This window comes from Lynx canadensis, chromosome F1 (assembly GCF_007474595.2).
Source record: "Lynx canadensis isolate LIC74 chromosome F1, mLynCan4.pri.v2, whole genome shotgun sequence".
Lineage (NCBI taxonomy): Eukaryota > Metazoa > Chordata > Mammalia > Carnivora > Felidae > Lynx > Lynx canadensis.
Window position 1 is genome coordinate 5,004,684 of NC_044319.2, and position 142,188 is coordinate 5,146,871.

General features: G+C 46.6%; 2 protein-coding genes, 2 long non-coding RNA genes and 1 pseudogene across 11 annotated transcripts; 2 read left to right on the forward strand and 3 right to left on the reverse strand.

Moving 5' to 3' along the window:
* Positions 1-730: 730 nt before the first annotated feature.
* LOC115505690 lies at positions 731-13,080 on the reverse strand. Its single transcript, XR_003966089.1, has 3 exons — positions 12,962-13,080; positions 6,591-6,869; positions 731-960 (listed from the first exon to the last, which is right to left on the reverse strand). It is a non-coding gene; the product is annotated as an uncharacterized LOC115505690 (long non-coding RNA).
* Positions 13,081-36,338: 23,258 nt separating this feature from the next.
* On the forward strand, positions 36,339-55,631 carry HNRNPU (heterogeneous nuclear ribonucleoprotein U). 5 transcript variants are annotated; one of them, XR_003965970.1, is made up of 16 exons: positions 36,340-37,249; positions 38,140-38,251; positions 38,337-38,410; positions 40,470-40,609; positions 41,194-41,293; positions 41,683-41,795; positions 42,136-42,399; positions 42,922-43,041; positions 43,467-43,595; positions 43,688-43,856; positions 44,103-44,357; positions 44,861-45,045; positions 45,405-45,476; positions 51,495-51,564; positions 53,599-53,701; positions 54,237-55,631. XR_003965970.1 is itself a non-coding variant. In XM_030302756.1 (14 exons), the coding sequence occupies exons 1-14, from the start codon at positions 36,559-36,561 to the stop codon at positions 45,953-45,955; spliced, it is 2,478 nt and encodes an 825-aa protein (XP_030158616.1). In that variant the 5' UTR covers positions 36,341-36,558; the 3' UTR covers positions 45,956-47,029. The 5 variants fall into 5 exon arrangements, 2 of the variants coding, with proteins under 2 accessions (XP_030158616.1, XP_030158617.1); XR_003965968.1 differs by having other exon boundaries at positions 36,339-37,249; positions 51,495-53,701; XR_003965969.1 differs by having other exon boundaries at positions 36,340-37,192; positions 51,495-53,701.
* A 125-nt stretch (positions 55,632-55,756) lies between these two features.
* On the reverse strand, positions 55,757-63,454 carry LOC115505258 (cytochrome c oxidase assembly protein COX20, mitochondrial). Of its 4 annotated transcripts, XM_030302760.1 has the most exons (5): positions 58,719-58,956; positions 57,062-57,124; positions 56,832-56,946; positions 56,676-56,739; positions 55,757-56,017 (listed from the first exon to the last, which is right to left on the reverse strand). In XM_030302760.1, the coding sequence occupies exons 2-5, from the start codon at positions 57,062-57,064 to the stop codon at positions 55,840-55,842; spliced, it is 360 nt and encodes a 119-aa protein (XP_030158620.1). In that variant the 5' UTR covers positions 57,065-57,124; positions 58,719-58,956; the 3' UTR covers positions 55,757-55,839. The 4 variants fall into 4 exon arrangements, with proteins under 4 accessions (XP_030158620.1, XP_030158618.1, XP_030158619.1 ...); XM_030302758.1 differs by lacking the exons at positions 57,062-57,124; positions 58,719-58,956 and adding an exon at positions 63,400-63,454; XM_030302759.1 differs by lacking the exon at positions 58,719-58,956 and having other exon boundaries at positions 57,062-58,106.
* Positions 63,455-70,925: 7,471 nt separating this feature from the next.
* On the forward strand, positions 70,926-73,437 carry LOC115505511. Its single transcript, XR_003966047.1, has 3 exons — positions 70,926-71,010; positions 73,074-73,219; positions 73,398-73,437. It is a non-coding gene; the product is annotated as an uncharacterized LOC115505511 (long non-coding RNA).
* A 31,085-nt stretch (positions 73,438-104,522) lies between these two features.
* LOC115505772 lies at positions 104,523-104,650 on the reverse strand (annotated as a pseudogene).
* Positions 104,651-142,188: the final 37,538 nt, after the last annotated feature.

Sequence of the window (142,188 nt, forward strand, 5' to 3'; positions counted from 1 at the left end):
GGTCCTAATGATTACGCAAACTAGTACTGATTCACAAATCCGACGATGTGTGCTAAGTTGGGGTGGATCTAAGGGCTTTTGACCGAAATGAGATATGCGGGGCCTTGTGGGAAATACTCTTGGCAAGCAGGAACTCTAATAACTAACACGTGTTTTCTTTTTCCCACTAGTAAAGAAAAAATAGAAGGGATCTTCCTTCATGTCTTACAAGTTTTCTCTCTGAAACCAACAGTAAACATCATACCCATAACCTCTACAGACATTCACTCAAAAATCTGAAACAGGGGCACCTGTGTGGCTCAGTCGGTTGAGTGTCCAACGCTTGGTTTGGGCTCAGGTCAGGATCCCAGGATCATGGGATCGAGCCCTGGGCTGGCTCCTCACTGAGGGTGAAGCCTGCTTAAGATTCTCTCTCTCTCTCTCTCTCTCTCTCTCTCTCTCTGCCTCTCTCCCCCACTTGCTTCCTTTCTCTCTCTAAAATTTAAAAAAAAAAAAAAAAAATAGGAGAGCCTGGGTGGCTCAGTCAGTTAAGCATCTGACTCTTGATTTGGGGTCAGGTCATGATCTCATGGGTTCAAGTCTCGCGTCTGGCTCTGAGCGGACAATGTGGAGCCTGCTTGGGATTCTCGCTCTGTTCCCCTCTCTCTGCCCCTCCCCCTCCCTCCCTCTCTCTCTCTCTTCCTCTGTCTCTCTCACGCACGAATGCGCGCGCTCCCTCAAAATAAATAAAAAAACTTGAAAAAATAAAATCAGAACATTTTAAAAATCTGACACAACCGTGTAAAATGTGTACCCTCTCACCATATTATTCAATGTTGTTCTGGTAGTTTTTAACCAAAGAGACAATGAAAAAATGAGTTTAATTATTGGAAACCAAGAGATGAAATTATCCTTTTCTCTCTCTCTTTTTCAGGTCCTCTATCTGTGTAGTCAGAAACTCTATGGCAATCAACCGAAATGCTGTTGGAAAGAATAAGAGAAATTCATTAAGTGACTGGTTCTAAAATCAATATTAAAAAATAGCTTTTCTATAACCCAGATACAAAATATAATGAGAAAACATCCAATTTCAAATAGCAACCAAAGAGTGTAAAGGGTCTAGTCATAAACAAAATTAGAAATGTAAGGAACCTTTACACAAAAACCTGAGAGTCTTTCCTGGAGCACACAAAGGGAGACTGGAATAAATGCAGAGGCATGTCCTGTCCCCAGAAGAAGAGATGTAATATTAAAACTCTGTCAATTCTTCCCAAATTGATGTATACATTAACTCAGTTTCAACAAAAAAAATCCAAAAGACTTTCACGAGAAATCAGCCAAGTGATTCCAAAATTAATCTGGAAGAGTAAATACATGACAATATCCGCACGCAATAATTACATTTAGCGAATGTCTCTTTTAAGGAACTTTGACATTTACTCCTTTTCTAACTTTGTGGAGGAAGACGGTCTCCATTGAATTTTCATCCCGTGGCTGGGAAACTGAGACCCAGAAAGGCCAACGGGTAAAAGGCCATCTCCCCCGAGCCCTCCTCCTGTGAGTGCCATGCTTGTATCAACGTGACCCGTGCTGTCTCTAGTACTGGAACTCTCCGTCCAGTCCCCTTCACGTTTTCTTGTCATTTCACCAAATTATTGATTCTGAACCTGAATCTCCCCTGGAAAGAATAAAGCCCCACCCAAGCACCATTACCTATTTCCTTCTGATGACGCACAGCTCTGATCCCCGTTTCTTTGGTGGTGGTTACTTAGGTCCCAGTCTCTGTTGTTTCTGGGTCCCTCAGGTTGCAGCCTTCTCTTATTTTTTAAGTCTATACATTTATTTTGAGAGACAGCGAGCTCGCACGCATAGGAGGGGCAGAGAGAGAGGGAGAGAGAGAGAATCCCAAGCGGGCTCTGTGCTCTCAGTGCAGAGCCCGATGCAGGGCTTGAACCCACAAACCGTGAGATCATAACCTGAGCCCAAATCAGGACTTGGACGTTTAACCGACTGGGCCACCAGGCACCCCTGCAGCCTGCCTGCTCTTATAATCCTCTGCAAACCCGCCACTGTTCTTAGAACCCGTCGTGTTGTCCTTAATCCAGAGGAAAAGTCAACTTTCCCATTAGCAATGATTCGCGTGAGAATTCTGTGCGCTTCACTCGTATGTGGTCACTGGAACTCCCCCACCTGTTTCAGTCACCGTGAAAACCTAGCTCACTGAAATATCCAACTTTCTCTTTATCCCCAAAGAGCTTGGTAATCGCCGAGAAAAGTGGCATAGCTTCACACAATAAAGTTTTAAATAACGCTGCATTGCCGAAAGCACTAAATATTCCTGGTGGATTTAAACTGTGTCAATTTGTATATATTTTAACAATAATAACAATAATAGGGGTGCCTGGGTGGCACAATCAGTTAAGGGTCCGATTCTTGATTTCGACTCGGGTCATGACCTCACGGACCGTGGGTTCGAGCCCTGCATGGGGCTGTGTGCTGACAGTGCGGAGCCTGCTTGGGATTCTCTCTCACCCTCTCTCTCTGCCCCTCCCCCCACTCATGCTCGTGCTCTCTCCCTCTCTCAAAATAAATAAACATTAAAGAATTACAAAATAAGGGGCACCTGGGTGGCTCAGCACGTTGAGCGACCGACTCTTGGTTTCGGCTCAGGTCGTGATCTCACAGTTTGTGGGTTCGAGCCCGGCATCCCCGCTTGGGATTCTCTTTCTCTCCCTTTCTCTCTGCCCCTCCCCTGCTTGTGCTCTCTCTCAAAGTAAATAAATAAAACAAATTTTTTTAATTACAAAATAATAATGTTTAAGGACTCACTGTGTCCCAGCCCTTGCTGTGGGAGCTTTTTACCTGCATTAACTCCTGTTCTCAGCAACCCCATCAGTCCCAAGCCGAAGTCGGATGCTCAACCACCCAGGCGCCCCACCTTAGAGGTATTAAAGGACAAGTATAAAAACTTGCCAGGCTTCTTTTTCCGTCCTAGAGAATGATCATTGCAAATAATTCACAGGGGAGGCCTCTGAGCCCCCTGCATGCAACTGGTTGCTTTTTGAAGTTTTTCTGCCTAGCCATCGATGGAAATGCACACAGAAAAGGCTGCCATGACCCTTTGCCCTAGCAATCAACCTAGCCATTTTTCCGCTTTCCGTGTATTAAGTGACATGTGCCTTGTATATGATTGTTGCTCAATAATACCTTCCTGCATGGACGGAGGGATGAACGGACAAACCTCGCTCTTCATGGAGCTTTCCTGATCTGGGCAAAAGGTCGGTCATCAGAATATACAAGAGGGGTGGTCTCTGAGTGCAAAGGAGCTGACGCAACTTGGTGACGGCAACGGGAAGTGTGGCCTCGGAAATGCCGATCAGATTAAGAAAGAGAAAGGACAGCGCCTGGGTGGTTCAGTCGCTTGGGTGTCTGCCTTAGGTTCAGGTTACGATCTCTCGGTTTGTGGGTTCGGGCCCCGGGTCGGGCTCTGTGCTGACAGCTTTGTGTCTCCCTCTCTGTCTCTGCCCCTCCCCTGCTCACGCTCTGTCTCTGTCTCTGTCTGTGTCTCTCTCCTTCTGGTCTTTGGTTGACCCTGTTCCTTCCATTTGCCTCCCCCTCCTGCTTCACCCCTGCTCAGCTCAGCCGTGGGAATAAAGCTCTTGTCCTTCTGGATTTGCTGTGCTATTCCTGACTGACTGTTTCTGATTGCTCCCTGCACTTTTGGTACCTCAAAGTTTATTTCGTTCATAGCAGTATAAAGTAATTCCTAAGGGACTGATGTTATAACTTTACAACTTGTACCACGTGTCAGCAAAATGAAGCCCCTCGCGGTAATCTTTCATAATATCTTTCCTTGGAAGATTTTGTTTAAAAAGTGCGTCGTAGGGGCGCCCGGGTGGCTCAGTCAGGTGAGTGTCCGACTCTTGATTTCAGCTCAGGTCATGATCTCAGGGTTCCTGAGTTCGAGCTCCACATCGGGCTCTGCGCTGACAGCACGATGCCTGCTTGGGATTCTGTCTCTCTCTCTGCCCCTCCTGTGTGTGCGCGCCCCCCCTCTCTTCAAATAAACAAATAAACTAAAAAAAATTACAAGCGCATCGTAAAATGGCAATGGGAAGACAGTCATCCTTTCCTGACATGACACGCGGGTGTTGTTTCCTTCACTTTCCTTGGGAATGTGTTAAATGCCACTGAATTGTACACTTTAAAATAGTGGATTTTATGTTAGGTGAATTTCACCTCAAAAGCAAGTAATTCCATTAACGTAAAATCCCCTGTTTTAATCGTCTTAAAGTGTGTAATGCAGTGTTTTTTTTTAATTTAAATAATTTTTTCAGAGTTATTTATTTCTTTTTTAAGAGAGAGAGCAAGCTGGGGAGGGGCAAAGAGAGAGGGAGAGAGAGAGAATCCCAAGCAGGCTCTGTGCCGTCAGCACAAAGCCCAACGTGGGGCTCGAAATCACAAACCCTGAGATCGTGACCTGAGCCCAAACCAAGAGTCGGACACTCAACCGACTGAGCCCCCCCAGGCGCCCTGCCATTTGGTGTTTCTTAAAGCGTATTCACAATGTTGTGCAATCATCACCACGATCTAATTGCAGAACAACCTCCTCACCTCCCCCCAAACCCTCATACCCGTTAAAAGTCGTTATTCCCCGGGTGCCTGGGTGGCTCCGGAGTTGAGCGTAGGACTTTGGCTCAGGTCATCGTCTCACAGTTCGTGAGTCCAAGCCCCATGCTGGGCTCCTTGCTGGCGGTGTGGAGCCTGCTAGGGATTCCCTGTCTCCCTCCCTCTGCCCCTCCTCCGCCTCAAAATAAGTAAATCAACTTTAAAAAAGTGGTTATTCCCCATCCCCCCACCCCTAGCCCGTGGCAACCACCAATCTGTGCTCCATCTACGGATTTGCCTCTTCTGAACATTTCATATAAATGGCATCACAACAGGCCACAGCCTTTTCTATCTAGCTTTTTTCACTTTGCATCACGTTTGCAAGCTTCATCCATGTTGTGGCCTGTGTCAGCACTTCCTTTTTTTCCTTTTCATGGAAAGGCTTTTATTCATTCATTCAAGCACTGTTCTTTATTTTTAAAGATTTTGGGGGGCGGCTGGGGGGCTCAGTTGGTTGAGTGTCCAACTTCAGCTTGGGTCATGATCTGGCAGTCTGTGGATTCGAGCCCCGCGTCAGGCTCTGTGCTGACAGCTCAGAGCCTGGAGCCTGCTTTGGATTCTGCGTCTCCCTCTCTCTCTCCCTCTCTGCCCCTCCCCTGCTCGCACTCTCTCTCTCTCTCTCTAAAACAAATAAACACTAAAAAAATTAAAAAAAAATCGTTTTAAGTTTGCCCATTTTTTTTGTTGGGGGGAGAGAGGGAAGGAGCAGAGAGAGAAGGAGAGACAGAATCCAAGCAGGCCCTGTGCAGGCCCAAGTGCCTGACACGGGGCTTGAACCCACGAACCGTGTGATGGTGATTTGTGCCGAAACTGAGAGTCAGTCGCTTAACTGACTGAGCCACCTACGCGCCCTCCGTTCAAGCACTGTTCTAAGTGATGAGGTCCCTACATTTCATTGAGCTTAGATTTTGTGGGAAAGACAGACAAGAAACAAAGAAGAAACAACATCAGATGGCACTGAGGCCATGCAGAGAGCTGACACTGAATGTCCGGAGAGAAGGGACTACACGACTTGTTACACTGAGCGGCCGAGAAAGCCAACTCTGAGGAGAGAGCATTTAAGATGAGATCCACATGATAAAACGGAGCCAGTCAAAGACCAGAAGAGAAAGTATTTCGAGCAGAAGAAACACTACAGTCTAGATGAACTTGGAATGTTTTAAGTACAGAAAAAAAAAGAAGTGGGCAGGGGAATGAATGCATATCGGAGAATAGGTCTGAGAGGCGGGTAGGAGCCCGATCATCTAGTGCTCGGTAAACTCGGATGAGGAGTTTGGATTTCATTCTAAGTGTGATGAGAAAGCACCAGAAGAGTCAGAATAACATGGTTTGCCTTTGGGGAGCGGATTGTAAAGAGCAAGGTGCCTCATTCTTTTTTATGGCTGAATAACATTCCTCTGAATGGATATACCACATTTGGTTTCCCCATTCACCTCTTCGTGGACGCTTGAGTTGTTTCGAATCTCCGGCTGTTAGGAATAATGCTGCTACGAACATTCGTGAGCGGGCTCTGTGTGAATACACATCGTCAGCTCTCTTTAATAACACACCTAAGAGCTGAATTACCGGGTCACGTGGCGACTCTAGGTTCAGACATTTGAGGGAATGCCGGACCATTTCCGCACCAGCTGTACCATTCTGCATTCCCACAAGGAGTGTTTGAAGCTTCTGATTTCTCCCTGTCATCCACCTGTTCCCATGTTTATTTTCATTACAACCATCTTAGCGGCTGCAAAGTGGTGCCTCACTGCGGTTTTGATTGGCACTGCCCTAATGACTAATGGTGTCAAGCATCTTTTCGTGTACTTATCAGTCAGTTAGTTCCCACTTATCCTTCGGGCTCACCTTCTCAGAAAGGACTTTCCTCAAAACCTATCGAAGGAGCGAAGATTTATTCTCTTACTACATTCTAGCGTTCCGTCGGCGCCCTTCAGAACACTTACCGCCTTCGGTTATCATTTGGACAGCTGTTTACTTCGCTTTGCCAAGCACCATTGCTGGCGCACGGTAGGAGCTCCGTAAATGTTTAACTCAACGAACAAATCAGTCAGGAGAGTCATGAGACACGGAAATCAAGCAATGTGGTTGCCAGTCGGGAAGCAGGACGAAATACAGGAGATAGAGCGGATGTAGGCGCTGACACCGAAAAGGCAAGGGGTGGGTATAGAGTCAGCAGGCAACTCACATGAATACTGAGTTAAGTCTGAGACGCCAGCTCAACCCTAGTGGAACAAAACCAGGCAAAATATGTCTTTAGTCTTAGAAAATGCTCAGACCCTTTAACTTACTAGTTCTATTTTTAGAAATTTATCCTGAGAAAATAATTGGGGATGTAGCAACATTTATGTACGAGGGTCTTTATTATGGCATTTTTTAAAAAGATTCTCTTTTTATTTTTTAAATGTTTATCTATCTTGGAGAGAGAGAGAGAGAGAGAGAGAGAGAGCACGAGCGGGAAAGGGGCAGAGAGAGAGGGAGACAGAGGATCCAAAGCAGGCTCCTTGCTGTCAGCACAGAGCCCCATGTGGGGCTCGAACCCACAGATTGTGAGATCCTGACCTGAACTGAAGTTGGACGCTTAATTGACTGAGCCACCCAAGCACCCCAAAAAAGATTTTATTTTTTTTATTTTTATTTAAAAAAAATTTTTTTTAATGTTTATTTATTTTTGAGACAGAGAGAGACAGAGCATGAATGGGGAGGGGCAGAGAGAGAGGGAGACACAGAATCGGAAGCAGGCTCCAGGCTCTGGGCCGTCAGCACAGAGCCCGACACGGGGCTCGAACTCACGGACCATGAGATCATGACCTGAGCCGAAGTCGGATGCTCAACCGACTGAGCCACCCAGGCGCCCCAAAAGATTTTATTTTTAAGTAATCTCTACACCTATGGGAATGCAAGCTGGTGCAGCTGCTCTGGAAAACAGTATGGAGGTTCCCCAAAAAACTAAAAACAGAACTACCCTACAACCCAGTAATTGCACTACTCGGCATCTATCCACGGGATACAGGGGTGCTGTTTCGAAGGGACACGTGCACCCCCATGTTTATAGCAGCACTATCCACAATAGCCAAAGTATGGAAAGAGCCCAAATGTCCATCGATGGATGAATGGATAAAGAAGATGTGGTATATATATACAATGGAGTATTACTCGGCAATCAAAAAGAATGAAATCTTGCCATTTGCAACTACGTGGATGGAACCGGAGGGTATTATGCTAAGTGAAATTAGTCAGAGAAAGACAAAAATCCTATGACTTCACTCATATGAGGACTTTAAGAGACAAAACAGATGAACATAAGGGAAGGGAAACAAAAAGATAAAAACAGGGAGGGGGACAAAACAGAAGCGACTCATAAATATGGAGAACAAACAGAGGGTTACTGGAGGGGTTGTGGGAGGGGGGGATGGGCTAAATGGGTAAGGGGCACTAAGGATCTACTGCTGAAATCATTGTTGCACTATATGCTAACTAATTTGGATGTAAATTTAAAAAGATAAAAAATTAAATTAAAAAAAAAGTAATCTCTACACCTAATGTGGGGCTCGAACTTACAACCCTGAGATGAAGAGTCATGTGCTCTACCAACTGAGCCAGCCACTCCCCCCTATTGTGGCTTTTTTTTTTCCTTTTTTTACGATTATCAGAAAGTTGAATGGGGCACCTGGATGACTCAGTTGGTTGAGATCCAACTCTTGATTTCAGCTCAGGTCACAATCTCACCAGTCTTGAGATCAAGTCCTCCATCGGGCTCGGTGCTGACAGTGCAGAGCCTGCTTGGGATTCTCTCTCTCCCTCTCTCTGCCCCTGTCCCATTCTCTCTCACTCTCTCTCTCAAAATAAATAAATACACATTAAAAAGAAACAAGAGGGGCATTTGGGTGGCTCAGTGGGTTAAGCATCTGACTTCAGCTCAGGTCATGATCTCACGGTTTGTGAGTTTGAGCCCCACATTGGGCTCCACGCTGACAATGGGGAGCCTGCTTGGGCATCTCTCCCTCTCTCTCTGCCCCTCCCCCACTCGTGCTTTCTCTCTTTCTCTCAAAATAATTAAATAAACTTAAAAAATATATAGCTAAAAACACCATAAATGCCCCCTCGATAGGAAATGGTTACATAAACCCTCCACACGGTAAAATACTATGCTACCATTGCCAATGAGAATACAAAAGCGAGGATATGAATTGTTCAGAAGCACTGAGAGAAAACATATTTTAAGTGGTGCCTGGGTGGCTCAGTCAAGCGTCTGACTTCGGCTCAGGTCGTGATCTCACAGTTTGTGAGTTCGAGCCCCCTGTCAGGCTCTGTGCTGACAGCTTGGAGCCTGGAGCCTGCTTCGGATTCTGTGTCTCCTTTTCTTTCTGCCCCCCCCCCCAAATTGTGCTCTGTCTCTCAAAGAATAAATAAATGTAAAAAAAAAAATTAAAAAGAAAAATATTTTAAAAGACTGGGTCAGGGTCACAGCCCTTGATCTGAAGGAATGTTCTTAGGAAACGTTGAAAGGAAATTAAGACAAATTATGGTTCTCAGGTCAGAAGCTAAACAGACATAAGTTAATAGGAAATAACCTTTTTTTTTAAGTTTATTTATTTATTTTGAGAGAGAGAGAGCGGGGGAGGGGCAGAGAGGGAGGGAGAGAGAGAGAGAATCCAAACCAGGCTTCCCACCGTCAGCACAGAGCCTGATGCGGGGTTCCAACTCACAAACCGTAAGATAATGACCTGAGCCAAAATCAAGAGTCGGATGCTTAACTGACCGAGTCGCCCAGGCACCCCGAAAATAATCTATTTTTTTGACATTTTTAGCCAACATTGAAACTGGAAGTCCAAACGGGCATGACCTCACTCATCATTCGACGGGTGCCTCCGGAGCAGCCACCGTGTATCAGGTGCCAGTAGGTGCTGGGAACACACAACCGTACGTGTGCGAAGACACAGGTGCTAAAGTCGAGCGAGGGAGACAAAAACGAAGTTATTGCTAGTGACTGGTTAATTACCAGTACACAAAGTACTGCAACCAGGTATATAACAGACTTGCCTAGACATTGGGGACAGGGAGGCAACATTTAAACTGAAATCTAGAGAGGCGCCTGGGTGGCTCAGTCGGTTCAGCGTCCAACTCCGGCTCAGGTCCTGATCTCACAGCTCGTGGGTTCGAGCCCCGCATCGGGCTCTGTGCTGACAGCTGGGAGCCTGGAGGCTGCTTCAAATTCTGTGTCTTCCTCTCTCTCTGCCCCTCCCCTGCTCACGCTCTGTCTCTCTCTCTCCTTCAAAAACGAACAAATATTTAAAGGAATAAAAAAAAATAAGATGGTTACAACAAGTATTAGCTATTAGTTCTCTCTTTTTTTTCAAGTTTATTTATTTATTTTGAGAGAGAGAGAGAGCACGCAAGCGGGGAGGGGGCAGAGAGAGAGCGAGAGAGAGAATCCCAAGCAGCCTCCGCGCTGTCAGTGCAGATCCCAACGTGGGGCTCGAACCCATGAACCTGGAGATCATGACCTGAGCCAAAATCAAGAGTCGGTGCTCAACCGACCGAACCATCCAGGCGCCCCCCCTAGCTTTTGATTCCGAAAAGGAGCAAGTATTTCCCCTCGAGGAACATTCAAAAGGGCAGTTGCACAGAACCAAACGGCTTTTCAGATCATAAAAGACTTGCAGATAACCCTGCAAACAAAGGTTCCAACGGTCTCCTTTCACAGGCTTCGGGAGCAAACGACCTCTTCTCTCTCCTTTGGCCTCACGACCTGACCGACGCATGTCCTGTCCCAGCCAAAGCCTGATGCGGTTTGTCTTGTGAGATGAAAAGCCATGTCCTTGGCCCATTTCTTTAGTATCTCCTGGGTCTTCATATCTGTCTTCTCACTAACCTTTTAGGTCACCAAATGCTTACCAGTGGTAAATGGCCAAATAGAAAAAGCTTTTTGAGATTTTCTGATGGAGTCTGGGTTTCCCCTATAGGCCAGTGGTTTTCTTTTCTTTTCTTTTTTAATTTTTTAATGTTTATTTATTTTTGAGAGGGAGAGAGAGAGAGACAGAGTGCCAGCAGGGGAGGCAGAGAGAGAGAGGGAGACACAGAACGGAAGCAGGCTCCAGGCTCCGAGCTGTCAGCACAGAGCCCGATGCGGGGCTCGAACCCGCGAACCGTGAGATCATGACCTGAGCCGAAGTCAGACGCTTAACTGGCTGGGCCACGCAGGCACCCCATCTCTCCCTCCCCTCTTAAAAATATCCTCTTCATGGACCTAGAGGGCATTATGGTAAGTGAAACAAGTTAGACAGAGGAGGCCATATACCATACGATCTCATGTGTTTGTGGAATCTAAAAACAAATCAGAAACAGACTCATAAATACAGAGAGAAACTAGTGGTTTCCAGAAAGGGGGGGGGGTGCTGGGTGAAATAGGTGAAGTGGGTTAAGAGGTGCAAACTTTCAGTTATAAAACAAACAGGTCAAGGGATACGAAGTACAGCACAGGGAAGATAGCCGATAATATTGGAATAACTTTGTGTGGTGACAGTAACTATAATAAAATCAGTGGTGGCCATGGGTAGGGGGGAGGGAGGAGCAAATACGCAGGGCACAGAGGACGCTTTCGGTGTTGAGGGCACTGAAAACACTGTATGACTCTACGACAGTGGAGACATGTCGTTATACATTTGTTCAAACTCACTGTACAACACCAAGCGTGAACCCTAATGTTCGCTAGGGGCTGTAGGTGATACTGACGTGATATTGATGTGTCCCTGTAGGTTCATCAGTGGTAACGAATGCCCCATCCTGTGGGGGACGTTGATAGTGAGTGACGCCGTGCCTGTGTGGAGGCAGGGAACATACAGGAACTCTCTACCTGCGGCTGAAGTTTTTGTGAACCCCAAACTGCTCTAAAAACTAAAGTTGAGGGCACCTGGGAGGCTCGGTCGGTAAGCGTCGGACTCTTGATTTCGGCTCAGGTCGTGCTCCCAGGGTCCCGCACTGGGCTCCGCACTGAGTGTGGAGCCTGCTTGAGATTCTCTCTCTCCCTCTCTCTGCCTCCCCCCACCCTACTTGTGCATACTTCTCTCTCTCTCTCAAAATAAAATAAAATACTTTTTTTTATTTTAATTAAAAAAAATAAAGTTCATCTTTAAAAAACGAATTGGAAATGGGGCACCTGGGTGGCTCAGTTCGGTGAGCATCCACCTCTGGCTCAGGTCATGATCTCGGGGTTCGTGGGTTCGAGCCCCAGTGGGGCTCACTGCTGTCAGTGCAGAACCCGCTTCGGATCCTCTGTCCCCCTCTCTCTGCCCCTCCCCCGCTTGTGAAAAATAAATAAAATATTTTTTGAAAAAGCTAATTGGAAAAACAAAAAAAGACATGTGAATTTTCCATAACTCTGACATGTTATTTGAGACAAGAAGACATTAACACTCACAGCTAAGATTTATAATTAAATCTATCTTTCACTATAGATTGTTAGAAAGGCAATATTCCAGGGTCAAGGCCTCCGGGGAACAGCAGTCCCCATGTTACGGCTGATGGAGCTCTTTCTGCAGGACGCCGACAGGCCTTAACGCGGAGAAAAGCGTTTGAGGAAAGCCTGGGTTAAAGAAAGTAAAGCGTTTTTTGGTTTTGGTTTTTGCTATTTTTCCTTCCATGAAGAGCCCCTTGGGGCTACTGTTCGTTGTGAATCCCTAAGAGGGTTTACTGTAGCTGTTTTCCCAAACTTCTGCGACCCCAGGACCTTTTCCTTTTTTTTTTTTTTTTATGTTTATCTATTCTTGAGAGAGAGAGAGAGAGAGAGAGAGAGAGAGAGAGAGAGCACCAGCAGGGGAGACACAGAGAGAGAAGGAGACAGAATCCGAGGCAGGCTCCAGGCTCCAAGCTGTCAGCACAGAGCCCGACGCGGGGCTTGAACTCACAGACCGCGAGATCACGACCTGAGCCGAAGCCAGGCACTTAAACCGACTGAGCCACCTAGGCGTCCCCCCCACCCAGGACCCTTTCCTTAAGGAGCTTCTGAAGGGACTATTTTGGACACTAAGGCAGAAGGCCCGGGAGAGGCACTCGGGCTGGTTAACAGCGTGGTCTCCCAGGCTGGGGCTTTGCCTCTGGCCCCCCGCCCCTGATTCGCGTCCCCCACCGCCTGCTCTCTTGTTTGGGCTGCGGTTCTCACTGCCTCCAGGACTACCATCCCCACTCCCCTGGAACTCAGAGTGCCGGGGAGCTCTCCGCGTCCCCAACAGAGGGACAGCCCAGTTCTCAGCAGTGGGGCCCAGAGACCCTCCCCCCATGGCCTTCTGGCCCCCGGCCGCAGCCTGCCATTACCTACCTTGCAAGCCCTGAGCCAGGCTCTCGCGGCCTCTGAACTCGACGGGCGTTGGGTCCCATTCCCGGCCCATCACGGGGGAAATTCAAGTCCCTTTGACGGCGCTGGGACATGCTCCAAGTCAGCGCCCCCCCCCCCCCAGGCCTCCTCCTGGCCTTCCCCCGACCCCGACCCCTTGCCTACAGTCCAGGGGAGCTTCTGTGTTTTTGTGAGTGGGTTCGCCTGTGCTATTCTGAGCCTTTCCCTCCCGGCTGCCAGCAAAGCAGGTGTCCCTCATGGAACACGCGAGCTGCCAGGATCCACGCCGCCTCCCGCGTTGCGCTCGGCGGCTGCCAGAACCGAGGTTTTGCTTCTCTGCCCCTCGTTCCCCGTCGCGTGAAAAGACGAAGCAATCTGCCAGCTCCACAACTTTGTCTCCACGGGGGAGGAAGGCGTCCTCATCTTTGTCTCCTTAAAATCTCCGGCGGAGTCTCCACCCAACTCCCTTGGCTGTATCCCCCCCAAAAGGCGCAGTGGTAGTTGCACGCGGCCGCCGGCAGTGTTTTCGCTTCAACAGACACGTGGGCGCCGCGCAGGCCCGGCCCGGTGCTGGGTGCTTCGGCTGGAGGATGAATGAGGCAGTTGGCACCCCAGGCTGAAATCAAGGGGAAAAGCAACTTCAGGGGAGTGAGGAGGGGCCCGGAGCTCCAGGGAGGGAGAGTTCCGCCCCCCCCCCCCATCCCCGGGTCAGCTCAGAGCCCGACGCGGGGCTCGAACCCACGAACTGGGGGACCATGACCTGAGCTGAAGTCCGACGCTTAAGCAACTGAGCCCCCCAGGCGCCCCTGCAACTTGCTTTGAACAGCACACGTAATCCTCTTGAGACGTTAACCAATTTATGAAGGTCACGTCGGATACTTTAAACTTATTATTTTTTGAGCTTTTATTTTTTTTTCATGTTTGTTTATTTTCAGAGAGAGAGAGAGCACGAGCAGGGGAGGGGCGGGGGGGGCGGTGGAGAAGATCCAAAGCCCGGCTGACAGCAGTGAGACTGATGTGGGGCTTGAACTCACTAACTGTGAGATCATAACCTGAGCCCAAGTTGGACACTCAGGCAACTGAGCCACTCCGGGGTCCCTTCTTTTTTTAAGCTTTTAAATTGGCATCTAAAAGGCTGGTTGTGGGGGGCACCTGGGTGGTTAAATCATCCGACTCTTGATTTTGGCTCCGGTCATGATCTCCCAGTTCATGAGTTCAGGCCCCATGTCCGACTCTGGGCTGACTACGGAGCTTGCTTGGGATTCTCTCTCTCTCCCTCTCTCTCTGCCCCCACCCCTGCTCACGATCCAAATAAATAAACAAACTTAAAAAATAAAAGGCTGGTTGGTTATTTGATTACACTCTAAATTCATGCAGTTAAACTTACTAAGAATTTAATTTTTGCAACTTTATAGTTATGATGGTTTCATCACTTTGAGGAATGCTTTTTAAAGATTTTATTATTTTTAAGTAAACTCTGCACCCAGCGTGGGGCTTAAACTCACCATCTCGAAATCAAGTCACATGCTCTTCCAACTGATCCAGCCAGGCACCCCTGAAGGACTTTTAACTATTTTAAAATTATATTTGGGGGTATCTGATCTCAAAACAATGTGCCAATAAAGGTAGCAAATCTTCTTAGATAAAACACAGACGAAGGAAGATTTTTTTTTTTTAACGTTTATTTTTGAGAGAGACAGAGACAGAAGGCGAGGGGATCAGGGGCAGAGAGAGAGGGAGACACAGAATCCGAAGCAGGCTCCAGGCTCCGAGCTGTCAACACAGAGCCTGACGCGGGGCTTGAACTCACGAGCTGTGAGATCAGGACCTGAGCCGCAGTTGGACGCTCAACCGACTGAGCCGCTCAGGCACCCCATAGATGAATGAAGATTTTTAAGGATTATGGTTAGAAGGATGACTGCCTTTGCTGAAGTGTCCATTTTGGCAAAAGTAGTGAGACAGGAAATTCCACCAAGGGACCAAATGATAGTAAATCACATTTGTTTGACACCTGAGAGTCTGCAAGGCACTTTTGCATATATTGTTCTGTTTGGTTCTGAGAGTGATCTTTCAAAGTGTAGGTGGGGAGATTGCTGTTCAAACACGGCACAGACAACACAAGTACTCATCATCCCTGTTGCCTGCCGACACTCTCCTAAATGACGTAAAAATAAACCTGTGGGGCCAGGGAGAAGAAAAGAGAACGTAACGGTGGATGAGAGGTAATGATACATTTTGTGAATAGGGAAATCAGATGAAGCGTGGTGACTCACATAAAAAAGGGAGAAGCAATAGGAAACCCAGAAATAAACCCACAATTATATGGTCAATTAATCTTCGACAAAGGAGGATGAATATCCAATGGGAAAAAGACAATCTCTTCAACAAATGGTGTCAGGAAAACTGGACAGCCACCCGCAAAAGAAGGAAACTGGACCACTTTCTTACCCATACACAAAAATAAACGCAAAATGGATTAAAGACCTAAATGTAGGACCCTGAACTATAAAAATCGTTCAAGAGAGCACAGACAGTAATGTCTATGACATCGGCTGTAATAACATTTTTCTAGATAGGTATCCTGAGGCAAGGGAAATAAAAGCAAAATAAACTACTGGGACTATATCAAAATAAAAAGTTTATACACACTGAAGGAAATAATCAACAAAACTAAAAGGCAATCTACTAAATGGGAGAAGATATTTGCAAATGCCCTATCAGATAAAGGGTTAGTATCCAAAATATATAAAGAACTGATACAACTCAATATCCCCAATACAGATAATTCAATTAAAAATGGACAGAAGAGGGGCGCCTGGATGGTTCATTCTGCTTAGCATCGGACTTCAGCTCAGGTCATGATCTCACGGTTCATGAGTTCAAGCCCCGCGGCAGGCTCTGCGTTGACAGATCAGAGCCTGGAGCCTGCTTCGGATTCTGTGTGTGTCTCTCTCTGCCCCTCCCCTGCTCATGCTCTGTCTCTCTCTCTCTCTCTCTCTCTCTCAAAAATAAATAAAGATTTTTTTAAAAATTGTTTTTTGGGGCGCCTGGGTGGCACAGTCGGTTAAGCGTCCGACTTCAGCCAGGTCACGATCTCACAGTCCGTGAGTTCGAGCCCCGCGTCGGGCTCTGGGCTGATGGCTCGGAGCCTGGAGCCTGTTTCCGATTCTGTGTCTCCCTCTCTCTCTGCCCCTCCCCCGTTCGTGCTCTGTCTCTCTCTGTCCCAAAAATAAATAAACGTTGAAAAAAAAAATTTTTTTTTAAAAAAATTGTTTTTTAAATGGACAGAAGATGGGGCACCTGGCTGGGCTCAGCTGCTAGAGCGTATGACTCTTGATCTCGGGGTTGTGGGTTCAAGCCCCATATTGGGTGTAGAGGTTACTTAAGTAAAATCTTTAGGAGCCCTTAAGTGGCTCAGTCGGTTAAGTGTCCAACTCTTTTTTTTTTGACTCAGCTTGCAATCTCACCGTTTGTGAAACCGAGCCGCACATAAGGCTCTGGGCTGACATCTTGAGGCCTGCTTGGGATTCTTTCTCTCCTTCTCTCTACCCCTCCCCCACTCGTGCTTACCCTGTCTCTGTCTCTGTCTCTGTCTCTCTCTCGCAAAATAAATTTTAAAAAAAACTTAAAAATAGTAAAATCTTTAAAAAAAAATGGGCAGAAGACACGAAAAGACATCTCTCCAAAGAAGACATCCAGATGGCCAACCGACACACGAAAAGATGCTCAACATCACTCTTCATCAGGGCAATGTAAATCAAAACCACGGTGAGATACCACCTCGCACCTGTCAGAATGGCTAAAATCAAAAACACAGCAACAACAAGTGTTGGCGAGGATGTGGAGAAAGGGGAGCCTTCTTGCACCGCCAGTGGGAATGCAAACTGGTGCCCCCACTCTGGAAAACAGTACGGAGTTTCCCCCCCAAATTAATGTAGAGATACTATATAATCCACGAATCCCACCTCTGGTATGTACCCCCCCCCAAAATCACAGACACGAAGTCAAAAGGATACATGCACCCTGAAATTTAGAGCAGGTTTGTTCACACTAGCCAAACTATGGTAGCAGCCCCAGTGTCCAGCAAGTGATGAATGGATAAAGGTGCGCTACAGATCGACAAGGGAGTATCATTTGGCCATAAAAAATGAAATCTTGCCATTTACAATGGCATGGGTCGAGCTGGAGCGTGGTGTGCTAAGCGAAATAAGGCAAAGACAAATACCCCATGATCTCACTCATATGTTAAATTTAAGAAACAAAATAAACAAGCAAAGGAAAAAGAGAGAGAGAGAGAGAGACCAAAAACAGACTCTTAACGGCAGAGAACAAACTGCTGGTTACCAGAGGGGAGGTGGGTCGTGGGATGGGGGGCTGAGGGGATGGGGATTAAAGAGTATACTTAACCGTGATGAGGATTAAAAACAAACAAAATGATTTAAAAAAAAAATTTTTTTAAAGGGAAAAGCACCAGATCAGAGGAGGGTCTGACGGGCTCTGCAGACCCAGGGAAGCCTCGCAGCTGGGATAAATTGGCACCTGCTGCCTGGGCCTGGCGATGGAAGAATTGGTTCAAAGTCTGTATAAGATTTCCCATCATGCCCCCTCCCCTTCTCCACACAGCCAGGCGAAGGCCCCGCCTCCCCACCTTACCCAGCCCCCACTCCCCAGGGGTCCAGAGGTTAATTTTGGAGAAATAGAAACCTAGAGGTCCAGATCCAGGAAGAGCTGGCAACCAGGGAGGCAGGGGAGAGGCCCTGGGCCGAAAGCTGAGGGTTTGTGTGAAAGTGCAGCCAGGCCTGTCCCCCTGCTCCCCCAGCGCGTCACCCGGGTGTATCACCAGCCTCAGCCCATCCTCAGGCAGAAGGATGACTCTCTTGGGAGAAACCGTTGGGCTAAAACACTGAATTGCCGACCAGAAGAGGCGGCCTTGTGGCCCTGGCCCTGTGTGATGGGTTTAACCACGCGGGAAGATCTTTTTGGGGGCCTTCGCAATCCCGTTGGGGAGTGTGGCGGTAAGAAACGGTCCTGACATGAGACGCCGAAGGAGTGGGCAAGGGAGAGATTAGAAAGGGGACGTAATGGTCGCGGGTCAATTGCTCAACAGTGGACAGTCCTCGGTGGGTAGTAACAATAAGGCAAAAAAAGTCAATGTTGGCTTAACCAAGATTTCGATATGACAATGTTTGGCTGATGGACAAGGTAGAAATGGGAAGGAGGGCTGAGAGAAGAATACGATGCCTCCCATCTTCCAAAAAGAGCGAGTCAGATTGTGACACGTCTGAGACGGATAGCTGTATCAGCCAAGTAATCCTCCCGGAGTTATGAGCAGGGAGGAGACGTTGCTAAAAGAAAGGAGGCAGGCAGCTCTCGGCAGAGAGATGCCGAACGAGGAGGTGGGTTGGGAAGTGTTCAGGTTCCCACTGTCGGGTGACAAATTGCCCGGAACTTGGCGGCTTCCAACGGTAACCGCCCCTGTGTGCGTTGGCTCTCCCTGGCTCCGGGCTCAGGATTTCAGGAGGGGCTCTGCTGGGCAGTTTGGGACGCAGGGCTCTCCGGCAGATGCTCAGATTCAAGGATGTGGAGTGGGGCGGGAGCAACAGGGGCCCAGCCTGGCCTCTCTCACTCTTCCTCTCCCTCTTTCTCTCTCTCTCTCTCTCTCCCCATGCAGTCTCGGGGCTTCTCTAGGGGATCCCTCCAGGTAGCCTAATGGGAGCTCTTTCCATATGGCAGCTCAGGGTTCCAGAGGTGAGTATCCCACGGGAACAAGATGTCACGGGGCATCTGTGAGAGCTAATTTTCCGTGTCAGTTTCGTTGGCTCGCGGAATGTCCGGGGATATGTGGTTAAATGTCGTCTGTGTGCGCGTCTGTTAGGGGGTTTCTGGAAGAGATCAGCATTTGATTCAGTAGACTGAGCAAAGTAGAGCAGCCTTCCCTACGCAGGTGGGTATCACCCAGTCCTCTGGATGTCTGAATAGAACGAAAAGACTGAGGAAGGGCGGACTTGCTCTCTGTCTGACCACGTGAGCTGAGACATCCGTCTTCCGCCCTTGGAGCTCCTGGCTCTCAGGTCTTTGAACTGCAACTACATCCCACGGGCCTTCTTCAGTCTCCAGTTTGCAGAGGACAGATGTGGGACTTCTCGGCCTCCATCACTGGGGGAGCCAATACCTTATAATAAATCAATGTCTCTGTCTGTCTGTGTGCCTGTCTGTCTTTCTGTCTCTATCCTACTGATCTATCTCTCTGGAGAACCCTGATCAATACATACTCCTCTGTCACTCTGGTTAGGGGGGAGGAAACATAGACCCTCCCCAATCCCCCCCACCCATTCCCAAGGTGTCAAGGTCTCAGAAGAACACTGCGGGATGGGAGATACTGTTGTGACCATCTGTATAAAAAACAATCTGCTCTTTTTTTGCGATGAGCCTTGTAGCATTATTTGACCATTGAACAACGTGTGCGTGTTATTTTCACAAATGCAAGTTACGCATTCAGGATATTCATCTCATTCTTTAAGCAGGTGAGGGAAATGTCTCAGAGAGGTGCAAATAATGCTTGAGAGAGGGCTTAGGATTGGAAACAGATCCTTTGCTCTTAGCTCGGTGCTCTTTACTGCTGACCAGATGACCAAGGAGAGTCACTGTCATTTATATTAATGACCACAGTCCAGTTCAATTATAGTAGTTAACAAGCGGGCTGGCCAGCAACCTCAGCGTTTTCAGCCTTGCCTGTTAGTTAGCCTGAATATTAATGCAAACTTTGAACGCAGATAATCAGATCTCAGCTAAGCGAGATCAAAGCAAAGACATTGACACTCACATGATGCTTCAGGCGCCTGAGAATTAAATTTGGTTTTCCAGATAGTAGACCCTGGAACTGAAGTTTCTCTTAGGGTCCCCCAGGGTGACTCTGCGTTAGGCTGGGAGTCTTCAGTACCCACGTAACCCTCACACACACAATTGCCAGACGAAAACAAAAAACAAAAGCCTTTTATTTAATTTTTTTAATGTTTGTTTGGTTTTCTGAGGTGGGGGAGGGGCCAAGAAAGAGGCAGACAGAGGATCCGAAGCAGGCTCCGTGCTGACAGCAGCGGGCCCGATGTGGGGCTCGAGCCCCTGAACCATGAGATCACGCCCTGAGCCGAAGTTGGATGCTTAACCCACCGAGCCCCCAGGCACCCCCCAAAGTCTTTTCAATAAGCCTCTGCCTAGATTAGTCATGCTATCCTTGTCCATTCTCCAAATATCTACCTGCACATACCACCAAATTTCCCAGGAGAGGACATCGACCTTGGACCTGTGACTGCTCCGGGCATGAGCTATCCATCCCCAAATCCACTGCCACTGCTGGGCATCGCACTCTGCTCCTGACTCACTCCTGAGGAGCAGCGCTGCTCCCAGACCACAGCCAAGGACTGGGGCATCACTCCCGGGTGGCCAAGTCTGCTGGTCAGGTCTGAGCCTGGTCCATGAAGCAAGAATGTCATTAAAAAAAAGAGAGAGAGAGAGAGAGAGAGCTGTGAACGGAAGCTGGGAGGAGTGGGAGGGCCCCCAAAATTACATAGTGGAAATGTTAGAAGGATCACTGAAAATGATCTTTATGAGTTTCTGATTGGAAAGATAATGCATCTGGGATTCAAGCTGTGTGGGGTGAGTGGGATTTAAGTGACTACATATAGCAAAGAGTAGAGTAATACTCAAAACTGCTTTTAAAGAAAACAGGGCACAGGGGAGGGGGAAGCAAGCCAGAGAGAAACACAGTATCTCAGAAATTCCACTGCAAATATAAGGGCTGAGGATAGGCTTGCAAAAGAGTCTCAGCCAAAAGCATCAGGAAGAAGGGAAAGAAAGCAGGGTTCTTATGGCAGTGTAGGCAAGCTGAGTCAGTGATGAGGTCGCCGTGACAGGCGAAAATGATAACCAAAGAACGTGGGGTAGGTGTGTGAGGCTCCGACAAAAAGACATGATTCCTCCTCCAGAGACCACATTAGGGCTGTGGGGTAGAGACCAGCCTGGAGGCTGGAAAATAGAAATATAATCCTCAGACAGAAGGACCTTAATGGGGGCTTTGACCAGCACATAAGGGGGAGTTTGTTAGAAGCCCAAGTGTGTGGGGCGCCTGGGTGGCTCAGTTGGTTGAGCGTCTGACTTCGGCTCAGTTCATGATCTCATGGTTTGTGGGTTTGAGCCCTGTGGGGCTCAGCTGACAGCTCAGAGCCTGGAACCTGCTTCAGATTCTGTGTCTCCCTCTCTCTCTGCCCCTTCCCTGCTCACTCTCCGTCTCTCTCTGTCTCTCAAAAATTAAATAAAACGTTAAAAAAATGTAAAAGAAGAAGTCCGAGAGTGTCAAGGCTGAGCATCAGGGGGTAACGTCCTTACTGTTTTCTATGGGCTGAATTGTGTCCCACCCCAACCCCCAAATTCATGTTGAAATCCAAAGCCCCAGTAACTCAAAATTTGACTGTATTTGGATATAGGGACTTTAAGGAGGTGATTCCATTAAAATAAGTCCATTAGGGTGTACCTTATCCAATCCAAACGGTGTCCTTATAAGAAGAGAAAGTTTGGCCACACGGACAGACACCGAAAAGATGCGTGTACAGATAAAAGCCATGTGAGGACACAAGAAGGTGGCTGTCTGCAAGCCAAGGAGAGAGGCCTCAGAAGAAACCAATCCTACAGGCACCTTGAATTTGGACTTCCAGCCTCCAGAAGTGTGAGAAAATACATTTCCGTGGTTTAGGCCGCTGCAGTCTGTGCTCTTTTGTTACGGCAGCTGGTGCGAATGAATACAAAGTTTTATAAACGTTTGCATTTTGGGATCTGAAAGTTCCTCTGGCTGTGGCGAAATTTAATTGTGCGTTTATCTGAGCTGGTTGGCTGAACCACAGGGGATATGTAGGAAAAAACCACAATGCTGGGGAAACCTTGGGGGGCAGGTTGAGACTGAGGACTTTGGTTGTTCTGGGTGACCTTCCTTCTCACATGTGGACCGTGAGGAAGTACCTCGGACTCCTGCCCGCAGAGGTGTGAGAGGGCACCATCACACATTTCTTTCTCATCCGCATTTTGAGGTTGGGTCCCCCGGGAGCTTTCAAATGCCTAGGTTGGTCCACGTGTTTAACGAGGCTTGTTAAAATAAAAGATGAAAATAATATACTGCCTGGAAAATTTGTTTACTTTTCCCAAGCATGTAAAGAGAGTTCTCCATGCCACTAAAGCGCTAATTAAAAAATAAAACCCACCGTGCTTGGGGAGCCATAATATAAACTACACACTCAGAGGTCTTGGTTGGGATACAGAATTTGTGGGCTGACTGGCCTTTGTGCCTTCTTTCTTTCTTTTTTTTCTTTCTTTCTCTCTTCCTACGTTTTTTTTTTAAACATTTATTTATTTATTTATTATTATTTTTTTTTTTAAATTTTTTTTTCAATGTTTATTTATTTTTGGGACAGAGAGAGAGACAGAGCATGAACGGGGGAGGGCCAGAGAGAGAGGGAGACACAGAATGGGAAACAGGCTCCAGGCTCTGAGCCATCAGCCCAGAGCCTGACGCGGGGCTCGAACTCACGGACCGTGAGATCGTGACCTGGCTGAAGTCGGACGCTTAACCGACTGCGCCACCCAGGCGCCCCAACATTTATTTATTTTTGAGAGAGAGACAGAGACAGAGAGACAGAGACAGAGTGCAAGCGGGGGAGGGGCAGAGGGAGAGGGAGACACAGGATCCGAAGCAGGCTCCAGGTCCGAGCTGTCTGCACAAAGTCCAACGCGGGGCTCGAACTCACAAAATGTGAGATCATGACCTGAGCCGAAGTTGGACGCTTAACCGACTGAGCCACCCAGGTGCCCCATGTGCCTTCTTTCATTCCCAGGAAGCAGTTTTTTAAAGTCTGAAAACAACAAGAAAAAAAAATTAAACCACCAAGTATATAATAAAGCGAGATGGTAAAATGACTATAAATACAATATCCCAAGGAGCCAGAATAGTGAAAATTTCAGTAGGGAAACATGTCCTTAGGGATTTGAAAAGGGTCATCCAAAGCACTTGGAATATCTCTCCAAAGACCTCAGATTTTATCAGACAGGCATGATGAGGCCTCAAAAGCACCAAAAGGTAATTGCATTGGTGGTTGAGAAAGTTAACTCTGAAAGCCAGAAATCGGGGTGGGGGGGGCGCAGATTGGGGACCAGGAGTAGAGAAGGCGGTTAGGAGTTTCTATCATTCAAGAGAGAGATCAATGGGCCCAAGAATGAGGGCAACAAATTGGGAAGCATATGGATTATTCCAGAGGTACTCAAAGGTTAGGCAGAAGGAATAGAGGAGTCACTGAAATGTGTGAGGCTAGGAAGAGAGAGCTAAGACGAAGTCAAGTTTTCCAGCTTATGTGGTGTATTAGTTTCCTATTGCTGCTGTAACAAAGATCACAAATCTGGTATCTCAAACGGCACACATGTATTCGTTTACAGTCCTGGAGGTCAGAAGCCTGTCCTGGGTCCCACTGGACCGAAATCAAGGTGTTGTGGGCCTGCTTTTCTTTCCGGAGGCTCTGAGGAAGAATCTATTTCCTTGCCTTGTCCAGCTTCTGGAGGATGCCAAGTTCCCTTGACTCATGGCCACCTTGCCCCGGGTCCACATCCAGTAACGGCAGAGTCTTTCTCCCTTCCCATCTCCTACCCTTCCGTTGTCACATCTCTCTCTGACCACAGCCGGGAAAAGTTCTCTGCTTTTTAAAGGCTCATGTGATTAGAGTGAGCCCACCTGGACCATCGGTGTAACATTCTCATCTCAGAGTCTGTAACCTTAGTCACATCTGCAACGCTCCTTTTGCCAATTAAAGCAACATGTTGGCGGGCTCTAGGAATTAGGGCGTGGATGTGTCAGACGTTATTCTGCTTATCACAGGTATCAAAGAACAGAGTTTTTCAAATCCATTAGGGGATTGTGAAATCTACTTAATAGGGAAGTACCGGTATTTTCCTTTCAAGGGGAACAGAAACTAATAGAGGATAATGCAGGTGCTCAGAGTAGTGAATTTGCAAAATTTCGATTTAGTTTTTTTATGTGTGAGCATACTCGATGGTGCTGTAAGATGTATTTCTCACTGAAGGTCATGGGCAAAAGTGTTTGAAAGCCATTGACTTAGAGAAGAGGCTGATGACAATGTCGAGCAAAACAGAACATAGCGCTAACAGCTAACATTCGTGGAATGTGCCTGTTTTAAAAGCTTAACACTCATGAACTCACATAATCTTTCCAACTGCCCAGTACCATTGCCGCCGTGTTGTGAATGAGGAAATGGACAGAAATCGAGTGTCTTGGCTGAAGTCACACAGGTAGAAAATGGGAGAGCTGGGATTTAATGCCAGACATACTAATATAGTATGTATTATATATAGCATATACCATTATTACTACTGGCTCCCAGCTCCCAAGACTGTATACTTAATACCACTCTGCAGGGCCCAAAAGCACATAGGGCTTGAGGAGGAAGGCAGTCTTGCTTCTCTGGTTCCTTCTGCTACTCTGAGAACCTTTGCCCCATGCATACTATCCTATTTAAAATAGAGAAGGCCATGACGCCTGGGTGGCTCAGTCCATTAAGCGGCCGACTTTGGCTCAGGTCATGATCTCATGGTTCGTGAGCTCGAGCCCTGCATCGGGCTCGCTCCTGTCAGCACAGAACCTGTCTCCGATCTTCTGTCTTCCTCCCCCTGGCCCTCCCCCATTTGCATGCTGTCTGTCTCAAAATAAGTAAATAAACTTTTAAAAAAAGGAAATAAAAGGAAAGGCCAATAACTGCAGAGCAGAAAATAAAACTTCTCATGTAGCCCTAGGTATGAGTGTGTGGTGGGAGAAGAAAGAGAAGTTTCTCTCAATCCAAAGTCTACACTGAGCTTCCCTCGACAGGCTGAGAGCCTAAATTTCAAGCTAGGCTTTGGAGTGTAACTATAACATACACCATCGAGACTAATATGTTTGAAATTAACATTAATATTGGTTCTTGAACAATGAGGATAAATAGACCACTACTACTAATAAAGATCAATAGATAAATAGTCTTAGAATAGATACATGCAATGTGTCAGACATCGTAAATACACAGATACAAACTCTATTTATTTTTTTAACGTTTATTTATTTATTTATTTATTTATTTATTTTGAGACAGCGAGAGAGAGCGTGTGCATGTGGGCGAGTGAGGAACAGAGAGAGAGGAAGAGAGAGAATCCTAAGCATCCCGACCTGGGGCTCGAACCTGTGAACCGTGAGATCAGGACCTGAGCTGAAATCAAGAGTCGGACACTCCACCGACGGAGCCACCCAGGTACCCCAAACTATATGTTATTTCATCAGTAACTAGTTTACTTATTACCATGCAATCAAATAAAAATTAAGCGATTACCCACCATTCTCTTTGCTGTGCAAATAGGAAAAAAGAGAGCTGATCCTTTCCCTTGGAGAAAGGATAAGAAATAAAAGATATTAAATGCTTGTGTTTTTGTTTTTTTGATCAACTTTCCTCAAAGCCAGTAACTTAGCAAAACGCTTAGGAAACCTTATTTCTCCATCCGTGAAATGGAGGCAATCCTACCTGCTCCAGAGTTGGGAAGATTTGGTGAGGTGAAGCACATGAAATTGTTCTGGAAACCAGGGGGTAGTAAGATGTGCATTGACTATACTTGGGATTTTATTCACTTGTCAAATGTTGATATAATACTTAGTACAAGCCTCGCATTGTTTGAAGTGCTTTGCGAGTATTCGTGGGTCAAACGCTCATAACAACTTGATGACTAAGTACCTCGGTATTCTCATTTTACAGATGAGGGAAACCGAGGCACAGAAAGGTCAGGAGACTTGCCTCAGTTCACAAAGGTAGTAAGTACAGGGGATGGACTCTACCGCTCGCAGCCTGGCTCGGGTCGGGGCTCGTAAAAGCTCTTCTGTGTGGCACCCACTGGGAAGACGGTGTTTAGATGGGAACTCACCCCCTGTGTCCAAGACATCAGATGTATGGAAGTCAAGTGAGATCTCAAAACCATGATCTAAAGGTCGTCACCTCTCTACTTCTTTCCACGGTGTCTACCTTGGAAAGCCAAGCTCCTCAGAAGACTGCTCCCGCTGGTGACAAACGCCGTTCGACACGGGCCTTGAAAACGGAATGTTCGTTATCACCCTGATTAGCCTCATACTTTGATATTTCCTTCTCTACAATGCTGCCTAATGTTTTATTATACCATCTCTTCTTATCAAGCTCCTCACATTCTGAAAAGACTGAAGTTTATTCAGTGGAAAGTAAAGAAAAGCTACTGGGAAACCCGACCATCATTCAGACCACAGACAGTGGACAAATGCTGTGTGGTTCCTTTTTGAAGTGTGATGTGTCCTCCCGGCTCCCAAGGGTGCCCAGGAGGTTTTGTGACAGGTGGTGGGGGTGGGGGTGGGGGAGGTCTTGGGGTCGTAGGGAGGATAGCTCAACCTATCTGCTAAGGTGGCCTTATCAGAGTCAAGTGCAATCCTTTTCCAGGACTTGGACTTTGTCGAAGGCCTCGAAAATTTGCTTAGACACGTGGGAATGACTAGCTGGTCAAGCAAGGATAAGAAAATTAAGGAAATTGTGTTGGGATTTGATTGTTGTCCTATTTTTGATTTAGCAAATGAAGGTTGGACACATATTATGTGCTGTTGGCTTGGGATATAAAGATGAAGAAGACCTAGATAAAACATATTTACATACGAAGGGTAACTGGGTGTGAAAGTTGAGTGTATTTTTTAGACTATTCCGTAAGTCCAAGAGAGCACCTTCGTATGTTACCCATAGTAAGCCCTCTATGAATATTTACTGAATTAAAGTATTAGAGTTGAATAAAGACCGGGTTCAAAATAGTTAACTACAGGGGCACCTGGCTGGCTCAGTCAGTAGAGCATGTGACTCTTGATCTCAGAGTTGTGAGTTCAAGCCCCACGCTGGGTGTGGAGCCTACTAAAAAACAAAAAAGAAAGAAAAAAAAGTTATGCATTCATTCAACAAAATTTCTTATTGTAGTAGAACACACATAACGTAAAATTGACCATTTAACCATTTTATGTACGTTTCAGTGATATTCACGTCGTCGTATGCCTATCCCCCATCCATCTCCAAAAGTTTTTCATTATCCCAAACAGAAACCCTGTACCCGTTAAACAATACCCCCCCACACACATCCCCTCGTCAACACATTTGTATCTATTCCTTCATTCCACCAATGTGTATTGGGCACCTATGATTCAGATTCAGCTCAGTTCTCGTTGTGGGAGGTCTGGGTTACAGAAGGAACAAGACAGACAAGATACAGTGCAAGAAGGGAGACTAGCGAGCCAATGGGTAGAAAGCTAACATTGGCTGGTTGCTCCCGACACAGTGGGCACTTTGCATGGACAACATTCCTTAGAGGTGGGTTTACCGTAGTGACAGTTCGTGTTTGGAAAGGGAAGTGCGGGCTGGTGGGGGAGGGGCGGACAGTAAACTCCGTCGGGAGGACAGAACTTGGTCAGGGCATCAGGATTACGTTGAGATCTGAAGCGGAGAGGGGGTTAGCCAGGCCAAGAGTGGGAAGGACACAGAGGCAGGCCCTGGGATCACAAGGGTCCTCAGAGCCCAAGACACTCAGGGAAACCAGGGAAAAGACTGGGGAGGCTGCTGGAGCCACCCCCCTCCCCTCCGGGGGGCCCCGGGCAGAATTGCGTGCTCTATCTCCAAGGCGGTGGGAAGCCGCCAAGAGCTTTCAGCCGGGCCTTAAAAAGATCAATCGCTCCCGCGAATTGTTAATGAGTGATTCACTTCTCTGCAAGCTCTTTATTATCATGCTGATGGTAAGTGCAGCTGACTTCGAACCACCCCTGGTAGAAAAATCGCCAGTATTTACAATGTAAAATCTTCGTTTGAAGTTCTGTCCTGGGAGTTCACATTTAAGTAAACGGTGTGGCCTGACCCAAGGGCTGATGGAGGAAGAAACTGGAAATTTGTCCCAGCGTGCAGCCCATCAGACCTCTCCCAGAGCGCGAAGAAATCCTACCCCTGTGTAGAAGAAAGATAGGAGGCGTGAGTGAAACCTCACTGGCCGCCCCCTCTCTGAATGTGTTTGTTCCTGTCTTCCCTGGGGGGGTCGGGGGGGGGGGCGGACAGTGGAGGAAGGTGGGAGGGCCAGGGAGGTAAATTTCCTCAGTTCCCTCCGGACAAACGCAAATGAAGATTCTGTTGACAAAGTGCTTCATCAACGTGCCTAGGCAATATTATCAATCATAATTGTGGGTCAGGTTCATCTGTCATTGGACTGCTGGGCTGCTGGAGTATTTCTGTGATAAAGGTCGTTTTCAGAAGTTCCGTTTCTGGAACAGGGATACAGTGAGCACTGGAGCGCGGAACCCCCTTCTACATCTCACTTGTGCTGCTTTTGTGACCGAGTGCCTCACCGTGGATCACTGAGCCATCCCAGGCGAGGGTGTGAGAGTGGCCGTCCCCGTTACCAAGAGAAACCTGTCCCATGTGATGAGCTGTCAATAACTTTATCTACACACTTGAAAGCACTGAGCTTAAAAAAAAATGTTTTTAATGCTTATTTATTCTTGAGAGACAGAGAGAGACAGAGCTCAGGCCGGGGAAGGGCAGAGAGAGAAGGAGACGCAGAATCCAATGCAGGCTCCAGGCTCTGAGCTGTCAGCACAGAGCCCAATGCGGGCCTGGAACTCACAAGCCCAGCTGTGAGATCATGACCTGAGTTGAAGTCTGACGCTCAACCAACTGGGCCACCCAGGTGCCCCATTGCACTATTTTTTAATGTCTCATCAGTTTTAAGGTTTTTTTTTAATTATTATTATGCACAATGACAATGCTTCTGCGGAAGCAATGTAAGGCACCCACTTATGTTTTTTCTTTAGCAAGAGTTGGTTGTGAACCTTGTGCACAGGTAAGCATTCAAGAGTCAAGACCTTTTGTTTAAATGTGACTTCGTTTAGGGGTGCTTGGGTGGCTCAGTCTGTCAAGCGTCCGACTTTGGCTCAGGTCATGATCTTGCGGGTCATGGGTTCCAGCCCCATGTCAAGCTCTGTGATGACAGCTCAGAGCCTGGAGCCTGCTTCAGATTCTGTGTCTTGCTCTCTCTCTGCCCCCCCCCCCCCCCCCCACTAGCACTCTGTCTGTCTATGTCTCAAAAAATAAATGAACATTAAAAAAATGTTCTTTAATGTGACTGCTGCCCCAGGAGGAAGATAAACTGCTCGAAGTCTTGACTCCCAATCAAAAGAGGTGTAGCAGCACCTGGGTGGCTCAGTTGGTTAGGCGGCTGACTTTTGATTTTGGCTCAGAGCATGATCTCACGGTTTGTGAGATCGAGCCCTACATTGGGCTCTGTGCTTACAGCTGGGAGCCTGCTTAGGATTCTCTCTCTCCCTCTTTCTCTCTGCCTCTCTGCTGCTCATGTGCTCTCTCTCTCAAATGTATAAAAATAAAAACATAATTTAAAAAAAAGAGAGACATAGCGTATCAACCCAGACAATCATAGCTCTCTCTTTTCCCCAAAGTTATCAAACTAAATTATAAATTCTTCCAATAAACACTATGTTACCACTCAATTTCAGATTGAGATAGGTAAACAAAAACTTTCCCCCTCTTTTTCCCCCAAAAGCCTGTTTGATAAATAATAACTATACAAATACTATACATTTGTATAGCATTTAAGTTTTTTTTTTAATGTCTATTTATTTTTGAGAGAGAGAGTGTGAGCAGGGGAGAGGCAGAGAGAGAGACACACACACAGAATCCGATGCAGGCTCCAGGCTCCAAGCTGTCAGCAGTGAGCCCGACGTGGGGCTTGAACCCACAAACCACGAGATCATGACCCAAGCCGAAGTCAGACGCCTAACCGACTGAGCCACCCAGGCGCCCCTGTATAGCATGTTATAGTGTAGCATTTTTGCATATGTAATTCCTACCCCTCAGGGGGAAACAGCACGTGATCATTTTACAGGTTCAGAGACTAAAGAGAGAAGGAGAAACTTTGCCTGAGGTCACCTGCCTGGTAAGGGACAGAGCCATTTGTGGAGCTCTGTGGATCTACAAAGGCTCACTTATTCCACACATCACCTGTCCTGAATGCTTACCTCTCAGGCTAGACTAAGAATGTAAATGAACCTAGACATACAGCAGTGCCCCCTTGAGAAGGTCAGTCAGTGGGTGACAGACATAGAAACAGAATATAAAACCAGGAGGCAGGAAGGGCATTGGAGATTTTGGAAGCTCGGAGGAGGCATATTCAACACAGTCAAGGGCAAGGGAGGCTGGGGTGGGGGGTAATCAGGAAGGTCTTCTTGCAGGAGGTGACACCCAAACTGAATCTTAAAACAGAGGAGAATAAGCAAGACGCAGCCTCAGACAAGCTTAGACTCACTAGGAGGATGACAGGTGATACACGAGAAGTCATTCAGACATGGCACAGCTGGGCAATGACTCAGGGAGACGACTGGTAAGTTGGCAGATTCTCATACGTATGTCCTGTCCGTCTGTCTGTCCCTCTCCCCATGTGGTCCTATAACAAATGCCACTCTGGTTTTTTGTTTTGTTTTGTTTTTGTTTTTTTAACGTTTGTTTATTTATTTTGGGAGAGAGAGAGACAAAGAGCAAGCAGGGTGTGGGCAGAGTAAGAGGGAGAGAGAGAATCCCAAGCAGGAGCCACCCCGTCAGCACGGAGCCGGACACGGGGCTCAAACCCATGAACTGCGAGATGGTGACCAGAGCCGAAACCAAGAGTCAGATGCTTAACCGACTGAGCCCCCCGGGCGCCCCTACAGGGCCCACCCTGGACAGCTGAGGTCCACCAGTCGAGACTGCCGTGTTTCTTTCCATAGATCACCCCCCTTAGGTTACAGATTTCCCTTTGTGCTCCTATCCGAACACTCCTTGCAGTCAGCCTCCCCCTATCCCGATGGTATAAACACGTAGAGAGAGGGAAAGGGAGCGAGTTCCCAGGCCTTGTGTGTTGCTAAGGTTTGCTTTGATTCTGTGACTTGATTCATACATCTTGTGGTCTATATGTGGCCACTTTGCTGGAGGGGGTGGGTGGGTAAGGAGCTAGCTGAGGGCTGACTGCCTTCATACACGCTTGTCGGAAACGTCCAAAAAAACTGGGCGCTGCGCAGCCAGCCATTTTCCTTTAGGAAAGACGGTGCCCACTCCCACGAAATCTTTCATCTCTATTCTGGTTAGAAAATTAACCCAAATGATTAATTTGCCAAGCCTGGGTGGTCATGTCAGAGTCCAAAGGAACATCACTGGGGTGCCTCTAAAGTGACGCATCTGGGGGCGCCTGGGCGGCTCAGTCGGTTGAGCGTCTAACTCTTGATTTGAGCTCAGGTTATGATCTCATGGTTCGTGGGATCAAGCCCCGGGTCGGGCTCTGCGCTGGCAGCACGGAGCCTGCTTGGGATTCTCTCTCTCCTTCTCTTTCTGCCCCTCCCCCCACCCCCCCCACGCCCCCCCCCTGCCCCAATAAATGAATAAACTTAAAGTGACACATCTGACCTGGGTCAGGTGGCCTTCATGCCTTCTCACCTGGTTCACTCCAAATAACCTCCTAACTGGTCTTCTGGCCTTTGACACCTCTGTGACCCTCTAGCCCGGGGCTTACAAACAGGTGGCCAAAGACAGGAATTGTTCTTGTTTTCTGGCCTGCATGGCCTTGGCCACCTGTAAAATTCAGGAGATGTCACATACAAGTGACGATTCCCTGCAGGCCATAGGCAGCTGCCCTATTCAGCTGGGGCCTTTGCTCCAGGTCTCTGAAACCGCATCCCTCCCGGGGTGGCCCTGACTGTCACTTGCCCCGTACAGTCATGACTGCGGTGTTTCTCACACCTGGACCTCTTTATTCACTGATGTTTCCTGCCTAGAACCTACCGGCGTGGGAGTTTTCAACACTCCTCTGCTTACGTATCTTTCTAAAATTTGGACCTATGGTGCCACTTCTCAGCTTAAAATTATTTAGTGCCTGCCCTCCCCCCGTCTTGGTCAGTGGATGAAGCCCCAGTATCTTAGTTCAGCTGGATTCTTTTTAATCTGCCTCTTTGTCCCCTCAGTATTCTCCACCCTTCCATCTACCCTTGCTTCCCAAGCCTTATTCCTACCCCAGCCGTACTGAATGCCAGCCATGGGAATGATTCACATGCATTCTGTGCATTCAAAGAGGCTGTTCCTGCTGCCCGAATGCCCTTCCCTCTCAGCCCTACACGCTTTTGAAGACTCGGCTCCCGCGTCTTTCCCTTAAGCAACTCCTCGCTCCACATCCCAAACCGAAGACACCCCTCCATCATCGCATACATTACCCTTGCAACGGAATCATTGGCGTGTCTCTTTCTCCTGTGACGATACACCATCAAATCTTGCTGCCACCCAGCATGTGAGTTTTGACTTTGGAACTCTAATGCATCCTCTTGGTGCAGCAGAGGGAGCTTGGCCATGGGAGGCAGGCTAGTTGCTACCTCAGCTTTGCCATTCATCAACTTTGGCCAACTTCCTCAACCGCTCTGATTCTCAGTTATCGCCATCTATACATGGAGATGATAATTCCTACCTTGTGACATTGCTATGAGGATTAGAAATATGTTGTATAAAATGCCTAGCACAGAGGCTGATCCCTAGCAGGCACTCAATCCCTGCCAATTCATACCCCCAGTAAATGAATCGGGACAAACACAGCAGACTTAAGAAACAGCCCATCTAAAGTGCGCCTGGGTAGGGGTGCCTGGGTGGCTCAATGGGTTAAGCATCTGGCTTCGGCTCAGGTCATGATCTTGCGGTTCACGAGTTCCAGCCCTACGTTGGGCTCTGTGCTGACAGCTCAGAGCCTGGAGCTGCTTCAGATTCTGTCTCTCTCTCTCTCTCTCTCTCTCTCTCTCTCTCAAAACTAAATAATCATTAAGAAAAAAATGTAAAGTGTACCTGGATGGAATAAAGTAAAAGCAGAAGGGGCAAAGGAAAGAGTATATATACACGGTGTGCAGGCAATGACAGTGCTGGGGGCACTCTCAGTTTGACTTTTGCCCTCCTAAAGCCCCGGACAGCGTTCAGTGAAGGACTTAATTATCAGCTGGCAGAAGTCTGCAAATGTTAGCTCTGTATCTAGAATAATGGGGATGCTAGAAGAGTATCCTAGCTAATGACTGTTTACTGTCAAATGTCATACAACTGGCTTCTTAAGTCTGTATGTGAGGTTTGCTTTGGTTTTGTTTTCCCATGGGTGAACGTCGGTGGGTGGACAAGCGTGTCTCCAGACCTACCCCGTGGGAACGCTGCCTAAGGGAGCTCAGCAGAGGGTCAAGGTGGTCGGCTCCACGCGGGTTAGGGCACCGTAGCATCCTGCTCATAGCCGGTCCTTTCTCTCCAAACTGCGAGCTCCTGGAGGCCTGAACCTGTGTCCTTCATGTCTGTTTTCCCTGCACATAGCATAATACTGCTCCACAGCAGGCGATCGATAAATATTTGTTAAGTAGATAAATGGGTCCGTTGGGCGTTGACTCTCTCAGTTTTCTGTATTTGCCGTTCTTTGCCTCCGCCTCTTCTAGATATTTGCTCTGGTGTTACCTTCTTTCTTAGGCTTTCCTGACCCCACCCCCATTTATAGCTGAAAAACTCACCCCCACATCAGCATACCCTCTGGTTCTCCTGATTTGCATTTCCCCATAGTACTTGTTCCCACCTCTATTTGATATATTGCCTGACTCTCCCTGAGAGAGGGACGGCATAGTATCTCATAGTAGCTCACCGCTGTATCCCCAGTACGGCACGCACGGCCTGCCTTAGACAAGGTGCTCCAAAATGTTTGCTGAGTGAACTCTGTGACAAACTACGGTGCTTAGGTATGTGCCTTTGCATCAACCTACAAATGTAAGCTACATATTCTGGGCCCCCTAACGTGGTAATAGATCGGCTACCCATACACAATAGGCTAATCGCTTTTTGCTGCTGAGAATTCATTTGTCCCGACTTCCACTCAGTATCCTAACTAGTCTCTAGGATTTCAGAAAGGGGGAGTTTCAAGAGTCTTACAGGCCCCCCAGTGATTTAGGGGAAGTGACTTGTACTTTTCCTGGTCTCTGCAGAACAGGACAATCATGGTGGCATTAGAAGGGTAGAAAACAAAAACGATCACGCTAAGTCACTATTTGCACTTGCAAGTAGTAAAATATGGAATTGCAGATTTCACCTGTTTGTAGACAGGACAAACAGTAACGGATGGCTCTGACCATCCGCAAAAACTGTTTTTCTTTCAAATGTTATCTAAGAAGTCCTAGTGTAAGGAAGGAGCATGGGGGAGGGGGAGGGCTGGCGGGGGAGGGGGAGGGCTGGCGGGGAAGGGGGCCCTCAGCCTCCCGGGCTGTTAAAATGGGTGGACTGAAGACAATCTCCTGGCTCCATCAAGCTCTAAAAGTCAATGGAGGTAAAGCTATGGAACTTTTCGTGCCCATCTACTCTTATATTTCGTGTTTATTATTACAACTGACTTAACATACCAAGAACAATTGTTATAAATCGACATTTAGACCTACAAACTTTACTTTCAGAGTTTAGTGTTTTTTTCTAATTAAGTAGAAATTGTTTTCCTATGACGAATATTTAAAAATGTAAGAGTATCTAAGGACACTTATAAACTTAAAGGACCATTGTAATGACTACATTTAACTTTGATTCCTGAAGAGACTAATTATCCAGTTGGTGGACACGGAAGCCCCCTGGAGCTCTCTTCCCGTTTTTGAACACAGGCAAAGGACTTGAAAAGCTCAAATTCCAGTCTGTGAGTTGTTTATAAGCTCCAAGGACATTATAAGCAGAGGCTAAATGAGTTTTTGGCACGGTTTGGAAGTTCCTATTTTGGGTACCTTCCACCTCCACCAGCTTTAAGCTGAGAATTACCAGCACTGTGCATAGTCCGTTAATTGCAATTCAGATCATTTCACAAGTGTTAATATTTCATCTTGATAACGACTGCGTGGTAAAACACATGCTCCTTAAAAGCTATGGAGAAGAAACTTTAAAAATGAAATTTATTAATCAGTTAAATCACACTAGCCTATGGGGGAGTGTTCGCAGTGTTCCAATTTTAAATGAACATTGGGGCAGCGTTACTGTGCCAGCCAAACACCAAACAGTGGGGGTAACTGACCTCCTCCGAGATCGTGGACCACTGGCCAGTCACTGTGCAGATCTTCTGGGGTTTAAGATGTTCCTCCCACCACAAATCCAAATTCTGGCACCCCTATCCAAAACCGCAAGAACATAACACACCTTTTATTTCGCAAAGAGGAAAATGAAGCTTCTAAAATACACCAGAATAACAGAATTGTCTTCGGGAGGGATAGTCTCGTTTTCTTTTTCTCGTTTTTTATTTTTCGTGAGCCTTGATAATTAACCTATGAGTTTCAGCACGATCAGGAGTATTTGTACGGGATGAGGAGTAGAATCGTTGTGCATGATCTAGCTGGGTCTCATCCTCATTGTTGGCTGCTGGGACGTCATAACTGGATGACCAGGTCCTGAGTTGGACGGAATTAATTTTGCAGAGGTCTGTGTGTTTGGGTAGGTAGAGCCGACTCAGAAACGCCATTCTGAGGCTTATTTAACTTCTCAGGCTCTGAGCACCGGGCGAACAGCCGCCCCGGGGAGGCTGGCAGCATGGAGTGGAGGCTCCCGCTCCCGAAGCCAGCCCTGCACCCGGGCTTGGGGAAGAGACAATAGAGATGCTCTGTCCTCGCCCTTCCTCAATTTAAAACCCAGGGCGCCAGGCAGGGCTTGGAAAAATTAAACCAAACACTAAGCGGAAGAAAGCCCCCCGCGTCCGATAACTGCCGATTCGTGTGGTACAAACCGACACGGAAATGAGATTGAAGGAGTTTCGAACAAATAGCTGGGGAGACAGATACGAAGGCAGATCTAAGATGGAAGAAAAGGTGGAGGGCTCGACTGAACAGGCCAGGTCGAGGCCTGCGAGCCTGTGCGCGCACACAGCCTCCGGGCTGGGAAGGCCAAGAGCGGGACGAGTACCGCCGGCAGAGGACTAGAAAAGCCAGCGGAGGCTGCAGAGGATCGGTTTAACCGAAAGGCGGTTTCCTCTTCCTCCATTTGCTCGGCCCCAATTGGAAGCGCACTGCGCGGCCTGCGCCGCGCTCTCGGCGGGTTCGGCGTGGGGGCGGGGAGGCAGGCACGGGCGGGGCGGGGCGGGGCGCGGGCGCGCTCCGGCTCTCCTCCTGCGCGGCGCTCCCGGCGGCGCAGGGGGCGGGGCGCCTATATTACGTGCGCGGCGCCGCCCCTGCGAGAGGACGTTGCGTGCTCGCTCGCGCCAGGCGAGTCTCCGCGTCTCCCTCGCGAACTCGGTGAAAGGAATTGGCGCCGTTCGACACCAGGCGGGTCCGCTCTGCAGCACGAACCCACCTCCAGCCGCAGCCGCAGCCGCCGCCCGGGCCGAGGAGCAGCCGCAGCAGCCGCCACCAGTGGCCGAGTGAGCGGAGCCGAGTTTGAGCCAGCGCCTAGCGGTGAATCGGGGCCCTCACCATGAGTTCCTCGCCTGTTAATGTAAAAAAGCTGAAGGTCTCGGAGCTGAAAGAGGAGCTCAAGAAGCGGCGCCTTTCCGACAAGGGTCTCAAGGCCGAGCTCATGGAGCGACTCCAGGCCGCGCTGGACGACGAGGAGGCCGGCGGCCGCCCCGCCATGGAGCCCGGGAACGGCAGCCTAGACCTGGGCGGGGATTCCGCCGGGCGCTCGGGAGCAGGCCTCGAGCAGGAGGCCGCGGCCGGCGGCGACGAGGAGGAGGAGGAGGAGGAAGAGGAGGAGGAAGGGATCGCCGCGCTGGATGGCGACCAGATGGAGCTAGGGGAGGAGAACGGGGCCGCGGGGGCGGCCGACTCGGGCCCGATGGAGGAGGAGGAGGCCGCCTCGGAAGACGAGAACGGCGACGATCAGGGCTTCCAGGAAGGGGAAGATGAGCTCGGCGACGAGGAGGAAGGCGCGGGCGACGAGAACGGGCACGGGGAGCAGCAGCCTCAACCGCCGGCGACGCCGCAGCAACAGCCCCCACAGCAGCGCGGGGCCGCCAAGGAGGCCGCGGGGAAGAGCAGCGGCCCCACCTCGCTGTTCGCGGTGACGGTGGCGCCGCCCGGGGCGAGGCAGGGCCAGCAGCAGGCGGGAGGTAAGAAGAAGGCGGAAGGCGGCGGAGGCGGCGGTCGCCCCGGGGCTCCGGCGGCGGGTGAGTGCTGCGTTGTACGTTGCGCGCGGCGGGAGGCCCGCGCGGGGTGGGGACCGTGCCCCAGGCCTGCCGGAGCCCCGCCGGGGGGAGGGAGCCCCGGGCGGGGGCCGCCGCGGGGGTAGCGGGGAGGGGGGGAGGGGGCGCGGGGAATCCCGCCCGGCCGCGAGGCCTCGGGCTCGGGGCGTGCGACGGTGGCGGCGGCGCCTCCATTATGTGGCTGGCGAGCCGGGGGTGGGGGGGGTGGCGGGGGGAGCTGCAGCTGCCGCTGGCGGGGGGAGGAGCGGCGGGCGGGAGCCCCGTCGGCCCGCGGTGGCGCCGCCGCGCTGCGTGCGCGCGGTGCGGGCACATGTCTCGGGGGGAGGGGAGAGGCCCGAGGGCCCGGGGCGGGCGCGCTTTGGCGGCGTTGGGCCGCGGTATTGTGCAAGGAGCGCAGGGTCTCGGCGTGACGTCACTTCCGGCGGGAGGGGCCGGGCGGGGAGAGCGGGGCGGAAGATCAGTACAATGCGGCCGCGGGGAACGCGGGCCCGGGTGGGGGAGGGGAGGGGAGAGGAGGGCAGGGGAGGGCGCGCGGGCCGGCCCGGCCCCTCCCCCCTTCCTGAACTCTCTTTGGGATACACGTGGGCTCGGGGCCTGTGCCGCGCTAGCCTGCAGGAGCTTTCTCGAATCTTCGCGTAGAGTGGCAAAATTAGCGATGGTTTTGGACTGCGTCACTAACTGCAGCCCGGTTCCGAGCTGATTGTTCTTTGGGTTCGCTTTGGATTCGTCGATTGAAAACCCTCCCGGAAAAGAACGGGAAAGTCGAGCGTTTTGCGTCTTTGGCCAGGAAGGGGGTTTTTCTTTTCCGCCGTGTCGCGGCTTGGCCCCTTACGCGGGGGTGTTGTGTGTTTTAGGAGACGGCAAAACAGAGCAGAAAGGCGGAGATAAAAAGAGAGGTGTGAAAAGACCTCGAGAAGATCATGGCCGTGGATATTTTGAGTACATTGAAGAGAACAAGTATAGCAGGTAGAGGATGCCCATCTAGTTCTACTCGTTACCCGTTCGGTCTTGGGTAGGACAAGCTGAATCAGGAGACAATTCTGTCTTTCAGAGCCAAATCTCCCCAGCCACCTGTTGAAGAGGAAGATGAGCACTTCGATGACACAGTGGTTTGTCTTGATACTTGTAAGTGAAGCGGTTTCTCCCGTCTACTCCCCTAGTTTCTCAGTGTGGCGGTTTGGGTCCGAGAGTGTTAGAAAACAACGCAGTGCATTGAACGTAAACGCATAAAACTTAGCCTAAACCGTTTCTGTTAAAAGGAAGGTGGTGATGGCTTGTATTCAGATTTCGGTAGCTAAATGTTTAGTACAGCATCGGTTGTGTCGTATTGATAATTTTCCAGGCTTCGGCAATTTGGTTATATTTTTTTATATGACTCGAAAGTTTTCATTTGTAGGAATGTAAAATTAATGCCAGTTTTTTTAATTTTAGTTAGCTAATGGAAACTTGTAAGACTATCTGTAACTTGTCCTTGCAGGCTCCTACGATAATTTCCCTTTTTGGGGTAGAATTCTAGCAAGGGAGCTCTTTGGGCTAGTGAAATATGTAATGAATGGCTTTTCCCATTAGCACGCAAGTGTATTCCCTATTCTACAAGATTGTAATATTACTTTTTCAATAACTGCTCTTTTGTTCTCAATTCCAGTTCAGTAGCTGCTGCTTTAACATAAGTTGATTTCTTCCAAAGACCTGGGGCAGCAGCAGTGGGCTATCACGGGGCTACTAGCTTTCTTCAGCAGCGAATGGTGTCAATGGCAGCGCTGTAAATACTGCTCCTTTACCCAAGTTGGGTTGCAATTGAGTATGAGGAGGATTGCAGACCTCTAGATGGGCCTTGGCTGTCACGTGTGTGACTTTATTTTTTAACAACAACGTTTTGTTGGTTTAACATTCGATCAGAATGCACGATTCTTTCACTTGGATAGAAAGAACAAAAGGTAGAAACAATTGCTTGAAAAGTAAGCGGTAAGGTGTGAACCTGCCCTGTAGATCCAGGCAGTTAAAGTGTAGATTCCCGTGTTTTCCAATACGAATTTAATTTTAATCAGGTTTGTGAGGATGTAAACATTGACCCTGGATTTCTTACTAAATGTCCTTTACAGGTAGTTGAGCTAAGGGAGTCTTTTAAAAGAGAAAACACACACGGAAAAGTAGTTTCTTTGAAAGTTCTAAATACAGTTCGGTTGCTTAAATACACACTGGGCGGGCATGGGTAGGACAGTGAAGCAGTGATTCAAGAAGTAACGCTACTATCAGAGTAGGCTTTTAATTCATTACTGAGGAATATCAGCTCCTTAATTTGCTACTTACATTGGGTACAAGCACAGTTTGAGCCAAAAATTCTATCAGCGATCAGGAATCTTTTGAGAGCAAAGCTTATTCAAGGAGAATTCCAAACTAGGTTTAATTTCCTTTCATCAATAAAAACTGTTGAAGAAAACAGTTTTTTAACTTTAGCTCTCATGGGGGGAACTCCAAGAAGGTGCATACGAAATGAGCCAGTGACCCAAAGGTAGCTAAGTTAAAGACCTTTTGGATTTGAGTAATCCGGGAAGTGGATAATCCCCCATTGTTGTTGACTAACCGGCAAGCCTGGGGAAAAGGGACCTTAAAATGCTGTAATGTGAACAGTGTTAGACAACCAGGTTTGCACTTTGTAGGGTTGAGGCTGCCTTCACAAGTTTTAGAAAGAATTTAGGATCTAGAGCCCCTGGTGTTTTAAAATGACAAAGTGCAGGATCAACGGCTCATATTCCTGTATTTTTAAATATCGTGGCCTACCTTCAGTTTTATTGTGGCACGGGTAAATTCTCCCTGGTTCTGGCATACTTCACTTTGATTTCCTGCTATCCTCTACTGCTTGCCTCTAAATCAAGGTAAAGAGCAGAGCAGGTATGTATCCATGTCCCATTGTCTTGATTATTTTATATACTTAAAATACACGTTAAACCTGGCTGTTTTAGTTTTGGAGGCTGTTTACGCTTTAGTTGGTAATTTGGTGAGAGTGACTTGGTGTGGGGGTGGGGCTTAAACGGAAGGTCAGAACAGCAGCATGGTTTGTAGAAGCAGTGTCCGTGAAGCATTAGGAAATACGCAAGAATGTAATCACCAGGTTTTGCCTACATAGCAGCTGTAGTCACGTTGGATGTCAAAAGAAATAATATGGTATTTGATATAATTACAGATAATTGTGATCTACATTTTAAAATATCAAGAGACCGCCTCAGTGCTTCTTCCCTTACTATGGAGAGTTTTGCTTTTCTTTGGGCCGGAGGAAGGGCATCTTACGGTGTGTCCAAAGGCAAAGTCTGTTTTGAGATGAAGGTAAATGTAGTTTTGTGACTTTGGTTTTTTGGTTTTTTTTTAAATAAGTGAATTTCCAGTTGCTGGACACTATTCAGTGTCAGTGGGGCTTCTTTCTTTGGAAGTTTCTGTGGACTGGAAGAGGGGCTTGGAAGACCTTTGTTTTATAACCGTTAACCGTATTTGTTACAATCAGAATTTGTTATTGAGCCAGTCTGTTTTTCTTCAGGGTGCTCCTTTTTTATCAGGCACTTGAAAGGCCCACCAAAAGGTTTAAAAATAACTGTTGGGTTTCTCGTTTTGTCCCAGAGCAAAGCATGTTGAGCGTATACTTTCATCGGGTTTCGAGTCAGGAATATGTAATTTTTAAACATTATCTGTTCTTTTAAATGTGATCCAACCAAGTACTTAACTTCAACCTTTTCAATTCCAAGTTACAAGTTCTGTCAATTTGTAAAGTTCTTATGGGGGAGGGGGGAGATGACAGGGTAGAATGAGTGTCTTTGTATTAGTAGCCAGAGAAGAATTAGCCCATGGCCCAGATGAAATGAAGCTAGAGTTCAAGGGTTTATCTTCATTGTAATCATTTATGATTTGACTTTCAGGTTACAGAGAAGATCCCAGTAAGGCATTTATATACAAAAGATATTGACATACATGAAGTTCGGATTGGCTGGTCACTAACCACAAGTGGAATGTTGCTTGGTAAAGTTTCCATTAGAGTACTGAGTCCATGAGTGTTCAGGGTCTGATTTCAGTAGTGAGACTAGAAGTATTCTAATTCTGTCTTGTTTGTTTTTAATCTATTTTATTAGTATTTTAGAGATGAATGCTATTAGCATGTGTAGTAGGATGGTTACTTGTTTTATGACCAGTGGTTAGGAAAAGCATTATCCTGTGGTCTGCAGTTTTTCAAATAGTTATATAAGCCTTGTAGCTCTCATTACTCATCTATGTTTTAGATACAGCATGAGTGGAAGAATGTTAGGTTAGGTACTCATTTATATTGTTGTCCTCTATCCTGAATGTTAAAATATGTGGGTCATGGGACTGTTTTGAACAATCGGTTTCACGAAAGTTCATTATTTTCTTAGGTGAAGAAGAATTCTCTTATGGGTATTCTCTTAAAGGAATAAAAACCTGCAACTGTGAGACTGAAGATTATGGAGAGAAATTTGATGAAAATGATGTGATAACATGTTTTGCTGTAAGTCGACTAAGTTTCTATATATAAGTGAGCAATTACTAGCTGGGGATTTTTTTTTAAAAAGGTTTATCAACATTGGCCTTCATTACTAACCCATTTTGACTAAAAACTACTTGACGTGAACTGGACCTGAAAAATCTAGTGTATTTTACTGAAGGCAGTATTGTTTCTGCTTCTAGATGTGTGTGTCTCATTGTTTATAACTATTCTAAAGCTCCTAACGTTTAACCTAAATCTGTTTTCCAGAGGGTAAGCTTCACTCAACTTGAATTTTGAGGGTTTTTTAAAGCAAGTTTAAAGGAAGCAGGTTAAAATCTTAATTTTTTTCCCAATTTAACAGAACTTTGAAAGCGATGAAGTAGAACTCTCCTATGCAAAGAACGGGCAAGATCTTGGCATTGCCTTCAAAATCAGTAAGGAAATTCTTGCTGGAAGGCCACTCTTCCCGCATGTTCTCTGCCACAACTGTGCAGTTGAATTTAATTTTGGTCAGAAGGAAAAGCCATATTTTCCAATACCAGAAGATTATACTTTTATCCAGAATGTCCCCTTAGAGGATCGAGTTAGAGGACCAAAGGGGCCTGAAGAGAAGAAAGATTGTGAAGTAAGTGGATTTTTTTTTTATTTAAATTTTTTTTTCAATGTTTATTTATTTTTGGGACAGAGAGAGACAGAGCATGAACGGGGGAGGGGCAGAGAGAGAGAGGGAGACACAGAATCAGAAACAGGCTCCAGGCTCCGAGCCATCAGCCCAGAGCCTGACGCGGGGCTCGAACTCACGGACCGCGAGATCGTGACCTGGCTGAAGTCAGACGCTTAACCGACTGCGCCACCCAGGCGCCCCTAAGTGGATTTTTTAAAAAGCATTTGAAGGTTACTTTTGTTTGGCGAGAATGACATTCAGAAGATCTGGATGATTGTTCTGTTTCATGTGCTTTGTGGCACGGCTGTTGGCATCAGCTGTAGCTGTGTTTTTTGATGTAGAATATTAAGTTTTCCAAAAATTCCCTTGTTTTAGGGCAATGAAAATTTACAAATTGAAACTGGGTTTTTGTGCACTTCACAAAATAACTTCAGGAATTTTTAGATGGCTCTACTAAGTGAAACATTTTTTTTTCCATGGTAGGTTGTTATGATGATTGGCTTGCCTGGAGCTGGGAAAACCACCTGGGTTACTAAACATGCGGCAGAAAATCCTGGTAAATACAACATTCTCGGAACAAACACCATAATGGATAAAATGATGGTAAGAAAAATACTGAGGGTGTGATCTCAGCACTTTAAAAAGACCAGAAGGCATTAAAACTTTTTTGCCTGTTGTCTTTATCCATTTTGCGTTGGTGTTTTAGAGATAGGAGCTTGGGCAAAGTTCCATTGGTTACTTAAACTATAGAAGGATGTAAACTACTTCTGTCTGGAAGGTAAAGTGCCTTCCAGGGGCGACGCTTTATTTTTTCTAGGAAACTTTGAACTATCGACATTTAGTAGCTGAACTTAGGAGAGCAGAGGATCTTGCTTACATGATAAAATGACCTTTTTTGTAGTGATGATAAGGAAAGGCAGTATTTAAACTTTGCAATGTCTGGTTTCCATGTAGATCTGAGCTGATATTAAAAAAAAAAATTGAGCTTTATTCACAAGTTTAAAGGAACTGTTGAACTTTTAAAACAGGTGGCAGGTTTTAAGAAACAGATGGCTGATACTGGAAAACTGAACACGCTGTTGCAGAGGGCTCCACAGTGTCTCGGAAAGTTTATTGAGATCGCTGCCCGTAAGAAGCGAAATTTCATTCTGGATCAGGTGAGCTGCAGCCTTGAGGTTATTAACAAAAGGAATTGATGGTTGGGTTTGGCGTGGAGCTAACATTTGGGTTTATGAACTTTGTTTTAAAGACCAACGTGTCTGCTGCTGCCCAGAGGAGAAAAATGTGCCTGTTTGCAGGCTTCCAGCGAAAAGCTGTCGTAGTTTGCCCAAAAGATGAAGACTATAAGCAAAGAACACAGAAGAAAGCTGAAGTAGAGGGGAAAGACCTACCAGAACACGCTGTCCTCAAAATGAAAGGTATGAATTTAATTCTATTAACGTTAAAGCTGCCGAGATCTGTACCTGCAAACTCGCGTGAACGTTTGCCGGTGATGCCGGTTCCTGAGTTACCTTCGCTCTTTGTTAAGGGAGTGTGTGTGTGGGGTTTATTTCTCTCTTTAGGGAAACGCTCGTACACCGAGCAGATGGCAAAGCGTGGTTTGAAAGGATGAAAGCAGGCTTTAGGACTGTGGTCTGGGGCTAATCTGACCCTATTCCTTGTAGGAAACTTCACGCTGCCGGAGGTGGCCGAGTGCTTTGATGAAATCACCTATGTTGAGCTGCAGAAGGAGGAAGCCCAAAAACTTCTGGAGCAGTATAAGGAGGAGAGCAAAAAGGCACTGCCGCCGGAAAAGAAACAGAACACCGGCTCCAAGAAGAGCAATAAAAATAAGAGTGGCAAGAACCAGTTCAACAGAGGCGGCGGCCACAGAGGACGTGGCGGGTTCAACATGCGCGGCGGGAGTTTCAGAGGAGGAGGCGAGTTTGCTTTTGAGTTTCACTTGGTTGGAGGTTGGAACGAGCGATGACCATCTTCTAAGTTTGGGGGCTGGGTGGTGGTCAGCTGAATTTAACGCAGGACAGTTGACCTCCCCGGACTCTGCTGCCCTAGTAACTAGCTTCCAATGCTGTGATGTGATCCTAAGCACGCCTTGTTAGGTGTTAAACGTCGTGTCTTTTTCTTTAAACGTTATTTTGAGAGAGCGTGTGTGATCGCGGCGGGGAGGGGGGGGGAGGAGAGAATCCCAAGGAGGCTCCGCGCTGTTGGCACAGAGCCTGACGCAGGGCTCGATCCCACAGACCTTGTGATCAGGGCCTGAGCCAAAATCAAGAGTCGGATGCCTACCCGACCGAGCCAGACAGGCGGCGCCCCTGTTGGTTTTAGAAGTTACTTTTCTCTACAGTAGAGGACCAGTCCGCAAGAGTAGGGTCCTGTGGAAAGGAAGTGCAAGGTTGCTAAAGCCAACGTGTCTTGTCTGCAGCTCCTGGGAATCGCGGTGGTTACAACAGGAGGGGCAACATGCCGCAGCGAGGTGGTGGCGGTGGCGGCAGTGGCGGCATCGGCTACCCGTACCCTCGCGGCCCCGTGTTCCCCAGCCGAGGCGGTTACTCGAACAGAGGGAACTACAGCAGAGGCGGGATGCCCAACAGAGGGAACTACAACCAGGTAATGCCCCCCCCCCCGCCCCAATGATTTGGATAATGGAGTTGGGAAAGTTGTAAAGTCATGTCACAGCCTCAGTGAGGCCATTAGGTCTGAGTGCGGTGGCGCAGGAACACCAGGGATGGTAGAACGAGGGCCGCCTAAGTTTGGTGTTCACGTGCACGAACCCGCAGCACGTCCAAGGATGTCTTAAATGAATAAATTAAACACCGAGAGCAAACAGCACAGGGCGCCCAGGGTTGAGTTGCTAGAGGCGAGGCCTGTCCTGTGCTGCTGGCTCCCGTGTACAGCACAGACCTGTGCTCTGGAGTTTGAGTTTTCAAGGATTTTTTTTTTCTCCCTGCCCCCCCCCCCCCCCCCAGAACTTCAGAGGACGAGGAAACAATCGTGGCTACAAAAACCAATCTCAGGGCTACAACCAGTGGCAGCAGGGTGTAAGTAACTTCTTATGTGCTACGTACATTCATTGTGCCTTAAGTTCATTGTAAGAGTCAGTCTTGAAACCCTTGCGCAGGGATTGGAGCGTTTTTATAATCGTTACAGGGCGAGGTTTGAATATAGGTGGAGATGGCTGTAACTTACTGTTTTAATAAAGTAATATTCTTTAATACGTATGGTTCTTTTTATTGTTAGCTTTAATTGTATAAACTAACCAAGTCATGATGTGTTTTCTTTTGTAATGTGTTTATTGATAATAATGGGATATTAATACTAACTAAATCTGGTTTGATAGAAATCAGAGGTATGACAGGCGTAAATTTGTTTCCAGCAATTACTCTGAATTAGATTGTCATTTCCTAAAAGCAGTTTGAGTGGCTTATTGATGTTTTTTCTTTAAAAAAAAAATTTTCTCTTACAGCAATTCTGGGGTCAGAAGCCATGGAGTCAGCATTATCACCAAGGATATTATTGAATACCCAAATAAAACGAACTGATACATATTTCTCCAAAACCTTCACAAGAAGTCGACTGTTTTCTTTAGTAGGCTAACTTTTTAAACATTCCACAAGAGGAAGTGCCTGCGGGTTCCTTTTTTAGAAGCTTTGTGGGTTGATTTTTTTTCTTTTCTTTTTTGTACATTTTTAATTGCAGTTTTAAAGTGAATCGTAAGAGAACCTCAGCATTGTGCACGATAAGAGAATGTGTCAGTATTTCAGGGTTCTACATTTTATCTGTAAAATGTGACTTTTTTTTTTTTATCACAACAAAAGTAAAATGTTGCTTTGTACCTGGTGTCTTTTATTAAGAATTTACTCCCCCCATTTCTCACAGAGATAACAGTCGGGAGTCATTGTCACAATATAATAGAAATGTTAGCAACCAGATTCATGGGAGGACCGCGCAGTCCTCATGAATCACCTGAGACTCTGTACTGCTCCTAGAACACTCCATCCTCTCTGTAGTTTGCCGAGCGGCGGAGGGGGAAGCTTCCATCGTAGTTCCTGACCATAACTGGGAAGTCTTTTTCTTTTTTTTTTTTTTTTTTAAATAACAACGGAATTGGCCTAATGGGGAACGAAGAGAAAACTTGGAACCAAGAGAGAGAAGATGGAGTGTACGTAGAAGGGCTGTTCAAAATGTAAAACTTTGGTTGCATTATTTGTGGAGGCTCAAACTTGTGAAGGTTCAATACCATAATTTTTCCATTTGTTCTGCATTTTGATTCTGAAAAGAAAGCTGGCTTTGCCCATTTCTTATTAAAAAAACTTGTTGTAAATCCAGTTGTCTAATGGGATCTATATGAAGTTAGCTATGTCTGTATGCCCTTCTCCCACAAAATACTGTATCACTAGTGTGCTTGTAGTACTTTACTCCACCATCTTTGTAAGCTAATGAAATTGTGAGTCACCCATTTATATCTTAATTTTTAATCATGTCAGTTCTTGAATGGGTATCTCCTTAGCCTGCTGATTTCTTTTTCTTTCTAAAGAAAGTGGGTGGAGAAATTAATTTAGACGTTTGTTTGCAATAAAAAGAATTCATTTTACTCTCGTTTTGGGATTCTCGCCATCAAGGTTCAAAATCCCTTTATAAAACTCCCAAGAGGAGGAAATTTAAGTGTGTGCTTTCTGGACAGCTTATTCTGTACTCCGTACTTCGAACATTTAGGTTTTAAAAACTTAAATGTATACTGACAATTGAGTTTTAATTACGAAGTAAAGTCGAATCCTTCCTTCCCCTCCCCCCCCAGACGACTTAACATTTAACGAGGGGAAAAGGTGTACTGGCTGGGAGAAGTTAACACTCAGTTTACCATCTTTACGAAATGCTAACGGCTGTCCTCAAGAGAATATCTTAATACGCATATATCTGATACGTGAGACTCTGGGAACAGATGCTTTTAGAAGCCATCGTACAAGCCAGTCCTTGATTTCACGACTACACAACACTGCTAACTTAACTGTAGCTATGTGACCGCATTAGATCCCCTAATTGTAATTCTATTGGGTTTGCACAGAACACTTAATCTTCTAAAGGACCCTCACTGATGTGAAGTGAGGAATCAGGAGTCAAACTGTAGAACTAAAACTTGACTTCAGTCTAGCGTTTTGTTGGTGTTTTAGGTTGCTTCTGGTAAGTTGAGGTTTGTCTGTATTTTCTTCTGTTTGCTTAGATTTTTGTTTTAGCCACCTTCAATCAGATTTTTCACTTCTTCATACTCCTAGGAATTCTGCCACGAGCGGAGCGGGAGTGGAGTTTTAGCTGGTGGTGTAGGTTTAAGTTGATACATTTTGGGAGCGGAGGCTAATCCTGGAATTCCGGTGAGAATACTTAATGGGACAAGGTAGCGTCTCAAGGGTTTTTGTTTTTTTAGCGGTTAGCTTTAGTGCTGGCAACCACTGGCATTAACTATTATATCAGTACACATTGTAATTACGAGGATTGCATAGTAGACCTACCCAGGGGAAAAATTTGTTTTCAGCTTTGTTGCTAATCAGTGTTCTGGGTACGTTTGAAACATCTTGGATCTACCTTCTAGTTGAAAACTGCTTCCCGAGGAGTTCATACTCTAACGTGAATCGTGGTGGGGGAGTAATGGCCAAATAATACTGTTGGGTAGACTGTTCTCCCTTGGGTAGTCCAGAGAAGTTTGGGAAGACCAGTGGACTAGATAAAAACACTGTCCAGGAATGTGTTAAAATTTCCAGCAGCGGTCTCCTCAAGATTAGAACTAAATATGCCTGGAAAGGAATAATCTTCGTGTTTAAGGAACTGGGAAGGGGGAGCGTATCAGATAGCAAGCAAAAGGGCGAAAAAGAAGAAACGCCATTTGGCAGAGTAGGGTCTGTAAACGAGAAACTTGGCCTCCTGCTTGCCCCTCCTCTAGCCCGTCCCTCTGTGGCGAGCAAAACCGAAGAAACACAAGACCTAGTTGGGAACAAATGTCTCCGCTCCACCGGTGAGATTGCTGTTGGTTCAGTGGTACTTCCCCTAGAAAGTTTGGCAGGTGGTCCTGTCCTCCTGAGTGAGGTGTTGGATCAGATTGGTGAGCTCCAGTGGTGTGAGGAGTGCAGGAACAGGTTAATCAGGAAAGACGGCGGATCACTGTAAGAAATGAAGTAACAGCTCCTGTCCTGTAGAGCATTTGCTTTGCTGCTGGTAGGTTCTGTCTTGTGGCTCCTGTTTGGCCTTTGACGTGGAGGTCTCTGGCTCGGACCTAGGAGGTCAGGACTAACTTGTGGCCCCTTCCTGGCCAGACAGTAAGATGAAGTCTTAGAATGCAGCACGAGTGAAGTCAGTCTGACCAAAGGAAGCCTCATTAAATCCACAAAACCCGAAGCTCACACTTGCCCAGGGTAGATTCTGTCTGAAAATGAGGACCATGTCCTGAGCACTGACAAGGTATTAAAGCTTCCTAAAGACTACTTGCCTTGACAAAGTCCTTAAAATTTTTCCGGGAGAAGTAATACTTAAGTATGTTTCCCACCTTCGGGAGAACTTACATTCATGGAGATAATGTGTTCTGTATCCAATGCTTGCATCAGTTGTGGGAATGAATGTGTTTTTCTGTGCGCTTAATATAAATTGGCTGTTTGTCCTTAGGACCGTTTTCATAATAGGTCCCGTCGCACAAATAAAAATGAAGTATTCCCATACCTTTTTAAGCTTGGGGTAGACTTCAGTCACCTACAAAAAACTGATTATAGGTCTGTGGGAATATATCTGGTACTTAAAAAGCCAAAACCAGAATAAGCTACTAAGGAAGGCATAAACCTGTCTTTCATAGCCCAAGTCTTAGTGTCTGGTAATGTAACCTTAAAAACCGTTTCCACGGCTCCCTTTGTACGCGTAAGTATAAAATGTCTTTTTTAAAAGTGGGTGGATGTAGCAGAGAATAATTGGCCACTCCCACCCCCCAGAATATTCCTTGAACTACTCCGGAAAGAGGAGTGCAGCATTCTTTTCTAAAGCCGTGCGTACCTAAGTATTTAAAATGGTTTGAGTCTAAACTTTGTCATCGGTGTTTCTGGGGCTATGAGAAATGGTGTAACGTTTCAGGAATGGTAAAGAGCAAAGATACGTAGCGTTAAGGGCCTTGGCAATAGGTCACGGTGGTTACGCCCGGGGCGGTAAAGGGGACGGTAAATTGGTATTTAGACTAACTGCGTTAGCTGTCTAAATAGTTTTAGTCCCGTTCAACCGACCTCTTTGAACTCGAATGGTTAATTTCATAAACTTACCTAAAACTATAATGCCCTTCTGCTACGCGGAGCCTTCTGTTTGGATTTAGGTTTGAATTTTCGGCCCTTTTCTTCAAGTCTGCAGTAAAACACTCGGGGGTAGTATGTGTAGCCGGGTTAGTGGTTGAGTTTTTCTTGAGGTTCCTCTGAGGCCCAGTGTATTTTATACCCTGGTGCCAGCACTGCAGGTACATGATAGACAAATACTAAAAATACTTTATGGTGGCTAGATCGTGTTGAAGCGAGTGACCTTAGCCTTCCTCCTCTTTTTTACTCACCTTGCTATCTAAGGTAAACCCTTCAGAATTGTGATGGAAGTGATCTAAAGGCGTGCTGATTGACACAGTGTATATCTCTTGAGTGCGTTGGGGTAGACAAAAAGAAAAACCAGGATCCCCAAGTCCCTTAATACCCCGAAGTTTAAATCCTGTATATGTGACATTGAATAGTTGAAATCACCTACTTAATAGCCAATTGTTTTTGCTAAAAACGTATGCTACTTTATTTGGTGGTTATACTTCGTCGATTTCAACACGCATACGGCTGGAGACCCCATACGAGCACTTAAGATCCGTAGGAGAAGGCCAACAGCATGCGCGTACATTAAGTGACAGACGTCACATCCTAACCAGTTGACTAAAATTACAGGCGATTGAGTACGTCTGATGAGTTGGTCCAAGGAACTTAATTTAGTCTGTAAGGCTCAGTAGATTGTAAATACTATAGTTCTAATGTTAACCGGAGTTATTTTAAAAATGTTAACACCTGTGTATTTTGTGAAGTTAGGTTGTGCCGTCCACATGGAAACCGGAATAACTACAATTTCTTGGCATTGTGTAGCTCCTGGGGCATTCAGTTGTGATTGTAGAGCAGTTACTTGTAGGGGAACAGATCATCGATAGGCGCTACTTGGTTAGGGAGGTTATTGGGACGAGGACTTTAACTGTGTGTTTCAGTTTGTACTTAACTTTAATTATTGCCTAGGAATATTACAATTTTTTCTCCCTTTTCGTGCCAGGATTCAACGTATACTTGCATCTTGACAAGGAACGGAGGGGGGGGGGGGTTTGGTTTTAAAGCTGGAAGGGTGGGTATGAGAAACTACATTCTATAGTTGAAAGCGAGGCGGTAACGACAGTCTAGGTAAATAGAGAAAGTGTCTTTGGGGAAGATTCGCTTCGTTTTGGCTGCACCGCCAGTGGCGCTGCCGTCCCGGTGGCGGAGCACGTTCTCTGGAGCATGCGCAGCTCCGACTGCATAGGCCAGAGAGCCAACCTGTCTAAATAAACACTGAACTGTTGTTTATGGCATGCTCTTCCCTGCCAGTCCTGTAACAGTCCAGGCGCTCACCGGAAGTAAAATCCACTTGGTGCAGGGAAATTTTCTGCACTTGCCAAGCACCTGAGAAGCATACTCAACGCGTTAGGGTCAACGAAAAAAAAATTAAAAGGCCAAGAACAGCGAGATGGCCAGTATGGTCGGCCAACCTGTGACGGAAACGTTTTGAAGTGTTAAGGCTTACAGACAGGTGAGGGAAAATCGGTACTTCAGAAGAAGGAGCGGGGCTTTTACTAGAATGGCAACTAGCAATTGTTTTAGGTAGCTAGTAATAGAAGGTGTCCTTACATTTCAGTGGTCTAGTCGAAGGGAGTGGGAGCGTCATGGTCAAGTACAACGAGAGGTTCCAGCTTTATCTATCTTTTTTTTTAAGTAATAAAGCAAAAAAAAAAAAAATATATGCTGATTGAAATTTCATCTCCTTTTCCTTAGTCTGTCCATGTGAATGTCCTGTGTGGAAGAGTAAAGGGCCCAACTAAATGTGTTCCAGTGATTCCAATAGGTATTCCAAATTCATTGCTGCTTGTACATTTCATACTTGTTCTTTGGGCTTCCAGGATTACCTTAATTAGAACTCTCTTATTTAAAAGTAGGGGATTGGGAGACATTGGTAACCCTGATTGGCTAGATTCTATAAACTGGAAAACCAGGTTTTCTCCTCTGTCCTTCGCATCCCCAAGTATGAAGTATTGGTGTGCCCGCAAGTGGTGGTCCTTGCATGGGATTAAGACTGCGTATGCAAATAGAGCCGAGCCCTTAAAAGGTTAGATCCTTAGTCTAATGGTTCAAATTCTTTCTGTTGTAACTTTTTGGAAGACACTCTTTTTAATTCTCCTCACTTGTAGAGATTACGGAAAATGCTTTAATGCAGAAAACTGTCCAGGATACCTGTGTCCATGTTTTCCCCAGATCTTTCTGCATCTGTGCTAAATGCGTACATGCTTACTCTTTATTTATAAACATTTGGAAAATAGATTGAGATCCTTTTGGATAATGAGATGGGACTCCATATCAAAATGGAAAAGTCAACTAGGAAGTAAATTTAAATTGTGAAGACAGAAGGAATAAAAAGGCTCAGTGTGAGCTCTGCTTGTGCCAGTCCAGAGCATGTAATTTCTCACCGCCCTGAAGTCCTTTAAAGGCTTAATAAGAAGCTTAGAGGGAAATGTATTGGGTAACACAGTATAGCGTTGAGACGTAGCTATCAGGATTTGCTCAGTGAACTAGAGCTCTACGGTGTCACCTAAAATCTGATGGCTTCTGAAAGAGCAGACTGCTTGCTCGGTTTCAGACTAAAGAGTAAAAATCCGATTTTGTTCACTTGAGGAAGAAAACCATTACAAGAAAAAGGTTTGTTTCAGAAATAAGCTTTGAATTCAGATAGCAGAGCATAGCTTTCATTTCATAGGACTTGTCCTCACAGTCCAAAGGGAAGAAACATTTCCGTGGAAACTGCTCCATTAAGAAACCCCGTGTATACAGGTTGTTGACTTTGGTTTCCTAAGGGGAGGTCCTACCATAAGTTTACGGCATATGGAACTTAACGGATGTTATTCCTAGGAAAGTGGAACAGATACCATTTGTTCACAAAAATGAACAACCGAAGGCTTTTTACATTAGTGCCTGCTCGTGTTAATGTAGTCACTGCTGGTTTTGTCAAGATAGAAATACTTGGGAAAAAACCTTTAGTCTAGAAAATGAAGAGTAAGGCAAGCATAGCTGTTGAAGACTCCTACTTGAAGTAGGAGTTACAAGCTTCAACGTTACAAGCTTCAACATGTAATACCTTGAGGAAGACCTTTGTAATAAGCTTTGTCCCTAAAGCTTCGTATTTTAAGAGAAAAAAGGTGGAGCTTCCTGCATAAAATCGGCCGCGTGAGACGCCAGCATTGGGGTATTGGTATATTCTGTTGTCCTCATTGGATGACCACCGGGCCATATTTTAAGATGCTTCCAAAAACTATTATTATAGAGGACCATTAAAAATCAGAAGTTTAGCACTCGCTTTATTTTTTTCTACTCATTAAGACTTTCTGTTTACCCAAACTGTAGTACGTATATTAACATGACTTTCAAAGGGGTGCCTTGACCCCCATCCGCTACAGATTTTTATCTAGGAATAGAAGGATTCCAACCCCATTTGATCCCTAGCTCTTTGCTGAAAAGTGCATAAACAGGAGTCCTGAATTTATTATATAGACCTCCTCGCATTATATAATCGAAGCAAAGGGAAACCAGCGATGGAGTAGAGGTACGTAGACTAAAAAGATGCTTGCAAATCAAATAATGGTACTAGGAATAGTTAAAATTTTTTGTTGCCAAACTTGGTCATTATAAATCACAAGTCCAAAGAAAAGCTTCTAGTTAATGTTAAATTCCCTGAGGTCCTTTTACTGTGATGGAAAAGCCAAGTAGTCGAGGGAGGGGTGAGGGAAGGGGGAAATGCATAGAGCACCAGACAGATTTAACGAAGCATTATAGATAAGCCACAAAGCGTTTTTAAAACTACTAATGGCCGCAATTCTATTTTAATCAGCTATTTAGCTGGTATCTACTGCTAGATCACCTAGTGTGAAGTTTTGGAATTAATGGAACAGTGAAAGCCGCGATTCACCTGGAGGTTCCCGAGGTCACGGAAGGTAGGTTGCCCTTCCAGTCCCCTGGCGAGGGGGGCGGGGGGCGGGGGGTGGGGGGGAGCGGGGACCTGGAGCACCGTTTAACGGACACGTGGGGACTGGTGTTACCAGGCACAGGGGTTGGGAACGTAAAGAGAAGAGCTGACCGGAGTTGCCGACGAGGGACTTGGGCTCTGCCTGTGGCCAGAGTGGGAGAGCTTAAGCAGAGGCCTGAGTTCAGGTCTCCGTGGCCGGAGGTGCGCCGCAGACAGGCTTGGCACAGAGCTCACCCGGTGGGAGCCTGAGGTTGGATGGCGGAGCGTGAGCGGACGGGGTTGGAGACTAGCGGTGGGACCTAGAGGTCTGTCGGGAGGCCTCAGGGAAGGTGTCCGGGAGCCACGGGGGAGGGGCCCGGAGTGTGTCCTAGTCCAGCAAGGAGTGTGATCCGAAACCTCTCCGTAACTGAGGAAGGAAATAGAAGGCATTATCATGTAAATTTACTAAACGATATTTTCAGAGTCAATCCAAGTAAGTATGTCACAACTTTGTTTTTACCCAGGTCTTGAATTTATGCAGTTACTCTGCTGTGAAAGTGAACTAACCTTGTAACTGGTGAAGGCCTTGGAAATCTTTGCCAGCCGAGAGGTTTCTCTCACTCAGGGTAAGATGTAATCATAGAATGGGAGGGCAAGGTGGGAACTGAGTTAGCTTAATCCGATTGCCCGATTTTATACATCGCCTCCGTTTGTAAACCGAAGCTGAGAACAGGAGTGGCCTGTGCACACAGCTTATTAAAGGTCCGGTTTGATCAGTACTCCTCGGTCTTCCCCCCCCCCCCCCCCCCCCCCCCATGCAGATACAGTGCTGCCTCTTAAAACGTGAGTGACTGGTCACTTTGAATAACAGACTGGATTCAGCTTTTGAGTTGTGTCTGTAGTGGACAGATGTTCGTAAACTGCATTTTCCTTTCCAACAACCTTTCCTCATTAGTGTTCAAATCCTGCCTTGGGCGGCCCCTAGATGATGAGAATATTCTTAGGAGGTGTGGCAATTGGGAGACCACATAGCCCGTGCGCCCTGCCCCTGGTGAGGACGGCCACGGGAAAGGTGGGCGTAGGAGGGAAGGGTGCTCCCCTGTGTGACCTGAACGGAGCATGCGCTCCCCACTTACCTTTGAAAAGTGGGACACCCCAGAATAAAGTTTCAGGATATCTTGACCTTGTTCTGTTTCTCTGGCTCACCACCATAATCCAGTTCTAGGACCATTAATAACCAGAATCCTGTCCGCTGGTCTGTGTTCAGATTTACCGTCTCTTAACCAGGAAGGGACCCCCTAGCTTGTGTTTTGTCAAATTATTTAAGAGATTTTCCTGAAAAGTCCTGTTGGCTATTTATTGAGCCAAAAAATAAATAATTCCATTGCTTCCATTCCAAAAGGGAGTTTTTTTTTCCCCTGAATGAATAAATGCTGTAGACTTGGTTGGTTGGGTGCCTTGTTTTTGTTTCTGTTTTGCCTTTTTACATGACAGCTGGTTGAATTGTAAATTACTTATTCATATTAATGTAATAATATGTGTGTGATCCTGTAGTTTTTTGTTTGTACCAAACAAGTTCTGAAAATGTTTGTGCATGCCCTGTGTATATGTAAATTCCATTTAAAAGAAACTGCATACTTCCAGAAAAATTAGAGCACTTAAAAACAATCTTCACTTTTGGAGAGATCCTACCTGTTCTAAGAAATCTAAGAATATGGTCAGGTGGTGAGTGCGTTTTTAAAATAGCAATCCGCAAAGTCCTACGGTCCATTAGTGTTTTAAGGCTTACAGTAGCACCTAACTTTAGAAACCAGGAAGTATTTCCTCATTTTTAACAGGATACAGTGATGCAGTTGTTACTTGTTTTTAAGGCAAGTTTTCTGACCCAACTGGGAGAGATTCTGTTTCTCGAAATGCCATTACTTACACTCTTACTACAAGGAAACTTTTCTGAGCATGTGAGGCCGCTAAGTTTGACGAGCCCACTATCTGCTACGCTGGCCGCAGTCCAAGAGTGAGAATAAGTGCTGTGTTCACACAAGTGTAGGAAAAAGAGACTACAACTAACACACGCTTTATTTACTTGATTGAAAGTCACGGCACGTACAAGGTGTACTAGCGTGGACCTCAGTGAGTTGTAGCTGGGTTTTCTGTGCTCGAGGTCACCCCACTGCCGCCGTTGCCGTTGGCTGGTTTTCTTTGAGGATCAAGGTGGGTACTTTCATATAAAATCTTATTTTTAATTCCTTCTCTGGCCATTCTTTCCTGGATTCTTAGCTTTGCATAATTATACCTACAGTGGAACCTTGTAAGAAAAGAACAGGAGTTAAGTCTTTCTTCATAGAAAGTTCTTCTAGAGACAAGTGTGATGTCTGTAGTAACAAAATTCAAGAGGCCTTACAGACGACTATTCCAAGACTGAAAATACCACCATTCTAATTCGGAGTACTGTTTGTGGGGGGTAGTTTGATGTCAAGAATACCTATGAGCACATTATTATTAAGGTATGCTTTACATAAAATGAGGACTTTCATGACCTTTAGCTTAGTTTTACTTGTAGAACCTCGAATGTATGATGTACTCTGGGTCCTCTGGGTCTGGCTCCCCCCGCCCCCCTTAAGAAAACCCATCATCAGATTCACGCATGTGTTGTGCCAGTAGTTGTGAACACACTCTTAAAGTAGCATTTTCAGCTGTGATGCCATAAGCCGGAAGTGAGCGTGGAAAAGGTTGAGGCCTTCCCTAAAGTACAAGTCGTAACTTGGTGTTGACGGAATGTCCTGCATTCGTCTGTTCATCTGACGAATGGTATAAAACGCGTCTACATACGCACATTTAAAAGATACAAAGGCACAGGGGTGGGGGGAGTCTTCTAGTGGGAGGTGGCTCAGAAAAGAGCATGTGCTTGAACTGGAGAAACCTATCACCATCCTGGATATTCTGGAATTACTTAGTACACATACCAGCATCCTAATGTCACCAAGATAAATCCTCCTACTCCAACATCACATGATCTTCTAATCCTACCTGTCAAAAAGCATAACATGACCATTGTAATTAAACATTACATACTAGTCCATCTGGGAAATGTTCACACGTAGAGAAAAACAGATACTCACTAGTTAACAAAAAATGTCCAAGGCCAGCCACAACAGATCCTAATGAACCATATAATACTGAATCTCGTGCACAGGGGATGTTCTCGACATCCAAAATTCCTAGGAGCTTGAAGGTCTAGGATAAAATAGAAAAGAACCTGGATTGAACAAAATATTTTATTTCTGGGTGGTTTGGCAAAGATTAAAAACTCTAGGCTATGTGCTTGTGTGACAACCGTGAACCCACTTACCATCTTTGGTCATCGGGCTTTGGCCTACAGTCTGAATCTCTAAATGTGGGAAACCTGGAGAATCTGATCAGAAAACCCCATTACAACAGGACAACTTAAACGTCTAAACGAATTAAAGTATGGTGTTAATACCACAATTTGCCGATTGACTGATTTGGAAATAAGAGCGTCCGTCACTCTGATCATTGATCATTTAAACATCAATGAAATTATCTGGTGATCACTGAAATTAAGCGACACTTTGCTTCCCATACCTCAGGAAGCACAGAATGGTAAAAGTAAATACTCAGCCGCGCTCGCTTATGAGACTATAGTGCCGTTTGTTTTAAAGTCAACAAGGACTTCGGATTATACTGGTATCAGGTGAACATCAGTTTTGTTCATGAAAGTATTTCACGTGAAGATAAACGTGCACTATTTCTTGGTCTGTTTCCTTGCCTGTGATAAGAAATCGTGCTGGACTGTATTTGAGTCTTTGTTGATAGCACACGGCACCGAGGGGCGGGGGAGGCGTCATGGGGAAAGCCGTGGAAACGTGCAGGTGGGTTTCTCTGTCAGCTCTGCCACCGACTTCTACAGCCTGTGGGATATATGTGTATTCTTTAATGTCTGTGGCCCTCGATCTATAATGAAAGGCATCAGGCTAGGAGATGATTTAAGTTCCTTCGGGTGCTAAGATGAACCTTGCCTTCTTTTTCTACAGTCTGCATGGATGTATGGACTTGCTCTTCCTGATTAAAAAACATACTGCTCAGCTTAGCCTCACATGCTTAGTGTGAATATCCAATGGAACTCGATTTTCGGGGTTCAGGGAAGGCAGGACACAATTTTTTTTTTTTAAGTCACACTTGCTTCACTCTGGCATGCCTACGTAAGAAGGACTTAGAAAACAATGAGACGGTTTCCTAAAACTTGAGTAAATGCAAGTTTTCGGTAACAAACTTTGAAAAAAGGAAGCAGACTTGTCCATATAAAGGTTCCAGTCATGGGGGTGCCTGGGTGGCTCAGTTGGTTAAGTGTCCCGACCTTGGCTCAGGTCTGATTGAGTCTGAGCCCCACATCAGGCTGTCTGCTGTCAGCCCTGCAGCTGTCACTGCCGAGCCCACTTCAGATCCTTTGTCCCCGGCTCTCTGCCCCTCCCCCACTCGCGTTCTCTCTCAAAAATAAACATTTAAAAAAATAAAGGTTTCAGTTATGGGGCACCTGGGGTGGCTCAGCTAAGTGTCTGACCCTTGATTTCGGCGCAGGTCGTGATCCCAGGGTCACGGATGGAGCCCCGCATCCAGCCCTGCACGGACAGCACAGCCTGCTTGCGATTCTCTCCTCCCCCAATGTGTGTGTGCACACGCATGCTCTCTTAGTAAATATTTTAAAAAGTTTCAGTGAATAATTTGTGAACAGCATGGTGTGAGGCAGGATTCTGTAGGAGGAGGGAAAAGATCGGAAGGAATGGGAAAAGGGCAGTAAATGGCAAATCAGATTAAAGGTTGAATTATGAAGATACTCTCGTTTGTATTTCCTCCTGTGTTTGCTGCTTTGGCTCAAGCTGCTGCCAGGCAAGAAGTGTGATTTGGTTCACAATAAAGCTGAAATTATGTATCTTCTTGATTATCCCATTTTCTTCTCTCTCCCCTGTTCCCCCATCCCAGACACACACCCCTAATGCTGCTTGGTGGATAATTGTAAAAGCTCTTCAGTACAAACTTAATACGCCCCTGTGTTTTCAAAGAGGTTGACTCTGTTTCTAGCAGTTCATTTGATTTAGGAAAACTCCGCTTGTCCCCCATCAGCTCAAAAAGCCAAGGGGGACAGAACAGTCATGGCAGGTGGGGAGGGTATGAGCTGCTCTGCAGACAGGGCTCCCCACTGCAGTCCAGGGCTAATGCCTTCGTCTTCAGACCGGCCCATTTACCTAGGGGAAGACCAGAAGGGGTGGTTTGTGCCCATTTTCTCAGGTCTGCCACAGGGTAGGAAGTCACTATGGCTTGCACGTTTGGGCAGAGACGTCCTAAGAATAAAAGGAACGATCGCGTTGGCCACTGCACACATCACTCTATGAATGGCTTTTTTCATGTGGATTCCCTTCCACGCCTGAGTCCTACCGGGCAGCATCTGCAGACGAAACGTTTCTGGGGGTACTTAGGCAAATTGCTACCAACCTTGCCAAATATCTGAAATAGCACTAAGTCAGCTAGGAAACTTACCTTTTTTCAGTTTAGAGGTTTTCAAATCTGCCCTCAGATTCTGGGATGGGCCGTGGAGATCTAGGTTTAGAAAGTTTCAGGGTCCCCCCCCTTCTATGAATCTTACCAGATCAGGGACAGCTTTTAGATACTGTTAAGAAAAGTAAATGTTAAAAAGGGAGGTGATTCAAAATTTAAAAGACCCCTTAAAAGAAGTTACATCTACTTTATAAAATGGAATCTTCTAGAAAACCAACATGTGGCTACTGGCCAAGGATGCTGCTGCCAAACATTCCACACTACATTTATCAGCACCACATCCAACAAAACTGGTCTGTGCTAAAGTTAAGAAACCAACACTGGTCTAATTAAACAACAGTAATTTAGAGCTGGGGCAGTTGTCGTCCTTCCAGGCCCTTTACATTCCTTGTCACAACCTCTCAATGTGAGGAGACCTCTGAGCCTGGCTGTGACCTGCTGCAGAGAGGTCAGAGAGGACGTGGAAGTAAGTCTGCCTGACCCCCAAAGCTTGTCCTACCCACTATCCCTTAACCCTTTCTTTTGTTTTCATAAATGAAATGGGGGGACGTTTTCCAAAGGTCACACATCTCGGGAGTAAGTACTAAGTACAGATAGGCAGTTTGTATCAAAACTGGGTAAGAGTGCACAGACTTCTTTTAAGAGCCCAATCTTCCCTTCACTGGTAGAGAATTCTCAGCTTCCCAGTAAAGCTGGAGTTTAGACTGATTGCTTAAAAGCAAGTATAGGAAAATTAATGAAAAACCAGTCTTAAGCACATAGAACGCTTTTAGAAAGCACACTGAATTGTAAGGCTCAGAAATGTAAATTAAAAGGCTCAAGCCGTAAGTCCCTTTGGAGTACTATTTATGTTAAGATTTTTTTAAAAAACGGACACTCTTCTGCCCAACGTGGGGCTCGAACTCACGACCCCAAGATCAAGTGTTTACATGCTCTACTGACTGAATCAGCCAGGTGCCCCATAAAAATTTTAAGCTTAGATTTGGAAAAGCAGCTTTTGCAGCTCACCTTGATGGAATTGGGGATGCTCAAAAGATTTCTAAGCCAGCATGCCAGTTTAATAATTTATAGGAAATAGACTGAACTATAGAGGCACCCCATTTCCCACCGCATCAAGGGCCGGTACATACTTTCCTCCCGATGCACCGGATGAAATGGGTGCCTTCCTATTTCAAACCAGTCCTAACTGCAGTGGGTTCCTCCTGACCACTCAAAAATGGTGCAAATGTGGTTACCCCTTCATTTGCACCATTATTTTTCCTCTCCGGGCTAAAAACAAAACCCCTCCTCTCTTGACACCCCTCTCCCCAACAAGCCGCCTAAGGTACAATCCCATTTTTCTGCTCCCTCTCACCGCAAAGCTAAAGTTAACCTCCCCTCCCTTTAACTCACTTCAAAGAGCATTTATCCCTATGCTGCACGGCAGAAGCCTGCGTGAGACACCATAAAACCCGCCGTACTCCCATCAGCGCACCTGGCACGGGCCACCGTTTTGTTTTCAAAACGCTTTCCTTGGCTTCAGATGGGAGGGACAGTGCCTCCTGGTTTTCTCTACCTTGCTGGCCGTTCTGGCAGTTCTGCTGTTCCCTCCTCCGATGACCTCTCGCACTGCCCTTCGCCGCTCCCAAATGTAGGCTACCAATTAAATGCCATTTGCCTGATGGCGACTCCCATATTTGTAAATCACGCCTAACCTCTCCCAAGCTTTCGTTTCCCCATTCATCTGTCTAGCGATGCCTTGTGTATGTCAGAGAAGCACCTTGAAATTAATACTTCCAAATTAGAATTACTTCTCAGGCATCACTCCTCCACCAATTTGTGGACCAAAAAACCTAGGCGCCATCATCCTTGAATCCTTCATCAAACCCATGTCCAATGTGTTGGCAAGTCTGGGACATACCTGAACCAAACACATCCTGAACTAAATTCACCTCCGCTGCTCCTACCAGACTACCATCATCCCTCATGGTATCTTCACAGACCATCGTCCTTTTAAATCCCTCCATGCCTTCCTTACTACTGTCGTGAAGGCCCCCACTCTCTCTCATCCTCTGGTCTAGGTACACCGACCCAGATGGTTCTTCCTTAGCACACACTGCCCTTCTTCTCCTGGATCTTTGCATGGTTGAGTCAGTAGCTAAAATTCTGGTTTCCCTTTTGTCTGAGTCCTGCAGCACCACGGAAGTTCCACAAGGAACATTTTGCCTGTTTTGATCAAGGCTGTGTCTTTAGCACCAAGTGCCTAATACTCAGTAGGTACTCTGTAAATACTTTTTGAATGGGGTGATAAATTCAGAATTTACCTACAGTGCTTTCCTGGTAGGCCAGTACCAAATTTTGTATTTTAAAGTTTCCTGGAGAGCAAAGAAAGGGGGCAGAGAGTTTTTAAGGGTTAGTTCTATCAGCTTGATTAACTCCCATTTCTATCTTAGGTTTGCTGATGCTAATAATCCCTAGATTACACTGGAATGATCACTGAATAATTCTTTAAAAAGAACTGCAGGCTTCCTTTTCTGACATCACCCTGGGCTACTAATTCAGTCACAGCTTATGCTACATAAATTTTGTAATCTCTTTGTATGAGCTTTGATAGGTACTAGTGTTTTATGAGTAAGCTTTCCCCCCCCCCTCCCAACCTTGCCACATAAATCTGGTAGTGTTCAGTTTTGCGGCTTGTACCTAAGCCTTCTTTTCACCAACTACAGTATTTTGTTTTACTAATGATGGACCAATTAAATAGGTCAATAGTATATTTTCCATTAAGTTTTTAAATTTTCAATGGCTAAACCATACTTTGCACCCTTAAATGATAGCAGTCATCTGTCAAAGGTAACAAACAGAGGGATAAAAGCCCTACTTGAGATGCCAGTGTTTACAGTTATGGTGCCTCTTGAAATAAACAACTTTTAAATTGGGGTACTTTTGGTTACATGACGTATACTCCAAATGGTATATGAGGCATTAAAAAAAAAAAGGCACTGATAGTGTAGAAACTGACAAATATGTTTTGATATTCAATATGGAAATATCCAACATTTGTTCATATTAAACCATCTGATGACCTGAGCCAAATTTAACGGAAAAAAATCCCCAGAGAAGCAGTAACTGAAGTAGCAAAATTTCCAAGCTGAGCAGAGACTATCCTAAAACTGTAGATTAGGACCGTTCTGGCACACAGTAGGTCTTGCGTATTTGTTCATTATTGGCCCAAAGTGAGCATCTCTACAAGCTCTCTACTGAAAAAAATGTTTTCTCTTCCATTTTCTGAACATCCGTTATTCGCTCAGCACTGAGGATATATAAATTGGGTTCCCTGAAGGAGCCCAAGAGGAAGACGACATAAATGATGAACATCAGTATCATGAGTGCGGGAATGATGTAGCTAAGGGGAAGGTGCCGGGGAGATGGGGACAGAGGCATTTCCGTCTGCTTTGGGAGTCAGGAGGCCCTTTAGGAGAAACCGCCCTCCTTTTTCCAAGCCCCCTGTGTCTATCTAGAGCCTCGGTAGCTTTGTGCAATTGGAAGGGAGAGGAATCCACACACGCTGCACGGGTTAGGGGCTACGTGAGGGCTTTGTACTACAGGCCACGGAATTCGGTTTTTATCCTGGGAGCAACGCGCCGCAGCGACTGCATCTTCGCAGACGTGAAATGGTGCAGTTTGCAGGTGAGCGCACGCAAACGGGGAAAAGCTCAGTCTTCACCCGCCCTCCGCCCGCTGGTGCGCAGCGGTTCCCCGGAAATCTAACCAAGTTTCCCTTCCCTCGGCACTCCGGGGTCCCCGTGTGTCGTGCTCAGGACACAATCTCCAAGACCAGGCACCGGTGCTCGGGGAGCGCGCAAACGCTCTTCAACCGCGACCAGCACATGGCGGTGCAGGGCCCCCGGGCGGCTACCGCGCTCCTTCAGTGCCGCCAGCCCGTGTCACGGTCACTGCCGGTTGCCGCTCGTCCCCTCCGCCCCCGAGTCCCGGGACACTTTCGTCAGGACCGCTGCGGCTAGAAATGTCGGGGCCGGGGACGGTAACTCTCCGGAACCCGCGTCCCGGCGGGTGACCTCCCCCCACCGCCGGCCCCCGGCCCCCGGCCCCCGGCCCCCGGCCCGCGCGCCCTTTTACCTTCCCCTTGGCGGGCTCGCCGGGCTCCGGCGCGGCGGCCATGGCCTTCCGGAGGGCGCCCTGCGCCCCGCCCCGCCCGCGCCGCGAGCGGAAGCCCCCTCCCCCCCCAGCCCCGCCCCCGCGCGCCGGCCGCCATTTTAGGGCAGGTTTCTGCCGTCTCCGCAGTGGCCGCGCAGGGCCGCCGCCTGGGTTGGGGGCCGTCTCCTTGTTCAACCGAGGCGGGTGACGCCTTCTCCACACGGGGGTCTCCGCAGTCCGGGGGGCCGGGGCCGTGAGAGAAGGAGGGCTCGTGAAACAGCCCTGCACTGGGATCCTCGGCGGGGCGGGGGCAAATACAAACCCTGGCCCCTCGAGGCTGCGCCGCTTCCCGCCCCAAGCCCCCTCCTTCCGCCCCGACCGCCATTTCTAACCGTCGGCCGCCGGGCGCGCGCGCGCGCGAGTGCCTGGGTGCCTGGCGCGCGCGCGCGAAGCGGGTCCGCGGCGCGGAGAGCGGGCGCGCCCGCCCGCCGCTTTGTCCTGCGCGCGGGCCCCGCGGCCGGGTCGGCGGCCTAGCCCGCCCCCAGCCCTGGCCCACGGCCCGGAGTCGGCCCGCGCTCGCTCGCGGACCGCGGCCCCTGAGTGTCCTTTGTCCTTCCGGCCCTAGGACTAGCCATGGCTGCCGCGGGCAGCTCCACCCAGCGCCGGCGGCCGTGTAGCCCCCAGCCGCCCGGCCCACTGCACTCCGCGTCCCACGCCCGCCCCGCCGCCTCCCCTATTAGTTCCACGACTTAACGGCTTTAAAAGAGCGCCGCCCGCCTCGCCCGAAGGAGACTGGGGACAAAATGGAGGGAGCGGTCGTGGGCGGACGTGCGTCAGGGCGCCCGGGCCCGAGCGCGGCGGAAGAGGCCGGGCGGTGCCCCCTTCCCGGGCCTCCCGTCCGCCCGCTGGCGACTGCCCCGCCGGGGCCGCGCGCCTCCCGCCCGGTGCCCTTGCAAGTGCGCTCCTGGGCACGCGTGTACGCGGCGGGCAGTCGGCGGTCCCTGTCGCCCCGTTCCGGCTCCTGACCTCGTCCCCACCGTCGCCCGACCCCTTTCTGCAGTCCCCGTGCCACGCGCGGTGGATGGGGACAGCTCTGCGTGCCACCCGAGCTCTGGGTGGACTCGGACAGTTACACCGCCTACTGCTGTAGTAGGTGTTGGGCAGTGGGAGAACAGCCCCGCACCCCTGCATCCCGCCACGTGGGGGTTCTCTCCTGCAACCGTCGAGCTAATTGTGCTTTGAACTCTTGGTCTGGAAGGTCCTGTTTCGGGGTAGTAATATTCCATAAACGAGGAGGAATCTTTTGAAGTAATTCCTAGTATTGTTGAAAACGAAGGCGAACTGGAAAAGTACCAGGTGAAACACATAAGCGCTGCTATTTTATTTTTACTGTGACTTGGAAAATTGTAAACTTATGTAAAAACTGTAAACTCATGGTCTTTGGAAAGCATTATTGTTTCTTTATACTAAAAATGGCATTTTCACAAAAATTGCGTAATACTTGCAAGTTGTATTATCCTCTCCAAACAATATGCCCCCCCCCCAAGTTTACAGGGTAAGACTGAAAAGTAAACATTTTTTTCCACTCTCCCCCCTCCTTTCTCCCCTAAGGTGAACTCACCGGTTTGATGTGTCAGTTTCCAACTGTCCTTTTTTCCTTTACTAAAACAACATGGGAATTTAGCATAAAAAGCGGAAGTCTCTCCGTGCCCTACCTGCCCACCCTACACGCCTACTTGTGTGTATGTATATGATACACAGATCTAATTACTCACTATGTAATTTGCATTCAATAGTTTACTTTTTACCATTTAACACTAAGTTGGAAACTTTTTCAGGTAAGTACCTATAGATTTTCTCATTCGTTTTAAAGGCTGCTCATCAATCCTTTCATCAAACCTCATTTTCCTTCTGAGTGACAGGAAATTTGTTTCTGTTTTTGTTTATTCACTAATCCAAAAAAAAGTGCTTCAGTGCATCTTTATACTTATATTTTTGTGCACATGTTCAAGTATTTTAGTCGGATGGATTTCTGGAAGTGGCTTGATTGGAAGGGGTGTGACATTAAAAAATTGAGGGGCGCGCCTGGGTGCCTCAGTCTGTTAAGTGTCCGACTTTGGCTCAGGTCATGATCTTGAGGTTCAGGGTTTGAGGGGTGGGGGGTGGAGCTCTGTGCTGACAGCTCAGAGCCTGGAGCCTGCTTCAGATTCTGGGTCTCCCTCTCGCTCTGCCCCTCCCCTACTTGCGCTCTGTCTCTGTCTCCCAAAAATGAATAAAGGTTAAAAAAAAAAAAAACAACTGACCACCTGGGGTGCCTGGATGGGGCGGTCGGTTAAACGTCTGACTCTTGGTTTTGGTTGAGGTCACGATCACATGGTTCCTGAGTTCGAGGCCAGCCTCTGGCTCTGCACTGACCCTGTGGAGCCTGCTTGTGATTCTCCCTCTTTGTCCCTCCCCCACTCGCACCGTCTGTCTCTCTCAAAATAAATAAAGAAACTTAAAAAATTGAATACCTACTGCTAAAGTGTCCTCCAGAATACTAGCAGTTTCCATTCCCAGTAAACACTGTGTTGGAGAGCCTGTTTCCTCACAACCTTTTTAACACTACATGTTATGTATTAAAATTTCTGCTGATGTGATGGGTGAAAAAGTGGGGTCTTCCTGCTTAAACTATCTTAAACTTACTGCTTAAACTTTGAGCATTCTTTCAAATGTTTGTTGGTTATTCTTTTTCCAAGAACTAACTTTGTATATAGGTTTTGCACATTAAAAATTGTGTTTGTATATGTGATTTTCTTACTAGTTTATAGCAGTTCCTTAAAATGTTGGCTTTAATTCATAGTAAAGTTATTTCCACTTCACTTCTTAATTTTGTTTCTGGACACTTCATTTCTTTTAACTTTTTTTTAAAAAATGGAGTGTAATCTGTCAATATTTTCTTTTATGGCTTTTGATCTTGCGTCTTGCTTACATAAGCCTTGACTCCCATAATTAAAAAATACTCCCATAATTTTGAAAATAATCTTCATGTGCTCCCTTCTCATTAATAATTTTGATCATTTAATATTATTATTTCTTAAAAGACAAGCTTTTGGCATTAGTAACCACTTTTTTTTAATCTATCTTATTTTTTATTTTGCATTTTTTCTGTTTACCTGGTATCTATTTTTTAAATTTTATTTTAGAGGGAGAGAGAGAGAGAGAGAGGAGAGAGAGGAGGAGAGGAATGAGTGGGGCAGGGGCAGAGGGAGAGAGAAAGGGGAGAGAGAGAGAGACTTTATTTAGGCTCCGAGTTGACCGTGCTCAATGACGACTGAGTGTGTCTGTGAAGGGCTCAATTCCACAACCCTGGGATCATGAACTGAGCTGAAATCAAGAGTCAGACGCTCAATCGACAGCCACCCATGTGCCCCTGTTGTTTTTAACACAAAATTTTTTTTCCCCAGCTTTTTGAATTGACTGCCTTAGTTCACTTTTGGTTTCTAATGAATATATTTAAGGCTATAAAATTTGCTCTGAGAATCATTTTATCCCATGGTATGTCATAGATTTTGAGAGGTAATGTTATTACATTTTTTTTTCTTAAATTTTTAATAGTTTCAGCTTTTATTTCTTTACAAGTAAATAAGTGTGGATAAAGTTTTGGAATTCGCTTTTAGTTTTTTGGTTTTGTTTTGTTTTACACTGTGTCACGTGTATTTCTATTTTTTGTGATTTATCCATTTGTGTGTGGTGTTACCCTAAGAGATTATTTTGTGGCATGTTCCATAGGCATTTGAAAACAGTGTGTGTTCCTATATTAGTACCATGTTAAGGTTATTAGTTATAATAGTATAATATATATATTATAAATATATGGATATATAAATATAAACTCCGTAACATAAAATTAAGTTTATTATCATTCAAGCCATATTTTTGTTATGGCAAGGGTTTTTTTCATTCCAAGTAACAGACTCTGACTCTAGTTAGCTTAAACAAGAAAGAAATGTACTGGAGGGGCCCCGGATGGCTCAGTGGGTTAAGTGTCCAACTTTGGCTCAGGTCACGATCCATGGGCGGTGAGTTCGAGCCCGCGTAGGGCTCTGTGCTGAATGCTCACTGAGCCTGGAGCCTGCTTCACATTCTGGTCTCCCTCCCTCTCTGCTCCTCCCCCGCCTCAAAAAGAAATAAACATTAAGCAAAAAGGTGTACTGGGAAGGTGTGAGAAAGTCACTGAATGGATAAAAGTTGAGCCAGGTGTTGAAAACGATGGCATCCAGTCCAGGTCTCAGTGACAAGAAATAAAGGAGCGACTCTCAGGGCAACACGATGCCAGATCTGTTCAGTCTCCTTCCCACCGCGTGGTGCTTTGCTTGCCAACCGTGCTGGCTGTTGCAAGTCTCCGTGTTTGTCTGGCATGGATGCAGAATATCGTTGGGAATATCGTTTTAGGGGGTTAGCAGGGCTGTGCTAGCGAAGGTTTGAGGTTTCCTCTTAGGCTTCTGGGGGTTTATTTTATTTTGTTTTGTTTTGTTTTGTTTTATTTTATATTTATTATTTATTTTTTTGAGTGGTGGGGTTGTTTTTAAATCAGGTCTACTGGGTTTAATAATCAATCCGATTCCCAGCGCCCCTCTGTCTCATCTGGAAATGCCTTACTGTCCTGGTCCTCTACTGGTGCATTCTCCTGTCTTTCCAGCAGAAATTGCCGATTTATTTTTATATTCTTTTCATCATTTCAATAGGTTTTAAGGAAGGGGACAGCGGTCTAAAAAGTTGTGTTGTCAAGACCTTATAACCAGAAGTCTGAATTTTCCTCCTTCTTCGTCTATTTGTGTGTCTGTGCATGGATGTGTGTGTGCATATGTGCACACGAGCTGTGTGCAAGCCTTAATGGAGTCAGAAAGAAAAGCAGCTGTTTTCTGCCCTAATTTACTCGGAAGTGTCTGTTCTGTACCCCACAGACAGGGCCTTTGTCTCTTTTGGCTCGTTATTCTGATAGTTACCTTCATATTTCTTTTTGAATTAAAAAATTTTTTTAATGTTTATTTTTTGAGAGAGAGACAGAGAGAGTGTGAGCAGGGGAGGGACAGAGAAGAGAGGGAGACACAGATCCGAAGCGGGCTCCAGGCTCCGAGCTGTCATGCACAGAGCCCGACACAGGGTTTTGAACTCAAGGACCTCGAGATCATGACCCGAGCTGAAGTCGGAGGCTCAACTGACTGAGCCACCCAGGCGCCCCTTCCCTTCATATTTCTAAATAAAGGACTTATTCTTTTATTTCTTGATTTTTCACTTTTAGGCATTGTCTACAGATAGTGACAACTTAGCTCTGTTTTCTACCCCTTCCCCCCCTCCTCTCAACATGGGGCATCACATTTTGCAGTGTTAAACCCGCACTCCGTGTGGACATTGCCACGACAATGTAAATGTTTGTAGCTAAGCCACGCGGAGTCATAGGATTCCATTTCTTTTCTTGTAGAACTTTTTTTTGGGCAGGGGGAGGGATTTAGTAATTGCTGTATTTGTGCGTTTGCTTAATTTTCTTGGAGCTAGGTCTTACTGGCTCTTTTTTTTTTTTTTTTGCATAAGAAATTATCTGAATTATACCATATAATTCCCATTTGGTTCTTGGGACCAATTGATAGTATATGTGCATTGTTAATGACTCTTGAGACCACTCATGGGCACCTCTTGCCAAATCTGTTCAGTGACTTCATGCTGGTAGCTTAATTTGGCTATTTTTGAGAGCATCTGGGTGCCTCAGTCAATTGAGTCCCCTCTTGATTTCGGCTCAGGTCCTGATTCCAGGGTTGTGAGATCGAGCCCCCAGTCAGGCTCTGTGCTCACAGCAGAGCCTGCTTGGGATTCTCTCTCTCCCTCTCTCTCTCTCTGCCCCTCCACTGCTCTCTCTCTCTCTCTCCCTCTCTTAAAAAAAAAAAGTCAATAGTGGGAGTATTTCTGCCATTGAAATCAACAAATGCTACAAATCAGGGCTTTTTCTTTCTTTTTTCTCTTCAGAGAGGTGGTTTTGCCAATACTACTGAATGCACCTATCACTAACATTTCTCTCAAAATTCTCCAGTAGAGTTATCAAATTCCCACAGTAGAGTCAAACACATTGTATTACCTGCCTGCCAGGTTTTTCTTTGAAGACCTCTCTCCTGGAGATTTTCTCTCTGTGGTCCAGTCCAGAATGGCTGCTTTCTAGGACGGATTCCCAACCATCCTCCTGGAGACTCTCACCACCTCTCGCCTGTGCTGGGTCACCTGCTTCGTCATTCCTCATCTTCCTCTTTCTTAGCTTCCTCGCTCATTTTGGAGGATGGCATCCTCTAGGCGCTTCCTGGGAAAAGGCTGCGTAGAAGATAAACATTTTGGGGTCACCATGCCCCCGGATATGTTTTTCTCCTGTCAACTTTTTTTATTAAAATAAAAATTTTTTTAACGTTTTATTTATTTTTGAGACAGGGAGAGACAGAGCATGAATAGGGGAGGGTCAGAGAGAGGGAGACACAGAATCCGAAACAGGCTCCAGGCTCTGAGCTGTCAGCACAGAGCCAGACGCGGGGCTCGAACTCACGGGCCGCGAGATCATGACCTGAGCCGAAGTCGGCCGCTTAACCGACTGAGCCACCCAGGCGCCTCTCTCCTGTCAACTTTGATTGATATTTTGATCCAACTGCATTTCTAGAATGATTCTCCCACTAGAATTATTATCCTTCCTCGAGATAAATCAATCTCCTATGTCATCGTAATGCCGTTATCGCACCTAAGGAAAATGAGCAATAATTCCGTGATTCATCTAGCATGTAGTGCATATTCAAAGTTCCCTGGTTGTTCAGAGAAGTTTTTCCAATTGCCCACGCTTTTGGTTTTTGTTTTCAAACAAGATCCGGTACTGCATTTGACTGTTACATCTCATTAGTCTTTGTCAAGGACGGTCTCCCCATCTTATTTTTTCTGATAACACTGAATGTTTGGAAACTAAGCCAGTTGTTTTGCAGAACGTCCCACATTCTGGATTGTTCTCGTGGTATCATTAACTTGTCTACTTACTATCACCTTTATTTTCTGTAAACTGGAAGTTAAGTCCAGGACTTCGCTCTCCAGTATGGCAGGCATTGCGCAACTAATGCTAATGCAAGTGAGAAACTGAATTTTAATTTAAGTTGAAATAATTTGAATCTAAAACTCATGCTCCATTTCATTGTTGGAAAAATGTTAAGTGTGCTTGGAAAAACTTAGGTATGCAAATCTCCTTTTTCAGTGGTAAATTTTATGAAATCTAAATACAGATCAAGCATTTCCAATGAAAACTCATCATCTGAATTGAAATGTGCTTTAAAAAATTTTTTTAAATGTTTTTTTATTTATTTTTGAGACAGAGAGAGACAGAGCATGAACAGGGGAGGGGCAGGGAGAGAGGGAGATGCAGAATCTGAAGCAGGCTCCAGGCTCTGAGCTGTCAGCACAGAGCCCGACGCGGGGCTCGAACTCACAGACTGTGAGATCGTGACCTGAGCTGAAGTCGGATGCTTAACCCACTGAGCCACCCAGGCGCCCCGAAATGTGCACACTGGATTTGAAGACTCACTACAAAAAAAGAAGGTAAAATATGAACACTAACTTTTTATATTGATTACATGTTGAAATACTAATATTTCCTATATAGATATGGGCTAAATTAAGTATTTAAATAAATTTAACCTGTGGGCTTTTTGGTTTCGTTTTTGCTTTAGATAGAACATTTATACAGAAAATTTATATTCCCATTGACACGCGTGGTCTAATAGCTTGATTAAATCCAAGTTAAACATTTTTAGTAAGAATATTTCTAGATGATGTGTATTTCAGATTGTAACCCATCGGGGGGCTCCTATGTGAGTGGTCCCACTACAGTGATGCTAACTTTGGTCCCTCGGTTAACGTGGAGACCAGGAACTCTCCATCGTAAAGATAGGCTTCCCTTTTTGCGTTTAAAAGTCTACGCAAATCTCCCCCAAATCCGTTGACCTAACGGTGTTGCCTTTTTTTTTTTTTGGATGATTTTGCCTTGAACTGATGATTACATTGGGGTTGTCAACTGGTGGTTTCCGTATTTTGCCAATCCATCTAGGTTTGTTTGCTGGAGCTCCTCCTCCCCTTTTCATAGATCTATTTGGATATGATTTTCTGTATGTATGTGTTTAATGCGTTACAATTAGATATAGACATTCTTTGTATGCTCAGTACGCTTCTGTGCACATTTCCTGCCCCAGACCTGTAATCAACCATTTCTTCAAAGAAGTCTTGTACTTTTAGTGGGGATTCAATTGCTTCTTAAAGCCACTAGGGAGGACGATTATTTAAGTATAGGGAAAATACTGATGCCGTCTTCTTCAAGATCCGTAACTAACGCTTTGTACAAGAAACCATTAGTTTCTTCACTGCACGTTTAAAACTGCATCTTGGATAGCCTTAGGTTTCAGATTTGTGAAGTGAGGCCAAAATTCCTTCCTGTGCTCCCTCTCGTCAGCGCATGCCAGGATGTCCAACTGTCCCAGGCCTGAGACGTCAGCCTCTGCTCCTTCTGGCATTCTCTTTCCCTCCAGTGTCCTCCCCCCCCCGTTTTTGTTTTTTTTTTTTAATTTCAGTTGTGTTATTATAGCTCCCCATTTTATTTTGCAAACAGTCTTTCCTGCTATATCTCCATATGAATTGGGAGATTAGTTACTTTAAAGCACACAGAAATCACCCATATTTTCCTATACATTTATTAAACATTGATGAAAGGTTATTAACCTAACATGTTAATATTCAAGCACTTCAACCTAATATAATTCCTTTCTCAACCTTTACAATGGTTTTTGTCCCACCTAAGCCAATATACATTTACATTTTGGTGTGTGTGTGCCTATGAAAACAGACACATTCCTCAAACTGACCGTAAGATAAGCCAGCATGTGGTGTCCTTCTTTCTGGGTATATTAAAATTTCACAGGTACAGTGGTTTAAGTGGGAACAAATAAGTCGATTTCCTTATGAGATAAACTAAGCATACAAAATCTAAGAAGTATTAAAGGTGCTAACGATTAACCCCATAAATCTTTCTCTCTTTCCTGTCCTTTTATTTTTATTTCTTTATTTTTTAACGATGATTTACTTTTGAGAAAGAGAGAGACAGAGCGTGAGCAGGGGAGGGACAGAGAGAGAGAGGGAGACACAGAATCCGAAGCAGGCTCCAGGCTCTGAGCTGTCAGCACAGAGCCCGACGCGGGGCTCGAACCCACGAACTATGAGATCATGACCTGAGCTGAAGCTGGAGGCTCCTATGCATGGGGCCATTCTTATTCAATAAAAGGCCCTGAGATAGAAAGATGAAAAGTGGATAGAATGCATTTTTTCTTTATCAAATTATCTACATAAACTTCCTGAAGAAGTAGAGGAGATCATTTGTGACTGTGAGTTCCGAGGTTGATCTGGCCTTGACAATAAGCTGTTTACTTCATTTATGTTCCACTTTGCGGGTCTACCATTTTGTTTGGCCCCCTATCTTTGTAACTGGGGCGAAGTGGGAGGTTCAACTGGTCTGAGAACACTTAATGTGCTCCATAAACTGTCTGAATCTAAGATTTTAATGTATTTTTCTGCCGAACACAACTGATTTCCATCTACAACTTTTTTTTTTTAAGGTAAGAAACACTAAGTCAACTGGAGAAGCATCTGTGGCCTTGAGCTATGGGACATTACTTCCCTTTAACACCGCTACTGAGAAATGTTGAACCTCACTTTGGTGTAGTCAGTGTCGGTCTTCGACAGTGAATGGATACACCGCCAGGTACACATCCTCGAGTTGGAGTCATTCCTGTAATAGGGATCTTCAATAATATATTGTTTTTGTGGATCAGGGCTCCCAAGTAGTTCGGTTTTAGCTTGGCAGTCTTTAAGTTGATTACTTTTTTCTTTTTTGTGTGTGTTATTTCTTTAAAGATTTTTAAAATGTTTATTTTTGACAGAAAGAGACACAGAGCATGAGCGAGTGGGGGAGATGCAGAGAGAGAGGGACACACAGAATCCGAAGCAGGCTCCAGGCTCCGAGCTGTCAGCACAGAGCCTTATGTGGGGTTCGAACCTGGGAACTGTGAGATCATGACCTGAGCTGAAGTCGGACGCTTAACCGACTGAGCCACCCAGGCGCCCCATAAGTTGATTCTTTTTTCTATTCAAATCTTTCAGATTGCTCCTTCCATCCATAGTTGGTATATAATCAAACGAGGCAAAGTCTTCTTTGGCAACTTCCCTATTTCATGTGGACTTTGTCGCACATATCCTCCAATTACCTGAAATGTTTTCGTCAGTCATGGGTTCTCTGAAAACTACTTTTGCACTGAATGGCTGGCAAGGGTTCCCCGCTCCGCTGTCTTCCCACAGGCAGACTCCCTGACGTGGTGTTCCATTTTGGTCATGTCCCAGTCTCCATGGCAAGCTCAACACCACGTTCCAGGGAACTTCCCAGACCACCTGAACTTGGATAAGCCCTTCCCTTCCTGAGCAGTGATATCAAATTTTGATTAAAAAAAATTTTTTTATGTTTATTTATTTTTGAGAGAGAGAGCACAAGCAGGGGAGGAGCAGAGAGAGGGAGAGACAGAATCCGAAGCAGGCTCCAGGCTCCGAGCTGTCAGCACAGAGCCCGACTCGGGGCTCGAACCCACGAACCGGAAGATCATGACCTGAGCCGCTTAAGCGATTGAGCCACCAGGCGCCCCTGAAATGTTGATATTTTACAAAATATCCGTGTGTAACAGATTGAAAATGTAAAAACCAAGACAGAACTGGTTCATCATCAATAATTTGAGAAGGACTGCTTCTGCTAGACTGGTACTTTGTGCACATAAATTTCCTGGGAGTATTGTTAAAATGCAGATTTAATTCAATAGAACAATGTAAATGTAAACAATTTGAATGGGAGTGTCTTGAATGGGAGAATGGGTAAATTAATTGTGGCGAAGTCAGCAATAACATATATATCATCAGTGCAAGTGAACTAGATTAACATCAACGTGGATGACTTTTACAATAATTTTAATATTTTTTACATAATTTGAAACAAAATGTAAACCGCACAAAGATATGTAAAGTGTTTATATAAAGCTTAAAATTATACAAAACAACACTATGCATGTAGCAATGCATATAAAGTAGTAAAAACATAAAGGTCCACCTAGAAATAATAATACCAAATTCAGGAAAATATTTCCTCTTGTGGGGAAGGAGAGGTATGTGACTGAGGACAGGCAACCAGGAAGATTCTATTCTACTTTAATTTAAAAAAAAATTTTTTTTAACGTTTATTTATTTTTGAGACAGAGAGAGCATGAACGGGGGAGGGTCAGAGAGAGAGAGAGACACAGAATCTGAAACAGGCTCCGGGCTCCGAGCTGTCAGCACAGAGCCCGACGTGGGGCTCGAACTCACGGACCGCGAGATCATGACCTGAGCCGAAGTTGGCCACTTAACTGACTGAGCCACCCAGGCGCCCCCTACTTTAATTTTTTTTTTTTTAGCATTTATTCATTTTTGAGAGACCAAGAGAGACAGAGCATGAGGGGGGAGAGGGGTAGAGGGAGGGGGAAACACAGCATATGAAGCAGGCTCCAGGCTCTGAGCTGTCAGCTCTGTCTCACAAACCACGAGATCATGACCTGAACCGAAGTCACGCTTAACTGACTGAGCCAGCCAGGCTTGTTGTATTTATGCTTTTCAGTGGCTTTAAATATTTCATTATTGGATTTAAAAAGCAATTCAAATTCATTCAATGTATGTTTACCCGACTTAAAAAAATTCCACGAAGGAAATCTCCAGTATATTCTTTCCTTTTCAAAGGTCTTGCAGGGTAAGGTCACGGAGATCTGAAAGAGGAAAAAGGGGTGGTTTTGAGAACTTTTGCTTTTTTTCTCCCCTCAGATTTGTTTAAGGCCAGTTAGAGTCCAACTCGGGTACAGAGCGCCTAATCGTCCCGCCAGCTGTCAGTAAAGAATTCCCGCACCATGACTTCCATGAACATAGTTAATCCGGCACCAGTTACATCCTGTTACTCAGGAGCTGACCACCCTCCTTCAGGCCACCACCACCTCCTGCCTAGGTGACGGGGCAGCCCCTGCTTGGTCTTTCTGCTTCCGCTCTTGACCCTCACATGGTCTTTGCCTCATGACACCCAGAGTTACTCTTTCCAAACAAATCAGAAAAGTCATTTACCTGCTCCCAACCATGACTGGCTGGCTCACCACAGTATCTGGAAAGGAGTCCACAGTCCTTAGCGTGACCTCCTTGGCCTCCATGAGCTGGTCTATCCTACCACTCTGACCTCATGTACTGCTCTCCCCTCTTGACCCTACACTCTGGGGCCCCGGCCTCCATGTTGTTTATCCGATGCACAGACTCATTCTTTTTTTTTTATTATTTATTTATTTTGTGTGAGAGAGAGAGCGGGGGAAGGGCAGAGAGAGAGGAGAGAGAGAATCCCAAGCAGGCTCAGATGTGTCGGCACAGATCCAAAAGCGGGGCTCGAACCCATGACACCATGACCTGAGCCAAAATCAAGAGTCCGATGCTCAACTGACTAAGCCACCCAGGTGCCCCAGGCTCATTCGTCTTTCAAGGCTTGGAGTGCCCTTGCCCTGCCTGGGTTTTCTCTCGGGTCTCTCCTTCCCACCATCCTGGTTGCTGCTCAAACGCACCTCCTTAAAGAGGCTTCCTCTGACCCTGCCATCTAAGGGGGCCCTCCTCACGTTGTTCTTGTCCCCTTGAGCCACTTTATTGTTCTTCTTAGCCCTGATTGTCACCAGACACTGCATTAGATCTCGGTTTATTGTCTGCCCCTCGTTAGGCTTGACCATAAGCTCTTGGAGAGCAGGGACTTAACTATTTCGTTCTCTGCTTTATCTCCAGGGCCTGGAGCAGTGCCTGGCACATAGTAAGTAGTCTGTGAATCTTTGTGGAATAAACAGATGAATGAATCAGTGCATGAGAAAGCCAGGGACTTTTGATAACCTGATGGGGCTGAGCTGGCCACATTTAATCTACTAATTGGCAATAACTCAGGAACAATCTTGACATATTTTATTACCAGTTTAGAAACCACTAGGTACTTGATCAAACATATTTGTCATTGATTATTCTTGGATCTTATGAAGTTATTAAGTAGCCCCTTTTCCCAGCATGCAGTTCAACAAGTTTGTATTATTTATTAAAAATTTTTTTTAAATGTTGATTTATTTTTGAGAGAGAGAGAGACAGAGACAGAGCGCGAGTCGGCGAGGGGCAGAGAGAGAGGGAGACACAGAATCCGAAGCAGGCTCCAGGCTCTGAGCTGTCAGCACAGAGCCCGATGCAGGGCTCGAACCCGCAAACAGTGAGATCACGACCTGAGCCGAAGTCGGGTGCCCAACCGATCTGGGGCTTCCCAGGTGCCCCGAACAAGTTTATATTAATAAGCAGGCTTTCTACATTCTCAGGAAAGAATGACCGTTTTAGTCCTCACCATGTTCTAGGCACTTCGCGTATATTATGATTTCATTTATTATCCCATGTCATTGTCCACCCCAGCAACTCTTTGAGCCAAATGTTACCGTTTTGTAAAGAAGGAATCTATGTTCAGAGAGGTTAGCTGTTTGCCCAGAGTCGCAAAGGTCCCATGATCCATACAGTCTCATGATCTACATCAAGTCGTCTATTGCATGCTTATGTGACAGTCATTAAATGCATCAATGAATGTTAGTGCCGCGAGGACTTCTGGATCCAGTTGGAGATCGACTTGGGGACTTGTCCACGCACCTCCTTAACAGGCGAGCCAGTCTAGAAGCTCACGGCCCCCTTCCACATGGCCTGTCTCTGTTCCGAGTACGTACGGCTCTTCCTGACAGTTATTTGCAGACTCCATTTGTGAACTCATCTCCTTGCTAAAATTGATTTGTTATCCTCAAATAAGTCCCTGGGTCATTCACAGCCAGACACACAGCGTGGTGAAAATTTTGAGTTGCCCAATGCGCACCTTCCCAACCGAGGTAGAACACGGTGGCATTCTGCCTTTCATTAGCTTGAATATTATAAATGTCCCTCTCGTGGTCACTTTAATGCCATGCTTTTTGACATTGCTCTGTTTTTCGTGGGTGATTTGCTCTTTAAAGTGGCCCCCGAGTGTAGTGCTGGGGTCCTGGCAACGCTCCTGAGCGCAAGAAGGCCGTGAAGTACTTTACGAGAGAAATACGTGTTAGATACGCTTTGCTCAGGCATGAGTTACAGTGATGTCGCCCCTAAGTTCAATGTTAACGAATCAACAATGTATATTAAATAAGGTGTCTTTAAACAGAAACACACATAAAACAAGGTTATGATTTGACTGCTTGACAAAAATGTTGTCGCCGGAGGCTCACAGGAACCTAACCCTGTTTTTTGCCCTGCGAATTCAGTAACTCTGTTCGCAGTGACTTTACAGGACATTCACTTTATGGTGAATAACGAGATTGACTGTATTTTTGTAACACGCCATACAGTTGCATCCAGTCACAGAGGCCAGTAAGAAGGAGTGATGAGAAAAAACAAAAACAAAAACAAAAAACAATCCCAAAGGGAATTACTTAGCTATAACTTAAAGGATCACAGTACTTTGTTGCTGGTAAAACAGTAGTTAAATCTCTGTGCTTTGGTGATTGATCTATCTAGAATGGGGACGTCGTGAGAACGTGAAAATGGTATTCTTGCTGTCGGTTCCCGATTGCATGCTATAATTTGAGGATTCTTATTTCTGACCTTGTCTAAGCGCAGCCGAACGTTCTCGTTGTTAAAATGGGAGATAATTGTAGTTCGATGGAAGGAGCACTCAGTTTGGAGTGAGACATTCTGGGGATGAGTCAAAACTCAGATGCCTCCTGGCTGTGCAACCTTAAGCACATTTGTGAACTTTTCTGGGTCTTAGTTTCCTAATCTGTAAAAAGAAAGACAGTACATAGGCAATATTAGCTAACTCACACATTTCAGGTGTTCCAAGGGCTTTTCATTAACCCTCACAACCCTGTGAGGGAGGCATTAATACCTCCTTCTACAGGGGAGGAAATTGAAGCCCAGAAGTGACTGGCTCAGGATCACACAGCTAGAGAGAGTGGAGCTTAGTCTGTGAGCCCAAGACACTGGCCTTAACCACGGTTCCTGCCTCGATGGCCCTCACCGCCTGCCATCTCAAACAATGCTGGGGCCGGGTGGCATACGCTTATGCATATAATACACAATCAAATGTAAGGTATTACTATTTTTCGCTAGGGTTAGCATTTCGAACGTTAGTATTTCAAAAGGGAAATTACCTTAAATAATTAAATTAAATTAAATTACCTTAAGGTAATGTGGTTTTCAAAAAGTTTGTTGGAATCATTCGGTATGCTTTTATTCTTCCAGGGACCAGCTTTTGATGGGGGAGGTGGGGGTCAAGACTCATTTCTAATTTTATTTTTTTTTATAAATTTTGTTTAATGTTTATTTATTTTTTAGAGAGAGAGAGAGAGAGAGAGAGAGAGAGAGAGACAGAGCACAAGCAGGGCAGGGGCAGAGAGAGACAGAGACACAGAATCCGAAGCAGGCTCCAGGCTCTGAGCTGTCTGCAAAGAGCCCGACGTGGGGCCCGAACTCACAAACCGTGAGATCATGACCTGAGCAGAAGTCGGACACTTAACCGACTGAGCCACCCAGGCACCCCAAGACTCATTTCTAATTTTAAATTGCAAGTGAAGTGAAAAAAAGAGGATTTGAAGTGGACGTTTTCTTTAGAGCAACGCTTTGGTGAACTTATCTTTTGCATTTAGAGTAGGATTTTTATGTTCGTATTTGAGGGGGATTTTTCAAAGTCACAAGATGTGAAGTGCTAAGTCTGGGAACTGTTCTTGGTGGCGGCAATAAAAACTAACTGCATTGGGAAAAGGAAGACGGAAGGAGAGGACAGCAATGCGGCACACGATTCAGGAGACACTGACCTTCTGGGCAAAGTAACAGATCAGCCCTCAGAAGCGCCATCCCTCCCTCCAAAAAAAAAGGAAAAAAGAAAAGCTTGTCACTAAAGCTGAAACTAAAATGTTCTCTGGTGGGTTTCACTCATTCATTGGCTTAAGGATGTTTTTTGATCATCTGCTAGGTGCCCGGCTCTCCTCTGGGTCAAGAGGATGCTACCAGCTACGGGGCACGACTCAGGGCTTGAACTCACAAACCGTGAGATCATGACCTGAGCTGCAATCAAGAGTCGGAGGCAACCGACTGAGCCACCCAGGTGCTCCCAAAGGCTACTTTTCATTATGGAAAAAATACAACCTTTTTCTTCCCCAAGTTTTCATTTAAATTCTGGTTAGCCAAGGGGCAGTGCAGAGCCTGCTTGGGATTCTCTCTCTCCCTGTCTCTCTGCCCTTCCCCCACGTGAGTGCACACATGCTCTCTCTTTCAAAATAAATAAAATAAAATAAAATTCTAGTTAGTTAACATGTATGGCAGAACTAGTGATTCATCACTTGCATATAACACCCAGTGCTCATCCCAACAAGTGTCCTCCTTAATGCCCATCCCCCATCTAGCCCATCCCCCACCCACCTCCCTCCATCAACCCTCAGTTTGTTCTCTGTCTTTAAGAGTCTCTTATGATTTGCTTCCTTCTCTCTTTTTCCTTCCCCATGTCCATCTGTTTTGTTTCTCAGTTTCCACAGATGAGTGAAATCATAGGGTATTTGCCTTTCTGCGATTATTTCGCTTACCATAATACATTCTAGCTCCATCCACGTCATTGCACATGGCAAGATTTCGTTCTTTTTTATGGTTGCGTAATATTCCAGTGTGTGTGTGTGTGTGTGTGTGTGTGTGTGTGTACCCGACGTCTTCTTTATCTATTCACCAGTCAATGGACATTTGGGCTCTCTCCATAGTTTGGCTGTTGGTGATAATGCTGCTATAAAAACATTGGAGCACATGTGCCCCTTCGAATCTGTATTTTTGTATCCTTTGGGCAAACACCTAGTAGTGCAACTGGTGGGTCACAGGGTGGTTCTATTTTTTTAACTCTTTGAGGAACCTCAGCGCCCAGCTCCCGCAATTAGCAGCTCGCGCCCAGGTAGCCCCACCTGCTGCCTCCCACCCCAGCCCAGGATTACGTTGAAGGACACACCAGATGTTGTGTCATTTATCCCCGAATACTCAGTCCGTCTGTCAAAACTATAAGAACTCTCAACGACCATTTTCACATCTTTGCCTTGGCCATCCAACAACATTGAACTTGTGGTTTATTCCTCCCTCAACTTTTTTTTTTTTTTTTTTTGAATTGGGGTAGAGAGGACACACAATTACATTAGTCTCAGGTGTACCTCAGTGATTCAGCAAGTCTGTGTGGTGTGGTGTGCGTGTCGCGGGTGTGGCTACCGTCTGCCCCCCCTCCCCCCACTATTATAATTCCATTGACCCTAAACTTTGGTGGCACTGTTCTCTCTCCCTCTTCTTGGTTGCTCTCTGGCCTCCTCTTCTGAGATATTCTGGGTTGACCTTTCTCCCCTCCCACCCCTCGCTTTCCCTGGGGCTTTTCCCTTGGCCGCTGATGTCACTTCCCACACGGCCCAGCCAGCCAGGCCCTCCGGAGGCTGCACTCGCTCTCGGTGGCCCCTTTTCTTCTGAGCCCCAGGCCCTGTCTCCGGCTCCCTGCCTGCTCCCTTCCCAGGGACTTCACTTCAACTTGACCGCTTTGGAACCAAGCTCATCATTCTTCCCTCCAGACCTCCTCCCCTGTGGCCTTCTCCCTCCCGAAAAGGCACCACACCCATGCAGGTGCTCAGTCCATAATCCCAGGGACCCTCTCTTGCCCGCCCCCCTTCTTCCCCCCCCATAGCCTATCATCAAAAAGCCCTGTAGATTTCCTCATCCAATAAATCTGATATCTCCTCGTCTTCCTGATTTCCAGCAGGGTTACTACCACCATCTGGCTGGATTCCGGATGCCTGTAGTTTCCTAACTGGTTTCCTGCTTCCACTCCAGGTTCCACCGCATTTACCCCGGTGCAACTGAATATCCTACCTCGTAATCCACAATGAAGGGGCCCTACGTGGTTTTTAGGACAAAGACCAAGATCCTTGACAGGGCTCAGCTGTCGTCACCATCTGGTCCCTGGCCCTCTGGTCTCAACCTGTGTGGATCCCCAGCTCTCTAGTTACTGCCAAGGTTTTACAAGTATTTTCAGTGGTTTGGTGAAAAAAAATCTCGATTGAGTAGGTAAGTATAAAAGAAATTTTAATTGTTTAAGCTTACTCTGTAGACTCATTCTGCCTCTTTCTTGGATAAAATTATGACTACGTCCCAAAGCTTTTTTGGTTTCTGTGTCTGTCACCTGAATAAGTCCTTTCAGAAAATTTAAAGTCTCGGGGCGCCTGGGTGGCGCAGTCGGTTAAGCGTCCGACTTCAGCCAGGTCACGATCTCGCGGTCCATGAGTTCGAGCCCCGCGTCGGGCTCTGGGCTGATGGCTCAGAGCCTGGAGCCTGTTTCCGATTCTGTGTCTCCCTCTCTCTCTGCCCCTCCCCCGTTCATGCTCTGTCTCTCTCTGTCCCAAAAATAAATAAACGTTGAAAAAAAAAATTAAAAAAAAAAAAAAAAAAAAAAAAAAAAAGAAAATTTAAAGTCTCATTAAGAATTCTGTTGAAACTCCAAATCTGGGGCTCCCGGGTGGCTCAGTCGGTTGGGCGTCTGACTTCCTTCGGCTCAGGTCATGATCTCACGGTCTGTGAGTTTGAGCCCCCCGTCGGGCTCTGTGCTGACAGCTCAGAGCCTGGAGCCTGCTTCGGATTCTGTGTCTCCCTCTCTGTCCCTCCCCTCTGCTAGTGCTCTCGCTCTCTTAAAAAAAAAAAAAAAAAAAGAAAAGAAAAAGAAACTCCAAATGTATTTCATTTCAAAATGTCCCCGCTTCCCAAGCTTGGGCCTAATTCTGGCTTGGAAATTAGTAGCAGTTTCTGACGCCTGCGGGGCAGGGTGAAGGGGACAGGGCAGCGTTTCCCATGGTGGACAGGGGTGTAGTCTGCAGTGTGGACCCCCTGACCCCACCTCTGGGTGGTCCGGATTCTAAGTGGTGCTCTTAGAGGAATTCCTTCCATGACGCCCACCATGAGGTCCACATATGGTCCCTGGAAACATCTCCCTTTGCTCGGCCATCAGCGGAAATATAGCTCATTTCCAGGTGATTCTCTTTGCTCCGCCTGCAGACAGGCTGTTCTCCATGGCCTCTCCCCTTTCACGTGCCTGCCGTCAGTCATGACCCCCAACTCCCGAGTGCCCTTGGGGCTTTCGGAGCCCCTCTGGGGACCCTCATCCCTTCCCTGGGATTGAGTGGGCAGAGGACACAGCCCAGCTCCTGACCTCTCGTAAGTTAGAAGACGGTGGTCACCTGGTGCCCTCGGACCTGGCCTGGATCTCCCCCTTTTCCAGTCCAGCGTAGACGGTCTGGTCCAGTCGCTATCTCAATCGAGACAGCAGGTAACTTGGAACCTGTTGTTCACCATTTGGCCTTTGGGGCCCTTGCTGAAACGGACATTGAAGAGGTTACCTGCCTTAACCATCCAGACGCAACGACGGATGTTTTATCTAGGAACCCTTTAAAGAACTCTTTAAAACATTCCCGGTCCAAGTGACTGCATCAACTTACGAGTAATATACAGTCTGTTGAAATGAAATACACTTTTCTACAATTGGAATTATACTCTAAAAAACAGTTTAGTTTGGCATTGATTTCCATTAGTCCCAATTAATGAGATTCAATGTACTTTATGTCTGTGGCATAGATTTAAATTCTAGATAAAATTGAAAATGTTTTACCTTGGAAGATTTCAAATATACCCCCCAGTAGAGCGAATAACATAATGGGCTCTTAACTAGCCTTTATCTGCTTGAACCATCAACCTCTGGTCCATTTGACTTCATATGTATCATCCTACCCTGCTTTTTTTGCTAGAACATTTAAAAAAAAATTTAACATTTATTTATTGTTGAGAGAGAGAGACAGAGCATGAGTGGGGGAAGGGGCAGAGAGAGAGGGAGACACAGAATCCGAAGCAGGCTCCAGGCTCCGAGCCGTCAGCACAGAGCCCTATGCGGGGCTCGAACTCATGAGCTGTGAGATCATGACCTGAGCTGAAGTCAGACGCCCAACTGACTGAGCCACCCAGGCGCCCCTGTTTGTTTATTTTTAAATGTTTGTTTATTTTGGGGGGACAGAGAGAGAGAGCAAGCGGGAGAGGGGCAGAGGGAGAGGGGGACAGAGGATCTGAAATGTGCTTTGGGCCGACAGCAAAGATCCTGACGCGGGGCTGGAACCACGAGATCATAACCTGAGCCCAAGTCGGACACTCAACCGACTGAGCCACCCAGGCGCCCCTCTGTTGCATCATTTTTTTTTAGATGTTTATTTTTTGAGAGAGAGAGAGACAGAGTGTTAAGTGGGAAGAGACAGAGAGAGAGAGGGAGACACAGAATCTGAGAAGCAGGTTCCAGGTCTGAGCTGTCAGCACAGAGCCTGACGCGGGGCTCGAACTCACGGACCGCGAGATCATGACCTGAGCCGAAGTCGGACGCTCAACCGACTGAGCCACCCCGGCGCCCCTGGGTTTTATATTCTTACCTCTTTTCTTTTACGCTGCAAATCTTGGTTCCTAAGATGTTACCGTGACGATTTGCTCCTCCCGTGCGTGTCCCTATTTCTCTCTCTGTCGTCTTTTGCCCTTAGGGTGTACCCCACAGGGGGTGTGCAGTCAGTACTACGATTTAGTCTTTATCTGTTTGGATACAGCACCAATCGGATGCGCAGTTAGATTTGTTTCAGTTGGTCAGACGTTCTGGAAAATTTTAAATGTCTCTGCCCTTTGTTTATTTTATGATAAGATTCTTTCCAGGAGATCCGCTTGAGCAAGTACCCTGAGTACATGCATCCAGGAGGGAAGGGGCCTCTGCCATTGCACCTGTGGTCTTCTCTCACCCCTAGAATGCTGGTGTAGGTGCTCAGACACACCTTTACACGGGCCGTCTGTGCCGGGCTCCCTGCCAGGCCATGGCAGGTGACCATCTCTATCACCAAACAAGACAGATATATATATGTTTTTATTTGGGGGGGGGAGGGGCAGAGGAAGAGAGAGAATCTTAAGCAGGCTCCACACCCAGCACAGATCCCGATGTGGGTCTCGATCCCACGACCCTTGGAACATGACCCGGGCAGAAATCAAGAGTCAGACCGTCAACTGATTGAGTCACCTAGGTGCCCATACAAAGGAGATATTTTTTTAAAAATCTTTTTTTTTTAGTGTTTAGTTTTGGGAGAGAGAGAAGAGACAGAGGAGGGGCAGAGAGAGAAGGAGACACAGAATCCAAAGCAGGCTTCAGGCTCCGAGCTGTCAGCACAGAGCCCGACGCGGGGCTTGAACTCACGAGCCCTGAGATCATGACCTGAGCTGAAGTCGGACGCTTAACGGACTGAGTCACCCAGGTGACTCCAAAGAGAGATATTTTTTTATTACTACTTTTCAGGTGATGAAACTGATTCTCAAAGAGGGCAAGTAACTGTCCAAGTCTGACTACTCGTAAGTGGAAAATGCAGAATTCGATCATGAGTGTGTCTTATCTTAAACCCTGTATCTTTTTCCATTGTGCCATGTTACCTCTCAGAAACAACTCTGTAATATGTGTGTTATTTCTTTTTTTCCAAATGTTCTTTATTTATTTTGAGAGCCATAGAGCACAAGCCAGGGCAGGGGCAGAGAGAGAGGGAGAGAGAGAATCCCAAGCAGGCTCTGCTCTGTCAGTGTGGGTCCCGATGCAGGGCTTGATCCCACAACCATGAGATCATGACCTGAGTCGAAGTTGTGTGCTTAACTGATTGGGTGACCCCGGCACCCCAAGTTTATTTTATTTATTTTGAGACAGAGAGAGAGAGAGAGAGAGAGGGGGAGAGAGAATGCAGGGGAGGAGCAGAGAAAGAAGGAGAATCCCAAGCAGGCTCTGACTCAGGGCTCAAACTCCCAAACCAGGAGATCATGACCTGAGCCGAAACCAAGAGTCAGACACTGAGCCGACTGAGCCCCCCAGGTGCCCCAGGTGTGTGATATTTCCGTCTAGAATTTGTTCTGCCCCAGTGCAGGAAAGAGTGAGCGTGTTTATTTTCTACTGCTTAAGACAACATCTGGCATGTTCCTAGCAGCTTTCTTGGTAATGGCCCAAACTGGAAAGGACCCAAGTGCTCATCGGTGGCAGAACGAGAAGGAGTCACTGCTAACATGACAACGTGGGTGAATCCCAGAAATAGAAAGAAGGTTGAGCGGAAAAAGCCAGACCTGAAAATGTATACACTGTAGGTTACCATCTGCGAAAAGTTCAAAACCAGACAAATCTAAGGTCTCCACGTCGGGGGGCGGGGGCCGCGTCAGCGAATGGGAGGGGGCAGGAGCGCGGGGTGCCTCCTGCTCTATTTTTTGATCTGGTGTTGGTTACAGGTGAATGTTTGCTTTGTGAAAAGATAAATATTACATCAATATTATTATCCTTACCATCCTTATGTAATGGAAAAAGAAACCGAGGCTTGGGGAGGTTAGATGTTTTGCCCAAGGTCACATAAAAGTGGCTCAGCCGGTTGGGGCGCGCCTGGGTGGCTCGGTCGGTTAAACGCCTGACTTCAGCTCAGGTCACGATCTCACACTCCGTGAGTTCGAGCTCCGAGTCGGGCTCTGTGCTGACAGCTCAGAGCCCGGAGCCTGCTTCGGATTCTGTGTCTCCCCCTCTCTCTGCCCCTCCCCTGCTCGTGCTCTGTCTCTCTCTGTCTCAAAAATAAATAAAAACATTAAAAAAAATTAAAAAAAAAAAGTGGCTCAGCCGGGACTCTAACTTGGTTCTCTGTGAGCTCAGAGTCCATTTCTTAACCATGGCATGTGCCTCAGAAGAGGGGGCACCGGAGGAAGCGTCAGGGTGTAGGAGGGGACACCGGGGGAGTGAGGCTGGCAGGGTCGGAAGGAAGCCTAGAGGTTGGGACACTGTGGGGTACCCAGAGCAGGGGCGAGCCCAGAACAAAGTGTATGCCTGAGGCTCCAGGGAATGTCCTACAGCGACAGAGGTGGGTCTGGGCTCTGGGTTGAGGCATGGGGTCCCTAAATGGCACCAGGGAGCAGGGACAAGCCTCGGCAGGTGTCTGCCGAGCGGGAATCCTCCCCACCTGCCTTTCCCTGCCCTCAGCCAGCATCCCACCTCTCCCGCTAAGACACAGCGGGAAGGGGAAGGGTGTGTGCCCCCGGGTGTCTCGGATGAACGAAGCCACCCAATCTCACATCTCAAAAACTAACCAGAATGCCTGACTCCAGTGCATTGTGCCAAACGTACATGCACGCCGACCCACGTGCACTTGCATGACACCCTCGGGGTGGCTGGAGACGTCCGGCCAAATGACAGAGTAAAAATTAGAAATTTTTCTTGTAGAAAAATTACAAGACGCGGGGCGCCTGGGTGGCTCAGCTGGTTGAGCGTCTGGCTCTCTCTCTCCTCTCTCTGCTCCTCCCTCACTCACAGGTGCGTGCTCGTGCTCTCTCCCTCTCTCTCAAATAAATAAATAAATAGTTTTAAAAAATTTACAAAACTCAAAGCATCTTTTTTCTTGGCCTATGAACAATTCAGAAGCTTTCTATTTCCTTAGCAACACAAAGCACCCGAGACCCGCCAAGCTTACGAATAAAATTCTGTGACCAGCAGCCCTTTCCACACTGCGCATCAGGCAGGACGGTTCTTGGGTTCACAGTCCCACTTTTGCTCCCCATCTCCGCTCTAAAGCCTTGACCCTGCCAACACCGTCTCTCACTCTTCAGGGGCCCTCAAAGGCCGGTTGGCTGCTCGTGGCAGTCCCCCCAGGGCAGCGTGCCTGACATGTTTGATGGAACGTCCGAAGAGCCCTGGAGAGTTTCTGTCCTCGCCACGGGTGTGCTCTCATCTGTATAAAAGACGGATCTGACAACGTCACCCTTCATCTTCCACGTGTTAGGTCCTAATGTTTTGTTATGATGGCTCATGAGGTTTCGTTATAATAACTTATTAAATAAATTAAAACTTACTTTAAAGGGGGAGAAAGCTACAGCATTTTCAGTATCTACACTGTATTTACACATTGGATCTAACTTTCCAAATAAAATTTGCCGGTTCTGACGCTTAACGTAGATCGTGATCAGAGGACAATGGGATAATGGCTTGCTTTGTCCCAATGTTCACGGGGCATTACGGAAACGTGGGAAGTCCCTCTTGACCGGATCAAGCACAGAGGCTGTGGGCAACGGACAGCACACCCTAGTGGCCAACCCAAGTAATTACCATTACCTTATCAACTGGAAAGGTTAAGTGTAAAAACAAAGCTGTAAAAACCCTCCGTGTGCTTCTGCTGTGAGAAGATTCCACAAATTTCTGCCAGCCAATTTCTTTTTTTATTTTAGCTTTTTTTTGTTGCAAAAATGAACACAGATACAGAAAAATCACACACAACAAACGTAGAGCTTAATAAATCATAAGGTATATGTTAGTATTTAATACTCAGATTAATACTCAAAATTGAGGTGTGGAATTAATATTGAATTTTATATTGACATACTATTATATTTATATTTAATGTATTAATATTTAATTATAATGCATATATTAATGAATCATCATAGCACCCTTGTAACTACTGCCCGATCAAGAAATAAAATTTTGAGGGGCGCCTGGGTGGCTCAGTCGGTTAAGCGTCCGACTTCAGCTCAGGTCACGATCTCGCGGTCCAGGAGTTCCAGCCCCGCGTCGGGCTCTGGGCTGACGGCTCAGAGCCTGGACCTGCTTCCGATCTGTGTCTCCCTCTCTCTCTGCCCCTCCCCCGTTCATGCTCTGTCTCTCTCTGTCTCAAAAATAAATAAAACGTTAAAAAAAATTTTTTTTAAAAAAGAAATAAAATTTTGCCAGCCACTGAGTAGAGCTCCCCCACCACCACCACCACGTGCCCCATACTGACCATATTCTTCCTCCCAAGTAACCAGTAAGCTGATCACTTGCCTGTGTTTCCTATAGTCCTTTCACCCAGGTAAATACCCTGGGATTCTATAGTTGTCCTAGTAAGGTTTTTCTTCTTACATAGAGAGAGCGCATGAGAAGGGGAGAGGGACAGAGGGAGAGAGAGAATCTCTCCACACTCGGTGCAGAGCCCAAGACAGGGCTCGGTCCCACGACCCTGGGATCATGACCTGAGCCAAAATCAGAGTTGGATGCTGAACCGACTGATGCTGAACCTAGGAGCCCCCATTTAAAATTTTTGATATTATTTTAAGTTTCCCCTTGATCCCTTTCTCAGCCTTATACTTTATCCATTGAACAACCTGAATCCTTTGGCTTGCGAAATTCTCTGTAGTCTGTTGCCCAATGACGTACTCTTGGTACAGGTCAGCAGCTTCTGGATTTCCTACCACTTGGCGGTTGGATGACGCTGAGGCGTGGTGAGACCCAGGTCAATCCCGTTGGCGAAATCATAAGCGGTGATGTGATCTTGAATCAGGAGGCATAAAACCGTCCGGTTCCCTTTTGTTATGTTAGCAGCCATTGCTGCTTAATGCCGAAATCCATTAATTCGTTGGGAGTGCAGAGTGGTAACACTCTAATTCCATCACTTCTCTTTCATTTCTTAGTTGTAACACTTTCATATGGAAATGCTGCCCTTCATCTACCATTTGCTTTCCCAGCGGTACAATTCATGTGGAAAGGTGGGAAAAGTGCTGCATTCTTTCCAGTTATGTACCGGTGTTTCAAGCATCCCCCAAATGTGATGACATTTATTTATTTATTTATTTTAAAGTAGGCTCTATGCCCATCATGGATCTCATGACCCCAAGATCAAGAGTCACATGCTTTACTGATGGAGCCAGCCAGGCACCCAGGTTAAAAAAAAAAAAAAATATATATATATATATATATATATATATATATATATAAAATTAAAGGGGCACCTGGGTGGCTCAGTCGGTTAAGCTTCCGACCTCGGTTCAGGTCACTATCTTGTGGCTTGTGAGTTCGAGCCCTGCATGGGGCTCCGTGCTGACAGCTCAGAACCTGGAGCCTGCTTTGGATTCTGTGTCTCCCTCTCTCTCTGCCCCTACCTGGCGCTTGTGCTCTGTGTCTCTCTCTCTTTCTCAAAAATAAATAAACATTAAATTTTTTTTAAAATAAAAAGTATATCATTATGAACCTGTGGATTTAAATTTCAATCCCTTGGAATTACTGAAGCAGAAATGACTCCACCTTTGGCAAGTGGATGCCTCTTACCATTGGCTCCTGAATCCTTTTTACAGTATCTAGTCGTCTAAGACAGCTTTGCTGCCATCTGATATGATTAAGTGATGTCACAGGGTCAATGTATACATTTCCTGCCTCAAACCAGGAATCAGTCATTTCTTCAAGAAGCCTGGGTTTCTGTTAGTGGGAAATGGTATTTCAGAATAATAATCAGCACCAAAGATGCTCATTGCTACTGTTGTTGGTTGCTGTTTTCTTTCTGAGCCTTTTCAGTGGAGGTTGTATATAATAATATAATATAATATAATATAATATAATATAATATAATATATAAAATATAAATATAGTATAATATGGTATAGTATAATATAATAATACAGTATAATATAATATAGTATAGTATAATTTGGTATAGTATAATATGGAATAGTGTAATATAATATAATGTAATATATAGTATAATATGGTACAGTATAATATAATATAGCATAATATAATATAGTATAATATAATATGATATGATATAATATAATATAATATAATATACACAAATACTCCATCTATTCATACGGATACTTCAAATTCAGGACCACAAGATTTTTGCTTAACCGCTTCTATCTTACAGCTGTGTACCCCTTCTTCCAAAATTGAGTAGAGGGTTCTCAAAAACAAAATGGATAAGAGACTATCCCATACTTACTCATTTGCTTTTTCCTTAATACTCCTACAACAGTCTCACAAACACTGCCAATATGACTACTAAAAAGGTTTTTTTAAAAAGCCCTTTTCGGGGCGCCTGGGTGGCGCAGTCGGTTAAGCGTCCGACTTCAGCCAGGTCACGATCTCGCGGTCCGGTAGTTCGAGCCCCGCGTCAGGCTCTGGGCTGATGGCTCAGAGCCTGGAGCCTGTTTCCGATTCTGTGTCTCCCTCTCTCTCTGCCCCTCCCCCGTTCATGCTCTGTCTCTCTCTGTCCCAAAAATAAATAAACGCTGAAAAAAAAAAAATAAAAAAAAAAAATAAAAAGCCCTTTTCTGCATGCTCCATCACCTTGTTCTTGCCCTATTAAAAACAAAAAAACAAAAAAATGTTGTCAGAGCGTGTGGCCATATTGCAAATTATACTCACTCTCTTTTAACTCTCATTTAGTCTTAATTCCATATGTATATATAGACGTATGTGTAGATAGTGTTCATACAGTTCACAAAATGCCTTTTCATTTAGGCTGTTCAGAGAATTCAGTAGGCATTATGAGTTTTTTCTATTTTACAGACGAGAAAGTGGGGCCCAGAGTGGCTGGGTATCTTGTAGGAGGTCAGAAGACCTAAGGAACAGGCTAAACGGCACACATTCTGGATCATACTCTCATTTTTGTTGCTTGTGTTGTGGGTCATTTCTGTCTTCCATGCACAAGAAGATGTACACATGTGTGCATGTGCACACACCCCCTCTCCTTGTCGCTAACTCTGTGAAATGGTTCTTAAAATTTTATTCCATTTTCTTCAGGGGTATAGCTGAGGGTAAAGCTGAGAATCCGCCATTATAGGAGGTTCATGATGTTATTGCAAATCTCACCACCAGGTGTCGCCCTAGTATACCTGCGCAGGTTTCCTATATTGGTGAATTCCAAGGATTGATACTTCAGCTACTTTTACTTTTATTTTTTATTTTATTTTTTTAAATTTACATCTAAGTTAGAATATAGTGCAATAATGATTTCAGGAATAGAATCCAGCGATTCATCACTTACATATGACACTGAGTGCTCATCCCAAGTGTCCTCCTTAATGGCCCTTGCCCATTTAGCCCATCCCCTCCCCCCAACCCCTCCAGCAACCCTCTGTCCTCTATATTTAAGAGTCTCTTATGTTTTGGCCCCCTCCCTGTTTCTATACTATTTTTGCTTCCCTTCCCTTATGTTCATCTGTTTTGTATCTTAAATTCCACATGTGAGTGAAGTCATATGATTTATGTCTTTCTCTGATGATAATTCAGCTAACTTTAAGTAAATCCATCATGCAACTTGAAACAGCCAAAGAGAGTAATGAGGATTAAAGAGGTGAAGAGGGTGATGTTGTACAAGAAGACCAATGGAGGGGCGTCTGGGTGGCTCAGTCGGTTGGGTGTCCAACTTCAGCTCAGGTCATGATCTCACGGTTCATGAGTTCGAGCCCCGCGTCGGGCTCTGTGCTGACAGCACGGAGCCTGGAGCCTGCTTTGGATTCTGTATCTCTGTCTCTCTCTGCCCCTCCCCTGCTCACGCTCTGTCTCTCTGTCTCTCTCTCAAAAATAAGATAAACATTAAAAAAATTAAAAAAAAAAAAAAAAGAAGTCCAATGGAATGGGAAACGTGGGAAGAGGGGATTTTTTTTTCCACTTTGCAATTGGCTTTACAAGGCAGAATACTTAACCTTCGTTGCTATATGTAATTCTTAAAAAAAAAATTTTTTTTTAATGTTTATTTATTTTTGAAAGACAGAGACACAGACAGAGTGTGAGTGGGGGAGGAATCCAGAAACCGTGGGACCTTTTTAGAAAAAGAATTGGGGCACCTGGGTGGCTCAGTCGGTTGAGCGTCTGACTTCGGCTCAGGTCATGATCTCACCGCTCGTGAGTTCAAGCCCCATGTCGGGCTCTGTGCTGACAGCTCAGAGCCTGGAACCTGCTTCTGATTCCGTGTCTCCCTCTCTCTCTGCCCCTAACCCACTCGCATTCTGTCTCCGTCTCTCTCAAAAATAAATAAACATCTAAAAAAATTAAAGAAAAATAAAGAAAAAGAATGGTTATGAACTGAATGTTTGTGACTCCCCCCAGAATTCATATGTGGGAGCCCTAATCCCTAGTGATGGCGCCTCTGGGAGGTAAGTTTTAGATCAGGTGACGAGAGTGAGGCCCTTAGGATGAAGCTAATGTCCTTATAAAAAAAGGGAGAGACACAAGGTATCCTCTCTGTCTCTTTCTCATTCTCCCTCTCTCCCACCAGGAACTGGATCAGTTAGCACCTCGATCTTGGGCTTCTCCGCCTGTAAGAAACAAATTTCTATTGTGTAAACCACCCAGTCTGTGTGGTATTTTGTTATATCAGCCTGAGCCCTTGAGACAAGAGTCCATATTTTCCCCACTGTGGTTTGCAAATAATGTAGATATAAAATTTCTAAGGCCCTTTACGTGCTTGCTCTTGTCGCACTAAATCCTTGAGTTTAATTCAGAGCAAAGAGTGCTGGGATGGAGGGTGGGGGAAGGGTGGCATGGGTGTTAACGAAACGTACAGCAGCGTCTGCTCTCAAGAAGCTTACCGTCTTCTTGTAAGCATACCCCATGAGAGGCAGGCATACCCTTGCGAAACCAAAGCATACAAGGCACTTTGGGATCCAAGACCAAAATGACTTCAGATCATAAAGGCTATGCTGTGGGTTGTGTTCCACAGAAAGCCGACTCTGAGACAGTGTTTGATGTGTGGAGTATTTATTAAGGATTGCCCTTGGGATCAGTATCTATGGAAGGGAGGGCTCAGAAGCAGGACTGGGCAGAAGCAGAAGTCAAGCTGAGATCCAGACCCAGTGACAGCTTTGGCCAACCCCATGGGGATCCAGGGCTAGAAAGGCCACCACCTTCAGAGGTGTCTCGATCTGTGTCTCAATACTCCGCCATATGTCAGCAGTCAATGTGGGTGACCCCAGAAGAGGAGTAAATATTTGAAAGCGAATGTAAAAATGTTAAAACTAAATCCGAATGACATGCTTGAGTATCACAGACATTTCTAGGCTGCCAAGACAGATGAGTGATCACACTGACCAGTGTCCGCTCTGTGGGTGCCATCAACATAAATGACAAGGAAGTAGGCTATTTGGCTTTCCAAAGGTCAAGACGACACCAAAGCCAGTTAGCAGATTTGGGCCAGATTCCGGAACCAAAGCCCATCTCGTGTGCATCTCTGACCTTTTGACGTAGAAATCCCATTTGGAGGCGTCTACTCTAACCGTAGTGACAGATGTCGTCTCTGTCCAGCATCCATCCTTGTGGGCAACAACATTCCTTCCTTCTCCTTTTCAACCATGTGGTTCTGGTGAAAGCTGACAGTCAGAGTGCCCACCCCCTGGACACAGTGGTTGGTTCAAAGTGGATGTGACCATACATACCCCTGCCAGGGAATCCGAGACCTTTCCAGGGATTTTTATGGACTGGGGTAAAGATCAAGTATTTTCTTTCCTCTGGGGTTCATGATTTGGGATGACTTATATCCAGAGCTACCCCACAGCACATCTCTGACTCATGTAGGATAATTCTAGAGCATAGGAGAGAATGAGAGCAAGCCCAGAGAGAAACAGGCAGGATAGAGTGCCTTGTTAGAGCCCTTGGGACCATCTGTCATCCCTGGGGCAGCTCGACTTCTGTCCATTATGTAAGCAAATGCATTCTATTTTTTTGCTTCAGCTACTTTGAGTTGGGCTCCTGTGACTTGCCACAGAGATACTCGGTAAGATACTAAGGGAATTATCAGGGACGCACACAAAGGATGTTCATGATAGCGGTATATATAATCTTGCAAAAGAAAAAGAAGACCTGATAAGAGAAATGGTTAAAGTATGGTTTATCCATTGATAGAATGTTATGTAATCTTTAAAATTTTTTTTTTTTAGGGGAGCCTGGGTGGCTCAGTCGGTTAAGCGTCTGACTCTTGGTTTCAGCTCAAGTCATGATCTCACGGTTTCGTGAGTACAAGTCCCGCATTAGGTTCTATGCTGACAGTGCAGAACCTGCTTGAGATTCTCTCTCCTTCTCTCTCTACCCCTCCCACACTCGTGCTGTCTCTGTCTCTCTCAAAATAAATAAATAAACTTAAAAAAATTTTTTAATTGTTTTTTTAAATATTCAATGACATGGAAATGCTTATGATGTGAAGTTAAAGGAAGGTATAAAACCATAACAATAAATGCTTCATGATTCTAACTTATGTGTATGGATACACACATGTATGAAAGTGGAATATTCCTGGTGACTGGCATTATATTTTTACACTTTTGTGTCTTCTCATAATTTTTTATTTTTTTTTTCCAGGTTTATTGAGAAATAATTGACCTACGTCACTCTATAAATTCAAGGCAAGGGGCACGATGGTTTGATTTACATGTATTGTGGACTGATCACAACAGGTTTCGTTAACATCCATCATCTCAAGGAGATCTCATGGGTCTGCTGCTTCTGGCTCCTCCCCCTGGGAGGTCTTGTCTTTCTCTTCATCCCTACATCCCGCTTGCACAGCTCCCACCCCCACGACCGCAGCCTCTGGTAGTCTCTGGGGGGGAACTGTGATGTCCTCCTTCAAGTTCAACTCATTGTCCCAGCTACTCGAGTGCTGTGGGGCTCTGCCACAGAGAGCCTCCTAGTCCAAGATGAAATCTCCCCAGGGAAAGCGGTGCTGTTCCCCACAAGGGTGGATGCTGGACAGAGTCGGCATCTGTCACTATGGTTAGAGTAGACGCCTCCAAATGGGATTTCTACGTCAAAAGGTCAGAGATGCACACGAGATGGGCTTTGGTTCTGGAATCTGGCCCAAATCTGCTAACTGGCTTTGGTGTCGTCTTGACCTTTGGAAAGCCAAATAGCCTACTTCCTTGTCATTTATGTTGATGGCACCCATAAACCGGACACTGGTCAGTGTGATCACTCATCTGTCTTGGCAGCTTAGAAATGTCCGTGATACTCAACCATGTCATTTGGATTTAGTATTAACATCTCCACATTTCCTTTCAAATATAGACCACATTCTTTTTTTTTCCATTTCAACTTTTTATTTAAATTCCAGTTAGTTAACATACAGGGCAGTACTGGTCTCAGGAGTAGAATTCAGTGATTCATCACTTACATGCAACACCCAGTGCTCATCCCAACAGGTGCCCTCCTCTGTGCCCATCCCCCACCTAGCCCATCCCCCACCCACCTCCCTCCAGCAACCCTCAGTTTGTTCTTTACCTTTAAGTGTCTCTTGTGGTTTGTTTCCCTCTCTCTTTTTTCTCCCCCCCATATGTTCATCTGTTTTGTTTTTTAAATTCCACATATGAGTAAAGTCATAAAGTATTTGTCTTTCTCTGACTGACTTATTCCACTCAGCATAACACATTCTAGTTCCATCTACATAGTTGCAAATGGCAAGATTTCATTCTTTTTGATGGCTAAGTAATATTCCACCAACTAACTAACTAACTATATATATATATATATGCCACATCTTCTTTATCCATTCATCAGTTGGTGGATATTTGGGCTCTTTCCATAGTTCGGCTATTGGTGAAATACTATAAACATTGGGGGTGCATGTACCACTTCAAATCTATATTTTTATATTCTTTGGGTAAATACCTAGTAGTGAAATCGCCGGATTGTAGGATAGTTCTATTTTTAGCTTTTTGAGGAACCTCCATACTGTTTTCCAGAGCAGCTGCACCGGTTTGCATTCCCACCAGCAATGCAAGAGGGTTCCCATTTCTCCACATCCTCACCAACACCTGTTGTTTCTTGGGTTGTTCATTTTAGCCATTCTGACAGGTGTGAGGAGATATCTCATCTTGGTTTTGATTTGTATTTCCCGGATGATGAGTGATGTTGAGCATCTTTTCATGTGTCTGTTGGCCATCTGGATGTCTTCTTTGGAGAAATGCCTATTCATGTCTTCTGCCCATTTCTTAACTAGATCATTTGTTTTTTGGGTGTTCAGTTTGATAAGTTCTTTACAGATTTTGGATACTAAGCCTTTATCCGATATGTCATTTGCAAATATCTCCTCCCATTCTTCAGGCAGCCCTTTAGATTTATTGATTGTTTCTTCACTGTGCAGACGCTTTTATCTTGATGAGGTCCCAATACTTTATTTTTGTTTTTGTTTCCCTTGGACATCAAATATTGGTCACATTCTTGATGTCACTTGCACTGAGGATCTCCTTATACCCTTTGTGTTGGGATTCTATCAGTAGGTGGAGTATACACGTGACACAGAGGCTGCTCCCCAGCTAAGGTCAGGAGCCTGGGAGGGACAAGAGCCCAAAGGGCCTCAGCTGACCGTGGGTGTTGGGCTCAACCCATCTCTGTTCAAGAGATCAAGAGCCAATGACTTGAGAGGTGGAGGAAGGCTTTTGCTGAGTGGGGAGAATATCAAGTTTTACCCGATCTTTTATTTATTTATGTATGTATGTATGTATGTATGTATGTAAACAATCTCTACACCCAACGTGGGGCTCAAACTCAGAACCCCGAGATCAAGAGCCGCATCCTCTACTGACTGAGCCAGCCAGGCGCCCCAAGTTTTACCCATTATTCTAAGATGATGGCTTAACATGTTTGCACCAGTTGAATTTGTGTGCCCTGAGGCAAGCCCCCAGTGTCCCTCCCCAACTATGACACTGAACAGGGCCCGGTGCACACAGAACTGCTGGCACCAGACCCTACACCCTGTCCTTTAACATGTCTCCCACTGAGAAGCCAGGGAGAAAGAGGGAGTCACAGTATTAAATCTTCTCATCCAGGAGCATGATCTCTGCCTCCATGTCCTCAGGTAATTTTTATGGGCCTCTGGGTTTTCACCTGTAAATGAAACATTTGAGAGTCGTTCCCAATGATCAATTTTGCTTCATTCTACATATTCCATGATCTGAACTGCAGATGAACGTATACCATTGCTCCTGCTCCCATCCGGTTCTGTCACCCTCCCTGTAGGACCCATTTCAGAGTCTCACTGGGCACATTCTGTGGCATCTTGTGTTCACGTTTATTTCAGAAATTATGATACCACCAACACAATTTTGCAGTGATAAAATCCTGGGCCCTACAGACAGCTAAGATGAGCTTAAAGAGATCGCCAACTGTCAGCAGCAATTGGGCGCGTGCTTGTTGTTATGTATGACATGGTGGCCTTAAATTGGCAGCGCGTTGTTCAAGGGAGTTTCTTTTCTTTTGTTTTTGGTTTTTTTTTTTTGTATTTTTACTTGTGGTCAAATACACGTAAATGCAAAATTTGCCACCTTACGCATTCTAAGTGTAGAGTTGAGTGGTGCTGAGTATGTTTACATTGTCGTATAATCAATCTCCTGAGCGTTTTCATCTTGCAAAACTGAAACTCTATACCCGCTAAATAATGACTCCCATTTTCCTCTCTCCCCAACTAGGTCTATGGCTCCTTCTCTCGAATCTGGGCAGCTTCTGGCCTGTTTTTCTTTTTTCTTTTTTTTTTTTTTTTAATGTTTATTTATTCTTGAGAGAGAGAGAGAGAGTATGTGAAGCAGGCTCCAGCTTCTGAGCGGTCAGCACAGAGCCCAACGCGGGGCTCACACTCACAAGCCATGAGATCATGACCTGAGCCGAAGTCAGATACTTAACTGACTAAGCCACCCAGGCCCCCCATCTGTGCCTGTTTTGACCAATAAAATAGGATGGAAGTGATGCGGTGCCAATTTGGGGTCCATGCCTTTGGAGACTGGCAACTTTCACTTCCTGCCCACTCAAACACTCTGGGGCCCCGGACCACCATATAAAAAGACATCCCACTACTCCAAGACCACCATGCTGAAGAGGCCCATGTAGGCTCCTTCGTAGACATTCGCAGCCCAGTAGACATCCCTGCCGTCTCGCCAGGCAGGTGAATAGAGCGACTTGGAGCCTCTGGACCAGCCCATCCACCTGCTGAATGTGATGGTGTTCGGAAGAACAAGCTTGCAAGAGAGGGGTTCACTGTGCACCCAACCCAGCCAGCGCCCACTGCAGCGGGAATGGAGAACAGGGGCCATGGGATGAACTTGGTAAGGGGGGATCAGTTAGGAGCATGCCTATCATGTTTGAATAAAAGCGTAAACATTTATCTCACAGCACTACCCTCGATTCAGAAAATAAATAAAGAAGACAAAGTAATACTTAAAGAAATATTTCAAGTACATGTTACGTACATCCTCTCAATGCCCATCAATCACTACGTCGCTCTAGAGTTTGTTTCCTGAGTCCGAAGCCTTTCAGTGCTTCTCGAGCTTAAGCGTGCCTATGGGATGTTGGAAGATGCAGATTTAATAAGTTGGTTGAAAGCCTGAGCTGCTTCAGGTCCACCGTCCACACTTCGAAGAAGAGTCTAGGCTCTAGATGGTGCTGGCTGGCATCCAGCACTCAGAGGTTCACCAGATTTTTTTGTGTGTGTGGGTGTGTTTGTTTTTTTTAAAACAGCTTTATTGAGATTTAAGTTGCAGACTAGGCAATTCCCTCTCCCCCCCCCCCACCCCCGCCCCTGCAGGGTACAGCTCACTGGCATCCGCGTGGTCACAGAGTTGTGCAACCAGCGGCATAATCAACCTTGGAGCATCTCATCACGCCAGCGAACTTCCCACATAAATTACTTTTCCCCTCCGCCCTCCAGACCACCAATCTACTTTGTCTGAATAGACTTGCCTCTTCTGGACATTTCAGACAAATAGAACCATGCAGCAGGCAGTCTTTGGTGTCTGGCTTCTTCCACTTAGCACGTTGCAAGGTTCATCTGTGCTGTGACACAGTACGTCGTTACTTTCTATTGCCCAATAATATTTCATTGTGTGGCTACGTTCACATTTGGTTTATGCGTTCATCGGTTGATAGATACTTGGGGTTGTTTACAACCTTTGGCTACTATGAGTCATCCTGCTGTCAACATTGATCACGTACAAGTGTTTGTGTGGAGGGTTTCTGTGGGTACATATAGATCTTTAAGAGGAATCACTGGGTCACGTGGTAACTTTGACGACGTGCTGAGCTGTTGTCCCAAGGGGTTGCACTATTTTTACATTTTCACCGGTAGTGAGGTTTCCATTTCTCCACATCCTCATCGACACTTGTTATCTTTTTGATTACTTAAACACATGAAGTTAAATTAATTCAATTAAAAACTAATTAAAAATAGACAATACCTTTATTATTTTTTAAAAGTAATCTCTGGGGGCGCCTGGGTGGCGCAGTCGGTTAAGCGTCCGACTTCAGCCAGGTCACGATCTCGCGGTCCGTGAGTTCGAGCCCCGCGTCGGGCTCTGGGCTGATGGCTCGGAGCCTGGAGCCTGTTTCCGATTCTGTGTCTCCCTCTCTCTCTGCCCCTCCCCCGTTCATGCTCTGTCTCTGTCCCAAAAATAAATAAACGTTGAAAAAAAAAATTAAAAAAAAAAAAAAAAGTAATCACTGTGCCCAATGTGGGGCTCAAACTCAAAACCCCCAAATCAAGAGTTGTGTGCTCCACTGACTGAGCCAGCCAGGTGCCCCTGGTGTCTTTTTTTAAAAAAAATTATATTTCTTGAATGGATGCAAAGTGATATCTTGCGTTGGTTTTAATTTACATTTCCCCAAGGGCTAATGAGCCATTTTTGGGCATCTCTTCATGCGCTTGTTGGCCATTTCTGTGTCTTCTTTGAAGAAGTGTCTGTTCTTACCTTTTGCTTATTTTTAAATTCTGTTATGTGTCTTTTTATTATTGAGTTGTAAGTGTTCTTCGTTCTGGATGCAATTCCTTATCAGAGATAGGAGTCGCCAATATTTTCCCCCAGTCTGTGGGTTGGATTTTCACTTTCTTGGTGATATCCCAGGAAGCAGAAAAGGTTTTAATTTTGATGAAATCCCGTTTATTTTTTCTTTAGTCGCTTATGCTATTTGTGTCATGTGTAAGGGGGCTTTACTTAAGCCAAGTGCATGAATATCTACTCCTATGTTTTCTCCTAAGAGTTTTGTAGTTTTAGCTTTGACATTTAGGTCTATGATCCATTCGGGGTTCACTTTTGTGTGTGGTATAAGGAAGGGAACATGGAGTTGTCCCCATTCAGTTTATTGAAAAGATTATTCTTTCCCCATTGAGCTGTCAGTAAGGGTTTGTTTTTAGACTCTCAAACCTATTCCATTGATCTCTACATCTGCCCTTATACCCACACCATGCTGTCTTGATCACTGTAGCCCTGTACTAAGTTTTGAAATCGGGAAGCGTGAGTCCTCCAACTTCGTTCTTCTTTTTCAAGATTGTTTGGCTAGTCTGGATCCCTTGCGATTCCATATGAATTTTAGGATCAACTTGTTGATTTCTGCATAAAAATGTAGCTGGGATTCTGACAAGGATTGCATTGAATCTGTAAATTAATTTGGGGAGTGTTGGTCACCTTGACAATATCAAGTCTTCCAATCCATGAACATAGAATGTCTTTGTATTCACAATATTTAGGCCTCCTTTAATTTCTTTCAACAGTAGTTTGTAATTTTTAGAGTACAAGTTTTAGGCTTATTTCGTTACATTTATCCCTACTTTATTCCCTTTGATGACACTGTAGATTGAATTTTCTTTTTTTTTAATCTCTCAGCATACAAAATGAGATTTTTTTTTCAGTTTATGTATTTATTTTGAGAGGAGGGGCAGAGAGAGAGGGAGAGAGAGAGAATCCCAAGCTTGGGGCTTGATCTCACAAACCATGATCATGAACTGAGCTGAAATCAAGAGTCAGAGGCTTAACTGAGTTACCCAGCACCCCAATGGAATTGTTTTCTTAATTTCATTGTTGCATTATTTACTGTTGTGTTATAGAAATACAACTGATTTTTGTATATTCATCTTGTACCCTGCAAATCTGGCTAAACATATTAATTCCAATAGTTTTTTAGTGGATTTCTTAGAATTTTCAATGTGCAAGATTATGTCACCTTCAAATAGTGATAGTTGTATTTCTTTCTTCTTTTTTTTTCTTTTTTGCCTAATTGCCCTCATCAGATTTTTAAGGCTGTCACGATCCCTTTGATTGGTTTTAAGTCCTTGCCATTGCAGTGGCCACACATTTGGAATCATGAGCCCAGCTTTGGGCTTCTAGGCTGAGAAGAGTCTTTCTTTTGATAAGCTGACGGTCCCTATCAGTGCCCGTGTCACCTGTCTCCCCGGTTCTGCTGATTATGTTAACACTATTAAAAAGAGGGGCACCTGGGTGGCTCAGTCGGTTAAGCATCTTAGGCTCAGGTCATGATATTGCGGTTGGTGAGTTCAAGCCCCGAGTCGGGCTCTGTGCTGACAGCTCAGAGCCTGGAGCCTGCTTCGGGTTCTGTGTCTCCCTCTCTCTCTGCCCCTCTCCTTCTCACGCTCTGTCTCTCTCTTTCTCAAAACGAAATAAACATTAAAAAAAAAGACAGAGAGAGAAAGAAAACCACAAGGCCAAAATGGCATCACTTAGGCCAAGTCAGCAAACCAAGACTGAATACCTAACCCAACTGCCTATTCAATCCCCCAAATCCCCATGTAACCTTTAACCAGTCAACATGGAATTTCCTGGTCACTAGTAGGAAAGTTATTGACAGACCCCTTCCACTACCCTTAAGAAGGCAATCTTGGGACACCTGGGTGGCTCAGTCAGTTGAGCATCCGACTTCAGCTCAGGTCATGATCTCGCTGTCCGTGAGTTCAAGCCCCACGTTGGGCTCTGTGCTGACAGCTCAGGACCTGGAGCCTGTTTCAGATTCTGTGTGTCTCTCTCTCTTCCCCTCCCCCACTCATGCTCTGTCTCTCTCTGTCAAAAATAAATATTTAAAAAAATTAAAAAAAAAGAAGGCAATCTTGCCTAAACAATGCAAACCTTGCTAACAAGTTCCCTTCTTCTTTTTTTTTTTTTTAAAATTTTTTTTTTCAACGTTTATTTATTTTTGGGACAGAGAGAGACAGAGCATGAACGGGGGAGGGGCAGAGAGAGGGAGACACAGAATCGGAAACAGGCTCCAGGCTCCGAGCCATCAGCCCAGAGCCTGACTCAGGGCTTGAACTCACGGACCACGAGATCGTGACCTGGCTGAAGTCGGACGCTTAACCGACTGCGCCACCCAGGCGCCCCTCCCTTCTTCTTTTTTAAATGCCCCCTTTCTGCTTTTAAAAACCCTGCCTTTGTTAGAGCTCTCCTCTCGCCAGATGGGATGCTACCCCATTCACGAATTATTTAACAAAGCCAATTAGATCTTCAAATTTACTTCGTTACATTAAAAAAAAAATGTTTATTTACTTTTGAGAGGGGGTGAGGAGCAGAGAGAGGGAGTCAGGGGATCCAAAGTGGGCCCTGCACTGACAGCAGAGAGCCCGACGTGGGGCTTGAACCCACGAACCGTGAGATCACAGCCTGAGCCGACATCAGGCGCTCAACCGACTGAGCCACCCAGGTGCCCCCCAATTTTGTTTTTTAACAATACTTCGCGTTAATGCTTACTGGAGGAGCCACCTGAAATGAGCTACCTTCACAGTCAAAGCCGAAGGGCTTACACCTCAGAAACCCCAGAAACAGCTCCCTCTAACCTGCGGGGCTGTGCTCTTTAAGGCACACTTCCTTACCTCTCGGCTTAGGATCTTCCCCAGGTGGAGGGGGAGGGCCCCTGGGTTCCATTAACGTCTAGGAGCAAGACCGTATGTGGTTGTACAAATTAAGTCACACATTCAGTGCTGCCCTGTTCGGCTTTCTGCAGTGGTGGACATATTCTACTTAGGCACGGTCTATCATCGTTGCCTCTCACTGCACTTGGAATGTGACCAGTCCAACGGAGGAGCTGAATTTCTAAATTGAATGGCTATAAATTAATTTAAAGAGCCCCATGTGGTTTTTAGCTACAGCACGAGACAGCGCAGCTCTCTATAGAAAATATAGAAACGCGGGCACAAAGGCCTTCTCTGTCACGGACGTTTCTGCTTCTGGGATAGCGTGTCAATAATAATAATAATAAAAAAGTATCATTTTGAAAAGTTTGATAAATATAAATAAATCAACGTAAGGTTTTTTGTTCAACGTAAGGTTTTTTGTTTATGAGGAAAAGAGAGGGTCGATACCTTTAAAGTTTTAAACCACCAGGCAAAGGTCTGATTGAAAACAATTGGAGGGTTTAAAAGAGAAATCTGAGGGGTTTTTTTTCCCCCTAAAAGGAGGATCTTATTAACCACAAATTTTAACACCAAAATAAAAGCGTTTTGGGGATTGTGAAAATTACACATGAAGAGGAATTATAGCAGTAAATGACATGAGTCTGGATTAATATTATAGTTTCTGTCTTGCTCACTGAGCCTTACTTCACTTATCAGGAAAGCCCTGCAAAACCAAGTGGAAAACTCTGTCCCAGGAAGTAGGATATATGTTGGTTCGGCCGCGCCAGTGGGTCTCAGCCCTGGCGGCCCACTGGAGCCATCTGGGCACCGTTTAATGCGACACTGGTGCCTCTACCCCATCTCCGGAAATGCTGGTTTGATTTTACCACGCGGGGGCCAGACCAAACTTCCCGGGTGATTGTACTCAGAAATCACTAACCTAGGTACTCACCAGCAGGGGATGCTAAGGTTCAGCTGGAGCTGAGAACCAGACCTGTAAGGCGGAGCTAAGGCGCTGGTCACCCTGATCTGTTAGTGCTGTTAATTCAAGCAAGACACAGACTTGTTGTTCAAATACAAATTCAAGAAAGTCCTGAGGTTTTTGTTTGTTTTTGTTTTTGTTTTTGTTTTTTACCACCTTGCATGTGGGAAGGGAGGGGCAATGATCCCTTTCCGGCTTAACACATGAAAATCACAGGCGTTTAGAAAATGGAGATGTCCATTTCAATGGAATTACTACCAAGGAACAAACTATTAAGTGAGATGATCAGTACTATAGACATCTTAAGGGTTCTTTTTTTTAAAGATTTTTTTCAAAAGTTTATTTTGAGAGAGAGAGCATCAGTGGGGGATAGGCAGAGAGAGAAGGAGAGAGAATCCCAAGCAGGCTCTGTGCTGTCAGCGGGGACCCAGACACGGGGCTTAAACCCATGAACCGGGCGTGAGATCATGACCTGAGCTGAAATCAAGAGTCCGATGCTTAACTGACCGAGCCTCCCAAGCACCCCTTAAAGGTTATTTTCAATTAGCAATAATCGCACCTCGGCTAAACCTCATTGGCTACGAGACTGCCACTGTGCCAAGCTTAAAGGTTATTTTCAGAATGCTCTCTGAAATCCCAAGATCTTACCAGATCTTTGACCGGAAGTAATGTTCGCAAGGATGGTTTATGCTGTAGAAGAGAGTATCCACTTGCCTTCAGTGTGGGGGGCATACACGCGTTTCTCTACTCATTCTGACAAGCTGTCTCTCGCCTGCCGTTAGAAAAGCCTGCAGTTTTCAAGGCTAAGTGCTTGCACTCCGTCAGTGAACACCAAGCGGGGGGCGGAATGCAAACCAAGAAGATGAAAACTTAAAATATGATTGAAAAAAAGGGGAGAGGCGAATTAACAAAGGAGGGTGAGGATTGCAGTGTCTGCCTTTGGAACGTGCACCTGTTAGCTTCCGGAGGTCAGGTTTTGCTGTGGGGTTCGCAGCATCTCCGGGGAAGCACCATGGTTGTGACTCTTTTCCGATCCCAGCCTTGTAAACCAGAAAGGTTCACAGAGCCTGTGACAAACCAGAATATACGAGTCTTTAAGGATTTGTACTGGTGAGACGTCACAGCTTCTCTGTAGAAGCTGCTCCCCTGGTTACTCCCCTTTACAACAGGACACGCCTTCCATGGTTTGAACTTGACCCTTCCCCGCTGTGGCCAAAGCATATTCATCCTGTAGAGACACAGCAAGCGACCCCTCAGCATCCTTTTTTCAAAAAAAAATTTTTTTAAGTGATCCCTACACCCAACGTGGGGCTCGAACTCACAACCTCGAGATCAAGAGTCACACGCTCCACCGACCGAGCCAGCCAGGCGCCCCCACCCCCCACATCCTTTTGACAATAGACAAGCTTCTTCTCTCTGCTAATAAATTCCATTTCTATTCTCCAAGTGCTGTTCTGTGTCAGGCGTTGTAGGAAGTATTTTATCCGGTTTCACTTAACCCTTCGATAGACCTTTGGAGTGGTAGCATTATTCCCATTTTACTGATCAGGAGACTGAGGTTTAGAGAGATCAAGTGTTCTCCCCGAGGTCAAACTCCTGGTAAGAGCGGGAGGCCGAAATCACCCCATTTCCTCCGGGCTTCTGGTACCAGGCTATGGCCTCACCGCCTGGGCCTCGGTGGTCTGACGGCGGGGAGGTCGGAGAGGGGCCCCCGCTGCAGTCATTTCTCTGCAGTACTCGGGGTGTAAGCAACCATACCTCCCATGCGACCGCTAGGGAATCATCCTCTTCGCGTGGGCTCAGGCCTTCCTGTCCACGAAGCCACCCGCAGTGGGGAGCACACAGTGTGGCTACCGTGAACCTTCCTGGTCACCGGGATGTGGAAGTGACCCAAACAGACAAAACTCCCGGCCCGCAAAGGTGTCTGAGAGGGGGGAGGAACGACGAACACAAGTAAGTAAAGTGCATAAAGTGTACGTTAGGGTGCAATGAATCCTAAGGAGAAAAGCTTGGCTTGTGGTCAGTGGGGCGGTGGGGTCAGTGTGGCTGGAGCCATGAGGGGGGCGGGGGCAGTGTGTCTGGATCCGGTGAGTAGGGGAGCAGTGTGGCTGTTGGCAGTTGCGGGGGGGTGGTGAGTGGGGGCAGCAGGAATGAGGGCGGAAAGACAAGGGGTGCGGCCAGGAAGGGCGCTGGTCCCCCCTAAGGTCTCCAGCTTCCCTCTGCATGAAACGGAGGTGCGCTGGGTGATGGAATTTAACCAGATGGTTCGGGAAGCTTTGTGGAGGGTAGAATAGAGGAGACAAGCACAGAAGCAGCCGGGCCTGCCAAGAGGCTGTCGCGGTAACCCAAGCGAGGGGTGACAGTGGCTTGAACGAGGGTGGAGGCAGTGTAGATCTTGGATGTTCTGACGGTGTGGCCCGAGACATTTGCTAACAAATGGGTGTGTTGGGGGAGAAAAGAGAACAATCAAGGATCATATCAACATCTCTGGCCTGAGCGACGAGAACACTGTTGTCTCGAGCGAGCTGGGGAAGACGGCCGGAAGGGCCGTGAGCTCCGTGTGGGGCCTCGTTAACCTGCCGGTTACACAGCCAGGTGAGGACCCGGGAGCCGCTGGGTTGTGGGTATGCAGCTCAAGGGCAGGGTTCTCGCTGAAGGTAGCACATTTGTGGACCATCACACGCGGCTGACCTTGAACGACAACGGGGTTGGACTGTGCGGGCCTGCTTACCTGCGGATTTGTTTTCTGATAAATACAGCACAGCGAACGTGTTTTCTCTTCCTTAGAGGTTTTAGTTTTTTATTTTTACGTTCTTAAATTATTTATTTAGTTGGAGAGAGACACAGACAGCGCAAGGCAGGGAGGAACAGAGAGAGAGGGAGAGGGAGAATCCCAAGCAGGCTCTGCACTAACAGAACAGAGCCCGACGCGGGGCTCGAACTCACGGACTGTGAGATCATGACCTGAGCCGAAGTCGGACGCTTAACCCACTGGGCCACCCAGGCGCCCCTCCTTATGAGTTTTTAAATAACATTTTATTTTCTCTAGCTTCCTTTATTAGACGGATACAGTGCATAATACACATAACATACAAAATACGTGTTAATTGACTGTGTTATCAGTAGGGCTTCTGGTCATCAGTAAGCTGTTAGTAGTTATGTTTTCTGGGGCTCAAGAGTTATACCGGACTTTTGACTGTGTGGGCCTTGGTGCCCGTACACCCGTGTTGTTCAAGGGTCAATTGTAGTATTTAAAGTTTACTTATTTATTTTGCGAGAGCGAGTGGGGGAGGGGCAGAGAGAGAGAGAGAGAGAGAGAGAATCCCAAGCAGGCTCCACACAGTCAGTTCAGAGCCTGACATGGGGCTCGAACTCACGAACCACAAGATCGTGACCTGAGTGTCAATCAAGCACCGGGTGCTTAACTGACGGAGCCACCCAAGTGCCCCAACTGTACATAAGCCACTAGAGTGGATGAAACCCCCCCATGGGAGCAAGAGAGAAAAGGTCCAGAGATCGAGGCCTGCAGCACGCTGACACGTAAGGTCACAGAAGTGAAGAGGGACCCACAAGGGCATTGGGACACATGGCTGAGAAGTAGGGGTGAGCAGGACAGGAAAAGGAGCTTTAAGAAGCAGAGAACATGAGCTGTGTCACATATGGTGGAGGGGGTGACAAGACGGTTGGTGACCGCACCGCGGGTGGCCTCCGGGACTGCTCGGTGCAGGGAGGGGGCCCGGTTGCAGTCGATTCAAGAGAGAAGAGGAGAGAAACTTGGGTGGCAGAAGCGATGTGTACTCCATTCCTTCAGAAAGTTTGGTGGTAAAGGAAGATAAATCCGCTGGGAGCTGGAGGGGAGAGGAGGTGAAGAGATTTCTTTCCGTTTAAGACGGGAAAATAGACGGGCGCCTGGGTGGCTCCGTCGGTTAAGCATCCGACTTCGGCTCAGGTCATGGTCTCGCGGTTCGTGAATTCGAGCCCCGCGTCGGGCTCTCTCCCAGAACCCTGCTTCAGATCTTCTGTCTCCCTCTCTCTCTGCCCCTCCCCTGCTCACACTCTCTCTTTCTTTTTCAAAAATAAATAAACATTAAAAAAAAAAAAGATGAAGAAGTGTAGCGTGCTGTCCGTGGACAGGGATAACTGAGCAGAGAGAATGCGGTGGTGCAGGCGGGTGGCCGGGGCCGCTCAGCCCTTGCACCAGGGCCGCGGGCCCAGCAGCGAGCCCCTCCTGCAGGCTGGCGGGAATGTTGGGCCTGTGGGAGTTCTGGTCTCCCTGCTTCCATTTTCCCGCTGAAGGGGGAGCAAAGTTGCCGAGATGGGGAGGAGGCCTGAGGGGTTGGAGAGAGAAGGTTGGAGAGGTATGAGCTGGGGAGGGGGAGAGGGAGAGGGGAGACTAGACAAGTACGGGAGGCTTGGGGGGCGTCACTCGGGCCCCACTCGCTTTCGTCATGGCCAATTTCCAGGGCGCCGAGGACGGGACTCTGTGCTTTTCTCCAGCCGGGGCTGTGCGGGCCCAAGACTGGCCGAGTCCGTTTAACCAGGGCTGTGGTTTCATCCGGAGGCCTCGGGTCGAGAGGGGCAGGGAGCAGAGGGTGTCAGCAGGCCAGTGAGCACAGGGCTTAGTTACGGGACAAGGTGGGTGAGGAACCAGGAGAGGACAAGCGGAAACTGGGGGCGGACGGGAGGGGTGGGTTCCCGGTGGGGTCAGAGGGTCATCGGAATGTGTCACTGAGGAGTTAGCCGGACAGATGGAGTAGCCGGTCGGCGGTCTGAGAACGAGCTTCGGAGGCACTGCGGGTGTTGGTCACGACAGGGGTCGGCACGAGACCGGCTGCGGGCGGCTGAGACGGGAGGAGGGGAGGTCGAGGGCTGGGAGGCCAGGGTTGCCCAGGGCGCCGCTGGCCAGTGCTCCTCCGGCCACCGTGAACCCTCTGTGCTCGCGGTCCGTGGTAGGCACTGTGCTCTTGGCGCAAGGCCTGGGGAAGGGGCCTCGAGGGTGACCACAGGGAAGGAAGGGACAAGAGAGGGCAGAACACAGAGTCCCTTTTGCCCTGAGCCCCGCATTTAGGATTTTGTCCGCGTGACCGCGTCTCCCACTGTGCACCCACAGGCAAGAGGTGAATGATTCTGGAAGCGGGGGCCCATCGAGTCCAGGGGATGATGCCTTGGGGCGTGCGGCCTCGAGGCTGGAGGCCGTCCCCGCGGAGGGTCGCCGTGCGCACTCTCTTCGCCCTCCCAGGCGGTGGCTGGGTTTGATTTTACACCACCCCCTGCAGCTGTGAGCAGACAGGAGCACATCCTGCTCCAGGAAGGCCGGTGTGGGGGGCAGGCCGTGTGCGTATCTTGGGGGACGGGGTCAGCGGGTGAGAATAGCAGAGGTGAGCTTCCCGTGTGCACCGGCCCCCTCCCTTCACGGGGGTGTCCTCGGTGCCTGGCCCTCTTGGGGGGGGGGGCCCGCGGACCCAGGCAAGGCCGCCCCCTGCCTGACAGTGCGCTTGGTGGCCCTGGGCCACGCGGCCGGCTCCGCGAGTCTCCGTGCTCCCTGCTCTCTCCCTGGAGAGAACCCCTCTGTGCTCTCTGGGTCTCTCGGCATCTCAGCTCCCAGGCAGGTGGGGGCCGGCGAGCTGCTGAGGGGTTAGATCTACTCGGCTTGGTTCCAGGAGGTGTGGGGCCTTGGGAGGTCACGTCCGCGCTCTGATGCCTCCGTTTCCCAACCTGTAGAATGGGCACTAATTTGTATTCCGTAAAGTTGCTAAGATGCTCCAATGAGGTAATTAGGAAACTGCGCTGTAAACTGTAAGCCTCTAAAAACAGTGACTTTTGAATGTTATCCTTGCAGAAATAACAGCCAATGGAGGGAGAGACAACAGTGAGCAAGAATTGTATCCTGCGTGGAAGGAAGCCCTAAATAATGTCAGTCGCAGAGGAGCCGGCCAGCCTAGACCAGATCCCCATAAAAATCAAACTGCAAAGAAATACAGAAGAGAAGTTAAAGTTCAAGGCTGAAGAGCCATGTTTTTCTGTTGCCCCTGTGGGAGGGGAGTGATTCTTTTAGTGTGGGAATAGGGCATATAACTGCATCTTTCCCAATCAAAGCCTTTTGATGATTCATGGGCAATGACTCACATATGAAAATTCTCACTAGGGTATTACTAATAGTTTGTGTTCCTTAAAAAGGAGATAACATGAAGCAGAGGAATTACATAATTATTTCCTTTTCAGCCTTGGGTTTATCCGACGTGAAAATTTCAGGGAGAGGAACTTTCTCTCCTTCCTGCAACAAAAAGAAAAATCTCATTACCTTCTTCAGTAATCGCGTTTTCAACATACTTGTTAAAGTCAACCTCAGTGCTGTTCTCGTCACACTTTGCAAACCACCGTGTAAGAAATGAATTTTTCCCAGGCTAGGAAGAAGGTTACATGGATGGGGACCCTCTCCTCAAGATTTCTTCACTGTCAATAGCTATTGCAAAGTCCACTTATTATGTCTCTCTGAATTGCGTTTGTCATTTTGTTTTTTTTTTTTAATTTTTTTTTAACGTTTATTTATTTTTGAGACAGAGAGAGACAGAGCATGAACGGGGGAGGGGCAGAGAGAGAGGGAGACACAGAATCGGAAACAGGCTCCAGGCTCCGAGCCATCAGCTCAGAGCCCGATGTGGGGCTCGAACTCACGGACCGCGAGATCGTGACCTGGCTGAAGTCGGACGCTTAACCGACTGCGCCACCCAGGCGCCCCGCGTTTGTCATTTTGAATCATGTTTATCAAGATTTCAAAATCCATCACTTCATCAAAATGCAATTAAGTAGACTACCTCCCTACCACTCATTCCTGTCATTAAAAGGATCGATCAAATGTAATAAAAACCTCAAGCCAGCCATGCTAGAGTGATTTTAAAATAAATTGCATTTGTTCCGTTTTATTAAAGACTTAGGCATACCTAATCACAAACACTCTAATTCTGGTAGATTCCAGACCTATTGATTTGAACCCTGTCTCGATTCTACTGAAGTGTGTCCTATTGAACGTAGAACTTCAAACGTCCTGAAGTATAAAGGAGTTTGTGCACTATTTTATTTTATTTTTTAAAATGTTGATTTATTTATTCTGAGAGAGAGATAGAGAGCGAGCAGGGGAGGGGCAGAGAGAGAGGGAGACAGAGAATCCCAAGCAGGCACCGTGCTGTCAGTGCAGAGCCTAACGTGGGACTTGAACTCACCAACTGTAAGATCGTGACCTGAACCGAAACCAAGAGTCGGAGGCTTAACACACGAGCCACCCGGGCGCCCTAATTCGTGCACTATTTTAGTTCAACTGTCTTGATTTCCTTGGACCAGGTCTACGCTGACTTCACGGGATATTGAAATTAATGGCAACAATGGTGACGAATAGATGCTATTCATCTGAATGGCTGCGGTGGCTTAGGAACTTTGCATATATGCATTTAAATCCATCCCACACACTGCAGGTTTGAGGAAATGGCCTCGAAGAGGTTAAATGATGTGCCGAAGGTCACTTAGCGGGTGGCTGAGCCGCAGTCCCAAATCAGGTCACCCGCTTTCCAGCATTGATGGGATGCCTACTTAATAGTCTACCAAATGAAAGGATAAACTTAATTGGAAGGATTTTAACAAGGCACTTGATTCCGGCCAAAATGTTAATGTGGAGGCCAAAGACTTCAGGTCAGCACTAGAGAGAACAAGAATGAGCAGGGGAGGGGCAGAGAGAGAGGGAGACACAGAACCCGAAGCAGGCTCCGGGCTCCGAGCTGTCAGCACAGAGCCCGACGCGGGGATCGGACGCGGGGACCCCGAGATCACGACCCGAGCTGCAGTTGGACACTCAACCGACTGAGCCACCCAGGCGCCCCTAACCCGTCAATTTCTACTTTACAGGGTGTCTGGGAATTCAACTCTCAAAGAATATGCACTTGGAAGAATTAAGAGGGAAAAGAAATGTCTTTAGACGGTACACCTTCAAAAAATTATCCAAAGCTCCCTTTGCACGATGAGATCTCCCCCACTCCCCTGCCCCCCCCGCCCCCCCCCCCCCCCCCGCCAAGAGCCAGATATGAATCGGGTTTGAGATCAATTTCTTTCTGCCCAGAAATTTCAAAGCAACAATGATCTCTCAGAAGGAGACTCAGGGAGAGCAGGACAGCAGCAAAAATGGAAGAAAACTGGGCGACGAGGTTCCTGCATGGTGTCACTTCAACCCGGTCAGCTTTGTTGACGTTTTCCAGCTGTGGCCCCCGCTGGGATCAGCCTGGACTCCTGTGCTTCCGGACGTGGTGGGAGCGTCCCCCGGTTGGGGCCAGATGTTGGGGCCCCATGTAAGGCACAAAAGACGCAACTCGATGTAAGTGGGCTTTCGTGTAAGGGAATCAAAACAGGGGCCATATCATTCTGCTCCCAAGCCAGGCATCTTGAGAGACTGAAAGATAGGAGCCAAGGAAACACAGTTTTTTGGAAGGAATTTATAGCAGGATTATCTTCTAAGACATTTCAGTAGATGTTTCCAGTAGGATAGATACTCACAAAACGCCCCTCCCCCTCGCCTCCTGCCCACCTTATTTTTTTTTTTTTAATTTTTTTTTTTTTCCAACGTTTATTTATTTTTAAGACAGAGAGAGACAGAGCATGAACGGGGGAGGGGCAGAGAGAGAGGGAGACACAGAATCGGAAACAGGCTCCAGGCTCCGAGCCATCAGCCCAGAGCCTGACGCGGGGCTCGAACTCCCGGACCGCGAGATCGTGACCTGGCTGAAGTCGGACGCCTAACCGACTGCGCCACCCAGGCGCCCCTCCTGCCCACCTTTTAAACTATGTTGAATTGAGGGGCGCCTGAGTGGCTCAGTCAGTTGGGCGTCCGACTTCGACTCAGGTCATGATCTCGTGGTTCGTGGGTTCGAGCCCTGTGTTGGGCTCTGTGCCGACAGCTCAGAGCTTGGAGCCTGCTTCGGATTCTGTGTCTCCCTCTGTCTCTGCCCCTCCCCAACTTGTGCTCTCTCTCTCTCAAAAATAAACATTTTTTTTTAAAGTTAAAAAAATAAAATAAGTTAAATATGTTGAATTGAGGGACACCTCGGTGCCTCAGTTGGTTAAGCAACCGACTCATTGGTTTCGGCTCAGGTCATGATCTCAGTTTTGTGAGTTTGAGCCCGGTGTCAGGCTCTAAGCTGACCATACAGAGTCTGCTTGGGATTCTCTGTCTCCTTCTCTCCCTGCAGCCCCCCCCCCCCCACTTGTGCTGTCTCTGTCTCCCTCAAAATAAATAAAATAGACTTTAAACAAATGCTAAAGTGTGTTGAATTGAAACATAATGCACATTCAGAAAAGGGTATAGATCCCAAGTGCATAGCCCAGTAAATTTTCACAACAGGAGATACCTATGTAACCAAGTTTGATTCAGGAAAGCCGGGGAACCAGCCACCCCTCTTCTGACTTTGTTACACAGTTGATTCACTTTGCCTGTGTTTTTACCATATAATTAGATACCTTGTTGTACTCTGTGATAGTTACTTTTACGTGTCACCTTGACTGGGCCACGGAATTTTCTGGACATCTGGTGAACCACTCTTCTGGGTACGTCGGAGAGGATGTTTCCGGATGAGATCAACATTGGAATTGGGGGACTGAGCGAAGCAGATAACCTTCCCCCAGTATGGGTGGGGCCCGCCCCATCAGTTGAAGGCCTGAATACATCAAAAAAGGCTAAGAGGAAACTCTTCCTGCCTTTGAGCTGAGACTCAGCTTTTCCTGCATTTGGACTCCCACTCTTCCTGGTGTCCAGCCTGCCAGTCTTGGGCTGGAACTTACATCATCAACTCTCCTGGGTCTCCAGCCTGCTGACTGCAATCCTGTGACTTGACCGTCTCCGTAATCACACGCGTCAAACGCTTATAATAAATAATAAATCTCTTTCTTCCCGACTCTCTCCCGCCCCATATATATGTATATGTAATTGGTTCTATTTCTCTAGAGAACTCTAATACATACTCTACTCGATTTTGCAACATTTTTATGTAACGTGATGAACAAAGTCTGTGTAACGAACTTGAATTGAGTATGTGGAGTATTTATCTAGTCTCTGTCACGTCTTATAAATGAAATGCCTGTTTCTCCCATTGTATTTTTTCTCGGATTACAGTGTTGGTGACATGGACTGTACGTGCCTTTCCTGGAGGAGCTGAGGTGGCAGAATTCATGCCTCCCTAAATGAGGACACTTACAGGTGATGGAACCAGTAAGTGCAAAATCCCACCTACGCCCTGAATACACAGGGCCGAAAGCCTGGCGTGGCCCCCTGAATCCAAGCTAAGGAAGTGTGCTCATGGAATGGATGGTTGACCCGATCTTGAGGTGATCTCAACATCAAACCCAAGTCACGGCAACACATTCCACGTGGGTCTTATCAAAGACAGACTCGTGACTGTCCTATATTGAGGGCCTTGCTTGGCCTTCCCTTTGGTACTTCTTTAAACAGACAGTAGCCGAGTGGAGACTACATCTGGGGCTGTTGTGCCATCACAAGCGTGACCATGATAGTCGTCTGCACTGGCCTGTCATTTATGGAAACATGAGCCAAATGCCGGTCAAGGCCCCCCTGTCCACCTGGCTCTGGCACCCATATAAAGTCTTAAAGCCCCACATCACCCCTGGCATAAAACTTGGCCCCCTCACTGGTTTCCATCCATCAGAAATCTATGTGTCCCAGCTATTTGGTGAGTTTTAACAGAATTTTGCTGAAGGCTTTGAAGTAGCAGTGGTTCATCATAATGCAGCACAGAATCTGTCTTATTCCCCATGTCCCTTCTGCCTCCCCTCTTTCTCAGAAGCTCCACGAATGACTCTCCTGATCTTACAGGAGTAATTGAAACAACATCTTCTGTTGATTGAGAATTCCTCCAGAGGCCTCACTCTTGGCCTCGAGGAGCCCGTCAAAGCCGTTCTTCCAAACACGTACAGAGCTTCTCCAAAGAGATCTAATAAAATAAACATTTTCCCATGTTGTGATAATTCGACCAAATGTCATGAATTCTCTGTATGCTCTGCATTAGTCTGGGCCCAGGGAGCCCACGGGAGTGTAGAAGATAGGATTCCCTATCCTCAAGGCATTGAGAGGCCAGTTGGAGAGACAACGTGCATGACATAGGAGATACTTAACGCCAAATCATGAGTGGGGACTGAGAGACGGGCTAGGTCGGTGGCACTCAGCTGGGGGAAGGGACGGGGGGTGGTTCTTGTAGGACAGGCAGGATTTGGTGTGAGTGAATGGTGACAGGAGAACGGTTCAGGGGGCGGACACAGGCCTCAACTGAGTGGTGAGTCTGGCAAGGAGGGTGAGCCTGAATGTGTGTGTGTGTGTGTGTGTGTGTGTGCTTGAGCCAGAAGGAGACTGGGCACTTGTTGAGAACTGATGAGAAACAACCTCGAGGGGCACCTGGTGGCTCAGTCTGTTAAGCGTCTGACTCTTGACCTCGGCTCCGGTCAGGATCTCACGGTTTGAGAGTCCGAGCCCCGTGTCAGGCTCTGTGCTGAGAGCGCGGATGCTGCTTGGGATTCTCTCTCTCTCCCTCTCTCTCTGCCCCCTCCTCAGCTCTTGCTCTCTCTCTCAGAATAAATAAATAAACACTAAAAAAGAGAGAGAGAGAAATAACTTTGAAATTGTGAAGGGCCCCGAAAGCCAAAATGAGATGTGGCTTTGGGACCAGTGACAAGGGACAGTCAAAGCAGGTGTCTCTGGGCAGAAAGGGAGACGCAGGGAAACCCCATGAAGAAGTCTCGCCTGATAGCGGTGAACAGGTCACACTGAAAGGGTGAGGGGGACCAGCTGTCCCTCGAGCCCAGGAGGTCAGTTCAGACAGATGGGCAGTGGGAGGGGAGATGAAAAGACAAATGTGAGAGGAAAGACAGAGTTGATGTCCAGGTGGCGTGGGGGTGAAGGACAGGGGCACGGGTGAGGGACAGCCCCTCTCTGAGTAGGTGGGCCCTATGTGGGTCACAGGTGCCTTTTAGCCTCTGCCACCAGCATGGCTCCCTGTGGCTCCGCCTGGACAAGGCTTCTAATGACCCAGTGAGTAAATAATAACTGAGTTGGTCCTGTGTCGTCCCATTACTCAGACCCTGTCACTATTTGCGCCAAAGAAAGAATTCTTAACTTAGGGACTAGGTGTCAGGAGGTCTGCAGGCTCAGAAAGTTTACTAACCTCCAACCGAAATGCAGGCAGAAACCATTAGCAGTCCCTGTGACTCTGTCACCAGTACGACACTCATAAGACATTTTCAGTCGCGTTACGGCTGTTTGGAACGTCACGATTGTCACCACTTTCTCAGTGTTGATAGTTAGATTAGACCCGCTGCCCAATATTGCTATTAAAGTATGTTCATAATGAGGCAAACGTGTTACTCTGCATACACTGTAAAACTATCGGATTTGGTTTGTGTCCTTTATGATCCTGTGTGATCTCCCTTTCCATGTACGCAGAAACATTCTTCTTAGAAGAGGCCCGGGGCAGAAGCGGGGGAAGAAGCCCGCACTGAGGTCCCATCAGCTGGGGTCTGAGCTGCGCTGTTCTGTGCAGAGTAAATACGACTCACGCATCCAGGAAGCACCAGAACACGGGCTCAGTGGAAGCTGATTGTCTGGAAACTAAAGCCTGGGTTAGATTGTTACTTTTTTTTTTTTTTTTAGGAAAGAAAGCTTCAGATGCCTGGAAAAGGCTGACAGGTGGTCTCCTGGCTCCCGCACACCTCAGAGGAGCACCCCCAGGAACCTCCAGCCCCCAGCAGAGGGTAGAGGGCACTCCCTCTCCCCTAAGCTTCATGGCCTGCCTTCTCTTTCGTTGCCGGGTCCGCTGCTGGCGGTGGGGGAGGGGGATCAGCATACTTTAATGCTAACAATCCCCCTTGTCCTCGGATGTTTATGAAGTACAGAAAAGACCATGTGCTGGGGACGAATGCATTACAAGGAACCTCGGTTTCCTCATGATTTCGTAACGTCCCACGTGTCATGGCGTTTAACGAAGTACTTTCACGTTCCGCGCTGAATTCGTTCACGTTGGAAGATGATGTTATTATGATCCCCGGGGTTGCAGAGGAGGAAACCGGGGCTCAGAAAAGTGCAGACACTTGTCCCTGGCCGGGGGCAGAGCCAGGACTCGCTTTTGCAGGTGCAGACGACCCCTCCTACCTGCTGCCCAGGATCAGTTTCTCTGTTGACCCTGGTGACTGGTGCCTGGGGCACGGGCTTTGGCCTCATCAGGGTCCCGGCTTTCCTAATTAGACCCATGGGAGCGGCCCTGGGGTTACAAATAATGGTGTCGACCACCGAGTGGCATCTTGGAGAAGCTCACAGGGGGTTCTGCCTGTGGCTGAGTGTGCTGGAGTGTGGCTCTCATAACCTTCAAGGAAATAAGTCCTCCGTATGAGACACACAGCCGTTATCCCAGACCAGTGCCGCCAGGACCTTAGGGTCTGGCGAAGCGGGGCTGGGCCCCAGAACGGCGCACTCTGGGGGTCTCTCCAGCCCTCCTCCCGATGGCCATGTGTCCCCTCTGTTCCTTCGGCCCCTCGGTTAACCTCCTCGTTGGCCGCTTTCATCGTGTCCCCCGGGTCTGTGTTGATGGCTCCAGACAAGCCTGGTCGTGCGGAGTTTGAGGCCACCCCAGATGACTCGTCTGCTTGAGCCTGTCACACTGCCTGGAGAGAGGAATTGGGAACCAAAGCCACCAACGCGACATCGTGTCGCGAACATTCTGGCCACGGTGTTTCCATTTGGGTGTCAAGGAAAGCCAGCCATTTATTCTGTCAGACTTCCCAGCAACTTTATGTCTGAAAAGGCCCGAGGGTTCGTGATTTCGTTTACAGACCTTGAGGAACGTTCCGGTTACAAAGGGGTAAGTATTCCACTATGAAGAATTTAGAAATCTCTTTGTGTCACCTTCCAAAAGGAAAACAAAACAAAACAAAACAAAACAAAGCGTAACCCGAGGAACTGTAGTGTTTCTGCCTCCGAGACACGGGGTGAGCAGTTCACACGTAACAGATTCTGTCACCGAGGTTTTATCTGTTCTCACAATTGCTTCTGGAGGATCGGAAAGCTAAAAATAGAGCTGAAGATTACACTCATCGCCTGAAATATACATAATTCGGAAGGTGTGCCGGGTTCAGTGATTTCGGGGGCTGGCCGTCTTCTGCTGGATGCTGGCTGTTTTGATGCCCCGTTCCCTCACCCCCTCTTGATTTTTGGGTTACAATGCTGCCGAGCCTATCGCCCCACCAGACCTCTTAATTCACATTACGTGGGTACAATCGAAGCCGCGTCTTCCCAAGGAGGTAGCAGTTCTCATTCATAGGGTATGAGCTGCTTTTGGATTCGAGAAATCCAGACGCCAGTTAGATGTCCTTGGGCATTACTGTATGACCTTGAGCAATTGCTCCACGTGTCTGTTGAAAACTCTTAGGCTATACTGTCCAACAGAATGAGTATATCTTGCTGGAAAGGGTATACACTGAAGGGATACATACCTCCGCCTTTGCCTATACTTAAAACTGGGCGTGAGTCGACATGACTTTCTGGGTCCGGCACCCACACATATCTAACCAGAAACTATCCTGATTTCAGTTCTTGGAGGGGGGAGACCATTTCTTTTTTTTCTTTTATTTTAATGCTTATTTATTTTTGAGAGAGAGAGACAGAGCCTGAGTGGGGGAGGAGCAGGCAGAGAGGGAGACACGGAAACCGAAGCAGGTTCCAGGCTCCGAGCTGTCAGCACAGAGCCCGACGCGGGGCCCGAATCCACGAACCATGAGATCGTGACCTGAGCCGAAGTCGGACGCTCAACCGACTCAGCCACCCAGGCACCCCATGCGGGGAGACCAGTTCTGTGATGCAGTTTGGGTTCGAGCCTCTGTGGCCTGAGAGGAGCAGGGTCATTGACTATGAGGGCTGGGGGCGGGGCAGATGTCAGACGAGGAAGAGTGGACAGGGCAAGCGCCCCTCTCCATCTCCCTGGGTGCTGTCTGGTCTGAAGCGGACAGACATGCGGGCGTCCAAGAACGCAGAGCCTCTCCCCTCCAATCTGGGAGAACAGGGCCAACCCGAGATGGCCTCTCCCAATATCCTGCCACGTGTCCACACCTCCACAGGGTGGGCAAGTCCCAAAACTGCATCCGGCCCTGACATCTTTGGGGCCTTTGTCTGAACCACAGAGGTTTCAGTCTGGAAACAGAAACAGCATGAGCTACCCACCCAAACTATCTCTGGGGGCCGCGCTGGCTATTGAGTGCGAAGTAAGGAATTTGTTGACCAAAACACGTGTTTTGGGCTTCCTTAAATAAAACATGTGCCCAAATAAATGCAGCCTTTGGCCCAAGCCGACACGGGAATGCGTTGCCTATCCTGGCCACCGGACTGGAATATCCTGGGCCAGGAATCTCCTGGAATGTCTGCCCAGTCCTCAGGGCTTTCTGACCGCATCACGCAGCGAACTCACACTCCTCCACCAGCCATCGGCCGCGAAGCTTTGGAGCCAAGGATGAGGGAGCACCTCGGGGCTTGTGTGTGGCTTGTAATTAGTGTCTGTTTGGTCGCCTCGTAATCGTGGCTCTCTCTTGGAGCCTCACAGCTGTCCCTGGCAGGGAGCAGGTTTGGTTTGTCCCCATCTTGTTATTTCAGGGTTTTCTCCAGATGTGGAAACTGAGACACTAAGAGAAAGCAACTTGACTTTATGGTCATCGTTTGGATGTTGTGATTTAGAAATTCCAGAGTGAGAACATCATCCCTTGGGTTCCGGGAAGTATTTACCAATAGGCTGGTGTGGCCTCCATGGCCCATGGCCCTTCTGTGGTAAAAATGCGGGGAGACTCCCCTCCTCTGAGATCTTGCCTCTTGGGATTTCCTCTGGGCTGTGGGCTAGGCCAAATGAGGCGGAGATCTGGGTCAGTGTCCCAGGCACATCCCCCTTGCCCCAGGAAGGGCTCATAATTGAGGTCAGTGGTTTCAAACATCTGTTCAAATCACCTGAAAAGTTATCTCTGTTTCCCATCACACTAAGTAGGGCCCACAGTGACAAACTCTTTATGCTAGCCTCTCCAAAGTTTTTTCTTGGAAAAATATGCAAAACCACAGGGGATATAACAATCCCCAATGGACCCATCCCCTCGGCTTTACAAATCACCAACATTTTGCCAGATGTGTTTCATCTACCCATTCTCTCTCTCCTTTTCCTGGATATTTTAATATAAACTCCAGTTTTGCACCTAAATCCTTCAGTATTTACCTTAAAACTTTTTTTTGCAATGTTTTTTATTTAAAAAAATGTAAGTTTATTTATTTTGAGGGACACAGAGACAACACCAGTGGGGAAGGGGCAGAGAGGGAGAGAGAGAATCCCAAGCAGGCTCAGAGCCTGATGTGGGACTTGAACTCACGAAACCACGAGATCACGACTTGAGCCAAAACCAAAGTCAGACGCTTAACCAACTGAGCCACCGAGGTGCCCTGTAATGTTTTTTAAAAATTTTATTCCGAGAGAGAGAGCGAGAGAGCACATGTGCTCAAGGGAGTCGGGGAGAAGCAGAGAGAGAGAGAGAGAGAGAGAGAGGATCCCAAGCAGCCTCCCCACTAAGCACAGAGCCTAACTTAGGGCTCGATCCCATGAACTGTGATATCATGACCCGAGTCGAAATCAAGAGCTGGACGCTTAAACCGACTGAGCCACCCAGGCTCCCCTCACCTTGGAAAATTGTAATGCCACTCTAACACCTAATCAAATAAACAAAAATTCCTTAGTGCCATCTAAAGCCCATGCTCAAATTTCCCCTCTTACAGTTGATTTATTTAAATCATAGCCTTACAAGATTTACTCATTGTGTTTGGTTGCTTCAACGTCAAAGTTTTGAGTGGAGAACTCAGGGCAGAGGGTGGCAGAGTGTGGCTGTGTCAGTGTCCCAGACCCCTTCTCTCTGGATTCCACCTTTCCTTTGGAAACTCTTTCTGGATTCCCTTAGTCATTCCCTTGCTCAGATATATGTTGTACATAATTCGCATTTAAAACTTGGTCCCAGTAACTATTTAAAAAAATCTCCTCTTTATCTTCCTTATTAAAAATAAAGTAGGCTGGCATTGTCTAGGAGAACTTTATAAAGACAGCAAAAAAACTGAAATTAATAAGCCACAGACAGAACTCAAGAGTCTACAAAATTATGTTTACAAACTTTAGGTCACTGACCCTACAACAGTTAATGTGAGTAAAGAACAAATAGAGCTGGTCCCTTTTCACAATCTGGTTTAAGACAACTCTATTCTATCCCCCAGAAACCCCTTGCAGCTTTGCCTTGGGCCCTTTTCTTCCAGCTCCCTTTCTCCAAGAGGCCAAGGGCCTTGCTACTTCCCAACACAAGGCAACATCTAACTGCATCTTGACCTTCTCCAAGAACAACACAAAAGCTTCTTCTCTCATAAATATCGTATATCGTTGCCTGGTTCAAATCTCCCAGCACCCCTCTACCCCTTCCTGGTAGTTCCTGGTTTTCCACCCAGGAGGGCGGTCAAATTCCTAGTCAGTTCCTCAGGCAGGAATCATATCTGCAAGATTTTCCTGCCTTGGCCTCTTGTCTCTGCTTACCTGTAGTGCCGTAGTGCCTTCAACAGCAATTTACACTTCAGTGACCTTACCTGTGAAATGTGATGCTCTTTCTATCTGCCTCATACACTGTTGTGAGGCTGAAGTGCTATCATGAATGCTATGCCCTTATATTACAGCCAGAGCCAATGCATGATAATGATGATGGTGGTGGTAATGATGGTGATGATCGTGATGATGATGATGGTGATGATGGTGATGATGATGATGGTGATGGTGGTGATGATGATGATGGTGATGGTGGTGATGGCGGTGATGATGGTGATGATGATGGTGATGGTGATGGTGATGGTGGTGGTGATGATGATGGTGGTGGTGATGATGGTGATGGTGGTGATGGTGATGATGGTGATGATGGTGATGATGATGATGGTGATGGTGGTGATGGCGGTGATGATGGTGATGATGGTGATGGTGATGGTGGTGGTGATGATGATGGTGGTGGTGATGATGGTGATGGTGGTGGTGGTGATGTTGGTGGTGGTGATGATGATGATGATGATGGTAATGATGATCATGATGACGACGATGGTAGTGGTGATGATGGTGATGGTGACGGTGGTGGTGATGATGATGGTGGTGGTGATGATGGTGGTGGTGGTGATGATGGTGATGGTGATGGTGGTGGTGGTGGTGGTGATGATGGTGGTGATGATGATGATGGTGATGATGGTGATGATGATGGTGATGGTGGTGGTGATGATGATGGTGGTGGTGATGATGGTGGTAGTGGTGATGATGGTGATGTGGTGATTTTGATAGTGAAGTTGATAATGGTGGTGATGGTGGTGATGATGATGATGGTAATGATGATGACAGTGATGGTGATGATTGGTGATAGAGATGATACTGACTCAGTAGTATTCATCCTCCTTCTTCACTTATCCACTCACCACCTCTGACCCCACAGGGAAGTTACAAAGGTTTACATTATAACAATAGAAATGTACTTCATGTAAGGAGGTGAAAAGGTATTCTCTTTGGTGGAAATATCTGTCTTTAAGGACAATATCAAGCTGATTGAGGTAGGTAAGATTTTGAAGTCATTTGTCTCCAGGCATCAATATATCAGTAGAAAAAGGAAAACTTCTTTGCCGTGAACAAGGCAGAGGATTGCTTTTCTCTCTTCTTTGAAGGAGGGGAAAGAGACGTGGAGAGGAGAGAGTGGCAAGGTTGAACAAAGCCAGGAGCAGGGAGGAGGCTGGGCTTGGGCAGGGAGGCCGCATAGAGGTGGACACCCGGAGAACCATGATACTGTTCTTTGGGAAGTCCTTTGTATTTTTACAATGTAAGCCCCTTCATTTCCCTCTCCAAGATTTCCATGAAAGTCTACGAATTTCAGATGTCCCATGTTTCAAGTGGTTTTGTGAAAGTTTTGTGAAAGGGGTTTTGTGAAAGTCAGAGAGAAAGGTGTACATGTACAGAGAGAGGAATTTGGAGACAAAGAATTTGCAGAAATCTTGGGCGGGGGGAGAATGCTTTGGATTTCCATAGGCCATGGTTTGGGGGTCTTCTAAGGGGACGCCTTGTCTGACGCCGAGGTAGCACTAACATTTCAGTAGCCTTGACATGCTAGGGTAAGATCCACTTACAGTAAAGGGGAGAGAACCTAGTTCCCTCGTAGTCACTGTAATAGCACACAAACATTCAGGGGTGTAATTATCCAGTGTCCTTGGATACAGAGTTTGCTTTCCTAAAATGGGAACCAGCTTTCCCTAGGATGCATTTACTTTATCCAAATTTTATCTCAAAATATCTAGGGGAAACATTTGGTTCTGACAATAAAGAACAATTTTGCAATGGTCACCTTGCGAATTTCTATATTAGAATGAGGGCAATATCCAAAACGAGAAGTGGCAAAATCTGCTCTGTTTTGTTCAAATTCCACACTTCACTTCTGGCCCAGTTATTTGGGCAACGGCAGGTGTTGGCCTGGGTGATCTCATGGCCCCGCTTCATGTCTCTGCTTACAAATATGTCACCTTTCATATATAGGGATGATGTCACTGGCTCAGCCTTGATGGAACCGAGTGCTGGCTTAATCCCGTAGCCCTAGGGCTCAGCCGGCGCTGTCCACCTGTTCCTGGCTGCGTAGCCGGCGGGCGTGCGATGCGGGGGAGCTGGCTGGAGATGGGAGGAAGAGGCCTCCTGGGCTGGGGCCTCTTGGCGCGGTGCGTGCTCTCCCCTACCTGACCTTTCACTGTCCATACCTCAGGAGAACCAAATCCATCTGTTTTCTTCCACGTCACATCTCTGCAACCCAAATCTTCCTGGGAAAGTTTCCAGGAATTTGAGCGCACAGAGCTTGTCATTGGCCCTAGAGCTTCAGAAACGAAGGCACCGTCGGGACACCCGTGAGGAGACCTGTACGTGCCGGGGAGCTTTGGGAGCAGGAGATGTAAACTGGCCAAAGTGGAGAAAATTTCAGGACACCGGGCTCCATTTACCGAGCACGGGCTTTGGGTCAGGCACTGACTAAGGCCCTACGTGCCTGTCTCATCGCTTGTCACCATGACGACAGGTAGGAAGGGTACTCTCACGCTCTGCTGAGACATGATGTAGAGACTGGTCCCTACGTGCTCAACACCGTTTTGCCAATTCTGTCAAGTCAGTACGACCCCAAAGCCTATGCTCTTAATTGCGCTATCCCTTTTCCCCCTGGATTTGGGGGGGGGGTACCAAATCTTCGGTCCTAATCTTCTGTCACTCCCTCAAAATCCTGGAGCGAAGAAAGGGGGTTCTCGCACCCCATTATTTTTATAACGTGAGCTCTTCTTAACTCTGGAGACTCCAGGTCTCTGGGGCTATTCTGGGTACCTGGGTTAGGACACGGCGGCATGAGAAGCTTCTGCTCGAGGTCGGGGAACGTGGACACTGCTCCAGCCTTTGGCCAGTTTTGAAGATCTCCTGAGGGATCTGGAGGGACACTGCCCCAGGGTGCCTTTATGAAGGGTGCCTTTGACTCTCCCCAAGACCCCTGGTAGGGTAGCAAATAAAAATACAAAAGCCCAGTTAAGGGGCACCTGGGTGGCTCAGTCAGTTGAGTGTCTGTCTCTTGATCTGGGCTCAGGTCACGATCTCACGGTTTGTGAGTTCCAGCCCTGTGTCGAACTCAAGCCAAGTTCAAGCTTGGGATTCTCTGTCTCCTTCTCTCTCTTCCCCTCCCCCACTCACTCTCTCCCTCAAAATAAATAAACTTAAAAAAACCCACAAATGACCCTTTGATTTATAGTATAAGCATGCCTATGCAATAAATAGGATATACTTATAATAAAAGATTATTTGTTGTTGATCTGAAATTCAGGGTCAACTGGGTGATCTGGATTTTATCTGGCAACCCTGGACCCAGGGTTAGCCCAAGCAGGTATCTGAAAACCCCAATCTCCAAGCCAGGCCTGAGGCTCTGTCTGTGACCGCCCAGCCCTTCCCGGTGGCCTGACGATGCACAGGCCTGGTCGGAGCCTCACAGAGAGTGTCCACGTGGGAGTGGCAGAGCCTTAAAGTTAGGAAGTGCTTCCTGGTGCTTTGAGAGCAGAATGACCTAGGAAGAAGAGGGGTTTAAGGCAAAATGAAATGGGAGGCAAAGCCAGCGAGCCCGTGTTTTCGTTAGCCAAGGCCGCCATGATTAAATGCCACGCTGCATGGCTTCAACATCAGCCATGTTATCTTCTCACAATACTGCAGCCTGAGAGGCCAAAATCAAGGTGTTGGCACGTTTGGTTTCTTCTGAGACCTCTCTCCTTGGCTTGTACGATGGCCACCTTGCCCTGCGTGTCCGTCGGTGTCCCATTCTTCTTAGGAGGACGCCAGCCATATTGGATTAGGACCCGCCCTCACGACCTCATCTAAATGACCTCTTTGGGCCCCATCTCCACGTTCTGAGGCTTTAGGGCTTAGGACTTCAACACAGGGATTTTCAGGGGACGCAGCTTAGTCCATAACATCCAGAAGAAGATTCAGGAAGCTTGTGAACTGGTTTGTGCAGGCGCCCTGACCACCTTGTGTGTATCCACAGAGGCCACAGAAGCCAGCCAAGAATTGCAGCCGAATCTGAGTCTTGACGGAACATTCCAGCAATCCTTCCAGAACAGGAGGGCACGGGGGGCTTGGTCGGAGCTGTCAGAGCATTTCCCACTTGCCTCCAGCCGGCTGGGGGCTGTTGTGAGACAGTTCCTCATCACCTCTCAGGTTGTTGTTGCCGTTTTTTAAAGTTTAATTAAGCGAGCGGGGAGGGGCAGAGAGAGCGGGAAAGAGACAATTCCAAGCAGGCTCCGCACTGCCAACACAGAGCCCGATGTGGGGCTGGAACTCACAAACCGCGAGATCAAGACCTGAGTCTAAGTCAGACGCCTAACTGACGGAGTCACCCAGGCGCCCCATGATGCACTCGTTTCTTTACAAGCCAAATCTGTCAGCCAGGATTTACCTTGTGCTTGACTTGCTACCGGTCAAGGCAGGCAGGAAGCACAGACAGCCTGAACACGAGGAGGAGGCAGCCTTGGAACACTGGAGAAGGAGCAAATTAAACAAAGTAGTTCTTACAGGGGACCGGCTCTTGCAGGGGGGCTCTGTGCGGGAGGGGAGGGAGTGAACGAAGGCCACTGTTAGCGTCTGCTCAGGGGTGACAGGAACCAAAAAGGCTTCTGCCCAGATGACTGTGAACTTATAAAGTCGCTAGAAATAAGGACTGGACAGCTGGTGGGTTGTTTTGTTTTGTTTTTTTTCCTCCTGTTTTCTGCACCCAGAGTCTATGCAAACATTAAATGCCAGCCCTTACCTATTGGCTGTGGTCGTTGGAGGGTGGGTACACTAGAAGGAGGGACACTGTACCACTAAGGTGACTAACTGAATACTCAACAGTACGGTCATTTGATATCTTGGAGCTCAAAGAATCTGGGGTGCAAATCATTTGCCTTAACTTACAAGCTATTTTACCCCAGATAAATGATTTTACCTCTTTAGGCTTTACTTTCTCAGTCAGCACAGCGGGGAATATTCACTTGGGCACCGCTTCACTTGAGCTGCTGTTAGAATTGCATAGTCATAATTTACTCATGTGCCATGTGCCCAGTGTATACTAAGTGCTCATTTAATTCAACCCCCCCCCCCCACACACACACACAGAGGTAGGATTGCTATTTCCTCAGCTTCACAGATGGGTAAGGGGAGGCACTGAGAGGTTAAGTAACTTGCCGAAAGTTCAAGCTGGAAAATGTTGGAGCCAGAATTCAAACTCAGGCAGATATATCTGAGCTTGCTCACTTGTCAGTGGGCTACAAATAGAGAGAGAGAGAGAGGGAGAGAGAGAGAAGGAAAGAGAATGTACATTCTGTGGAGTGCTTAGAAATAATAAGCACAACAGGGGGGAGTTATTTTAACTTTTCCTTGCTTGAATTTGAGAAACTGACAAGTGCAAAAATGATATTACAGAAGCAGGAGAAAAGATGTTTTCTTTGCTGCATTTGTGTTTTCAATTTTTCCACAAAAATTCGTATGGTTGCAATCAGAAAAAAAAAAAAAACATTGCAAAAAATCCATCATAATTCCGCGAGGAAGAGGTTGGATGAAGAAAATCAGGTTTTGAGATCTCTCCTGCAACTCTGGTTCCCTACTGGTGGAAAAGTACAGAATACCTGAAACCAGGCCCCACACCCCCTAGATGACAAGCCCCCAGGGACTGACATCGAGCCCGGATCCAGTGAGGGTCGTGCAGATGCTTAAGGTGGGAGTCAGCGGGGGGGCCAGATGGACCCCGGGCACGTCCTAGGTCCCTTCCCGCCAGACTGAGGCCAGTCCGGGAATCAGTACACAGCCTGGCCCGCCGACCTATTCGAGGACCGGGGGCTTAGCTGGGTCTCCGGGGTCTCGTCAGGTGCTGAGGGTGGGCCGCGCGCTCGGCCCGGGGACGAGGACCGCCGGGCCGGGCATTGTGGGGTCAGCGTTCGGGTTCCCCTGGCAACCGGAGCCCGAGGGCAGGCCGCGGCGACGCCCGGGAGGCGGCGGAAAGGACCCATTCGCCGAGAGGGGCCCGTGGGAGCGCGGAGGCCGGGCGGCATGGAGGACGCGCGGCCCGGGTGGCCCCGGCGCGGTGGCGGGGGCGCGCAGCACGGGCCGGCGGAGGGGTCGGCGCGCCTGAAGCGCGGGGACGCGGACGACGGCGGCGCGGGCTGCTGGTGCTGGAGGCGGCTGTTCCGGCGGGGCGCGGCCCGCGGCTGGCGCAGGAAGGCCAAGCGCGCGCGCGGCCGGGCGGTCTCGGAGCGCGGCCTGTGGGCCCATCCGCGCGTGCAGAGGCTGCTGCAGCGGCTGGCGGCCTGGAGGCGGCGCTACCTGCGGTGCGGGGAGCGGCCCGAGCGGCTGGAGGAGATCCCGCTGCTGGCGCTGGAGCGCGCGACCGGCCGAGACTAGGCCGCGGGCGGCCGCCAGGATCCCCACCCCCACCCCGGGCCGCCCCGTGCGCCCACAGCTTTGGTTCGGTTGTGATGGACAAAAGGCGAGGAATGACAATAAACCCGACGCCACGGGAATGAGAGAACGCGAGGTCTTTGGGGCCGGGCGTCTGCCACCTGGCGTCCTCGCACGCGTTTTCGGGGACGAAAAGGGCTCGGGTCAGCGCACCGTTCCTAGGCCGCAGGGCCTCGGGCCTCGAGGCGAAGGGAAGCCAGGAGACGCCGCAGGGGCCACGCACCCTCGGGGGGGCCTCGCCACCCCGCCCCCGCCCCGGGGGCCCCTCACCCTCCAGGGACCGCGTATCCCTCTGGGGTCCCACACCTTCTTGGAGCCTTGCACCCTCCAGGGGCCTAGCAGTATGTCCCCCACCCCCACCCCCTTCACCCTGGGGACCTCGCACCCTCCAGGGACCTCCTATCCCCCTGGGGCCCTGCACCTTCCCGGAGCTCTGCACCCACCAGGGGAGTTACACCACCCCCTGCACCCTCCAGGGACCCCACAACCTCCTGGGGTCCCGCACCCCGTGTTGCGCCTTCTGGGCCTGGACAACCCCTGGGAAGGGGTGAGAGCCGCAGAAGTCACAGCCCTTGGGGGATTCAAAAAAAAAAAGGTTTCGTTTGTTTTTTAAGTAGGCTTCACGACTAGCATGGAGTCCAAGGCAGGGCTTGAACTCAGAACGTTGAACTCAAGACCTGATCAAGAGTCTGTAGACTGAGCCACCCAGGCGCCCCATTTTTGTTTTAAACGGATTGCTGAGCTCTTCATCCCGCATGGACGTGCTCAAACTCTTTTATTTTATTTTTTTTTTTGTTTACAGGCATTTGTGAGCTTCTGTAAACCAACACGAAAACCAAGGTTTGGGGTTTGCATGCAGGGAGTTTGAAAACTAGTGATGGGAGATGAAAGAGGAAAGGGAGAGGAATCCGGGAGGCTCCTGGGTGGGTCTATAATTTCTTCCTTTTTCCTCATCAATAAAAACCTGCTAATGATACGCGGCCTCCACAAGCATGGGAGGATGAAAGTAAGATACTAGAAGGGAAAGTGCTGGAAGGCCTCTGAAAGGGCATCTGCAGTCAGGGTACTTATTAAGCTTGCCTCTCCTGGGGCTGTTCCCAGAGACCACTGCCCACACCTACGGTCCTCCCTGCTGCCCCCACCTGCCCAAACTGCCCTTTCAACAGCAAGCCAGAAACCCAGAGCGAGGGGCCGAGAAGCTTCTCTGCTTTGATGTGGGTGCTGCTGAAGGCGGGGGGGGGGGGGGGGGGGCTACTGTCTGTAATTGAGGTTAGGTGCATTTTGCCCCTTTGCTAACCTCCCCATTCCTGCCATTGCCCCGGACCCCCTAAGTTATTCCTCAGGGGTGTGGTAGGGGGTGCGCTTCCACGAGAAAAGCCAGTAAGCTGTGTAGCCAGCCTTCATCCTTATAAGGAAATCAGTGCTGTTGTCTTGTCTGTAGCTGATGAGACCGGGATTCCAGGATGCCTGATTTAAAAGCGGTTCTGTAGGGAGCAGCCCAGTGAGATCTTCCTTGCTTGGAGAGGTTGAAGGTGAGAGACTTTTTTTTAGAAGTCCCTGGAAGAGGACCAAATTCCTGAATCCTCAAAGCCCAGAACAGAGGTGCTGTTGAATAATACGTTAAGAGATTCCAACTATGCAAAGTTCCCCGCGTTTCTTTCTTTCAGAAAACTGGCCAGAATTAGCCAAACTAATGCGAAGGTAATTCTCTCGGACCCATAATTTGGGTGTAGCTGTGCCTTTTTGTTTTGACAGTCTGTGGCCTCCACAATCCTTCCTCTTCGTGAGGCTAAGGAAATTCGTCTAGATCGTGCTGGGGTCTGTGTGCACTCATTTCCACACACACACATACACACACACACACACACGCACACACGTCAGCTCTGGGTATAGGCACGGTGTAATGTAAATATTTCAGTTAGAGAATTATTATAGTGGTTTAACGGGTGTCCTCTGTCTTCCTAGTTTCACTCGTAGGTATTCCCACAAAGCCTTATGGTTTTGGTAAGGCGGCCTCCCTGTGATCGGTGTCTCCCAGCCATTGGCTATCATGGATCCCTCCCAGGCCAAGAGAGTGGTAGCTTTTACTAGATTTTCTGGGCTCATATGCCAGCGGGAATCTCCTGTCAAAGACCAGGTTCGGCAGAAACACGGCCTTCGGGTGCACGTGCTGTATCAGGGAGTTGGGCTGGTGGACCCTTCCCCCATTAGACACCCCACCCCCACTGCTCAGGAATTTGACAGTATTTCACGGTGACAGTCTTTACTTCTGATCCTCCGGGGCTGGAGTAGTACCGGCATGAGACTTGTTCCTCCTCTCACGTCTATCCTCCTTCCAGCAGAAAGCCAATAAAAAGAAATGCAGTTCTCTGTTAGCCATTTTGGGTTGTTTTCTGGTGCAACCCCCAACCCCTCCGTGTGTCCTTGGAGAAGGACACCGGCCTCTTGAGCAGCCTCACCCTCTGAGTTCTGGGCGGTGGCTGCCAGTGAAGAGGGCAGCTCATTGTGACCCTGGGGACGACGGGGGACGGGCTGTGGTGCTTGGGGTCCGTGGAAAAGGGTTCGAGATGGTGAATTGCTTTACCCTCTGAAAGAGAAGGGGAGGGGTGCTGTACATTTCACACCACTGATGAGCCCAAGAGGAGGGGTCTGTGCTCTGTGAATAGGTCAATGTGCCCAGAGTTCCAGAAGCTTCTACCTGACTCGGTGCTCCAAGGAATGTACATATATATGTGTATATGGCTGGGCATGGAAGGCAGCCTTCTCCTGCCAAATGAGAGAGGTAAGATTTACGATGCCCCCCCCCCCCCCACCACCCCAGTCTGACTCACATGGGTACAGGTAGCTCTTAACTTTGTATTTATACATTATATTTCTGACAGCCACCACATGACTGGAACCGTTTTTAAAAAATATTTTTAATTGTGGTAAAATAAACATGACATCGACTGTCGTAACTATTTTGAAGTGTACAGCTCAGTGGTACTAAGCACGTTCATATGATCATGCAACCATCACCAGCCGTTTCCAGAACTCTTGTCTTTTTGCAAAATGAAATTCTGTGCCCATTAAATAGTAACTTTCCATGCCCCCTCTCCCTCGAACCCTGGCAAGAGTGTTTCATTTCTCTTCTGTATGAATTTCATATAAATGGAATCATACACTATTTGTCCTTTCATGACTGGTTTCTCTCTCTTTTTTTTTTTATTAAGCTTTTATTTTAAGTCCAGCTAGTTAACATAACAGTATTAGTTTTAGGTCGACAGTATAGTGATTCAACACTTGCGTACATCACCTTGTGCTCATCATGATGAATGCGCTCCTTAATCCCCATCACTTATCTCCCTTACCTCCCACCCACCTCCCCTCCGGTGACCATCTGTTCTTTATGGTTAAAAGTGTTTCTTGGTTTGTCTCTCTTTTTTTCCCCCTTAGCTCATTAGTTTTGTTTCTTAAATTCCACGTATGCGTGAAATCATATGGTATTTGTCTTTCTCTGACTTATTTTGCTTAGCGTTATACTCCCTAGCTCCATCCACGTTGTGCCAATGGCAAGATTTCATTATTTTTTATGGCTGAGTAATATTCTTTTTTTTTTTTTTTTTTTTGAGAGAGAGAGAATGAGCAGGGAGGGGCAGAGAGAGAGAGAGAGAGAGAGGAACAGAGGATCTGAAGCGAGCTCTGTACTGACAGCAGAGAGCCCGACATGGGGCTCAAACTCATGAACTGTGGGATCATGACCTGAGCTGAAGTTGGATGCTTAACCAACAGAGCCAACAGGGTGTATCTATCATCTGTCCATTCATCAACTGATGGACATGTGGGCTGCTCCCATATCTTGGCTATTGTAAATAATGCTGCAGTAAACACAGGGGTGCGTGTATCCCTTTGAATTCGTGTTTTCATATTCTTTGGGTAAATACCCAAAAGTGAAATTGTTGGATCATAATGGTATTTCTACTTTTAACTTTTTGAGGAAACGCCATACCATTTTCCACAGTGGCTGCACCAGTTTGCATTCCCACCAACAGTGCACGAGGGTTCCTATTTCTCCACGTTCTCATCAATACCTGTTGTTTCTTTTGTTGATTTCAGCCATTCTGACAGGTGTGAGGTGATATCTCATTGTTGTCCTGATTTGCATTTTCCTGGTGATGAGTGATTTAGAGCGTCTTTTCATATGTCTCTTGGCCATCTGGATGTCTTCTTTGGAGAAATGTTGGTTCGTGTCTTCTGCCCATTTTTAACTGGATTATTTGTTTCTTGGGTGTTGGGGTTTTAAGTCCTTCACATATTTTGGATACTAACCCTTTACCAGATATGCCATTTACAATTCTCTTCTTCTATTCCATCACTTGCCTTTTTGTTTTTGATTATTGCCTTTGCTGTGTAAAAGCTTTTTATTTTGATGTGGTCCCAGTAATTTACTTTTGCTTTTGTTTTCCTTGCCTCAGCAGACATATCTAGAAGTTGCTAGAGCCTGTGTTCTCTTCTAAGATTTTATGGTTTTAGGTCTCACATTTAGGTCTTTAACCCATTTTGAGTTTATTTTTGTGCATGGTATAAGAAAGTGGTCCAGTTTAATTCTTTTGCATGTAGCAGTTCAAAGACAGTTAAAAAAAAAAAACTATCTTTTTCCCATTGGACAGTCTTTCCTGCTTTGTTGAAGATTAGTTGACCAAAAACTTGTGGGTTCTTTTATTCCCTCCCATTGATCCATGTGTCCATTTTTGTGTCAGTACCCTACCGTTTTGATTACGACAGCTTTGTAATATAACTTGTAGTCCAGAATTTGTGATGCCTCCAGCTTCACTTTTCTTTTTCAAGATTTCTTTGGCTATATGGGGTCTTTTGTGGTTCCATACACATTTTAGTATTGATTGTTCTAGCTCTGTGGAAAATGCTGGTGGTATTTGATAGGGATTGCATTAAATGTGTAGATTGCTTTGGGGAGTATAGACATTTTAACAGTATTTGTTCTTCCAATCCATGAGCATGGAAAGTCTTTCTGTTTCTTTGTGTCTTCTTTAATTTCTTTCATCAGTGTTTATAGTTTTCAGAGTCCAGGTCTTTTACCTCTTTGGTTAGGTTTATTCCTAGGTATCTTATTGGTTTTGGTGCAATTGTAAATGGGCTCTTTTCTTAATTTCTCTTTCTGCTGCTTCATTCTTGGTGTATAGAAATGCAACAGATTTCTGTACATTGATTGTTTATCCTGCATTTTTATTGAATTCATTTATCAATGTAGCAGTTTTTTTGTGTCTTTTGGGTTTTCTATATAGAGTATTGTGTCATCTGCAAATAGTGAAAGTTTGACTTCTTGCTGATTTGGATGCCTTTTATTTCTTTATGATGTCTGATTTCTGTGGCTAAGACTTCCAGTACTATGTTGAATAAAAGTGGCGAGAGTGGACATCCTTGTCTTGTTCCTGAATGTAGGGGAAAAGCTCTCAGTTTTTACCCACTAAGGATGAGGTCAGCTGTGGGTTTTTCATATAAGGCCCTTATGTTGAGGTATGTTCCCTCTAAACCTACCTTGTTGAGGTTTTTTTAAAAATCATGAATAGATGTACTTTATCAAGTGCTTTTACTGTCTCTGAGATGATCATATGGTTCTTATCCTTTCCCTTGATGTGATGTATCATGTTGATTGATTTGTGGATATTGAACCAACCTTGCAACCCAGGAACGAATCCTACTTTATCATGGTGAATAATATTTTTAATGTATTGTTGGATTTGGTTTGCTAGTATTTTGTTGAGAATTTTTGCACCTCTGTTTATTAGGGATACCTCACCTGTAGTTCTCTTTTTTAGTGGTCTCTTTATCTGGTTTTGGTATCAGAGTAATGCTGGCTTTATAGAAGGAATTTGGAAGTTTTTCTATTTTTGGAATAGTTTGAGAAAAATAGGTATTAATTCTTCTTTAAATGCTTTGTAGAATTTGCCTGTGAAGCCATCTGGTCCTGGCCTTTTGTTTGTTGTGAACTTTTTTTGATTACTGATTCAATTTCTTTGCAGTTTATCGGTCTGTTCAAATTTTCTACTTCTTCCTCCTTCAATTTTGGCAGTTTATATGTTTCTAGACATTTGTCCATTTTTTCTAGGTTGTCCAATTTCTTGCCATATAGTTTTTCATAATATTCTCTTATAAGTGTTTGTATTTCTGTGGTGTTGTTATGTCTTCTCTCCCATTTGTAATTTTATTTATTTGAATTCCTTCTTTCTTTTTCTTTTGATAAGTCTGGCTAGAGGTTTATCAATTTTATTGATTTTTTTTCAAAGAACCAGTTTCTGGTTTCATTGATTTGTACTGTTGGTTTTTATTTTTACATCATTTATTTCTGCTGTAACCTTTATTATTTCCTTCCTTCTGCTGGTTTGGGGTTTGTTTGTTGTTCCTTTTTTCTTAGGTGTAAGGTTAGGTTGTTTATTTGAGATTTTTCTTGCTTCTTGATGTAGGCATGTATTGCTATATACCTCCCTCTTAGGACCACTTTTGCTGCATCCCAGACATTTTGGACCTTTGTGTTTTCATTTTCACTTGTTTCCATGTCCTTTTGTATTTCTTCTTTTATGTCCTAGTTGACCTATTCATTGTTTAACAGCATGTTATTTAACCTCCGTGTATTTGTGCTCTTTCCAATTTTTTTCTTGTGGTTGATTTCTAGTTTCATAAGTGTTGTGGTCAGAAAAGGTGCGTGGTCTTACTTTGATCTTATTGAATTTGTTGAGGCTTGTTTTGTGGCCTAATACATGATTCTGGAGAATGTTCTGAGTGCCCTTGAAAAGAATGTGTATTCTGCTGTTTTAGGCTGGAAGGTTCTGAATGTATCTGTTAAATACATCTGGTCCAGTGTGTCATTCAAAGCCCTTCTTTCTTGTTGATTTTGTGTTTAGATGATCTGCCCATTGAATTAAGTGGAGCATTAAAGTCTCCTACTATTATTGTATTGTTACCGATTAGTTCCTTTATGTTTGTTATTAACCGTTTTATCCATTTGGGTGCTTTATGTTGGGTGCATAAATATTTACAATTGTTGTATCTTCTTGTTGGACTGTCCCCTTTATTATTATATAGTGTCCTTTGTCTCTTGTTAGTGTCTTTGTTTTAAAGTCTAGTTTGTCTAATATAAATATTGCTAGTCCGGCTTTCTTTTGCCATCTATTTGTGTGATAGATATTTCTCCATCCCCTCCCTTTCAATCTGCTGATGTCTTTGGGTCTAAAATGGGTCTCTTGTGGGCAGCATATAGATGGGTCTTGTTTTTAAATCCATTCTGTCACTCTATGTCTTTTGATTGTTAGTGCATTTATATTCAAAGTAATTATTGATAGATATGTATTTATTGCCATTTGCATTACTTTTTTTTGCAGTTGCTTCTGAAGATTTTCTGAACCTTTCTTGTCTTTCTCTCTTTCATAGTTCGATTTTTTGTAAAGAGATATTTTGGATTTCTTTCTCTTTATTCTTTGCATATTTGTCAGTGGTTTTGATATATGGTTACCATTAGGTATGTGTATAACATCATCTGCATATAGCAGTCTATATTAAGTTGATGGCTGTTTACGTTCGAACCCATTCATTACTCCTCTCCTTTCCATGTTTCAGTATATGTTCGTATTTTATATCCTTTTATTTGTGAGTTCCTTGACTGAGTTTATGCAGAAATAGTCATTGTTCCTGCTTTTGTGTTTCCTACCTTTGTACTGTTAACTTGCGGTCTCTCCTTTCCACTCAGAGTCCCCTCTAATATTTCTTGTAGGACTGGTAGTGTGGTCATGAACTCCTTTAGTTTTTGTCTGGGAAACTCTAATCTCTTTTTCTATTCTGAATGATACCCTTGCTGGTCGAGTATTGTTGGCTGCAGATTTTTCCCATTCAGCACTTTGACTAGCACGTGCCACTCCCTTCTGACTTGGAAAGTTTCTGCTTAAAAATCCTCTGATAGCCTTGTGGAGTTTCCCTTGTGTGTTACTATCTTCTTTTCTCTTGCTGTTTTTAATTTTGTGTGTGTGTGTGTTTTGCCAATTTAATTACAATATATCTTTGTGTGGATCTGCTTTTGTTGATTTTGTTGGGGGTTCTCTGTGCCTCCTGGATCTGGATATCTGTTTCCTTCCCCAGACAGTGAGGCTTTCAGCTATTATCTCCAAGTAAAATTTCTGCCCCCTTTTCTCTCTCTTCTTCTGGGACTCCTATAATCTAAATGTTATTATGTTTAATGGAATCACTCAGTTCCCTAAGTCTATTGTGGTTTTGCATAATTCTTTTTTCTCTCTTTTGTTCACCTTGATTCCTTCCCATTACTCTATCTTTTAGGTTAATTCTTCTGCTTCTTCCAGCCTGCTGTTCACTCCATCAAACGTGTTTCTTATCTCATTTATTCCACTCTTCCTCTCTGATTGGTTTTTCTTTATCTCTGTGGTAAGAGTCTCCCTGATGTCTTCCACTCTTTTCTCAAATCCAGTGAGTATCCTTATGATCATTGCTTTAAATTCTCCATCGGGCATGTTTCTTATATCTGTTTCACTTAGATCTCTGGCTGTGTCTTGTTCTGTTCTTTCATCTGGGACAAATTTCTCTGTCTTATTTTATCTAGGTCTCTGTGCCTGTTTCTTTTCTTTTCTTTTCTTTTCTTTTCTTTTCTTTTCTTTTCTTTCTTTAACATTTATTTATTTTGAGAGATAGAGACAGAGTGTGAGCAGGGGAGGGGCAGAGAGAGGGAGACACAGAATCAGAAACAGGCTCCAGGCTCTGAGCTGTCAGCACAGAGCCCCAACTCAGGGCTCGAACCCAGGAACTGTGAGATCATGACCTGAGCTGAAGTCGGATGTTTAACTGACTGAGCCACCTCTGTGCCTGTTTCTGTGTGTTAGGAAAGTCAGCTACGTCTCCTGTTCTTGAGGGTAATGGCCTTATGAAGAAGAGGTCCTGTAGTGCCCTGCAGTGTAGTGTCCCCTGCTCCCCAGGGCCTGGCACTTCCAAGAGTGTGTCCAATATGGGCTCTGTGTGCTCTGCTGTTTTGTCTGGCTGCTTTATCCTTCGGGCCCGTCATCTGTAGAGTCTCTCCTTGCCTGGTGTGGTGTTTGGTCCCTGGCCTTAATGTGGCACATTTTAACTAAGTGTGCTTTGGTCTCCTTTTGAAATGAGACCTGTCACCACTGCTGTTGGAACCAAGGCCTCACAAAACTCCGCTGCCATCTTCCCTTCTTCCCGACTGGCTTATTTCACTTAGAATAATGTCCTCAAGGTTCATTTATACTGTAGCATATGTCAGAATTTCCTTCCTTTTAAAGGATGAATAATATTCATATATATCTAATTCATATATATCTAATCTGTCTCCATTATATATATATATATATCCTATATATATATATATATATATATATATATATATGATCCATTCATCTGACACACTTGGGTTGCTTTCACCTTTGGCTATTCTGAATGATGCTGCTGTGAACATGAGTGAGCAAATACCTCTTTCAGACCCTGCTTTCAAATTTTTTTGGTATATACTCAGAAGTAGAATTGCTAGATTTTATAGTAATTCTATTTAAAATTTTTTGAGGAATCACCATACTATTTTCTCTTTCTTTCTTTCTTTCTTTCTTTCTTTCTTTCTTTCTTTTCTTTCTTTCTAAGTATAATTTATTGTCAAATTGGCTTACATACAACACCCAGTGCTCATCCCAACAAGTGGAATCACCATACTCTTTTCCACAGTGGCTGCACCATTTTACATTCCCACCAATAGTGCAAGGGTTTTAATTTTTCCATATCCCCACCATTTGTTATTTTCTGTTTTTTCCCCTTCTTTCTGCACCTCCCTCATCCTTCACTCCCTCATCCCTCCCTCCCTCCCTTCCTTCCTTCTTCTTTCTTTCTTTTCCTTCCTTTCTTTTCCTTCCTTTCTTTTCCTTCCTTCCTTCCTTCCTCTTTCTCTTTCTTCCTTCCTTCTTTCTTTCTTTTCTTTTCTTTTCTTTTCTTTTCTTTCCTTTCTTTTCCTTTCCTTTTCTTTCCTCCTCTCCTCTCCTCTCCTCTCCTCTCCCTCCCCTCTCCTCCCCTCTCCTCCCCTCTCCTCCCATCCCCTCCCATCTCCTCTCCTCTCCTTCCACGGTTGCCATCCTGATGAGTGTGAAGTGGAATCCTATTGTGGTTTTGTATTGCATCTCCCTGATGGTTAGTGATATGGAGCATCTTTCGTGTGCGTATTGGCCATTTGTATATCTTTTTTGGAGAAATGTCTCTTTGTGTCCTTTGCCCATTTTTAAAATTGGCCTTGTTTTTTCTTTTTGAGTTGTAGGAGTTCTTCTATCAGATACACAACCTGCAAATATTTTCTCTCCTTCTGTAGGTCACCTTTTCACTCTGTTGTTTGTGTCCTTTGAAGCACAGACATTTTAAATTTTGCTGTTTTCCACCTTATCAATTTTTTTTTGTTTGGTTGCCTGTGCTTCTGGTGTCATATCCAAGAAATCATTGCCAAGTCCAGTGTTTTCTTCTAAGCGTTTTACAGTTTTAGTTCTTATGTTTGGGTCTTTTACCCATTTTAAGTTAATTTTTGCTTATGGTGAGGACAGCATGAACTCTGAGCACAAACACTCCATTTAAACCCTTGTACTAGGAGATCTGGTGAGACCTTGAACTTGGCTTTTGGCAGTCTAAGGCCGGTGGCCCTCAGGCAACCCAGCCCCACTGTAGAGTTTCTGTCTGGAAAAGCTCAGCGTTGTCAAAAGAATTTATTGTTTGTTGTAGCCAACACCTGAAGGTAGGGCCTTGACCTCCCTTTCTTAGAACACATACTAAAATGGGAGTACAAGTGTGAATTGTTCTTCTGTCTCTTTGAGATGTTTATAAGTCTCCTAAAACTGATGTGTATCTCTCTCAAGAACCTGAGAGCCATTCCTTTGAAATGTAATCATCAGGAGAAGTAGGGCTCCTCCCAGACTGTGTGGGAGGATAGACTCCTAACTTCCGTAACTGCCAGCTAGAGACCCCACTGGCCCAGTCACATTCACACTGACTAGCCCTTTGTCATTTTTCGCTTGAGGCACACCCCCCCACCTTCTCCCTCAAAAAGACCAGTCACTTCTGCACAAATGGGAATGGAGCTCAGCTCTTTTCCTACTGTCAGTAGTTTCTGAATAAAACATTTTAATCTAAATGTTTAAATGCTTTCACTAATGTCCGGCTTCATTTCTTTGACGATGGCATCAAGTAAGGGCCCAACTTCATTCTTTTGTGCGTGGGATATCCAGTTTTCCCAACACGCTCTGTTGACAGAATCATCTAGAAGGAACAGGGAGCTTGTCATTCAAAGGACTCCTGGGTAAACACGATGTAAAGTGAAGAATCCTTTCTGACACCAATACTTTCCTAATTTTTAAAAAATGCACATCTTCATATATGGATTTTAAAGTAATGCTCTGTTTTTGCACAGGGGCTCACAATTTGCAAATGCTTTCCTGCGTGATGGCTCATGTGGTCCCTGTGAGGACCCTACAGGTCAGTGAGTAGCAGAGGCCTGGAACCTTCATGACCTTCTGTCCTGCTGCTCCCAGTGTCCCGGGGTCCTTGATGCTGGCCAGCAGAGGCTGGGTGGGGTTGCTTAATGGTCTCGTTCTTTGATGGAGGGCAGATCTGTGGACCCTGGGAAGTGATATCAAGCTGGAAGCAGCAGGAAGGGATTTCATTCTAAATTGAATAAGCCTCTGCTATACATTCAATGCCTGGAAGGGGGCGACTGGGTTTACAGACTACTCTGTTTTTCCAGTACAGCCCTAGACCTCGACTCCTAGCCTGTGCGCTCACCCTAAGGGGATCTGGGGGGTAGGACGAGGTGCGAAAGAAAACAAGACCCTGTTCTCCCACCTGGAAAGGACATCTGTACCTGTAGACTGAGATGCTTATCTCCTTATTCAAAACAGAAGCCCTCAGCAACTTTGTGTGTGTGGGGGGAACACAGTCTCTTTTACTCCTGGAGCTGTGAGCTCCTGGGATAGGAATCCAGCTGGGTACGTTGTCCCTGACAGTGGCATTCATCTCTCATGCTGCTTGGTAATAAAAGTATCCCAGATTCTCTTCTGGAACAGTCTCCGCCATTAGGTGTGCAAAAGGTTGACACTATCTATGCCAAGGTCCAGGGATGGGTTCCCTGGGCTCTGCCAGCAGTCCTCAATCCTGGCTGCACACGGATCCACCCGAGTCCTTCAGAAGCCCTGGGCTCCACCCTCACAGACTCTGGTGTGTTGGTTCTGGGCAGGAGCCTGGGCACCGGCTTTGTTTTTGTTTGTAATAGACTTTTTTTTTTTCTTTTTTCAGAGCAGTTTGAGGTTCACGGCAAGAGTGAGTGCAAAGTACAGGTGCCCACATACCCATTCTCTGCCTCTACTCCTGCGTAGCTTCCCCCCATCGTCAGCATCCTCCACCAGCGTGGATTATTTGTGGTAGTTGCCGACACATCGTTTTATCACCCACAGTCCATAGTTTACATTACGGTTCATCCCTTTCCATAGATTCCTGACAACCATTGATTTTCTTTCTTTCTTTCTTTCTTTCTTTCTTTCTTTCTTTCTTTCTTCTTTCTCTTTCTTTCTTTCTTTCTTTCTTTCTCTTTCTTTCTTCTTTCTTTCTCTTTCTTCTTCTTTCTTTCTTTCTCTCTCTTTCTTTATTTCTTTCTTTCTCTTTCTTTCTTCTTTTTCTTTCTTCTTCTTTCTCTTTCTTTCTTCTTTCTTCTTTCTTTCTTGCTTTCTTTCTTTCTTTCTTTCCACTGCTTTTTCTACAGTGTCCTATAATTGGAATCAGACAGTATCCAGCCTTTGAGATCGGCTTCTTCCACTTAATGATATGCACTTCTTAAATGCTCCGGTTAATTCGAATACGCAGCCCTGTTTGAGAGCCTGTCTTAAGCCAACCAGCATGTTCCATTTCGCGGCTACTGTGTAGGTCAGGGATGAGTGCGTTTTCCCAGTGGGGAAAGTCAAGAAAAGACTTTAGGACCTCGGTACAAAGGCTCTTTCCTGCTGGCCCCACACGAGGACACCTCGCGCCTGGCCCTCGAGGAGAGGGTGTGCCTGAGGCAGGAGCCAGTCGTGAGGAGGTGGAGATAAGAAATGGAGAGAAATCGGCCCGACACATCATATGAGCCTAGGCAGGATACAGCTGTGCACAAAGCCAGATCTAGTCCTGGCCCGCTTCAGGTGCATGAGTTAGGGTGCTTCTGGCTGCGAGAAAAGAGACTCAAAGTCGCATACGAAGAGGGAGATCATCTCACATCGTAAGAAATCCCTAGGGAGACCAGTTCCGGGTTTGGGTGACGAGCAGTTCGGCGAAGCATCAAAGCCCCAAGTCTCTCCATTTCTATCCCTGGTGCACTGGCTCCATGTTTAGGCTGCGGCAGTTCGCACGCACCTTCTGGGTATAACAGCACCCAAAAGAACAGGGTTGCGTCTTCGGACCTTCATAAGAGGGAGGAATCCCTCAGAATCCCTCCAGCAGTGTCCTCATGTCTCAAGGGCCAGAGGGGAAACGTATTGCCATCAACGGCTGACACTACCAGGGTTCACCCCCAGCCTGCGGAATAAGGTCCGCTCTCCGGATGTCTGAATCAAGTTGGGGCTTTCGGGGTGGCCAGATCCCTAAAGGGGGAATTTTAGAGGAGGGGGAAGATGGAAGAGAGATGGGTGAAGAGTGGTCTCTATTGCTTTATCGCCATTCAGGCCAAACATTCTCTTAGATCACCTGACAGAGGGGTTGGGGGTTGACCCAGGAGGCACTGCGCAGAGACAGGTGACAATGGTTCCAGAAAGTCAGAATGGCGCCACTCGGCCTTGAGGTCCAGCAGGGCCCCTTTAGCACTAGGCCCCTTGCCGCTCATCTGATCGTTAGCCGAGCCTCGGTTCCCGGGGGTGGGGAGATCGGACCGTCACCTGGTGGCAGGGCGGTGATGGCAGCCGGCGTGAGAGCTGGAGTTTGCTCTTCGGGGCTGTTCCCTGCGGCCTCGGGGAGGCGCTCAGCACCGGTG

Excerpts from the sequence above, each read along its gene's own strand:
- HNRNPU (XM_030302756.1), top strand. The coding sequence starts at position 36,559 with ATGAGTTCCTCGCCTGTTAATGTAAAAAAGCTGAAGGTCTCGGAGCTG. Across the intron at positions 41,294-41,682 it reads CACAAGTGGAATGTTGCTTG|GTGAAGAAGAATTCTCTTAT; the intron begins GTAAAGTTTCCA and ends TTATTTTCTTAG. Across the intron at positions 43,596-43,687 it reads GAAATTTCATTCTGGATCAG|ACCAACGTGTCTGCTGCTGC; the intron begins GTGAGCTGCAGC and ends TTTGTTTTAAAG.
- LOC115505258 (XM_030302758.1), bottom strand. The coding sequence starts at position 63,441 with ATGGCCGCCGCGCCGGAGCCCGGCGAGCCCGCCAAGGGGAAG. Across the intron at positions 56,947-63,399 it reads GCGAGCCCGCCAAGGGGAAG|ACCTTCAAGCTCCTAGGAAT; the intron begins GTAAAAGGGCGC and ends ATTTTATCCTAG. Across the intron at positions 56,740-56,831 it reads TGGACATTTTTTGTTAACTA|GTAGGATTAGAAGATCATGT; the intron begins GTGAGTATCTGT and ends GCTTTTTGACAG.